General features: G+C 40.2%; 1 protein-coding gene, 4 long non-coding RNA genes and 1 pseudogene across 5 annotated transcripts; 3 read left to right on the forward strand and 3 right to left on the reverse strand.

The window, feature by feature from the left end:
• Positions 1-35,654: 35,654 nt before the first annotated feature.
• Positions 35,655-37,950, reverse strand: GAS1 (growth arrest specific 1). The gene has a single exon (XM_025281985.3). It carries the CDS (start codon positions 37,948-37,950, stop codon positions 36,907-36,909), a length of 1,044 nt encoding a protein of 347 aa, XP_025137770.1. The 3' UTR covers positions 35,655-36,906.
• A 998-nt stretch (positions 37,951-38,948) lies between these two features.
• LOC102402292 lies at positions 38,949-111,240 on the forward strand. Its single transcript, XR_006550082.2, has 5 exons — positions 38,949-39,955; positions 59,541-59,605; positions 105,157-105,242; positions 106,381-106,636; positions 107,236-111,240. It is a non-coding gene; the product is annotated as an uncharacterized LOC102402292 (long non-coding RNA).
• Positions 46,907-62,818, reverse strand: LOC123332915. The gene is made up of 4 exons (XR_006550083.2): positions 62,148-62,818; positions 50,710-50,798; positions 50,408-50,516; positions 46,907-46,960 (listed from the first exon to the last, which is right to left on the reverse strand). It is a non-coding gene; the product is annotated as an uncharacterized LOC123332915 (long non-coding RNA).
• LOC123332914 lies at positions 63,935-66,699 on the forward strand. The gene is made up of 2 exons (XR_006550081.1): positions 63,935-64,219; positions 65,482-66,699. It is a non-coding gene; the product is annotated as an uncharacterized LOC123332914 (long non-coding RNA).
• On the forward strand, positions 73,013-79,493 carry LOC123465599. The gene is made up of 2 exons (XR_006640878.1): positions 73,013-75,136; positions 79,199-79,493. It is a non-coding gene; the product is annotated as an uncharacterized LOC123465599 (long non-coding RNA).
• On the reverse strand, positions 88,247-88,349 carry LOC112584107 (annotated as a pseudogene).
• Positions 111,241-144,179: the final 32,939 nt, after the last annotated feature.

Below are 144,179 nucleotides of genomic sequence, written 5' to 3' on the forward strand. Positions count from 1 at the left end.
GCCTCTTATCACCTCCACCTATGCCATCAACGACACCACCTCCACGGGGTGGAGGTGGACCGGCTCTCAAGGCCACTACAAGGCACAGCACAGAGACCCCGATTTCTATGCACCCTGGAAAGGGTGATTAATTTAAAGTGAGTGGAGTCTGTTTCTTTAAGACAAGCTCATAAATCGTGAAAGATCACCACTTCTTTTCAAAAGCCTCTCCACGGTCTGAGTTTCCCTTCTGGGTCAGTAAAGTCATTGAAGCTTTAATGGCATGCCATGGCAGATTACACGATACAGCTGTCCCAGCACCGTGAAAATTAAGTTATGCCCCGTGTCAGCAAGGGGGTTTTCCCCTTTCTTTTCTCTCCCCTCCCCCAGCCCTTTCTCTTTTTTTCTCCATTCCTTCCCACCCCTGTCCCTCTCCCTACTCTTCTCTCTCTCTTCTCACTCTCTCTCTCTCATTTTCTCTCTGCCTCTCCTCCTCCCCCCTCCCTGCCTTTCCTCCTCTTTCCTCTTTGCTCTTTCAGGGTCCTCCTGAGAAGTGCACATCCCATACCCGGGAGAGATCCAAGTTGGTCTGCTATTGAGCCCCAGTAAATGGAGATGATGGGCCTTTCAGAGAAGAGCTATCGAAATGGTGCCCTTTGTTCTCCACCCCCACCCCCATTTTTTTTTTTTTTTGCTTCCTTTCCCCTCCTCTTTATCCTCTTCCTCCTCCTCTTCTCTCTCCTGCCTACCCTCTGAGTTGAACTTCCCAGTTTGCAGTAGCAGCTCAGGTATTAACTCACACTTTCTCTGGACAGCCCATGTGCTTGCGGATGACCCTCCCAGGTCAAGAGCAGTGGTCAAACCTTAGTTTCCTTCCAGAGTTAACCACTGCCATGGCTGTGGCTGCTGCTCTTTTCTCTTCCCGGGAGAGGGGATGTAAAGAGAATTGGAGCAAATTCTGAGCATCATCTCTCCACTCACACTCCCTGACTTGTAAACACAGCACAAGGCGCATACCAGGTACTTATAGGACCTCTCAATAGCACTCTACTTCTCAACAGTAGTATATATTCTTATCCAGAGGCACAAAATTACATCCTAACTTCATTTCAATATAGGCTCCTCTACTAAAAATAATTTTAAATGCTATCTGAATAAAGAAACCCACATTCTTCTGTTTGCATATTCACAACATCTCCTTGGAAGGTGGGGGAAATATTTACAATGTGAGAAATTAGATCTATCATGTTTCTCCAGTGAAGTGAAAGGCAGGAAGGAGCGGTCATTTTAGGGAGAGCCTGGAGAGCAGTTTCTATTGGTTAAGGGGCCCCCTCCTCCATGGGACCCCGGTGCCCACACTCCTTAGTCTCCATACCACCTGGGTCACACTCTTCCCGCTAAAGAGCTATGAATTAAATAAAGCTACCTCATGAAGTTGAAAGAAACTGTTGACATGGAAGCAGTGATCACCCTACAATGAAAAACAAAAGAGTTTTATAGAAACTCAGCTGTGATGGTAACATTTAAAGCTGTCACATTTTATATTGTTATTAGTTTTAATTAGGTGCTTTTGAGGGAACATCTAAAACTAGAAGGAAGTTTTGATTTTCTTAGTCTATGAACCAAACATAAAACAATTATAATTGGTTAGAAGCCTATATGAAGGTTGCAAAGTGACTCCTGATTTCTTGGAGGACAGTGGGTACCCTGGCATTGGAGAGTCCCCTGAAGCTCAGCCTTGTGGGTAGAGACATGGTCATCCATGTGTGCAGACCAGGACCCCTACCCTTTATCTAAGTCTCAAGGAAGCAGGGGCCTGCACAAGCCCTAGCCGTCCTTCTCCTTTCCCCAAAGAACTAATTTTTATGCAAAGTACATCATGTGAAATGTCAGACTGGATGAATCACAAACTGGAATCAAGATTGCCAGGAGGAATATTAGAAGTTTTAGATATGCAGATGATACCACTCTAATGGCAGAACGTGAAGAGGAATTAAAGAGCCTCTTGATGAGGGTGAAAGAGGAGAGTTAAAAGCTGGCTTGAAACTCAGCATTCAAAAACTAAGATCATGGCATTTTGTCCCATTACGTCATGGCAAATAGAAGGGGAAAAAGTGGTAGCAGTGGCAGATTTTATTTTCTTGAGCTCCAAGATCACTGCAGATGGTGACTGCAGACATGAAATTAAAAGACTCTTGCCCCTTGAAGGGAAAGCTATGACGAACCTTAGACAGTGTATTGAAAAGCAGAGACATCACTTTGCTAACAAAGATTCAGATAGTCAAAGATATGGTTTTTCAAGTAGTCATGTATGGATGTGATAGCTGGACATAAGGAAAGCTGTTGCTGTTGTTCAGTCACTCGGTTGTGTCCAACTCTTTGCAGCCCCATAGACGGAAGCACACCAGGCTTCCCTGTCCTTCATTATCTCCCTGATTTTGCTCAAACTCATGTGCATTGTGTCAGTGATGCCATCCAACCATCTCAACTTTTGTCGTCCCCTTCTCCTCCTGCCTTCAATCTTTCCCAGCATCAGGGTCTTTTCCAGTGAGTCAGTTCTTCGCATCAGGTGGCCAAAGTATTGGAGTTTCAGCTTCAGCATCAGTCCTTCCAATGAATATTCAGGACTGATTTCCTTTAGGATTGACTGGTTTGATCTCCTCGCGCTCCAAGGAACTCTTAAGAGTCTTCTCCAGTGCCGCAATTCAAAAACATCAGTTCTTTAGTGCTGAGCCTTCTTTATGGTCCAACTATCACATCCATACATGACTGCTGGAAAAGCCATAGCTTTGACTAGACGAACATTTGTTGGCAAAGTAATGCCTCTGCTTTTTAATATGCTGGCTAGGTTGGTCATAGCTTTTCTTCCAAGGAGCAAGCGTCTTTTAATTTCATGGTGGCAGTCACTACTGCAATGATTTTAGAACCCAAGAAAATAAAATCTATCACTGTTTCCATTGTCTCTCCATTTATTTACCTTGAAGTGACGGGACCACATGCCATAATCTTCGTTTTTTGAATGTTGAGTTTTAAGCCAACTTTTTCACTCTCCTCTTTCACTTTCATCAAGAGGCTCTTTAATTCCTCTTTGCTTTATGCCATTTGGGTGGTGTCACCTGCATATCTATGGTTGATATTTCTCTCAGCAATCTTGATTTCAGCTTGAGCTTCATGCAGCCCAGCATTTCACATGATGTACTCTGCATATAAGTTAAATAAGTAGGGTGACAATATACACTTCGAGTGTTGAGGGTCTCCTGAGGAGGCATGAGTCAGCAGTGGCCTGCCGTGGGGACAGGGGCTCTGGCAGCAGTAGTCCTGGGAGGCTCAGCATGTGGCATAAGTTCTCTTGAAGGAGGTCACCATTAGCCCCACTGTAGAGCCACAGGGCGGGTGACTCACAAACTGGAGAACAATTACACAAAAGAAGTTCTCCACTGCTATGACGGTTCTAGGCCCCACAACAGACTTCCCAACCTGGGGTTCTGGCACAGGGACTGAGTATCCCCAGGGAATCTGACTTTGAAGGTCAGGAGGATTTGATTACAGAACTTACCCAGGACTGGGGAAACGAGAATCTCAGGCATGAACAAAACACTGTATGAACCCCAGGACCAGGAGAAAGGAGCAGTAATCCCAGAAGACACTGAGCCAGACTTGCCTGTGTATGTTTGGGAGTTTCTGGTGGAGGCATGGGTTGATAGTGGCCTGCTGTGGGGTCAGGGCCACTGACTACAAAGAAGGCTGAGCACTGAAGAATTGATGCTTTCGAATTGTGGTCCCAGAGAAGACTCTTGAGGGTCCCTTAGACTGCAAAAAGGTCAAACAAGTCAATCCTAAAGGAAAACCACCCTGAATACTCTTTGGAAGTACTGATACTAAAGTGCCAATACTTTGGCCACCTGGTGTAAAGAACCAACGCATTAGAAAAGGCCCTGATGTTGGGAAAGATTGAAGGCAAAAGGAGAAGAGGGTGGCAGAGGATAAGATGGTTAGATAGCATCACCAACTCAATGGACATGAATCTGAGCAAACTCTGGGAGATAGTGAAGAACAGGGGAGCCTGGCATGCTATATTCCATGGGGCTGCAAAGAGCTGGACATGACTTAGTGAATGAACAATAGCAACTACGATCCTCAGGCTGCTGCAAAGCAGGTATGAAGGCTTTCCAAAGAGGGAATCAAACTAAAGAATGGTGTGAGTTACCCAGAAGCGCACGCAGAGAAGGGGAGCTTCTCAGGCAGACACCATAGTGGTACTCACGTTGGAATGAATGTGGTCTTCCAGGATTTCATTGAAGTCTACTAATTGCATAGCAGTATCTCAAATATGATGCTACCTTAAAAAATTCCAACTCACCTGCATTAGTGTGGATTCTCCCCAATAGAAGACCCTGAAGGACATGGGTGCAAGCAGATAATTTGAGGTGTGACCCTCAGAAGGAGGGCCAACATAAGGATGAATTGTCAAGGTCACCATTGTGGGCAATGTAGATCAATTCCACCTAGACTTCCTGAGAAGTGTCCCAGGTACTTCTGCTTGAAGACAGGGGCATTGATCCGTGGGCTCCATCTTTTCCACTGGTCAAGGGTATCTCTCACGTATTAGTCTCTCTGCTCTTCTGAGCTGGGCATTCACCAAGAAAGGTATCATGGACCAGGGGGAGCCCAGAGCAACCATCCAGATGTGCAGAGTGTGCTGGAGAAGGGGCATCAAGTATGGCACACCCACTGGGAGTCACCCTCCCTGTGAACACATGTTTTCTAAGGACTCCCAAGCAGAGGCACTGTCTACACTTTAGAAGGAAAGCTTGGTAAAGGAGCCTTTTGCCCATGGTGTCTGCCTAGTAAGGAATACATGTAGAGTTTTAGCTCAGGAAAGGTTTTTTTCTCACAACCCCTACATGGTGTAACCCAGTCCTCCAGTCCCCAATTTGTTTCTAATCTTCTTCATTTTTTACCTTTCTTTATATCCCATTTCAAGTTACCACTTGAGGACTAGGGAACCAAATCCCCCTTTGCAATGATTCTAAAAGTTTCTCAGCTATTAGTTGGGTTCCTCTGAGAAGCAGAACCTGAGATGTGGTTTAAGAGCATATAGTTTTTGTTTTTGACTTTTTGAGATGTAAAGAGATGCAACAGGCATGGGGAGGTGACACAGGAAAGGGAAGGAACCCACAAAAGGTTGCATTAGTAAGTCAGCTAATACCAAAGATAACTGATTCATAACCTCATCATAAGGCTCTAGAAATGATATAAAACACCTACTGCAAAATGACCCCAACTAAGGGGAGAAAGGATAGTGTTACTCATGACCCACATTTCTGTGCCATGTTTAAAGGGCACCAAGCTCAGTGGGTTCCAGCAGCTCCCCAGCAAGGTGCTGCCCTGGGTGTCAGGCTGAAGTACTTTGACATGGAGGAGGCTGAGGAGACACTTGGTGGACTTGTCACTGGTGGAGATTGTCGGCTGCAATCTCCCATCCACCTTGACCTTCCAAGAGACAGACTTTTGGGGATTGAAGCTCACTTGGATAAAATTCCTCAGGGTTCTTTTCCTAATGAAAACCTAAGCTTTCAACTGCTCAGTGATACTTTTGATCACCCCTTTTTCTTCCCTACTTATTTGCTTAACTCTTCACTCCCCTCTGTACTGTTCTGCTTAGCCAGCAAGTGACAAGGTTCTACATTTCTAAGGCATGATATTTTTCATATATTGCCTGTTATGTATAAGCTCCCAACTGCCTGTTCATCCTAAAACACTAAATGTTTTAAATCTAGCATATATCTGCTTAAGCTTAAGATGATATTGGAAGACATTCGTCTGTAAATGTCACAAATGACAAAGAGCCTTCACCACCCGAGGGCTCCTTCTCACAGGTACTGTTTTGATCACATCTCAGGAGTCATAAAACAGGCTCTGGAGACGCACCTGTGCTTGTTACATAGATTCTGAGTGACTGCGATGCTGCCCACCTGCAACAACACCCAGACTCCTCATGCCCATCGGTTTTTGCTCCCAAGCCTAGATTATGTGGCTTTGTTTGTGTAGCACATAACTTCACAAATTACCTTATGGGTTGTAATTTGAATCAGAGAACATAAAGTACCACCTTTGTTCTCTGGCAAGTGCCAGCAGAAGAAAAGGGAAGTGACTTTGCAGAGTAAGTGGCAGCTACCAGAAATTTAACATCTCTTTAAGGTGCCATTAGTAAGCTACTAATATCAAAGGCAAATTATATGACGAACGATATTTCTGTCTTGCTGAGAAAATGAACACAATGTAACTTTAAACAAAGCCTTTTTTAAATTCAGAATTTCACTAGCTATGGTTGAAGAAGCTTGCCATTTTCATTCTTTTATTCTCACATAAATGTTTTAAGTTATTACAAAAATATCTCTTATAATCTCAATCATTAAAAAAAAAAAAAAAACTTTGTCACCCCTCTCTGAAAGGCTTAGCTTCAGGTTTATTTTCAATAAGCCCTGTTTTCATCTCTATTTGTTGATCCTGGTAGAGAAAGGCAGCGTTTTGTCACTAAAGTACACCAATAGTTACAGCAAGGCTGGTTTACAGAAAACATTCTTTCCCTGATTTTGTTCAAATGCAAGTGCTGATACAATTTGATTAAAGTAGCTGTAAAATATGCTGGGTATGTGGGAGGTAAGAGTATGGAAAGAGTTTGAGAAATCCTAATCCTGCAGCTCTCAAGACTGTGAGAGTTGGACTCCATCTGGTGTAAATGGATTAAAAATCTTCTCTCATTTCAAAGGTTTGATCTCAACAAGGGCTTGATTTGATGAAATCAAAGTGGCAGCTTGGATTTGAAAACTATTTAGAGTGGAACTTCCTAAAGTTTACATGTGAGGGAAGAATTGGCAGAGGTATGAATGTGGAGTGACCATGTATTTATATGTGTGTTTCACTGGAGGTCTGTTTGCAGAGAGAAGGAGGGGGCGGAAAAAAAAGTTGAGAATGAGGATAAGTGTAAGTATCAGGTTATTTGCTTAACAGAAGGATACAGAAGGATGTTTTTATAATTCTTAGCTTGGAAGGTGAAAAAGTGTGTAAGCTTTTAAAGAACAGAGTCTCCTTCTGCAAAAGCCATTTTTTTCTATTATCTCTCCTTTTTTCTTATTCAAGCCCTGATATTTACTCTCAGGACTTTGTACTTCAAGTTACCTTCCTCTTAACTGTGTGCTATCTTTAGTGACTAATACCCCAAATAGGCACAGGAGAGAAAACAAAAACAAAAAAGTGGTCCAATGATAGATGGTAAATGGAGTGTGGGACATGAAGACAGCCTACATATGTGGTCTTTAAAGCCTAAATCTTTAAAAGTTGCAGAGTGATTTCTTTAGAAAGGGACTTCACCTTCTTCCATTGAATTGGGGCAATTATGTCTCACTAATAATGTGCATACAACCCTGTCTCTCTGGGATGGTGCAGAAGTATCCTGCATAGTCTCCCATCCCCTACTACACCACGCACAATATTAACAAAAACTCTGGCGATTTCTACTGTTGCCAATAGGCAAATTCTACACAGTATTTGCAATGGAAAAGGTATTGGTAAAAAATCTGGTTCAATATTCTGCATAAATTTTGAAATGATAATAGAGGAGAGCAAGATGGCAGTGGTGGGTATGATTCCTGGTGAAACAGAAAGCAGCGACCCAAAGTGGCTTTGCTACTCAGAGTTAGCAAGTGAATGCAGAAATCCCTGAGCAGGATTCTTATACATAGGCATAAGAAACCACCAAGATGTAAATAAAGTACCTCTGTACATTTTATAAATTGTAAGTTCACACTTTGTTCTATATATACCTTGAACAAATAGAGGTTATTGAAAGCAATACTCTACCAGGAAAAAAAAAGAATGCATTTAAACTCTACAATCTGCTTTCATCCTTGCTGCCTTTACAAGTCATTCAACTCTCTGCTCTCCCTTTCATGCTTGCTTTCCCCTACAGTTATTTTATTACCAGCATATGGGACAAAAACTATTGTAAAGCAGGTAAATTTAGAATTTCCTGCATAAAGCAAATGACATAAATGTTTGTAATCTGTCTTCTATTGGTGCTACAACAAATTTTCACAAATTTAATGGCTTAAAACAACACAAACTTATTATCTTATGGTTCTGTGGGTCAGAAATCTGAAATGAATCTCATGAAGTTAATAATAAGATTTCATTTAGTTGGTGGAGGAGAGATTCTATTTCCTTCCCTTTTTCAGCTTCTAGAAACTGTAGGCATTCCTTGGCTCATAGCCCCACCTCCTTCTATCTTCAAAGCCAGCAATTGGATTATTTCAACCTCCTTTTCAGACTCTCTCCCTCCTGCCTCCTCTCTCACTTATAAAGACCATTGCGATTATATTGGACCCATCTGGATAATCCTGGATAATCTCTCCATCTCAAAATCCTTAACTTAATCACATCTACAAAGTCCCTTTTTCCATCTAAGGTAAATAGTAACACATTCTGGGATTAGGATGAGAATATCTTGGCTATCTTTTATGTATCTATCACAGGTACATAAAGTAAAACACACATCCTGACAAAGCATTACTCTAAAATACAGGTTTTAGTATGCTAAATTTATTCTTTGTTACCTGAATTGAATTAGTTCTACTGTCTAATTTGTTTTCAATGGAAGGAAAATAGGAATGTGCTAACTTTCAAAGCTGTTTAATGAGTTACCCAAGTGGCTCCAAAGTAATGCTATGGTCTTCAAGGATTTAGGATTTTTTTTTTTTTTTAGTTCACAGTGGTAAGTGGACTGAAGGTGATATCCTTTGTAGTTATTTCCAATTTTGGTACATAAGAACGAAGTGAACAATCTAGCACTTTTGGAGAACTCTGTTTATGGAAATAATTTAAAAAATGAGAATGTCAGTGCCCAGAAACTGGTTGGTTATTACAGATATTTGTCTCTGACTCATTTAATTCCATTTAATTATGAAAGAACAACTTTCAGAAGTTCAGTGGACAGTGGGATTTACAGAATGTTCCTCCATAAAAGTAACAGAAACACTGGCAAAATTTGTCAAAATCAACATTTTCATAACCCTGGAAATTAACCAAAGGCTGCAAAAATCTAAAGAGGGTTTATTCAAGAAAAACTGAAAAACATTATTAAGAACAGCAGAGATTGTGTTATTTTTAATTTGACTTACTGTCATTCCCTTCTCCCCAGCTCCACAGTAGCCTTAAAACCAACAGATTCACCACCATGGTGGCAGCTGTGAAGAGGCTGTGGATGAGACATCCACAGTGGACTTTGAAAAGCTCTGACATATTCCCAGGATCTACAAGGCTGTAAATATGTCGAGCCTGTAGGGTTGTGCTCATGACCAAGAAAGACCTGAGAGAGCCCCACACTCTCACTCTGGCTGATCTTGAAGCTGTACATAAGCAGGAAGTGAAGGCTAAGGCAGAGCTATAAAAATATTGGGACATCATTGGTATACCCCAACACACACACTTTGAAAAGAATGGAAGATTTATTGGTTAAAAGGCTCTAAGGAGTCTCTAGGGAAATCTCTGCTGCTGCTGCTGCTGCTGCCAAGTCGCTTCAGTCGTGTCCGACTCTGTGCAACCCCATAGACGGCAGCCCACCAGGCTCCCCTATCCCTGGGGTTCTCCAGGCAAGATCACTGGAGTGGGTTGCCATTTCCTTCTCCAATGCAGGAAAGTGGAAAGTGAAAGTAGGAAGTCACTTGGTCGTGTCCGACTCTCAGCAACCCCTTGGACTGCAGCCTACCAGCCTCCTCCATCCATGGGATTTTCCAGGCAAGAGTACTGGAGTGGGGTGCCATTGCCTTCTCCAGGGAAATCTCTAACCAATCATTATCCAACCACTAAGCTAACTGAGCAAAGACTTGAGTGACTGCACACTACAAAGAATGCAAATTTTACAGAATTAGTCTAGGAAATTACTTACTTACTGAAGCGAGTAAGCAGCATCAGTAACAACAAAGCAATAAGACAGCGTGGGTTGGAATAGGGGTAATCTGATTTTTAGAGTTGCCACATTATATTATTTAAAATGTTCAGGGGCTTCCCTGTTGGCCCAGTGGTTAAGAATCTGCCTGCAAATGCAGGGGACACAGGTTAGATCCCTGCTCTGGGAAGGTCCCACATGTCAAGGAGCAACTAAATCTGTATGCCACAACTACTGAGCTCGTACTCTAGAACCTGTGAACTGCAGCTACTGAGCTACTATTAAAGTCTGTGAGCCTAGAGCCAATTCTCTGTAACAAGAGAAGCCACCTCAATGAGAAGCCCATCAACCACAATGAAGAGTAGCCCCTGCTCAGCACAACTAGAGGAAGCCCGTGGACAGCAATGAAAACCCACCACGATCATAAAACAAATTCTAAAAATAAAATAAAATGTTCAGTTTTCAACAAGTTATAAGACATGCAAAGAAAGACAAAAGTTTGGTCTATATTGGAGGGTGGGGAGCAGGGGCAAACAAACCATAGAATGTGCATTTGAGGAGACCCAGATATTTGACTCACTAGACAAAGACTTTAAATGAACTATTATAACTATGTTAAAAGAACTAAAAGAAATCATGTCTAAAGAATTAAAGGAATGTTTGACAACAATGTCTCACAAAGCAGAAATATCAGCAAAGAGAAATTACATTAAAAAATACCAAATAGAAATTCTTGTCTTGAAATCTAAATAACAGAAATGAAAAATGTCCTAAAGAGACTCAACAGCAAAGATAAACTGGAAAAAAAAAAGATCAGAGAACTTGAAGACCGGTCCATTGAGATTATCTTGTCTAATGAAGAGAAATAAAAAGAATGAGTAAAAATAACTGAAACCTGTAGGATATCATTGAGTATACCAATATATGTATAATGGTAGTCCCAGAAGGAGCTGAAAGAAAAGGAGAAATAGATAGAATATCTGAAGAAATATAGTCAAAAATTTCTCAAACTTGATGAAAAGAATAGTTTTTAAGAAGCTCAAAACCCCAAGATAAGCACAAGTATATTTGTACCTATACACATCATAATCAAACTGCCAAAAGTAAAAGAAAATCTTAAAAGCAGCAATTCCTTCTATGAGGTCAGTATTAAACTGATACTAAGGTTACACAAAGACATCAGAAGAAAACTATAGGCCAATATCTGTTATGAATATAGATGCCAAAATCCTCAACAACTAGCAAACTGAATCCATGAACATATTAAACAGGATTATACATTATGACTAAGTAAAATTTATCTCAGGATGCAAGGTTTGTTTGACATCTGAAAAATTAGTTTTATCAATAGAATAAAGAACAAAAGCCACATGATCATCTAAATAGATGAAGGACAAGCATTTGAGAAAAATCCAGCATGTTTTCATGATAAAACACTGGACACACTAGGAATAGAAGCAAACTTTCTCAATTGATAAAGGCCATCCATGAAAAGTGCAGAATTAGCATGATATTTAATGTATATGTTCTGAATGTTTTCTTCTAAGATCAGGAGCAAGAGAAAAATATCTGTTCTTACCACATGTAGTCAATATTGTATTAGAGGTTCTAGCCCAGACAGTTAGGCCAGAAAAAGAAATAAAGTCCATCTAGATTGGAGAAAAGTAAACCCATTTATACTGATAGAAAGTATAATCTTGACTATATAAAATCCTAAATAATCCACAAAAATAGCATTTCATTGGGGTTGCAAGTTATAATGTCAATGTGAAAAAAGTCAATTGTATTTTTCTTCAGTATTAATGAACATTCTGAAAATGAAACATGAAGTTGAGAAAATAATTTCACTTTACAATAGCATTAAAAATAAAATGCTTAGTAATAAATTCAACAACAGAATTTACACACCAAAATATGCAAATTTATTAAAATAAATTAAGAGATCTAAATAAATGAAAAGACACACACGTTCATGGATCAGAAGACTTATTATTGTTAAAACAGGAATACTCCCCCAAACTGATCTACTGATTCAGTACAATTCTTATAAAATACCAACTGACTTTGTTTTAAAAGAAATTGACAAATTTTTAAAATTTCATGGAAATGTAAGGAATCCAAAATAGCCAAAAACAATATTGAGAAGGCAAAGGTGGAGAGATTCCAGAACTTAGTATTATTGTTGTTTTAGTTACTAAGCCTTGTCTGACTCTTTTGCAACCCCATGGACTGTAGCCTGCCAGCTCCTCTGTCCATGGGATTTCCCAGACAAGAATACTGGAGTGGGTTGCCATTTCCTCCTCCACAGGATCTTCTTGACCCAGGGATTGAACCTGAGTCTCTTGCATTGGCAAGTGGTTTCTTTATCACTGAGCCACCAGGGAAGCCTGGTGTAGTAATCTGTAGTAATCAAGACATAAAAAAGGACATATAGATTAATGGAATAGAATTGAGGGTCCAAAAATAATCTCATATATTTATAGTCAATTGATTTTCTACAAATGTTCTAAGATAACACAATGGAGGAAATAATAGCCTTTCAACAAATGGTACTGACACAATTGGATATCCTTTGTAAAAGATTGGAGATGGATCCCTACCTCACACCATACACAAAACATAAATCAAAAAGGGACTGTATACTAAACATCTAAAGTAATAGCTAAAACTATAAAACTTTTACAAGGAAACAAAGTTAATCTAATGAGTTTGGGTTAGGAATAGTTTCTTAGATATTACAACAATATGAAAAAAAAATGGACTTAAATTTTTAAAACTTTTGTGCTGTGAATGATAATATAAAAAGATTGAAAAGACTACTCACAGGATGGGAGAAAATATTTGTAAATCTAGGCACAAGAGACTTGTACTCAGAATATATAAAGAATCCATAACTCAACAATGATAAATAATCCAATTTAAAAATAGGCAAAGGATTTGAATGGATATTTTCCAAAGAAGGTACAAAAATGATCAATACACATGAGAAAAGATGCTTGATATCACTAGTCACTGGAGAAATTAAATTAGAATCACAGTAAGATACCACATACCATTAGCATGACTAAAATAAAAAAGACATAATAGCAAGTGACAGTGAGGATGTACTGTAAGTGGAACTATCTAAATCACTGGTCTAAATGTTAAGTGGTACAACTAATTTAGAAAACAATTTGACAGTTCCTAAAAAAGCTAAGCATAGAGTTACCGTTTGAGTTAAGCATAGAGTTACCATTTCCACTCCACTTATCACCCAAGACAAGTGAAAATATATATTCACACAAAAATGGATCTTCCCAACCCAGGAATCAAATCGGGGTCTCCTGCCTTGCAGGAGGATTCTTTACCAACTGAGCTATCAGGGAAGCCCATAGTGAAAATTTATATCCACACAAAAAATGTGTATGTGAATGTTCATAGCAAGATTATTTGTAATAGCCCAAAAGTGAAAAGGAAACAACCCAAATGTCTAAATGATGAATGGGTAAACAAAATTGGGTATATGTATATAATGAAAGAAGCAGACAGACGCAAAAGGTCACATATAATATGATTCCATTTGTGTGAAAAGTCAATAACATGTAAATCTATTGAATCAGAAAGTATATTAGTGATTCCTTAGGACCAGATAGAAAGGGAGTGTTGGGGCAAATAAGGAATGACTGCTACTGGGTACTGGGTTCCTTTTTAGGGTAATGAAAGGTTCTAAAATGAGATAGTGATGATGGTTGCACAATTCAGTGAATACTAAAAGCCACTAAACTGTATAGTTTGAATAGGTGAATTCATGATATGTAAATTGTCTTAATAAAGCTATTTATATATATGTTTCATATATATACATATATATATATATGAAACAATGTATTTACTGAGAAATGTATATACATATATATTGGAAAAATACCAGGTACAAGGAGCTTCTTAGCTTGCATTTCAACTCAACCATCAATCTTACCTGAAACCTTAGGGCCATCAGTTTTTCTCTCTTGGACTCAGCTTTCTTATCTGAAAAATGGGCTACTAGTAACATCCATTCTTCAGGTCATACAGAGTTGCTATGAGGCTTGAATGAGATTATTAGGGCGGAAGCAATGGTCAACTAGGTAGAGTTGGACACCACATAATGTTTTTAGGTGTATCTTAGACTGTAGAGTGTTGAGGTCAAGAACATGAAATCTAGGGCCAGGCCGCCTGTGTTTACTGACTCACAATGATAAAGAGCAAGTAACTTTACCTTTCAATGTGTGGTCTTCTGTAAAATGGAATCACAGTAGGGCTGCTTTCACAAGCTTGTTACAACAATGAAATGAATTAATAAAACACATACAAACTTACAAACAGTGAAATTCAGTGGACTATGGGATGGATATGGATTCTGAGAATGTACTGCTCAATCTCTGAGTGTTAGAAGGAAGAAGAGGGAGGGAGAGGAGAGGTAAGAAGATGTTGGAGGGACCGAGAGAGAAAGCTATTGCATCAAATTGACATCATTTGAGATTATGAAACAAACCGTGATGGTGAGGAGTGACTTCAGTACATTAATATCATTCATTAATCAGCTATAGACATTTCTAGCAAAGAGAAGGAAAGTATTTCTTTGTCCATATCCTAGATTATTCCATGTTACCATATTGTTAAAAACAATGGTAAGAAGTACAAGAAAAAACTAGTCAAATAGCTTTGTTCTCATGTGACTTTGCAAATGTCACTCCTGAGAAAATCTGGAGTTTATAAAGAAACCATTCACTCATTTGAAGCTACTCATTAGGCACCTAGGTGGGCTGCTGAGGAGTAAGATGACTTTAACTTGTGGGCCCTAAGGCAGATGTCCAAAATGAAGTTTCTTGACTCTCCTCCTAGAAGAATAAACTCACCAAGACCCATTTAATGTTTCCTATATTGTCTGGAATATAATGGAATGAATGAATGCATTTTTCATCATTGCTGGGAAATTTACATTTTCATATTGAACAGGCCCTTTCAGAACTCCATCTGTTTCTGCACATTTCATATTTTGAGCTAAGTGTTTAGTAAATGGGTCTTCAACAGAACAGCCTTTGCGGAGGAAGGCTAAAGCAGTCTCAGCCTCCACTTTGGAAGAGTTGAAGGTCCATTGGCAGATACACACATCATGGCATGAGGTAGAATGACATCAAAATCAACCCGAGGGTCTCAGAGAATCATGGAGAATTAGAAAGGAGAGCAAACTAGAAGAGGGAACTAGGGAGAGACCTAAGGAGATGGCAGTGCAGCTGGGGAGAGGCATTCCTGGCAAGCATGGGATGCATGCAGACCCGAGATGCGGGGGGTAATTCTGTTTGCCTGAAATGCAAGGAACATTCGAGGGAGGGATGAGAGGAAAGACTGAAAGATAACACAGTATTTAGCCATTCCCCCAAGCTCAGGTTGCAGTCTAAGAAGTTTGGAATTCGTTTTTCAATTTATGGGAGGATAGTTTTTAAAGTTTTAAACAGAAAAATATTGTGATTGGAGCTATGTTTTAGAAAACGTTGTTCCCTTTAAGGAACTTTCATTTGGAAATGTTATTCTCAAATGAAGTGCCAGAGACATTGTTGCTTCTGAGAAACTATTCAGTTTTGTCTTTATAGAGAAGGGAATCATCTGATTGTTTTCTTTTTCTATTTGGCTCCCAGGACACAAAGTGCAAACTGCCATTTGATTTTTACTAGGTTAAATGCATGGCCTGCATTTCTGCAATGGCTTTCTCCTAGATCTTGATCTTCCATTCTCATGTCTGTTTGCCATGATTCTGACTTTTATCCTTTACATTTTCTCTTTCATGTTATGGATTAAGGAAACTTACTGCAAATCCTCTGGTTAAAATGAAGTAGAGATGTCTCATTTTACATCTGTATCTACCAGTACATACATCAGCATTTGGTTTATGGGAAGGATTGGATAAGCATGCATTTGAATCCAGTACACCAATGAGGCAATAGCAATGTATGATGAGGTCTGAGTTGGAATCACAGCAACACAAATGGATGGTGTACAGTGTGAGTGAGTCCTTAGAAATGTCAATGTTAGTGAGAGTTAGTGAATTCCAATGTTAGTGAGAGTCTTAGATGTGTGGTGTGGGCAGACCAAAAAATCGAAGCTTATTGATGTCATGAATCAAAGACCAGGTGACTAGATTTCTTTGAGAATGGTGGCAGCCTTAATATAAGCAAAAAATATAAGAGGAAGAAAAGTTTTTTATGTGAGGGTGATGAGGAGGATTCTAGAAATGTTGACTCAGTTGGACACACCCAGTGGGCAGATAGAAGTGGGGGTGGCAGTCATAAGGGAGTCTAAGCTTGTGGCGTAGCTTGGGAAATCACTTGCATAGAGATGGGAATTGAGGGAATGCAAGGTGGTGAAATTTCTGAAGAGGAGTGAATAATGAGTGAAAAGCAAAAAGCTAAAATTGGGGTCTTGGTCAATATTTACACTACAGGATGAGAGAATGGAGAAGAATCAGAATAGTACACCCATAAGAGAATCAAAATGAACATGTGACAAGACAGGCAAGAGTGGAGACAGTAACAAGGAGGAATCTGTGATCAGTAAGAAAAGTCACTGGATTTATTCATGAGCAAATCACTGATAACTTTTTTTTAAATTTTATTTTATTTTTAAACTTTACATAATTGTATTAGTTTTGCCAAATATCAAAATGAATCCGCCACAGGTATACATGTGTTAAGAAAACTATTTCAGTCAAGTGATGAGGTAGGTAGAAGTCAACTTCAAGGATTTAAGAAGTGATTGGACCTTGAGAAAGTAAAGTGTGCAGGTATAGACCAGTAGCTATCAAACACAACCAGCAGGCTTGATTGAGTATGTGAGACACATGGGTGGTTGAGTGACAAGAGTACTAAATCTTCACAAAGGCCACAGTGAGACAACCAGAATTCTGGATCTGCAACGGGAACATGTTTCGTGTGTGCACATGTGAGTGCACATGTGTGCATGTGAGCATGTGTGTGTGTGTGCACATGTGGGAGTATTTTGTGTGTGCATGCTTGCACGTGTGTGTCTGGTGGAAGGCAAAAGTTCTTTATTCACCTGCTGTGCTGCAGTTCATGTGCAAAGAGTCAGACATGACTTAGCCACTAAACAGTATGAAAATGCATACATGGTCTCACTTTTATTAAGATGGAATGTTATTTATAAAAAGCTACCTTATAATTTCAAATGGTACTGACTTTCTTGTTTTGAATGGCTTTATTTTTTAAAACAATTTTAGATTTGTAGAAAAATTAAACAGATAATTTAATTTTACTCATATACCCACTCTCATAGTTTCCCTTTTTACTGACATCTTACATTTGTATTACATTTGTTGTAATCAATGAACCAACATGGATAAATTATAGTCCATAGTTTATTTGAGCTTCCCAGGTGGCACTAATGGTAAAGAACCCACCTGCCAGTGCAAGGTAGGTGAAAGAGATGTGGATTCAATCTTTGGGTTGGGAAGATCCCATGAGGAAGGCATGCAACCCACTCCAATATTTTTACCTGGAGAATCCTATGGACAGAGGAGCTTGGCGGGCTACAGTCCATAGGGTTGCAAAGAGTTGGACATGACTTAGCAACTAAACAACAACAACAATAGTTTATTCCGATTTGCTTAGTTTTTGCCTAATGTTTTCTTTCTGTTTCAGGATCCCATCCAGGATATATTACATTTACTTGTCATGTATCCATAGGCTCCCCTTGGCTGTGACAGTTTCTCAGAGTCTCCCTGGTGTTGATGACTTTGACAGTTCTAAGGGAGTACTGGTCAAGTATTTTGATGTTTTACTTTTAACATGGCAAAAAAAAAAAATTCTAACATAACACTTGCTAAACATTTTTCTCCATGTGATATCTCTTAGTACTCACAGTACTTCCTGTCTGTGTAGTATTATATTGTCATGATTCTGCAGGTGGGGAAACTGAGGTTTTTCTTTCTCTTGAAACATTTAACAAAGATGAGTTGGGATAGGAAGTTGAGGACAGAAATGTACAATTTTAAAACTGGTGAACAAACCTTTACTACCCTGCACTGCTTTTCTGGATGTTTCCAATTCCTCCCAATCCAGGAAGGCAACTGAACTTTTTCTGATAGGTTCACACTTTTAAAAGTTGGTAGATTGTATGATGGCTGATCTTTAGACGTCTGCTTCTCACTTCTCCAACAGGTCATTCAAAGTCCACGTTGTAACAGAACATGCTCTGCGGAGACCTAGGAAAGCTGTTGCCATGTCAGATCCTAGGGCGTCTGCAGAAAGCCACTCCCTGCAGGCTGAATCTGGGCTCAACACCCTTCTGTCCACACTCATACCCAGCATCACAGTCAACTCAGTGTCTGACCATTTTTTCATCAGCGAGCATATAATCATTCAAAGGCCCGGCCCAAAGCAACCTCTTCGAAAAGATCTTATGAAATCATTTCTTTTTGCAAATCCATAAAAATCACCTCAGACTCCTTATCAATAGGGAGGCTTAGAGGGAGAGCAGAAGTCATTGGATTATGATGTGCTCATTTTAATGAAATTCCTCTCCTGCTGAGATGTTCCCTGCAGATTTTCCATATTTCTGCCTGGGAAAGGTTTGATGCTTTCCTGCCAGTGCCAAGAGTTAATTGAAAACATTTCAGGATAAATTCTACTCGGGGGCCAATGCTTGCAGTCCATCATTATTCCTAGCAATAATAGAGGAGTAATACAATTATTAATAGGCATGCTGTATCCTCTTAAAATGGCCGTGATTTAGGAACCGTGTCTTCAATATTCTTTCTAAAACTCCACACAAAACCCTGAAATAAGAGGCTGGGAACTTAGAAGAAAAGCAAGCTTGGCTGCTAAATTATATATAGTTTGGATCTTCCTGTTTGGAGTGCATGCCTGGTGGTACATGGTTGCTGTTTTAGTCTCAGAGTTCTATTTTCAAGTCTAGTATTGGGTTTTGAGCAATACATACTTATGGATATTAAAAGAAAATGTCTGTAAACATTGATAAAACAATTTAAAAAAACAATTTTACAAAACAGTTTGTAATTGTGTGAGATTCTGTGACAGTGCTGGTCTGGGCAACTTACACTGTGGTAACTTCTATCAAAATGGAATTAGATTTAAATTGAAAATACAGCCTGTTTTATTCTCTACCTGCTATTTGATGGTCTCCAAAACTTTATTGAATAACGTGGAAAACTAATAGTAATTGTTGTGAACAGAAATTTTTATTTTCTTTACTTTTCCATGTGGTTGAAATGTTAATTCCTTTATTAACACCTTTCCATCTTGTTAGAAAAACCAATGGTCAAATCTTTTTTTTGAAACTTGATCTCTGTGGCCCTTCTAGAAATGTCAGGATAACTGAGCAAATTAGAAACACATCTCTGCCCTTGGTGTTGCCTGTTAAAAGAAGCAATTAACAGCATCCAATCTTCAAACCTTTTCCTTTTTTAGTGAGGATTCACAGACAAAATGTCTATGAAAGAATGGGTAAATCACAGAGTATTAGCAGCACAATTTTTCAGAGTAATACTATAGCTTTAAATCTATAATAGGACATTGAGTCAATCAATCACCGTGCCATCTATTTGTTCTCAAAAACTGTATGAGTTTTACACATATTCATAAATTTAAGAAATCTTTTAAAATATTCTCATGTAACCATTTTCTATGTAGGGGAAATTGAAACTCATGGTATAAGAGAGTAAGAGACAGTAGGGGCTAGAATTCTCGTCTGCTCTTAGATATTCTTCTTTGCCTTCCCTTCTAGAGTATAAGCTCAGTAGAGGCAGGGACAGTTCAATCACTGCTTTTTTCTCTTATGCCTAGAAGGGAGCCAAGTACTCATTGAATCAGTGAAATAATTTTCTGGCTCTTCTTGACTCTTGCCTTTACTTGGGGAAATAAACCCAATCAGAAGTAATTTTCTCCTTCATTAAATTATAATGGTGTGGTTTTTGTGGAGAGGAGGTCTACAACAAGATCATTTTAACTAATGATGCATAATAAGCACTTTGGGGATATTCTCTTAGATGTTAGCTAGAATTGTTATTGCTTCTACAGTGAGAATTTTAGGACTCTCCATAAAACTACACCAGAAGATGCCTCTACCTCATTCAGTAGATTTTGCATGAAGTCCCATCACTCCTTCAACTCATATTTATGTTCCTCAGAATGTAGTCAAGAGATGCCTGTCAAAAGCACAGATTGTCATTCTTCTGCCTTCAGTGATTCTGGTTGGGTCAGTATAAGAGTGGAGCCCAGGAATCTGCACTTCAAGCAAGTTCCCCCACATAATTGTTATGCATGCAAAGGTTTGGGGAACACCAGATGAGCTTTGACACCTGTTTATGTCAAAACTTTGGAAGGAGCTGCCGTCATGCATAATGTAGTATCATGATATGATATGATATTTGTGTCAGAGGAAATAGACTTTCTCTAAAATGAAGCCTAACTAAAGAGTTTAGCAACTATACCAGAGTTCTCAACAAAAGAAATAAAAAATTTAACCACAACCCTGTCACCTCTCTAAATGCAGCTTCCTTTCTTTTAAAATTTCAGCTTTATTAAGATATAATTGATAATTGCAATTATAAAGTATTGCAATGTTCATACTGGTGATTTGATATACAGACACATTTTGAAAGAATTCCCTTCACTCAGTTAATTAACATATCCATTACCTCATGGATATACCTTTATGTATATATCTGTAAGAAAACATTGGAGTTCTATTCTTTTATGAAATTTCAATTATACCATAAAAGTGTTATCAGTTCTAATCACCATTACATTAGATGCTCAGGCCTTATTCATCTCATAGCTGGAAGTTTGTATCCTCTTATTAAATTCAGCTCCTTTTCAAATACCCTGTATTAGTTCGCTAGGACTATCATAACAAAGACCTCAAAATAAGTGTCTTAAACAACAAATTGTCTCAGGGTTCTGGAAGTTGGAAGCTAGAAGTCTGAGACTGAAGTATCTTCAGGCTTGTTCCTTCTCAGGGCTGTAAGGAAAAGTCTGTTCCATGCCTCTCCCCTGACTTCTGGTGGTTTGCTGGCAATCTTCAGATTTCCTTAGCTTGTGGTAGCATGACTTTAATCTCTGCCTTCATATTCACATGCTCTCCCTGTATGGGTGTGCCTGTATCTAAATTTTCCATTTCTATAAGGACACCAGGTATGTCAGTGCAATCCAGTATGATCTCATTTAATTTCACTACATCTGCAACAACATTCTTTTTTTTTTTTTTTCAACATTATTTCTAAATAAGCTTTACATCCCAATGGACTTGGGATTAGGATTTCAACATATGAATTTACGGAAAAAGCAATTCAACCATAACACCTCCCATCCTGGACAAGTAGGCACCAGGAACACTTAAACTTGGGGGGCCCATCTCAGGCCCAGGACAGCTTGTCACCTTCCACAGCCTGGATGCACAGAAGTGTCCCTGCAATGGAAACCACATCAAGAGTGGGACAGACTGTCCAACAGCATCACAGACTGAACAGGTGGGGAACAGCCATCACTGGGGAATGGAGTCAATGGAAGAGGAATTATGGAGCGCAGAGGAGCAAAGACTGAACCAGAGGAACTAAGGAGGAAGTCAGAGAAATTGCTGCTACCGATGACATCTCCAAATTTCTGGATCTAGAACTTTAGGGGTGCCAATGACGAGGGAGATGGGGAAATTTGCCTTGAAATTGTGGTGAATTAGCAAGTACATTTTCATTTTCACATAGCTCATATTTATATTTTTTTGGATAGTTGGGAGAGAGCTGTGGGGTAACTCACACCACCTCCTGACCATCCCTCTGTTCTGCTATTCATTGTTGACCAATGATGAGGACAATGACGATTGTGACATTGTCTTCATAATATGTAATATAGTCCCTGGCACAGAGACACTTAATATTTATTGTTGCATAAATAGCCCAAAAGGGCTAAGACTTCACTTAAGACCAAGTATGTTTGTTTCCTGGGGAAAACATTCTCACTGGTGGCATCACAAACAAATTAAAGTCAGATGGCATGCCTGGAATGTGCTTAGTTGACAAAAAGAATATATGTATTCCAAAAGGTTTGGCTTCGTTCTGGGATGTTTTATACAACCCCAAATGAAAAGGGAATGTTTAAAATGAAACTCACCAAGGGAGACTAAATGTCAGCGCCATATATAAAGAATCCTTCAACTTTATCACTAATGAAAGCTACAGCTGCCTCTTTCCCAGTGGGCAATGTTTATATCCGAAGGTGGAAAGGGGAAGTTCTAGAGACCTGATACATTTGAAATGGACTCTATTCCCACCACTGGGTAGCCTGGTTTGTGGGTCCAATAGTCATAATATAGCACTTCAGATTTGATGAGCATCTATAGTATATTAGGCTTCCCTGGTGGCTCAGGGGGTAAAGCGTCTGCCTGCAATGCAGGAGACCAGGGTTTGATCCCTGGGTTGGGAAGATTCCCCTGGAGAAGGAAATGGCAATCCACTCCAGTGTTCTTGCCTGGAGAATCCCGTGGACAGAGGAGCCTGGCGGGCTACGATCCATGGGGTCGCAAAGAGTCGGACAGGCAAGAATACTGGAGTGAATTGCCATGCCCTCCTCCAGGGGATCTTTCCAACCCAGGAATCAAACCAGGGTCTCCTGCATTACAGGCGGATTCTTTACCAGCTAAGCTACCACGGAATTTAAAATGAATAATAGATATTCCTTGTTGTCTGTAATTCCATCCACTATTTCTGTGACACCATGTTCCATCTTTTGCCATGCTGCTGTGTCTTACCTCAGTCTCCACTTTCTTATTCTCTTCTCCTCTAACTTCTAATTTCCTCACTACACATTACGGTTACTTCTCATAAAAAACATTTGAATTACCTTTTTATGTTCTCAGGTCAAGCTTTCCATTCTGAAGCCTCTTTTTCTACCCAACAACTTATCCCAGTTCTCCCTAAATAGGCCATTTCTTCCCTAAGAGGAATTTTGGTTCTAGATGGAAAAATAAGTTGTCTTACTTTGCTTTTATTTCATAGCAATTCACTAATGGTAGATATAATTGATTACCTCAATTTTTCTATTTTCCCCCAAAAGCCAGTGGTATGTATTGTTAATTCTAAGAAAAGATGGATTGAAAAGAAAGGTATGAGTAGCAAAACAGAGCAAATGATTTATGACACAGCTTGGAAGTGGTGGAGGGAAGAAAGTGTTAGGAACAGTGATTTTTTTTTTTTTTTTCTTTAGGAGGATAATGTAGACTAACTTTAAACATTGAGAAAAACTAATGAATATATGGGTTAAATTTTAAGATTAACACTAGGAAAAATAGAAATGAAATGTATAACTTTCAATTAGGAGAGTTAGGGCGGGAGGCGGGGCACACAGAAAAATGACAGACACGTGGCAAATTTAAAACATAGGGCTTCCCTGGTGGCTCAGTGGTAAAGAATCCACCTGCCAGTGCAGAAGCCACAGGTCCAATCCCTGATCCAGGAAGATCCCACATGCTGGGGATGTAGCCCGTGTGCCACAACTAATGAGCCTGTGCCCTAGACCCAGGAGCAGCAACTACTGAAGCCCAAATGCCCTAAAATTGTGCAACAAGAGAAGCCATCACAACGAGAACCAGTGCACCACAGATAAAGAGCAGCCCCACTGTCCACAACTAGGGAAAAGTTAACATAGCAATGACCACCCAGCAGAGAGAAAAACAAATTTTTTTAAAAAGTGAGCTAATAATTTAGTTCAAGAACCCAAAAATGTAAGAAAGAAAAATAAAGTAGAAGTAAGAAACCAACAATGATACAGCAAAAATTAACAATAGAAGACACAATCCCAGCATGAATTTCATAGATGAAACCCAAGAAAACATTGTTTGAAAAAAATAACAATATGAGCAAAACATCAAAAGAAACAAGGTACATAAAAGATAAAGAAAGAAGGAAGACATAAATATAAAATTTAGAGACTAAAAATCTGAAAGGGACTAATTTATACAATGCAATATTGCAATATTAATGTTTTAGAAATCTAGGTTAAATTGATTTTATTTTGTAAAATTATAAATCACCAACAATAGCTCAGTAGATCAATAAACAAAAAACAAAGTGAAAAAACTTTTCCTTAATTTCATAAAGTATGTACTAGAAACCTATATCAAGCATCATAATAGAAACAGAACTATTTCTCCTAATGTCAGGAAGCAAGGAGAACGGCCACCTCTTATCATGCCTTCCTATTTAACATTATACTGGCAATTCTAGCCAGGGAAATATGACATAAAAATTAATTACGAGGCATAAATACTATAAATATTAGAAGGGCTTCCCTAGAGGCTCAAACAGTAAAGAATCCACCTGCAGTGTGGGAGACCTGAGTTCGATCCCTGGGTTGGAAAGATCCCCTGGAGGAGGGCATGGCAACCCACTCCATTCTTGCCTAGAGAATACCCATGGACAGAGGTGCTGTCCATGGGGTCACAAAGAGTTGGACACCACTGAGTGCCTAAACACATCAAAAGGAAAAAATTGTATTAGCAGTTTTCAAAAGTGGTATATGAATTCCTGGAGGGCTCTCAATAACTTTCAAGGTTTCCATGAGGTAAAAATTGTTTTCATAATAATCCCTAGGCACTATTTTCTTTTTTCATTGTATTGACATTTGACTGTTGGAGCAAGGGCAATGGTGACTAAAACTGATACAGATTGGCATACGTCAAGGCAATAGCACCAAACTCTACCAGTAGTCAGAGTCCTCACCGCCTTGCACTACCACTAAAAAAATTTGACAGTGCCACCTAAGAATCTCTGCAGTGAAACAATAGAAATTTTGCTTAAACTCAACACTACAGTACACGTCTTTTTAACATTCTGCATGACAAAATGGGGAGACCATGTATTTTTGCTTCGTTAAATGTTTTACTCAAGGAAAAACACCTGTTTGTTTGTGTGGTTGTTTGAGATGTGAACTGAAGTAGCCATTTTCCATTAAATACTGCTTTTATGTGAAAGAATGAAAGAAACTATTTTTATTCAAACTTGGATATTTGGCAAATATTTTTGTTGGAAATAAACACAGTCATAGGAAAATAACAGGATTTGTTGTCAACATAACATTAGATCTTGCATGCAAAAATGAGAATTTTGGAAAACTTGTATCTCTCACTATGAACCTAATATATTTCCACTAATTAGAGAATTTTATGATGAGATTGGTGATGATATTAACAAGCATTGTTTATTTTATACTATAAATTAGTATGTGTTGATATTTGAATTATCTTCATAATTCAGTAACAAATATTTTTCAAAAGGGGCTTCCCTGACAGCTCAGTTGGTAAAGAATCTGCCTGCAGCGCAGGAGACCTGGGTTTGATCCCTGAGTTGGGAAGATCCCCTGGAGAAGGGAAAGGCTACCCATTCCAGTAGTTTGGCCTGGAGAATTCCATGGACTATACAGTTGAAAGAGTTATAAAGAGTCGGACACAACCGAGCAACTTTCACTTTCATTTTTCAAAAATCAAATAAATTTAAAATCATGCATAAAGGAAAGTTTAATTAAAATGGCAAGATAGAAGAATTAACATCATAGATTATGAAATATTTATGGATATGATTTCAGATTCTACCTAACAATTAAGCTTTAAAAATCTACCACTTATTGAGTATTGTAGTATATCAAAGAAGAATGTCCATAATTATCCGAAAAGACAATTAAATTATCCCTGCTTTACATATATATACACACATACATATATAGTGTATCTCTTATATCATATAAGATTAGATTGAATGTAGAAGCAGATATAGAAATTTAGCTACCTTTTCACTACTTTTTTTAAAAAAGACATTTTCCATTAAAATATATTATCTTAACATGTATAAGTTTCTTATGCTTAATTACTTATTTTGCATTTTTAAAAGGCATTTGTTTTTATTTGTAATATGGTAAATATGAGTATGGGGCTTCCCAGGTGGCTCAGTGGTAAAGAATCTGCCTGCTGACGCAGGAGACGCAAGTTTGATCTCTGGGTCAGAAAGATCCTCTGGAGGAGGAAATGGCGGCTCACTCCAATATTCTTGCTGGGATAATCCCATGGATAGAGGAATCTGGCAGGCTACAGTTCATGGGGTTGCAAAGAGTCAGACAGGACTGAGCAACTGAGAACAGCACAACAGCAAATATGGATGTACAGAGCCCACGGGGTTTGCCCAAAAAAGGTCTGGCCTTTGCCCTCAGCTTCTGGAGGTTTTTATTTGCTTGGAGGTCTTGGATTAAACAGGTAGTAAGGAAGTTATTTAAGTTGGGGATCTAGCCACATCTTATAGTAGGAGCTGGTTTTACAAGAAAGGCCAATAATGTGATTCATGGGTCACATGGTATCAGTCGACCTGGAGACTGAGATCAACCATTTGGGCAATCAATCAAGCAATCATGTATACATAATGGAGCCCCAATAAAAACTATGCACATGGGGCTCAGGCACGCTTCCCTGGTTGGCTGTAATCTACATGCATTTTCACATATACCCTGACCCCATGAAGAGAGAGCATGGAAGCTCTGCTGACGACTTGCCCTGTTTCTGCTCTATAAACTTTTTCCCAGTGAGAAACTGTGAGTATAACAGCCCTCAGTGAGTTCTGTGAGTCCTCCCAGTGAATTACTGAACCTCAAAGTTGCAACTGGTATCAGAAATCAGAGCAGGGTTAGAAATTGTGCCCCCCTAACTCTTCACATCCACATAGACAAAAATCTCAGTAATTTTTAAAAGTATAAATCTTCCTTAGAGCAGAAAGTTTGATAATCATTAATACAGTTTTATATGTTTAAAATATCAAGGAGCATCTCCTCCCAATAACTAAAGCCCATAAGAGCTCAACAGGTGATTAGATACAAGATCAATGTTCAAACCTCAAGTTTTCTACATGCCAGCAATAATGAATTAAGCAATGTCATCATCATCATCACCATCATCCGACAAAAACTACGAAGTGCCTAGAAATAAATCAAAAAAGAAAGAAGTAAAACCTGAATAAAAAAAGAAGGTAAAAATGTATAGTAAAATCTGTTTATGGATCTGTATAATATTTATCTAACTGGAAAGATGGAAAGACTATTATAGAGCTACCAGTTGTCTCTATATCAATCTATGAATTACACCCAATCCCAAAGTTTCAATGAAAGCTTTTGAAAGAAATATCAGAAGCTAATTCTAAATTTCCTCTGGAAGGCAAAAAGTACAGTATTATGCAAAGTAAAACATTTTGAAGCAGAAGAAAGTGAAATAATGGTCCTACTATGTATCATATCACATTGTAAATTTTTTGTGAATAAAAGAGTCAGCTGGTATTTCAGGTCTTTTCTTGCCTTTTGGATCTAACATTCTATAAATTCTGAAAATTAAAGCTATAAACTACTCTCTAACCTTTCTTTCTTCCTATCATTCCTGCAGAACTTAAGGGCCACATTTGTAACTGTGGGAGTGTTTACAAATTGGTTTCCATAATTCTTCCCATCTCTGAGTGCATGCTCCTTGGCAATTGGACTTTGCCTTCCTTCTCATCAAGACGCAGCGTCTACCTCTCTACCCTTGAAGCTGGGCCTGGTCTTGTGACTTGCTTTGTCCAATGGGACACTGGCAAATGTGATGCAGCTTGAAAAGTGCTTGCACTTGGGTGCTTTCTTCTCTTGCTGCTTTTGGAGTACAGCTGTCATATTAAGAAACCTGGGCCAACCTGCTAGATGTAAGGAACACATGTCTCAGCTGCCTCCATCACACCAGCCAATTCCAAGTCATGTGAATGAGGCCATCAGGAATATACCCTCCCGCTATCTGATCCCCAGCTAACCACAGCCAAGAGAGCCCAGAAAAGGTCAGCAAAGAACTGCCCTGTTGAGTCCACCATCTAAATTGCCTATCAACAAAATCATGAGCAAATAAATGATAACAGCTTTAAGTCACTAAGTTTTGGGGTGGTCTATTGTGAACAGAAGCCATGTAATAACCAGTTTCCTGCGAGCACCCTAAATAGCAGTCCCTTTTGAAAAAAATACTATTTGTTACAGTAGATTAATTCTGGCAAAAATAAAAAAATGTCAATTGACAATGAGAAAAGGGGCTTCATTTGACCATTTAAGTGATGTGTATCTGTTGTCTATTTCTAGAGCTTACTATGGTTATTTAAAAAATAATATGTAGTATGCAAGTTTGTGATTGATTAATTTACTTGCAGATAATTTGTTCTGCCAGAATATAATCATATGTTTTCATTTAGGCACATGTCAAGAATTAAGGTATGTTTTAGTTCCTAAAAGTGCTGCAATAAATTTTGGCTTAACTCTTCTATCAGAACTTTGCTAGAAGAAGACAACCATACAATGAGCTGAAAATTATGGGATTTAATTCTTCCACTTGTAAAACATATAAAAAACCCCAGAATGATTAGTCATACATATAAAAGTTTATATTTTCCCACATATATCTGTGAGGCATGAACACATTTTGAGAAGGGAAAGATAAACAAAACGCTTAGTGAACAGGTATAGAGAAAGAAGAGGGTGTGGTCATTCTTTAATACAGAAAGAATGATCTTGTTACAAGACCGCAAAGCACAGGGAACAAAATTCAGAAAACAGGTTTATATGTTGGCCCACACTCCTTGTGGGCAGGAAGGTTCACTTTTTAGTTCGCTGCTGTATACCTTGTATCTAGAGTGTCACTTGGCACATTGTAAGCACTCAATAAACACTGATTGAATGAATGGATGAATCAATCAGTGAATGAGTTGATGAATAAAAGTTGAGTTGAATGAATAAAGGATCTCTTGAGACAGTTCTTGTTCTAACAAGAAGCAATGTTTTTATGATTTATTTTCATTTGTCATGTGTCCCATTGGACAAATTACTCTGCTTTTTTGAAACAGAGTAATTTTATAGTTTGAATTATTTTAACCTTAGAAAAAGATCACTTCATGAGAATTTGAGGTAGACTGAGCGTAGGGGTAGGGAGGTCATAGTCCTCTGAAACATAGGTAACACTGCTAGCTATCAAAGGTGTGAAACTACTCTTTCTTATTTCTTCTATAGGGTTCTGAATATTACTAAACAACATTCAAATTTGAAAATAAGTAATATATATTCATTGATAAAATTGAGAAACATATAATTATATTGTTCTTACTGGGAGGTATTGGGGGCAGGAGAAGGGGATGACAGAGGATAAGATGGCTGGATGGCATCACCGACTCGATGGACATGAGTTTGGGTAAACTCCAGGACTTGGTGATGGACAGGGAGGACTGACGTGCTGCAATTCATGGGGTCACAAAGAGTCGGACACAACTGAGCAACTGAACTGAACTGAACTGAACTGAACTTACAGCGTCAGACTTTAACCACAAGACATATTCATAACTGAGCATCATTTCTGCTTTGGCCCAGCTGCTTAATTCTTTCTGGAGCTGTTAGTAATTGCCCTCTGCTTTCCTTAGTAGTGTATCAGAACCTTCCAACCTGGGTCAGGAGGGAGTTCATCTTCCAGTGTCATTTCTTTTTGCCTTACCATACTAAGGAACAAGAGGAACTAAAGAGCCTCTTGATGAGGGTGAAAGAGAGTGTAAAAGCTGGCTTAAAACTCAACATTCAAAAAACTAACATCATAGTATCTGATCCCATCACTTCATGGCAAATAGAAGGGAAAAAGTGGAAATAGTGACAGATTTTATTTTTTTCTTGGGCTCCAAAATCACTGCAGATGGAGAGTGCAGCCATGAAACTAAATGACCCTTGTTCCTTGCAAGAAAAGCTATGACACACCTAGACAGCATATTAAAAAGCAGAGATGTTACTTCGCCAACAAAGGTTCATCTAGTCAAAGCTGTGGTTTTTCTAGTAGTCACTCATGGGTATGAGATTTGGACCACAAAGAAGGCTGAGTGCCGAAGAATTAATGCTTTCAAACTGTGGTGTTAGAGAAGACTCTTGAGAGTCCCTTGGACTGCAAGGAGATCAGACTAATCAATCCTAAAGAAAATCAACCCTGAATATTCATTTCAAGGACTGATACTAAAGTTGAAGCTCCAATACTTTGGCCACCTGAGGCAAAGAGCCGACTCGTTGGAAAAGACTCTGATCCTGAGAAAAATCGAAGGCAAAAGGAGAAGCAGGGGCAGAGTATGAGATGGTTAGATAGCATTACTGACTCAATGGACATGAATTTGAGCAAACTCTGGGAGATAGTGAGGGACAGGGAGGCTTGCTGCAAGCCATAGGGTTGCAAAGAATTGGACACGTCTTAGTGATTGCACAAGAACAACAATAATTATATAAGAAAGAAAGTTATAATTACCTGCAATGCCACATTTTGAGAATCAGTGTGATACAAAAAGTACGACTTCAATCTCTTGACACAAGCAGACCTAGATTGTATATACTGAGCACACACGCATGCACTGGTCTCAAGCATTTTCATATTTAGGTGTCCATGTCCAGAAGCTTTATCATTCCATGCTTCTGCTTCTATTACGATGCCTCTGCCCTTCTATTTTCCCTTCTGAGATTCCTTTCCTGGGCGCTTGTTCCTCTGCCCACTGCCCTCTTCTCTCTATACTTTCTTTGGGTGCATCACTCTTAGAGTCTTAACGATGACCACTCTATAAGTCTGACTCCTGCCTCAAGCTTCAGCCCTGAAGCTGGTTTTCTGGAGTGCGCTGCCAAATGGATATTCCTTATATCCCCAAACACAACTAGCCCCTGAATCTTTCTTTCCTGAGGACTGCTAGCCTGAAACCTAGTAGTCCAGCAGTTGGTCTTCTTCCCTGAATGTTCCATGTTTGACCCATCACAGTGATCTGACTTTTTTTTTAACTGGACCTAGCAGTAACTGTTGTCCCTGTCTCTGGTCTTCATGCTTTAAAACCACCATGTACTCTGTTCAAGAAGGTGAACTTCTAGAGCCTTCAGCTGGGAATTTGTAGAGGTTTCCTATAATGGACACTGGGCAGGATAAAGTCAATGCCTAGAATGACTTTCAAGGCTCCTATGACCTGGTATTAGCCCTTCTTTCAAGCCCTATCCTTGTTACTTCCCACTTTACATTTTGTTGGTGACACAATCACACATATAAACATATGCAACCATGCACATGTGCATGCATGCGCACACATACACACACACACACGTGTGCATGCTGTTGTTCAGTCCCTCCATGCCTTAGGACGTGTGGTTCCCTCTGATGGAAATGTCTTCTCCACCATTCTTGCTAATGTCCATTCCTGTCTTCAGACTTAGCTCCAAGCTTGTCTTTTTCTCCAGGCTGTCCTTAAACCCAGGCTAAGTCATCTGGTCATCCTCCCCTATGCTCACCATGTGATGTTGAAAGGACATGGGTGTCTGTATCCCCATCCTGACTGCCAGCTTGTCCAGGGATGAAAGTACATCACACACACAATGGTAGCTCCTCAACAGATACCTGTAACATTGAAGCAGATTCTTTTTGTTCACCCTCCACTACCCTTACTTGCTCAGGATTACAGGCATAGGTCTTGGTCTGGTCATCCTAAGATCTTACATCAGTGTTCGCTATAAAAGGATGCGCCAAACAGGCATAACTACTTGACAGGTAAGAGGAGACAAGGGTTAAAATGAAAGGTTAGATGACTGGCACTTTCATAAAAGACGTATCTGTCAAAAAGTCCTCAAATCTCACTGAAAGGTTCCTTATTATGATACTTGGTAGTTGTGAGAAAATGACTCCATTCTAGCACCCGATAACCCACAAGTATCTTCTATTTAAATATAGAAATAAACAGAAAAATTCATAGTGATAACCAGAGAATATAACGGTGTTCATAAAGTCTGGAAATAGGTAATAGGACTTATTTTTTTGGTTATAGATTGAAGATGTCCTTGATGCCGTGTGTTTACACCTGTTTGCAGACTTACCCTGCTTGCTTAAGGGGAACTCGGTAAAGCTACTGCAGTACATATCAGCACCATCGAGAGAAACTGTCTTTGATCCACATTCTAAAACTGGACTTGCAGCACTACCAACTCACCCAAATCTAAGTTTGACAAATGCCATGTCAAAAAAATGTAGATATATGATTTTCTTAAGGAACCGAAGCTCCTGAAATAAGGTAAGGAAACTTGCAATATGTCAGCAGCCTTTCTTGCTTCTATGGCATGCATATTACACAGGGTTTGGAGGTAGCCCTCCAAAATATTAGCTGAAAGCTTTCTCGCAAAGCAAATCTTTCCCACATCCTTCCCTGCAGTTCCTCTTTAAGAGGTGTCAGCATGGCTGAAAGAATGAAGTGGCTGCACATTGTTTGGCGTGCTATTATGTGCTTAACATTTCCATAACAAAAGTGCCACTCGACTTCTCCCCGATTAATGCAGCTGGAGGGCTCTTGTCGTCCTTTAATAAAACATTGTTGAAATCATTTATTTAGAGCCCCTGGTTACTAGTGGGAGAATGACCATCTTTGTGCCAAAATATAGTGTATACAGTCCACTATTTTGTAGTAGATCATTCTGTTATTTAAGAAATTGATTAAATGGATGCCTTAGAAGGTATTTATGCTAATAGCACATTACTTATGTCATTCAAATAGTCAAGGGTGAAGCTTTTCAACTGTCCAGCAGAAGCAATCTCTCCAATAGAATACAGTAACTTCTGACTTTACTTAACTCACAAGGCTGCTAGACCCACTGGAAGCCCAAGCCTCCTGGAACTGTTCCTGGGCCATGGGCATTGTAACAAGATGCTTCCCAACAGCCTTGCTTTGGGGAGCTGGGAGAGACCGGGTCAACTGACCCTGTTTCCGAAGGTCCTTGGCGTAAGATGTCAGAAACCAAATCATGTGTGCTTTTCTTTTTTATGGGATCAAAAAGGGTCACATGAGGAAGTTGGAGAACTTCCACTGTTGAAACCTGTGAGCTAATCACGCAAAGGCAAAGTTGAAAGTGGGAAGATTTTCAGTGCTGAGTCTGCAGTCTTGGAAAGTTCTCAGGGCACATTCCTCTGCTTTCATTTTATACAACACAGCATTGCTGGGAGGAATCGGGGTGCAAATGCTGGAGTGGTGAGGAAGGAACCTCCTACTCTACATGGTTTCTCATGACTCTTCAATCCAGAGAGACCACTGGTTCTAAGTTGTCTTCACCCTTGTGGACTCCCCTGGGAGAGCCGCAGTGCACCCCAGACGTGTCAGAGCATGGTGGTCCCTGAAGTGTGTGGTTTCCTTCGTTATGGACATTTGTCAGGACCCTGCCCACGCTAAGGGATATCCTGCTACTTAGTGCAAGAATTTAGTTCCCTCTGGCCATTTCCCACTTGACACACGTGTATTGCCTGCGTACATTGCTAGATATTGTTGAAAATAAACAGAGACCTTATGTTATGTCCATTGTGGTCATACACAAAAGCGTTGCCGTGTGCTTGGGTGAGCAGTGAAGCCTGAACCTCCTTCCATTTACTGTATGGTCACTGTCAGCTCAATGAACTGCCCCCTTGTTCTCCACCATTGTCCCACACTCCCTTAAACATTTGTCACTGAAGTGCCTCCAAAGACAAATCAACTGTCACGGAGAATGCAAACCTGCTAACAGGGAAATGGGAGCGGCCGGGAGGACACAGATTTTCCATGAACTCCAAAAAGCAGTTGCTCTCACCCTGGAAGACTTCTGTTAGAAGTCGGGTGCTTTTTAACACTACCCTGGAAAAGCCAAGGCTCCCTTGCCTTCAGTAATGGTACTTCCAGGCATTCTCCATGAGACATTTGGCCTTCTCAAATGTCCAAAATTCCAAAGGCTCCCCTGAGAGCGTGAGATATTACAGATGTCAACATCTGTAAAAATCTTTTCTGCCCAGGAGCAGATGGCAACCTATAATCCAGGAACCTAACATCTCAGCAACCTGTTCTGGAATTCACTAGTCTGCAGAGGGCTGAGGGGGGCTCCTAGGCTCCAGTATAGAACTGTTTAAATTAAAATGGACCACCGATCAATGTTCACTTTCTCCAAAGAAGAAAGCAAAAAGCCTCGAGTCCTCGTGCTCCCCAAGAGCGAGTTGTGTTGATTTACTCCAGGCAGATGCTTTTGACAGGACCCTGTAAAATCAAGTCGTGAGTTTATTGTAGCAGTTAATTATCAGGCCTTTTCTAGTGCTAATGCCTTTTACTTCGTACTGGGGAAAACTGGGCCTTTTACTGGGACAAAGACTTAACTTTTAGTCAAGAATGTGTTAAAATAACAGGAGGAGATGATTTAAATATATTTAAGGACAAATGCAGAAGCATTTGCTAACTCTTGGTTTTGTAAAGAAAGCTGATTTCATTTACAAGTCTCTTGGAATACTCTTTGTTCACTTATCAAAGAAACAACGCTTTCAGCTTTATTTTAACAATATGTTTACTCAACCATTCAGGTGACCCGGTTCTAGCCACACACCACTCTCCTGGGCTGACCTGACACCACAACTATCTCAGGCTTTCTAATGCCATGCATATATGAATCTTGGTTTTAGATGCACTAAGAAATGCCTCGAAGCCCAGCGAGATAGAGGCAAAAGAAACTTCCAATGTAGGGGTGGGAGTGAGTGGGAGGAAGTTGGAAGGGGGCATAGCTTTGTTAATTACTTCAGGCAGCAGAGAAATCTGGTTATGTTTTCTCAGCACATGTTAATATCATATAAAGAGACACGAGATCTTGCTAATCTGTCGACCCCTCAGACAAAGTTTATTTGTGGTGACTTTTAAACTCCTGACTTGCCTTCCAATCACCGAGTTTAAAATGAAAAGCTTTAAATAAACACCAGGAATAGAAGATAAATAAACTTTTTTTCCCCCTTGCAAGTGCCTAGCTTGGCGAGGTTCAGACTCAAATCCCCAGAGGACAGAGCGCTCTCTTTTGTGTTAATGTTTAAAAGATTTTCCAATGCCGGAGTTTATTCCTACTGCAAACATTTCTATTTACAAGGTCAAGTGTATCAGCACTCGACACAGCTTAAGAGTGTAATTATTTATCTAAGGGCGTTTGAGTGTAGATCAGTAGCTCTGGCAGGAACCCAGCCTTCAGCCCACTGCTAAACAACTCCTCACAACAATATTACAAGTTCTGGTAATTGTTCCTCTCCCCAGTATGTTTACTTTTGCCCGCCTGAATGTTTTGTAACAAAATTTTGTACTTTTTCACCCAAAGTGTGAAAATGACTTTGAAGTTGAATCTCCCAGGTTTCCTAAGATCTATTGGTAACAGATGTTATTGGCATGTTTGATTATAGGAGGACAAGGACTTCTAGTAGCCAGAGAGGAGACTCCAGAGGGTGGGGGTGAGGAGGGGGGGTCCCAGTGGAAAGGAGGGAGGGTAAAGAGATGTGTGGGTTAGCCCCAAACTATGCCAAGCCTCTCCACAAATGTAAATACCAATGGAGACCAGTCAAATTATATCTTTTTAGCTGCCTCATTTACAGATGTTTAATTGTTCATTAAATTGAAGGCAGAAATAATAGCCCTCATTTCTAGTCTTGTACTGTATTTTAATTTCAGTTGATGGTTGATAGATTCCCAGTGGCCCCTCCACCCTGCTTCTCACCCATTATTGGGTTAACCACAATGTGACTCTGGAAAGTAACTACACCATATTCATTATTTAAAACTCTTTACTGATGTACACATTTTAATAAAATCAAATAACCAAAAAAAAAAAATTACACAAAGCCACAGTTACTTAAAACATAGGATTTTTTTTTTTAAGTCTATAAAAATACAATGTTTAAGGCAGTTTGGAAATGCATTTATACATTTCTACAATGTTCATAAATTCTCTTGAAAATAAGAATGTTAACTTCAAATCTATAAAATACACTGTACATTTTTAAACTGTTCTAGATAGAGCAAACTTCACAATTGATGGTGGTTCTGGATCCCTGGTGACAAATGGATTCTTTACATTTCAGGCAAGAAAGGTGTACCATGGATGTGGATTTAAAATTTTTAATTTCTTTTTAAAAAATAAATTATTTCTGAAGCATACAATTTATAAAAATTCTATATACAAAATACAGCAACTGGTAACAAATCCCAGTTTTAATACATTTTATATACGAAGTACCAGGGGTGAGCGCCCTGATAAAAGCAGAGGCAATATATGTTCTCTGCATATTTGTACATACAATTTCTTGGTGTAAAGAACAAAAATGACAACAAAACAAACATCATAAAGAGGCTTTCATAAATGGCAGTGCAGAGCTCTTTTAAATAAAAACTTGCATTGTTCAACACCACTAGCAACTCTCTAGATAGCATTTTTGGATCCTTAATCCTAAGCAATGTGCTAAGAGATTTGAGTGGTGGCAATGAAATTAAAGTCAAGGGCTCAAAACTATCCAAACTCAGGAAAATTAACCCTTCTCATGCCCGCCACCCCCCCCCCCCCCCCCCCCCCCCCACCTCCCTTACAAAACCAATTCTGGGCGCGGAAACCAAGAGTAAACGAGAATCAATTACGATTGCAATGTCCTCACTGGCCACAATAAAAGTCGATACCGGCACCCCCCCCCCCAGAAAAAATACTAATAAACAGTCCCTATGCAAATATAAATCCTTCTTCAAAACTCCCGCTCTAAACCCAGTCCCTTGAAACTCTTAAGGCCCCACTGGTCATCATCCTCTCTTCGGAGTCCAGGACTACGGTTCTGTCCCCCTGCCAGGCCCGTTTCATCCCAGGGGTCTGGAGCTAGGCCGGCTTCTGCGGGGAGTTTCTGGAGCCTGGAATGGGGGCAGGGAAGGATGTCCAAAAACTCCTGCTCCGGAGAGGAGGCAAGAATCGTGCGACAAGTCGAGGGCGGGAGATCAGCTAGGCAGAAGCCACCTTTAGAAAACGTTTTGGAAAAAAATCCCCGACCACCCCTCTGTCCCCGAGCCACAGGTGCCCCGTCGCCGACCCGACCGTGGCCGACGGCGGGGGGCGCGAAGGCTAAAAGAGCAGCGGGAGCAGCAAGATGGAGGCGAACAGGGTCCAGGCGCTTCGGGGTGCCGAGCGGCAGCCGCCGCCGCTGCTCCTGCGCCCGGGCCCGTAGGGCAAGTCCCCGCGGCCGCCTGCCGCAGCAGCGCCGCCGCCCGGGCGCGGCGGGTGCGGGACCCCGTCATCGTCGTCCAGCGGCTGCTCGCCGCCCGTGCCCCCGGTGCGCTGCTCGTCGTCGTACTCCTCGTCGTAGTAGTCGTCCAGGCCCCCGTCCGAGCCGCTGCTGCCCGGGCCATTGCCCAGCTCGGCGCCGAAGCATAGGCGGGCCATGTTTTCCTTTACCGACTCGCAGATGGGCCGCTCCAGGCCGTCGCACACGCAGTCGTTGAGCAGTGCCGCCTTGGGCATGGCCAGCATGTCCTCGATGACCGTGCGGCACTCGTCGGTGCAGCGCAGCCCGTTGAAGAGCTTGCCGCAGTAGGTCAGGTAGCGGCTGAGCGCCAGGTTGCAGCGGCTGTCGCGGTCACAGCGCCTCCGGGCCTCAGTGCAGCCCAAAACCCCGCCCGCGCCCGCGCCGGGGCCGCCTGCGCCGCCGCCGCTCGTCCGGGGCAGGCACGGCTCAATGGCGCGCTTGGTGGACTTGCAGTTCTCGTCCTGCGCACAGTCACAGTCCTCCAAGGCGGGCCCGCGACGCGTGTGGTTGAGCTGAATGAGGGCCGAGATGCAGTGGCTCGGGCAGCGCCAGCGCGAAGAGAAGGAGGCGGCCGAGGCCGGGAAGGCTGCAGCTGCGGCGGCGGCCCCCGGCACGTCGCTCCCGCCGCGCTGCGCCAGCACCGGCGCGCACGCCTCGGCGTACTGGTTGTAGGCGTAGCTGCACTCCGGCTCCCCCTGGCACTGCAGCAGCGCCTGCCAGCAGATGAGGCGGCGGCCGTGCGCCAGCCCCGAGCCCCGCGGCGCCGAGCCCAGCAGCTGCAGCAGCGCCATCAGGCACAGCCAGGCGCCCGGCACGGTTCCCCTGCGGGCCCCGCCGCCGCCGCCCAGCAGCCCTGTGACCATCGCGGGCAGCGGCGGCCGCCGGGCGAGGAGCGGAAAGGAGACGAGGAGCGGGGAGCGGCGGACGCAGAGCCGGCGGAAAAGTTTGCCCCAGTCCTGCCAACTTCTTGCATGAGTGTTTTCATAAATCCATGCGCGCCGCCGGCTGTTGCCCCACTGCTTGCAGAAGGTCGGCTCTCGCTTGGGCTGCGGGGTCTTCCTAGAAGTGCACGGCCGTGGAGAGCCCCTCCGGTCGGCCCCCGGCAGTGGCGGGAGGCGTTCACTGCCGCCCTCGGAGGTTGCTGGCCGCGGGGCCGCGGCGGGGCTGCGGGACCGCGCGGCGCCGCGGGTGCATTTTGCTTTGCCCCTGCAGATCCGTTGTGCGGCCGCGGCGGCTCCTTCCTCCCGGACTCAGTGCCGCGCCGCCGCCGCGGGTTCTCGCATCGCGCCGCTTCCTGGCTCGCGTCCGGGCGCTGCCCGCCTTCCCGCGGCCCGGCCGCCCGCGTCCCCTCCCCCTCCGCCCGCGGCGACCCCGGCCTCGGCTTCGGGGAGCTCTTTCCGGGCGGCACGGTGAAAACGGGAAACTCAGCGCGGCGGGAGAGCAGCGGCTCCCGGGCTTCCCTCGGCGGCGGCTTCTCGGGTGACAAGGAGCCCGGGGAGCGGATCCGCTGAGCCCGGCTGCAGACTCGCTCGCTGCGAGGCTTTAAATACAAAAGTGGGCCGGGAGCCCCCGCGTGGTGCCGCGGTGCCCCCTCATTATGCATGCATGGAAAAGCAAACAAACAAAAACATTAGCAACGCTCCTCCGGCTCGCCGAGCCCCGGCCCCGCGCGCTCCGAGCCTGCCCGCTTTCTCCTTTCTCCACTCTCTTTCGCCCTTTGCTCGGCCCCCTTTCCCGGCTTTTCGAGATGCTATTGGTCCCGCCTGTTGTTGTTGAAACTTTTTTTTTTTTTTTTTTTTACGAGCCGCTGGAGTGGGGTTGCGGAGTGGGGGAGGGCGGGGAGGGTGGTGGGCAGCTCACATTCAGGCATTCAGGGCTTGAAAGGAACGGCTTAAGGAGCCTGACAGAGGCCCGGGAGCTCCTCCTACTCTTAAGGAGGCTCGGATGTGGAGCCCTTGCCCGCGCACGGAACCAGCGGGCCGGGCTCAGGGGCAGCTGTTTGCATCCGGCTTGGCCACGGTCCTTTTTGTTTGGTTCTTCTTTTTTTTCCTTTCTTCTTCTTCTGTTTTATTTATTTATTTGGTACTTTTATTAATTCTGCCTGGCCCTCATCTGTGCTTTCGACTGAATTCAAAATTCAGTTTGTTTTCCGAGTTCCCCATCTTTGCCGGATCATCACGGCGGGGAGGAGAGAACCCAGAGAATTTAATGTGGAACTCTGAAACTTAAAAAAAAAAAAAAAAAAAATCCAGACACACACAAGAAAGAGGCAAATGCTTTAGCTAGGGGGATATCAATATTCACCACCCTTTTCAGCCCCCACTCAGCACCCTGGTTCCCATTTACCGATCTGGCAGGTATGGCCCTGGAGCCAGGCATTGTTGTCATTTTCAAGACAGAAATCCAATAAGTCAAATTAATTTTTTTTTTAAGAAGGAAAGTTTCTAACGGACGGTGATGAAAAAAAACAATACATTAAAAATATTTAGGGCTGTTGCGCAGTACCTTCTGGCCGCAGTCAGAACATAAGAGGAAGGGGATAGCTTGGCATCCTCCAAGGTTTCTATTCAAGCGTATGTTTCAGTCTCCCTCGGTTTAAGGGAAACCGCCGCCTACAGCAGCCTCTCCGATCCAGGCGCGGGAGTTTGCAAACTACCTTAACTGCAGCGCAACGCAGCCTTCGACCACCAGAGGCACCGGGCGTCTGCAGCCTGTCAAAAACTGGCGCTTTTTTCCTCCCCTTTCCGTGGAGAGACTATCAACTCCATCTGTCACAAAACTTCAAGCTAAATCTCCTCTGGTGAAGCCGAGGCAGCCGGGGCTCCAGTACACACAGCGTTCGGCTGTCCACCTCTCCCCAGGGTCCCGGTGAGTTGGAAATGGCAAAAGTTAGAATAGAGACACAGCGTCTGCAGACTTATCAGGCTGCAGAAAGCCTCCTGTTCCTGCGGAGCCTCCTGCATTCCTCAGAGGCTCAGTGTCTGCATTGGGAAGCTGCATTTCAGCAATTCCCCAAAACAAAACGAACCCAAATAAACCTTAAAAAGCCAGGGTGAAGTAAGACAGACCTCGTTGCTCTGACTTGAATAATGGAGAACGCACAAACAACAATAACAATCTATATTTAAATATATTAAGTCTGCAACTGGATGGCCCATTGGAACAACCACTTCCCAGATTCTAGGGCATTTTTTGTTTGTTTTTATTTTGTTTTGGTTATTTGGAATTGTAATATCCGTCCTGCCGGGAGGGCTTGGACAAGTCACACTCCCTTGACTTGGACCTTTCACATGTAAGGTACAAGGCCAGATTGGACCCTTGAAGAAGTCTTTTCACGTTTAATGCGCTGTGACTTTAGGCTCATAAGAACAAGGTCGGCAGTCAGCTGCATTTTAAACTGATGTTTGGTTTGTTGAGCTCCTTTGGAATAGTGGGTCTCAAACCTTAGTGAGCTTGAGACTCGCCTGGTGGCCTAGTTTAAAGCCACACTGCTGGGTCCTCTCCTGGAGTTCCTTATGCAGTAGGACTGGGGTGGGGGTGGGGAGCAAGACTCTGCATGTCTAACAAATTCTCAGGGAAACCTGCTGCTGCCTGTTGGGAACCAACGTTTGAGAACACCCTTTCTAGAGGTCCACATGTTTTGTTGTTTTTTTTTTGTAAAAGTAGCCCCCATCCTGGCCTTGATAGAGCTCAGTGGGATTTCAGAAAGGCAAAGAGCTTTGAGAACTTTGGGGGAATCACCTCAGCACCTCTGCCTCATGGCATTTCAGGCCAGCATGGCTTTCAGCAGCTGGAAAGACCAAACTTTTGAAAAGGAGGCTATGATGATGAGATAGAAGGAGGAATGAGCCCCCTCCCCCATCGGCCCCAGAGACTGAGTACCACCTTGCCTCACATCCAGGTTTTCATTGATAGCCACAGCCACCAGACCTCCAAGCCCTCTCTCATCACCCCCACACTAATCCCCATATCACTCTGTACATCCCTTAAGCTGACTTAAGCTTAAGTCATGATTCCCATCTTGAGCTTTTACCCCCACACCCCACCCCCTCAAATCCCACTTCAACTGGAGTCTCAATTTGTTCCTAGCAAAATCTTGCATATTCCCAAGCTGCTTTCTGAGCTGAGTCTCCACCTTCTTGCTCTAATTAAAACCAGCTGGAACATACAGAATAGGAGAAAATATTTGCAAACCCCATATCTGATAAAGGATTAATATGCAAAATATAACAGGAACTCATACCATTCAATAACAAAAAAATAAACAATTTGATTAAAAAATGGAGAGAGAACTCGAATAGACATTTTTCTAAAGACGACATACAAATGGCCAACAAATACATGAAAAGATGCTCAGTGTCACTAATGATTGGGCAAATGCAAATCATACCACAAAAGCTATCCCCTGACACTTGTTAGAATGGCTCTCCTCAAAAAGACAAGAGATAAAAACTGCTGGTGAGAATATAGAGGAGAGGGAACCCTCATGCACTGTTACTGGGAATATAAACTTGTGCAACCATTATGGAAACCAGAATGGAGGTTCCTCAAAAAATTAAAAATAGAACTGCCATATGATCCAGCAATTGCACTTTGGAATACTTTATCCAAAGGAGATGAAATCAGTATCTTGAAAAGATATCTGCACTCCCATAGTCATTTTCTTTACTATGGAGAGGAGAATTCCCACAAGGATGATAGCTGGGCAGTGGGTAGTATGGTGTGTTGTTTCTGTGTCTGGTGTTCAGCCTGAATTCACTGGGGTTGGCCAGATTGGTGGTTGGAAAGGAAAACTGGGACTTCAATTTGTGAGGAAAGCTGGAACCAGTCAGGGTGAACTGGAACTAGTGTTTTCCTCATCACTTCCAGTCTTGGTACCTCAGGGGGTAACTTGTAGGGGACGGTGGTGCCTTCAAACCTGGAGCTGATACGCACTTTGTCCAGGACTCAGAGAAGCTCAAGTAAGAGAGTGGCGGGAGCTTGGGAAGCTCAGGTCAGGTGCTGACCCATCCCAACCAAGGGGAGATTTAAATCAGCAAGGAAGGATGCCACCTGCCACAGAGTCTATAAAAACTGTGGTGCTGCTGCTTCACTTCCTTCTTCCAAATCTGGTGCAAAATTCCCCTCATGGCTGACACCAACAGGGAACCGTGTGGGGGGAGGAATTCTGGGAACATAGCTCCATGTCAGCTCAGCAGACATGGTATAAAACCATTCCTGGTGCATTTGGGCATTCAGGCTTAATTTCCTCAGGGGTACATTTCCTCATGGTTTCAGCATCTGACTCACTGGTTTGTCTCCAGTCTACTCTTCACGACAAACCTGACCTCTGAGTTCCTTGACTTCTTCACATAAATGCAACAGCTCTGAACTGTATCCTGCTGCTGCTGCTGCTAAGTCACTTCAGTCGTGTCCGACTCTGTGTGACCCCATAGACGGCAGCCTACCAGGCTCCTCCGTCCTTGGGATTCTCCAGGCAAGAACACTGGAGTGGGTTGCCATTGCCTTCTCCAATGCATGAAAGTGAAAAGTGAAATCGAAGTCGCTCAGTTGTGTCTGACTATTCGCGACCCCATGGACTGCAGCCTACCAGGCTCCTCCATCCATGGGAGTTTCCAGGCAAGAGTACTGGAGTGGGTTGCCATTGCCTTCTCTGGGAACTGTATCCTGCTGCTGCTGCTGCTGAGTCACTTCAGTCGTGTCCGACTCTGTGCAACCCCATAGACGGCAGCCCACCAGACTCCCCCGTCCCTGGGATTCTCCAGGCAAGAACACTGGAGTGGGTTGCCATTTCCTTCTCCAAGAACTGTATCCTAGGCCTAACCATTACCGTAACTGTGTCACCTTGAAAGTTTCCAGTTCCAAATCTGTAATTGGAATGTCATTTCGCTGGCTACCAACTCCTGTCTTTCCAGTCTGGCTCAGTGTTGTCACTTCTCACCTGCTCAAAATGTTCTTTGTAATTACTTCTGCTGCTTTCTTAATTCACTTTCTACTGTATCATGCCCATCCACTTGCAATAGGCTATATTTCATTTTATCTTAACAAAATAAACCCTTCCTAGACCACAACTCCCCACTCAGTAACTACCCCATTTCTATTAAAACTTCTTGTAAAGGTTGCTTTTACTCACTTGCTCTGCTCTCTCCTCAATTCACTATAATCAAGATTCATCCCAGTATTTTTCTCATCAAGGATGACTGAAATCTTGCTCTATCCAACGATCACTTCTCAGTCCTCATTCTATCTGACATTTCAGTACCACATGACATGATGATAACCCTTCTCTTCAAAGTACTTTTTTGTTTGGCTTCTGAGACTCTGCATTCTCCTGTTTCCCACTGTACTGGCTGGGGGGCTCCTTCTCTCTCGAAACTCACTCCTTAGGTAATCTCATCCAGTGCCAAAATGCCGAGTTACATCCCTTGATTTGATCATTTCAATCCCAGTCTTCCTCTGATTCCCATGTATATTTATTCACTTGGTTGCTTAATGAGCATCACAAACTTAGCTTGCTCCAGGAGCACTTCTGTTTTTCCATCCCCAAAACATGTTTGCTGCTTGGTCTTTCTATGGCTTGTATTCTCCAAAATTCATCTCCATCAATGTCCTCCATCCTTTTATGTCTGTGCTACTTATATCAAGATGCAGAGTCTAATTTCTTTTCCCTTAAATCTTGGGCAGACATTAATGACTTTGACCAATGTAATGCAATATTGGTGACTGACATTCTGGGACCATCCAATGAGGGCACCAAAAAACCCTGCAGCTTCTACCTGGGCCTCTCAGAATGCTTGCTCTGGAGAAGCCAGTTACTGTGTAGGAAATCTGACTACTTTCAGACCACCATGCTGTGAAGAAGGCCAGGCTTGCCATGTAGAGAAGATGCATGGAGAGACAAAGAGATGACTGGGGAGCTCCCAGCTTTTTCAGCCATGTGAGTGAGAAGGTACAAGATGTGTGGGTTAAAAGGCCATCTTGGATATCTAGCCCTGTGGAATCTTTAGATGACTCTAGCCACAGCTGCCATGTGATGGAAAGCATATAAGAGAAATCCCAGCCCAAGGTCATTAGTAGGATAAGGGGAGGTAAAGCAGCCAGATACAAAATTTAAGGAAGTGTTCACTTTCATAGTGATGCTGCAGGGACTTTGAGAGAGTGACCTTTACATCCTGTACACTAGACACTTCATTCACCTCAAGTTCCGATCTTGCCCCATGAATGGACCGTGCAGCTTACCCTGGTCAACCCAAAGAATCATAAGAAAAAACCCAAGATGTTGTTTCAAGCCACTAAATTTTGAGGTAGTTTGTCATTCACCAATAGTTAATCATATATACACTTGCCATCATACTCAATTGCTTGGGTCAAAGATTTACCTGGATTCTTCCCTTTTCTTTACATCCCACATCCAATTGATGACCCATCAAAGGCAGTCAGTAAAATATTTGATGGGTTTAATGTGTGAAAATCAGAAACTTATTGCTTGTCTTCTAAATTAGCCAACTTCAGAACTTCTAAACCACCTATACTATAGAAAAGAGAACAGAGACCCAGAAAAGTTAAAAGAATCAGTTCTGAAGTCTTGAAATACAATATGATATTCCTAGAGTGCTGTGTGGTTCAGTGTAAGAAAAAAAGGTTCAATGTTAAGCATCACCTACCTGTTGGTGCTTAGCAATATGGCAGAGAGAAGGCCATGAGAAGCAGAACTCTGCCCTTTCAGGGACTTAGCAATATGTCATTGGGGAGTGTCTAGGATGCTTACCTCTTAGCTGAAGGCTTAAGTCATAGGTCCCCACTCACCTGTTTTAATTTATTTTTGTTTTTATAAGTAGAGAATGTGAATACTTGGTAGCAGACATCCAGTAGAAACCAACAACATCTACTCTAGAATTCTATATGCTACCTTACATCCTGAATGTCTACCCCTTTCTTCCTAAAAGTCTTCTTTGTCTCTCTCCATTGCTTTCTTAAAGAATGAATTCTTGGGAACAAAATAGGGTGGGAATCTCATATGGATGGGAATTCCATTCATGCACAATAAAATTGGATTATTCCCACAGCTGAAGATGTGGGGCCTTCTCCAAAACTCCATCTTTCCTTTTAACCCCCTCAAAGACCATCTTATTGACCGTCTTATTGATTTCATTTAAGAAAAAGTCTCTCATCCAACCTTTCTGTATTCCCATTACCCTGGCTTCTTAGAAATTTTCACCATTGCTGACCACTAGGTGTTTCCTAACTCTTTCTCTAAATCAGAGGTTCTTAACCAGGGAAGTGTCTCAGAATCACTTGGGAGGTTTCTTAAAAATACATATACCCATATAAGTTCCATTACACTTGAATTCTTCCCTAAGAGCCCAGGAGTGTGTATTTTGAGAAAAAAAAATTACAAAGGTTTATTTCTGGTCAAATAACCCTGCAAGTGGTTCCCAGATGTGGGAATTTCATAGATCGGTTCACTTTTAAAAAAATTGGATTGTCTTTGAAAAAAAGATACCAACTTTTGAATTCTGTCAGATATTAACAAATAAAAAAATCCTTATTACCAGTTTTTAACATTAGTGTTTTATTAAATAAAGACAACTTTGAAACCCCCAAAGCAGTGTGGGAATAACTTGAGAATGAAAGTGAAAAAGTGAAGTTGCTCAGTCGAATATTCTTGAGAATAGAAGCTTTTAAATTGAATGCATTTAGATTTTTAAAAAGCTTAATACATTGTTCTATATTTTCTTATTTTACCAGAAAGTTATGACACAAGGGAAACTTCAGAAGTTTTTGCGACTTCAGTCAGCATTTTGGAATCACTACTCTAAAGTAATCTTCCATGCTGCTGCTAAGTCTGACCAAATCACTACTCCACTTAAAGACTTCCAGTACTTCTTTGGGCTTCCCTGGTGGCTCAGGCAGTAAAGAATCTGCCTGCAATGTGGGAGATCTGGGTTTGATCCCTGGGTTGGGAGGGTCCCCTGGAAGAGGGCATGGCAACTCTTTCCAGTATGCTTGCCTGGAGAATCCCCATGAACAGAGGAGCCTGGTGGGCTACAGTCTGTGGGGTCACAGAGAGTTGGACATGGGCAACTAAACACAGAACTGCAACTCTAGGAAAATGCCCAAGGTCATTACTATCACTACAATTAGTAATAGTTTGGAGAAATATATTTGTGTATATTTGTGCAAAAGATATAAAACATTTAGGAATAAATTTTATAAGGAAGACTTTGGATGCATAGTAGTTATAAGATATTACAATGAGAATGAAAATAAGACCTGAATATATAGATAAGGTATTCAAAAAATAAAATGCTAATTTTTCTAAATAATATATAAATTTAATGCAATTCCAGTTGAAATCTCAACAGGGTTTTTCTTAGAACTGGATGAAATTATATTAAAATTCATATAGGATAGTTGATTACAAATACCTAAGAAAATTACAAAACTCAAATGAGAGGTATCATAATGTTGCAGGAAGGGGGACCCCTTCCAGGGCCCCAAACTGGGATCTTGTCTAACACTTGGAAATGAATTGTCTGAGGAGACACATGTGCTGACAAAGCAAGAGATTTTATTGGGAAAGGGCACCCGGGTGGAGAGTAGTAGGGTAAGGGAACCCAGGAGAATTGCTCTGCCACATGGCTCACAGTCTCAGGTTTTATGGTGATGGGATTAGATTCCAGGTTGTCTTTGGCCAATCAGTCTAATTCAGAGTATTTCCTGGTGGCACACGCATCACTCAGCCAAGATGGATGCTAGCGAGAGGGATTCTGGGAAGTGGATGGACACGCGGTATCTCCTTTTGACCTTTCCCGAACTCTTCTGGTTGGTGGTGGCTTATTAGTTCCATATTCCTTACCAGGATCTCCTGCCCTAAAACAACTCATGCAAATGGTTACTAAATTAATATCAGGTATTTAATACTGAATATTTACCAGTTTACATGAACCTGGAATTTATTGTTTAATTTAGAATTATTTGATTTGTAAGCGCTTATCTTTCTTTAAGCCAATTAAATAGAGCTTATTTACAAATTAATCCCAAAAAGATTATCCAGAGAAAAATACATACTGAGACATATTTAGACAGACACAACTGCAAGATCTAGTTTCATTTTCTAAGTTTAGTCATGAATTAGATATTATAATATAAATTTTACTAGTTTATAAAAAACAGTTGGAATAAATAAAACTTTTAAAGGCTTTTTTTCCATTTTTCCTCAGTGTCAGGGGTTAGAGATGGTCTAAATAACTGTTCCTGAGAGCCCTGGTCTCAAGGCACAGAGAAAGAAAATCAAGTTCTAACAAAATGGTGGCAGGTCTAAACCAAATGGTGGCCAGACAAAGCAAAATGGCCATCAAAAATTACAACACAGAACACAAAGTTAAAACATACACATATAAACCTGGCAGTCCTCATCAGACACTCCCTTAAATACAAAAATACAGTCTCTCAGAAAACCTCCTATAGAGACACAGAACTTCAGATCCAAGTACTAACACTTTAAGGAAACTATCTCAGGTCTTCAAAGATTTTAAAGGGAGGAAAGGAAGCCAGATTGAAAGAAGAAGGGGGAGGAGGTGGGAGAGGGGGCGCCAAAGAGGTGGCCTTACAGACATCTCCTGCCACCTGCAGATACCCAGGCATTATGGGACTTTACCCTGGGCTCCAGAGAAGGGAGGACTGGAACTCAGCTCTACCAGAAATCAGACCAGAACAGAACCAGAATTCGAGTTCTCTGCCAAGAGGAGGTGATCAGTCTCCAATCCTCAGCTCAGGCTGAGGCCCTTCGACCAGATTCCTGCATCCAGGACCTGGGGACTAGAAAAAAGGGGGAAGATAGGGAGGGTTAAGGAGAGGAAAGAGAGAGAGAAGGGGAGAGAGGTCAATAAAGTCTCTTGTTCCTTACTGGTCAGGGCACTCTGGCCAGTTGTCTGCATCAGGAGGAGACCAGGGACAAAAAGGTCCCAGTTGCAGCCGCTGAGTCTGGTCCATTGGCAGGCAAGCTGGCCCCTGAGTACCCTGAGTGGTCAGGATGTCAGTCTCAGTGAAGAGTCCCATCAGAGTCGCCATTTGTTGCAGGAAGGGGGACCCCTTCCAGGGCCCCAAACTGGGATCTTGTCTAACACTCAGAAGTGAATTGTCCGAGGAGACACATGTGCTGACAAAGCAAGAGATTTTATTGGGAAAGGGCACCCGGGTGGAGAGCAGTTGTGCCGGAGTCGAGCTCCGGCAGCCAGGGAATCCTCCTGAAGGGGTGAGCACTGTTGGCGGACAATGATGTAGCCTCTGACTCGTAGTATGGAACTACATGTTTATTTCAAGCTTCAGGTTTTCTTTTATACTTTGACAAAAGCTTTAGGTCAGAGGTTTGACATTTTTAGTTTCCCCCACCCAGATTTACTGTCTCCAGAAATCATTGTTGTCCTTCAAACAGAGTTCCTGCTTCAGCGATTCTCTCAGAATCGGCTTTACTATCTATTATTTACTTTCTCTTATGTGTCCTGTACTTAACTTGTGATTACATTGTAACTCATGCTACATTCCTCAGTTTATTTCTTATCTTTCTAAATCCTGTTTGCTCCTAGCATCTTAAGATCACTATCTCCTAAAAAGGCTTCTAGCTATTCTTAATTATTCCTAAACCCTAAACTCAGCAAACTTCTTTTGCCATAAACATTCCCCTCACAAACAGGTCTCAGATAATAATCCTTCCTATGGCCTCAAGCTGCAGCCTGCATGCTCATCCTGGGACATTCTTTGTAAAGATCCTTGAACAAATGTCAATGGTTATTTTATAGATTATTTTCTGGGCACAACTGCAGAAGGCTTTGTGCTTTCTCCCTCTCCTCTCAAGAACAATAAGCACTTTAACATTCTTTCCAGCCAACTCAATCGAAGAAAGGAAGAAACAAGTCAGAATCACAAGAGCTAACCCCTTCATCCTGGGACCGTGCCTGCGAGATGAGGAGAGGGGGTTGGGGGCCGTGCCTCCATTTTGTCAGTAATGCCTAACGTGGCTCCCAACATAGTAGGGTAAGGGAACCCAGGAGAGCTGCTCTGCCGCGTGGCTCACAGTAGTTTCCGGGTTGTCTTTGGCTAATCAGTCTAATTCAGAGTCTTTCCTGGTGGCGCACACATCACTCAGCCAAGATGGATGCTAGCGAGAGGGATTCTGGGAAGTGGATGGACACATGGTGTCTTCTTTTGACCTTTCCCGAACTCTTTCAGTTGGTTGGTGGCTTATTAGTTCCGTATTCCTTACCAGGATGTCCTGTCATAAAACAACTCATGCGAATGGTTACTAAAGGGCCTGACCAGGGTGGGCGGTTTCAGTCAGTGTGCTTCCCCTAACAATAACATATGATACAGCCTTAATAATTAAAGCAATATGGTGCTGATTAGACCATAACCTTTGTCATATATTTATTTCACAAAGTTTATGATTTAATCAGTGGAAAGAGTATGGTCTCTTAAATAAATGATGCTAGGAAAACTGGTCATCCATTTAGGAGGAAATGTAAAAATTAAAAAAAAAATTAGAAGCTTAAATATAAAAAGTAAAATAAAAACCAAATGTGAAAATCTAGGCTATGACATATATCCTAGAATTTAGTAAGACTCTTATAACCAAGACTGTAAAATCAGAAGTTATCAAACAAAAACATACATATTTGACTATATAAAAAATTAAGAAGTTGTGTATGGAAAAGATAACCAGAGACAAAGTCAATAGACATACCACAGATCTGGAAAGAATGTTTATGAGGGAGATGACAAAAGGCGAATTTTTTTAGTAAGCAAAGAGCTCTTAGAAGCAAAAGATGATCTAAGAGAAAAAGGGGAAAGATGTAAATAGACAGTTCTAGACAAATGGAAGTGCAAACCCAAATGTCAACAAACAAGTGAAAAGACATTTAAATTAATTAGTAGTTAGATCAAAGGAAGTGAGAAAACAATGAGATATTACTTGAACAGCCAAGAGACAGGCTAAACATTGTGGAAGCTCTGTGACAGTAGGTCTCCTTAGGATACCTCTGAAGGAAATGCACCATCAATGTTGCTGATGGAAATGCAGATTCTTTTTGGAAGCAGATCTAGCTACACCTTTAAAATGTAAAATAAATGTAAAATACAACCACTCGGCCCCGCCCAGTTCTGAGACTCTTACCCTACACTCCCTCCCAAAAAAAAAACTACAAAAGAAAGAATGCTATGTTTATTTATCCTAGCAATCTCAATAGAAATAATTTCTTTTCCCCCAAAATTTCTAGACGAAGTGCTAGAACCTCATTTGGTCTAGGTAATGCACCCATGTACCTTAGGAGTGAGAGAGAGAGTAGGCTCCCTGAAGGAAAACCAAGGGTGTCATTAGAAGAAAAATTTCCTCCACCAAGGTGTTCCATAAGTCGGCCCTGGTCCATGTGCCCTGTGAGAAGGTAGGAGTAAGCATTTGGATTCTTTTATAATAATTTGGAAGGATAATTTTATACGTGTTGAATTGACCAATAAAAATTGGGGGCTTCCACTTTGTAGGTATCATTTCATTTGGGTGATATGGTATCTTCTCTGCAGATAGGAACTTTTCCAAGCTACAGTGTATGGAGACCAAAAGCACTCACCTTGAGCAGATAAATGCCTGCCAGCAGTACAGTATGCTGGGGGACCTGATACGGATGGTGCTTGTACTTATGAAGTGACTCTTCCAACCCTGAATAGAAACAATCAATTAATTTGTTGCAAGAAAGTGTGAATGAACTTCTGTCGTTTCACACTGTCTTTACAAAACCCTCTTGGTAAAGAAAGGATAGAGCTGATTTTGCCCCACCCCTTCAGGAAGATATCCACAAAGACACTGGGACCTCAAGATTATGGTTTAGACCATGCATCTGTATTTATTTTTATTAATATATTTTTATTTATTTTTAAGTGATAGATGGAAAAATAACCCAGTCTTTCACCACAAATTGTTGGAGAAGTTCTATGCTATATGTTGATGCTAGCTGTTTTCTCTTGTTTTTGAGGCAAATAAGTTGTTAGTTGTAGGAACTTAAGGGCTCACCAATGTCTGAAGATTAATAAAAATGTAGGAAACAAACTTCTGATTCTTCAAAGAATGTCATTAATAGCTACAGGATGCCAAGTGACAGCACAACCCAGATTTTCTGATTCCTCATAGAGCAGACAAGAGCAGCTGTTCTCTGGGGGTGAGAAGTGTACTCCACACTATTGCTTTGTGAGATCAAGATACTGGCTGTGTGTCAACAAGAGGAAATCCCACTGAATCAGCAGGCACTTCGATTCTCATGAAACTTGACTTTCAAACTTTATGAAAGACAGATATTAATGAAACAAATTTAAAGTCCAAATAGACCATTTGAAGCATAATCTGTTTTACCTTCCCTGGCATGCAGTTGGCAGTCAGTATCAGTCAGTTCAGTTGTGTCCGACTCTTTGTGACCTCATGGACTGCAGCACTCCAGGTTTCCTGTCCAACACCAACTCCCAGAGCCTACTCAAATTCAAGTGCATCAAATCAGTGATGCCATCTAGCCATCTCATCCTCTGTTGTCCCCTTCTCCTCCCACTTTCAATCTTTCCCAGCATCAGGGTATTTTCCAATGAGTTGATTCGTCACATCAGGTGGCCAAAGTATTGGAGTTTCAGCTTCCCCATCAGTCCTTCCAATGAATATTCAGGACTGATTGCCTTTAGGATGGACTGGTTGGATCTCCTTGCAGTACAAGGGGCTCTCAAAAAGTTTTCTCCAACACCACATTTCAAAAGCATCAATTCTTTGGCACTCAGCTTTCTTTATAGTCCAACTCTCACATCCATACATGACTACTGGAAAAACCATAGCTTTGACTAGATGAACGTTTGTTGACAAAGTAATGTCTCTGCTTTTTAATGTGCTTTCTAGGTTGGTCATAGCTTTTCTTCCAAGGAACAAGTGTCTTTTAATTTCATGGCTGCAGTCACCATCTGCAGTGATTTTGGAGCCCCCCAAAATAAAGTTTCTCACTGTTTTCATTGTTTCCTCATCTATTCGCCATGAAGTGGTGGGACCAGATGCCATGATCTTAGTTTTCTGAATGTTGAGTTGAGTTCTGAATGTGCCATCAGTATAGTTTTCTACAATGAGTAATTTTTCCAAGATAGCACCTTATGCATATTTGGACATGACATCTTAAGTTCTTCAATAATTCGGGCCAATTCTTTAGTGGACATGGTAGGATGTTTGAAAGCTGTGCCAAGCGTTGTTGTAAAATCTGGTTTTTCACTATTGATATCAAGAAGAAACTTTTTGTAAATGTGTCATAAATATGGATAAACTGTTCTCTAAACATTAAAACATAATTTGTGAGAGAGCTTCTCAATTATCTTAAAATTTTGCTTTTTTCCCTTGTAAAAGTCTAAGCAAAGGCAATAGGCTTCCTCTCCACATTCCATCCTCCCCCGTCAAGAAAACCTTGTCAACAACAAAATTATCTATCAACAAGTTAACGTAAAATTTATGAGTGTGTGGTTAATGTTTCTCAAAGAATTTGGGAGAGGGGCATTAGAATTGCTTCTATTTTTATTGCTAAATATATATAATTATCATAAAGTATCTTGGGAAAAATCTATGATCAGTCAATAGACTGATAGTTGACAAACTGTCTAAGGCTCTTTTGAAATGTGAATCCCAGGACTGTATCAAATGTATCACAAATAAGTTCATAGTCTTCCTACATTTTAAAGCTGCTTTCATATTTACCTGCTCCTTTGTTACTGACTTTGATTCAGTTGAAGCCAACAGGTATTTATGGAATGCTTAATTATATATGTCAGAAAGCTGAAGCATTTTAAAAAAGACTCTTCCTACTTTCTACTTTGTTCTGTTATCATTGTTATTATTAATAGACTTTATTTTTATAAGTACTGCTAAGTTTACAGAAAAATTGATTGGAAAGTATCAAGTTCCCATGTATCTCCTGCCCTTTTTTCCCTGGCTTGTTCCCCATTTTATTTACATGTTTTATTAGTATGATACATTTGGTACAATTAATAAACAAATATCAACAGTTATTATTAACTAAAGCCTATAGTTTACCTTAGGGTTCACTCTTTGTGTTGTACATTCTATGGGTTTTGACAAACGTATAATTTCATATATTGACCAGTCTGTATCATACCATTATTATACAGGATAGTTTGACTGTACTGACAAACCCGCTAGAAACTTTCTGTTTTAACCTAAAACTGATGTTAAATTGAATCATGGATGTTAAATTGAATCTTTTCATTTATAGCTTTATTATTTAAAGTTTCCACATTTAGTATTTCTTTTTAAAAAAATGTTATTTATTTTTAGCTGCAATGGGTCTTTGTTGCTGCATGCAGGCTTTCTCTGGTTGCAGTGAGGGGGGCTACTCGCTTGTTGCCGTGCATGGGCTTCTTGTGGTGGCATTTCCTGTTGGAGAGCACAGGCTCCAGGGCATGCAGGCTTCAGTATTGTGGTTCCTGGGCTCTAGAGAGACCACAGGCTCAGTAGTTACAGCATACGGGCTTAGCTTCCCTAAGGCATATGGAATCTTCTCAGACCAAGGCTCGAACATGTTTCCCCTGCATTGGAAGGATTCTTAACCACTAGACCTCCAGGGAAGTCCAGTATTTCTTTTTTCTTCTGTTGAAAAAATAGTGAGGCCATACATACCATTTGAATCCAAAATTTGTACACATGTCCCTAAATGATTAACCATTTACATTGATAGAATCTTTCATATACTTCAGTTACCCACCTCAGATATATTTATTGAGTTCTTACCTGGATCAGCACTCCGTTCCAACAGTCTTTTGATTAGAGGTGCTTGTGATAGGTGGCTTTATGCCATAGAGCTTCATTTCATGCATAGATATACATTTAATTACCAAAGCTCCTTTCACCATGTTTTCTTTGTCACTTTATTTTTATTATTATTCAAATGCATTTCTGAATAGGAAATATATGTATATAGTGCAAAACATACAAGGTATAAAAACATTCACATGTCCAGAAAGACTCCACTCACCTTTGCACCCACATACTCACCTCCCTCAACAACTGTTATCAAAGTTTTATATGTGTCCCCAGAGATGTTACATACATATACAAAATAAATCTTTTAAAATAATAATCTTTGCCTTTTTTTCACTTAATAATATATTTTGGACGCTGTTCCAAGCACTGACCTATTACTTGCTTATCCTTTTGATGAGTGCATAGTATCCCATTTTTTTTGATGTTCCATACATTATTTAGCCAGTCCTTTACTGATGAACAAAGTTCATCTTTTGTGGTTTCAATGCAGCAGTGAGTAACCTTGCACATTTGTCTTTTCATAAGTACTTTAATACAGCCAGAGGATACATTTTAGGAAGTCACATTACTGCATCAAAGAGGAGGTACATTTTAAGCTGTGATAGATCAACTGTTCTATTTATGATAGTGTTACTAAGCAAGTTCACTGCCCCTATGTACACAGAAGCCAATACCATGACACCAGCTTTTGAGAAAATGAAGAGCTTTATTGTGAGGTTGACCAGCAAAGAGACAGGAGGCCGGACTCAAATCTGCCTCCATGATCCATGGTTCAGGGTGAAATTTAAAAGGTTGGGGAGTTTCAAATTTGGAGGCTGATTGGCTAGTCTTGAATCAGTTCATGTAAGCTATGAACTGATGTATGGACTGATGATGGAAGTCAGATTTTCCATATTGACCAATTTCTTGCTTCACAAAGGGCTCTGGTGGCAACATTTCTATTTGAGTTAGGTGGGCTGGGGGTTCTTAGTTCCGAGGTCATCCTGGAGACATGGTTTTCCAACCTGCACAGGTGCAGTGCTATTCTCTAAAAAACTCAAGTTTTGATTAATCAATCAACCTATTTAAGGAGGCAAAACCAGTTTCTGCTGGCTTATGTGCTGTTTCAATGGGTCAGCCATTCCCCATAGAAGTTGTGTCAGCGTATGGGAGTGTTGTCTGCTTGCATCATCACCAGCACAACATGTTATTAAACTTTTGGATCTTTGCCAATCTGATAGATGAAAATTATACCTCATTGTAGCTTTAATTTTAATTTCTCTTATTATGTGTAAGACAAACATTATTATTTATGTCTTCAGTAAATTAATAAGGTAAAGATTGATGGCATTTAAGTTGAAGGCAGTTAAGTGATCCAACAGCACCTAATAAGTGAGAATGCCCAGAAAGTGATCTGCTAAGCTTGCCACCTTGGCCACCACTTCACCTTGTTTCCATAGCACCCAGCACAGTGTGGGGGATGAAAGGTTTGCCTTTCCTGGGAGTTTTCCTATCCTTGGTCTTAGTAGTTCTCAAAAAAGGTGTTGAAGAATGCCTGTTATAAAGGGAAATAAAACTCCTTACTAAAATGGCAAGATCAATGAATTCTAAAGAATCCTCCCAAAATCCCTTTAAAATCTTAGGTATTCACCCTCACCTCTACCCTGAGATAGATCTGAATCAATATTAAGAAACTTGATACTTTCCAATCTATCCTGAATCTGAGTAACCACAATGATTGACATAAAATTCATGTTCTAGACTTCTAGGAGAGGTGAATTTATCCTAATACTGATGACACATATTTGAAAAAACGCTCTTTCTTTTCCACTTCCTACTCAGAAACACTAGTTTCCTCTCTGTATGTGACTTCAAACTTGGACCTTTGGTTTCCTTATCCTCTGGGACCCTGAGAACCTGTGGTTTCTGAGTAGCAGTTAAAGACTTTGCCTTCATTCATGACGTATATGCATATATCATTGGAGTTTGTTGGCAGGTGGAGGTTTGTCCCTGACTTGTGCTGTCTCTTGATACTCCTGTCCCAGTTTGCTGCTGAAGGAGGATTATTCACCCTGATCATCATTTGCCTGAAGTCAGGGTTGGGTCTTGGAATATGAGAAAAGACAGAGCCATCTGGGGAGGAGTGGGTTTCCCAGGGCAGAACAGCTTGTGGAAATTTGACAACTGTTAAGCAAATCAACAAAGCGACTAAATGAAGCAAACTTTCTGGAATAGAAGTACTATCAATCCTGAATTATAAATTTTCAGTTATTATCCTTTATTTACCAAATATTGAGCCCCTACTATGTATCAAGTACTGTTCTACGTTTTAAAGATCTAGCAAATGACTAGCATGGGAAATATGCCTGCATATAGGGTTGTTTTGGGGTTCCCAGGTGGCACTAGTGGTAAAGAACCCACCTGCCAATGCAGGAGACATAAGAGTAGTGGGTTCGATTCATAGGTCAGGAAGATCCCCTGGAGGAGGGCATGGCAACCCACTCCAGTACTCTTGCCTGGAGAATTCCATGGACAGGGGAGCCTGACAGACTACAGTCCGTGGGGTTGCAAAGAGTCAGACACGACTAAGTGACTAAGCACAGCACCAACGCAGGGTTGTTTTATCCAAAGGTCATTGTAATTGTCTTTCCCCATTCTTATGGTGGATCTGAGGACCTAGTGAATCATACCTAGAAAAGAAACATCCATTTCTAGTAAACCACAGCTGCCCTTATACTCAGCCTTATCTCTTTGCTACAAACAAAAGAAGTGAGCTGAATTCTTTCCTAACATAGAGCACATCGTCTAGATTCCAGGAAGAAAAGTCTTTAAGATTCTCAAGTCCTTAAAAACCATCTGGGGGAAGCATAAATGACAAGGAGAAAAAGCACCGGTTTGAAAGCTGGTCAGCCACTTTTCTGCCAAGGGCTTGTCAAAATTGCTCAAGAGAAAGAAAAAAGAGAAACAAGTGCACATATACATTTTTTAAGTAGCCAGCAACCAAGACAACACCAATTATTCAACCACAGTAAAGAAACCAGCAGCCAAACCACACTGATTATTTAACCGCGTATCCAAGTGCTGAACACAGCCATAGCCAGCCACGTTAATTTAATGTAAATATCCTGAGTAACCAGCCCCTGTGGAGGCAAGTGTTGCAGCAAAGGACAGGGCCTCACCTTTCCTTGTCTTGGCTCCAGATGTTTGGAGCTGGAAAACTGGCTATAATCCAACTAATATCCCACCCCCTCTTTTTCTCCGTTTTGCATTTTTGTTTCCCTAAAACCCTGATTCATTTTTTTTCTTACTGATCCACTGGTCTCATACGCACACACAAACTCAGGGAAACATTTCATTTGGTGAATTCTGTTCTTTTCCTCTTGATTTGTACCTTTTCTTTCCTTTCCTTTTCATTTCAATCGTCTTTCTTCTTTTCAACCTCATTGCTTTCATTCCCGTGTATTTGATTCCTGTTTATTTAATTTTTACTTATCATCATATATAAAGTTTATTCTTAGTAAGTGTTTATAAGGAAAACATAAACTTTCTTCTTTGCAACTTGCAACTGCAGAAATTTCCACTAGGTTGAATTTTACTGTAAAATAGTTCCTTTCACTGGGAAATACCCAGACTTGTGAGCCCGGATGTCCAAGTTTGAAAACATAGTCCTATTTTCACTGGCCACAAATATAAACATCTGACTCAAGGTCAGCCAACCCATTCATGTCTATCTTCTGCCTTGCTCGCTGGTGTCCAAAGCTGCCAAGTAAGAAGATCAAGTCTGCTGTGCTGTAAGGACTCTCAAGCTCCAAGGAGACATTACACGAGTAGGTGTCCCAATCCATAGTTCCACCTGAGTCAGTCTTCCAGTCATCCCAGGCCAGGTGTCAGATATATAGGAAGCAGCATCAGGTGCTTCCAGCCCCCAGCTCTCTGGTCATGCCCCCTCCAGCTGCTTAAGTCTTCCCCACCCAGATCTCAGACACTGTGGAGAGGAAACCTAGTCCTCCCTGTCTGAATTCTTGTGCCCCATCTGATTTCTTGATCCACAGAATCTATGAACATAGAAAAATGGTTATTCTTTAATGCCACTAAATTTAAGCTAGTTAGTTACATAGTGATAGATGACTTGAATCCCAGCTCAAAGGCTATTCTGAGAACTAAAGAAATGATTGTATGTAAAAATGCTTAAAACTAGACCAGTGCCAGCCACATTGTAAGTTGACCTTCCTCAGTGGTAGCTTTTATCATTACTGTGATAAAATTTCCACTGATAAATATAGGAAATTCAAAGAATTATTTAATAAAAATGCTCTTCTCTCATTCATCTTTAAAACTTCATAAGACAATTTGGAGCAGAATTAAGGAGTTTGTAAGTTATATTGTACTCCCCAAGATCAATGTCCTTACAAGCTCAGATAGAGAGAGACTGTACAATGATTTTCTAATAAATTGATAATTTACAGTCTGATGTGATAAAGGTCCAGAAAAACAAAGCCCTCTGTACTATAACAGAATTTTCCCCAAGAGAAGGTCCAGAATCCTGCTCCCTTTTGTGTTCCTCTGAGCACCCAGCAAAAAAGCGGACTCCCTAACGATGTTTGCCTCGCTGACTTGATCAATGCAGTTGTGTTCATTATCTTGCATAAACTTCTGGGAAAACATTGCTTTATTTAGTATTTTCTCTATTTTTGCTTTTAAATTTGTAATATTTTCTGAGACGCTGATTGGTAATCTCATAAAATTTAAATCGATGTTTATGGATTAAATAGCCAGTATTGTTAAGAATGTACAGTGCAGTGTAAACACAAAACTCTTGCACAATCTTTTCCTGGACTTGTGCTTTTTTGAACTGGGTTCAAATCTAAACTGAGCAAGGCCACACAGGGCGTTAGAGCAAAAAATGTAAAGCTGGAATGCACGGAACCCCCTTGACTGGGGAAGATAGACCTTGGAGGAGGGAATTTTAAGGACATGCTTTTTATTTCTGGTCACCTGGCAAGCCAATCTACAAAAACATACCACACAAATGTGTTTTTCAAGCCACACACATTGTCTTAGTTAGAAAAACAACTTCAAACATCACATAGTGTTTTGGAAATTATTTGCTGAATATGTCAACATACCCCCTGAAAGAAAAGCACTTGCCTAGTTTTTGGACAGTCCTCATGTGCAGATTTCTTAAATTTGAAATAACAAAATAGTTAATATGATTATTTGGAGATGTATCCCATTTTTAGATGGCCTGTTGAATGCTTTGCTCTGAATAATTAAATGTGTCTCATCTTATGGCGAGCAGTCCCTGTGGGTGAGAGGGCAGACAGGAAAGGGAAGAAATGCCAGTAGGAGGAGCAGAGGGGCAAAGGAAAGACAAAGGAAGGGGAGAGAACAGATAGAGAGTGTGGATGGTTTCAGCAAACGGTACTCTCCTTTGAAAACTCCTAGTCTCCACAGTTTTACTACAGCAAATATTAGTGCTTCTGTTTACATTTACAGTCAGTACAGAACAATCTACATATACAAAGTGAAAATTATTTAGGGCTGGTTTTTCTCAGTCAAAATGAAGTCTGGGGTAATTGTATTGCTTATGAGTTCCTATGTATTGACCTAGTTTGGAATGTTCCTTTGCAGGGGCTGTTGACTTTATGGATCAGAATCACCATCATGAGTGTGGGAAGCATGATCTCAAGTTTCAGGTAAGCAGCCTAGAGAACATTTTTGTCTCAAACAGAGAGAGCACACATCAACTAAACATCCATATGCAATTGATTTGGCTACTTGCACTAACTTTATTTCAGTGGCTTGCCCAATATTCTATCTTGCAATTCATGGATTATCACCATTATCAATGAATAGCTTTTACTAAACACTCACATTTACAGTACATGTCATTGGTTGAACATAAAGTGTATGTTACATGGAGAACTGAGCTTACGTGTGCATTGTGCCCTTAATCCTACCTCATCCTTCCTATTTTATCGATGAAAGGTTGAGATTGTCAGTGCCATACACTGAGTAAGCAAAAGAACTGGGATTTGGAGCTAGGTCTAGCTGACTCCAAAATCTACCTTATTTTACATGACATGATACACAATGCTTACTTGGAACAGTTGGTATCGGGAAACTGGTCTACTGGGGTCTTAAATAATCCTTTCGTCTTTGTAGTCTCTAGCTTAATGTTGGCCAATTATTCCAGCAGACAAACCAAGCAGGTTGGAGGAGGGGGCTGACTTTGATATCAGCTTGTTGAGACTGGCAATCCAAGCCCAACTTTGATACCATCACGGTGAAGTCAGCCTGGCACAGCCCCCACTTGCCAACTGCCTCAGAATTGTGGTCTAGCCACAAGCCAGACACCATAGGCTCTCAGACTGGTGAAAAGGCTGGGCAAAAGGCTTGGAGAGAAATGGGCGACCTGTAGACTGCGGGTTTTCCAGGCCTGCCAAGCTTTGCTTTCTCAAAGAGAATGAAAACTAAGTAGTTGGCTGTCTTGGATTCAGGGTAATGATCCCAATAAATTCACATGTATCAAGTGACTCTTTTTGCATGTGTAGGCAGCACTGGAAATAAATAACTGAAAAGAAATAATTATTTGATGCTATCTCAAATGTCTCTGTTCCCAATTTTGCATAAAAGCTTGTTGATGACTTCTTTGAGTCATCCTGATGTATGTGTGGGACCTATAAATATATATTGAGCACTCATGGTATAATGTGTCAGGAGCAATACTTTTTCCTGAATTTATTTTGCACTCAGTGTTCATATTAACTAAGCTAACACTCTGCCATGGTGCCAGATCTGGGTAACGGTGATCTTTTTCTCTATTCCTCCAGCCTCAGAGAGGGTATCACATTGGCTCTTGCCAGCCTCTGGGTTGTACCACCATTGTGGGCTCTGCTTCTTAGCTTCTATCATCTTTGAAAGTATAAAAGTGTTAGTTGCTCAGCTGTGTCTAACTCTTTGTGATCCCATGGACCATAGCCCGCCATGCTCCTCTGTCCATAGGATTCTCCAGGCAAGAATACTGGAGTGGGTTGCCATCCCCATCTCCATTTATCATCTGTGGAAGGAATTACATTTCCTCTATTTTATATACCTAGAGTGGTTTGTTTTCCTGGTTTGACCCTGACAGATATAGTTTTTATTCAGAATTTGTTTTATATGTATATGAATTGCCTTTGATATAAGATTTTAGTAAGATCTAGAATGGGAGTCTTTCAGTTTTACAAATGTTCTGTGGGTTCTTACTATGTACAAAGTGGTTACATAGGTAACAATTTACTGATTGTTACACAGTCAGGGTCTAAAAATTTGAGATCAGCAAAAAGTTTTTTTTCAGGTCAGTGGAATATAATTGACTCAATCAATTTTCTGCCTGCATATAAGAAGAAGATACTTGGAGATGGAAACATTTATGAATGTTCCTGTTTGAACTGTGTCAAAGTCAGGGCTTTTTCTATGATGGTGTCATCAGATTGCCTACTGGTGTGTGTTCTCAGAGAATGTGAGCAAGTTCATCCAAACTGTAATGTATACTGATTATCTTGCAGGAAAAGTTAGGATTATATTCAGAAAGGAGGGTGGTACCCATGTTTCCTCCCACCCTCAATACAAATACATGAGGATTGAACCCAATGGGCCATTAAGAACTTCCAGATCATCAGTCATTGATCTATGAAGCCTATGAGGTCCACCCACCAGATAAATTTACTAGTAAGGATGGCAAGAGACAGAATAAGGGAGGCATGAGAAGAGCCCTTTGTAATTTTTCATGACATTTAAGTGAGCAAATAAGCTAGTGGTTAGGATAATCCCAAATAAACTGTGTTGACTGACTAATTTTGTGCATTTTATTTACCAAAGAACATGCATGCAAATTCTTATATTATAAATCATGATATATTGAGGGATGCCAAGAAATCATGGATTTTCACTGACTAAAATCACCCGATTTCTCAGGGAGGTGGAAGTTAGAGCTTGGAGTATCTTTAACCACTCTTCCCTGATACTGCCAGAATCTTGCTTTTATTCAGACCTCCTCCTTGCATTAGCCTCAGAGAGGAAGAGGCTAGAAGATGTAGCAGACCCAATGTAGTAGAGAAGAGCATGAAAAGAAGGAAGGACTAGAAGAGAAAGAAAGAGGAGGGGTGGAAGTACAGAGTAACAAACCGTCAAGGAACTGTAATGGGTAAGGCCACAGCCATTCCAGATGCTGTTGCCTGAACGCTTCCTGCTTACCTCCATTTCCTGCTTCTCCTATTGCCCTGTGCAGCCCTCCTTGTTGCCCTGGCCCTGTGAGGATGGGTTGAAGGACTCTGAATTTGTTTTCATCTCCTTGCTCAGGTAGGAAGTAAGCTTCACTTCCTTATCTTACCTATCCTTATCCTCCTGTACTTAAAGTATACTTTTATTTTTAAAATGTTAAATATGAAAACCTTTCTCATCACCATTTTTCTTCTTGAAATTCAGCCAATTTTGTAGACTGATTGGCCACCAGTTCTCCATTTTCCTTACTGGCTATGGGACTCAAACCATTTCCAGCTCCCTTTTATGTTTGCTCAGCTAAAAATACAATTCACCCCTTCCCACTTCAGCAACTGAAGAAGTTGAAATATATAGTTTACTTGCTTTGTTGGGCTTCCCAAATTACTCAGCAGGTTAAGAATTCACCTGCAGTGCAGGAGACACAGGAAGTTTGAGTTTGATCCGTGGGTTGGGAAGATCCCTTGGAGGAAGAAATGGCAACCCACTCCAGTATTCTTGCCTGAGAAATCCCATGGATAGAGGAGCTTGGCGGGCTGCAGTCCTAAGGACTGCGGAGTCAGACACGACTGAGTGACTGAGCATAGCACAGCACTTGGTTAAAAAGTAGCACATTTGGATATCAAATTAATTTGGTTCAAATCGAGGACAAACGAATATTGAGCCAGCTTGGAAATGATATTTAAGGCTCTTTCCCCCTCTTGGGTGACACAAGATACCAAAACTTCACAACAGATTGAGATTTCAATTGGTAGTTACTGAAGAGGGCACTCCTTTCCACTTCTTCCCCTACTTTCCTCTTTAAAGAATTTCCTGAACTGACTGAATTTAGAATAGAAAATAATAGTAAGCATTACTTTGGAAACAGTGTGGTCTAGTTGGTGTCGAAAACTTTAAACTTTTAAATGTTCTCTTTGTGAAGGAATTTGCTAATTATCCAGCAGATGTTTTTTCTTTTTATCCCTTATGCGTCATAGTTTCCTTAAAATTCTCTCCCTCCTTTCCTTTCTTTCTCTGGCTCTAGGCTCTGGCTCCATCTCCCCCTCTCCCTCTCTTTTCAAGCAGTGAGGACAGGTTCAAAGAATGTGCAAAGCTTATATACCTCAGAGCCAAAGTCCTAAGGCTCTGTCTTGATGAGAAACCCTCTTACTTTAATTATAACCTCTTCTTGAAGACTCTCTTCCAACTGAGTGATTTGTGTGTCCTGGAACTAATTTTATTAAGTGGGTTGCAACATTCAATTGTTTGTTTGGATTTCATGACTCCGCCTAAACCTTCGATGCCCCATTAAAATAATCAAATATTGGATTACGAGTACCTGTATTTTTTTCAGAGGATTTAAAGCTGAGAATTCCTTCACAGTTCTGGGAATGATCAGAGAACTATCAAAACAACTCAAAATCTTGGCTGGGAAGTGATGTTCTTATCCTTAAAAGAAAAAAAAGTACCCAAAGGCCAGCAGAATATTAAAGTCACCTGGTTATTTTGCATTCATTTTAGTCAATATTTTGAGCCACTCATATCAGGTTTTGAAATAGAGTTAAATGTCTTTGTTTAGTTATATAATTTGTTTATCTTTCATAATATGTTTCAAAATGAAGCCTAATTTATGAATTTATTATTGGTTTATTCTTAAAGGTTAACTATCTATTTTTCCTAAATGGTATATTTACATAGCCTTGAAAACAAGAGCCCTACCAATGCAGACTCATTTCTCAGCGACCTGGTGTGAACCAAGTGGGTCACATCTGCGCAGGTAATTGCCTCCATATCGTGATTGAAATGAGACCCTCAGCAGCTCATTCCGGGCTCCACTCCCTCCACCTGGGCTGAAGCTCTCAGACAGGCTTTCCCACTCCCTCTGCCCTGCCCACACCTGTTTAAAAAACAGATGCAGGAGCGTGAACCCAAGAAGTTACAGTGAGAAAATGTAGTTAGTGTGAGTGAATTTTATGATTGCCTAATTTTGTGGGATTACTGAGCAAATAACTTGTACAACTGATTCCTGGGAAGACAAAAGGCTAAAAGTACTGAAAGGTTTCTATACGGTAGGTAATGAATCAAGAGATCTTCTATAGTCATTCTTGGTGTAGGTAAGGAATCAAGAGATCTTCTATAGTCATTCTTGGTTCCACATGAAATTTTCCTTTCCTAGACCGTTTTGCCATGAAAAGCATTTGGTGGTTCTTTCCTGTATACACCACCCCGCCCCAGCCCACACATCTACCATTGCTGTTACTACTCCTTCTATTACTGCTACTACTCACACACACACACACACACACACCTTTCCCGAGAAAGAGTCGCAGTCTCGGAATATTCTAAACAATGAGGCCAATCACTTCAATTTGCAGAAGCATGGATGTTGCTTGGAGGCTTCTTGAAAACCTGCTTTTCTTTTCAGCACCACCTGCATTTGGTTTTTAGAGAATAGAGCTCCAGTACTTCCTATGAGTTCTGGTCAATTTTCAAATTTTTAACTTCTCTAATTAGATGAATGATGACTGGATATGGAATCTTCAACAAAATATTTCCTGATATTACTGTAACTTTCTTATCCCGGAAAGGGACCATCTTAGATGATTCTTGGATAAGAATTTGAATTATTTGGCCATATCAAATTGGGTGATAAAAATGTGTAGAGTTAAAGGAGTGAATTGACCAAAGCTATATGGTCATTTCTGCAGATGGTAGAGAGGACAATGGAGGAGGCAGTTGGGATTCAGGGGTGGAAGTCTTAGTGCTCTGTGTGGCAAGTGAAAGTCCACTGTGAGAGAGGCAGTCTGATCATTATTCCTCTTATTTCTTGTAAGTTTAGGTGATACTCTCTCTGAGGCTTAAGGTATGTCCTTGTGATATATGTCAGTTCAACTCAGTGTGCCTCCATCGTGTGAAGAGGGCTAGATGGCTAGAGAGCTATATTCTACAAGACTTAAAATGTCAAAGGCCAGCGATCACGATTCCCTCCTAGTGCCCCCTTCCTGCCAGAGAGCATTCTGAATTGGAGGAAATATAGTGCTGGGTGGGAAAGAGGACAGACCTTAGGAGGGGCCTGTAAGGAAGATGGGTTTCCCCCAAAGTGTGTGGAGTTTAACACCATGGAGATTAGGAGAAGAAATCATTGAGAGAGGTGTAAGTTAGTGGGCCAAGGTTGAGTATGTCCCCAAGGATACCCTTTGTGAAGATGCTTTTCCTTCCAGTTATGTGTGCTTTCTCCTTAAACTATGGGAGAAAATGGATTTAGAGTACAGTTATAATTTTTCTCTTCTAGGATATAGTTATCTTGCATCTCCTTCCTTTATACCTTCAGGAAAGTCTGATCACCCCTTCAGTCTTAAGTGATGCCCAAAGTGGAGAAGAGGAAATAGGAAAATGAGGGAAAGCATGGACATGTATCCAATCAGTATCCTAGCCCAACCAGGAGCCATGGTTCAAGCAGAGAAAGGACAACACCCTTCCAGCGGATTATACCTGGTAGTGACCATCAGGAAACCAAGGTTCCCAGAAGGATGGAGCCATTGGGAGGAGCATTCCAAGTAGACATCCATAAACACTCTGATGAGCAGAGACTATTAGATTGAAGACCCAGGAAAAAAGAAAAAACAAAAGTGAGGGAGAAGAATTTTTTAAGAAATATATTATCTCCAAGCTCTCCTCCACCTGAATTTATATCTCATAGTTTCATCTTCAAGCTTCAGTTTAGAAATAAAACTTCTCCAAGAAGTCCCACAACTTCACATGATGTCCTAGATATCTTATAGGATATTAGACTTGGTTTAAATTATTTTGAAATCCATCCAAATGCCTTTTCCCTGCTGACAGCTCCATGCTGCCCACTCATATAAAAAGACTCACCAGGAGAATAAATTATTTCTTCCCTTGTCAGTGGTAATTTGTGTTCACTAAATTACCTCCAGATCTACTTTCCTGAGTCAAAAATAACTTCATAGTTTTTTTTTTTTTTTCTTTTCCTTCCATGTCCATCTTGGAAAGACGTATAGATTTTGAAGTTAACCTCTCTCTGCTAGATACTCAGAAATAATTAAGCTCGTTTTCTTCTTAAGTCAGCCAGATGTTTCATTTTAAGATGGAACAATACATGGTTTATTTGACCCAAGTTCTCATGGAAAGGCCATTGCTTTCACTTTGATAGTCCTATTTTGTGAGAGGTAAAAATGAAAAACATCTTTAAAAGAATTCCTTTTTTTCCTGGGAACAGTGCTTGGTCTCAACAGGAAACCACATTTTTAAAGAACATGTAAGTTATTACTGATGATGCTCCAGAATCTGATCAAACAGTTTAAGCTGCAGCCATCACGGTGGGATTTTACCACACTGTTCTTCATAACTGTTAAAAGAGATAGAAATGTCTTATGATGTCAAGGTCTGTTTCTGGCAAGGCATCTATTTACACAATTTCTTTGTCACTTTAGCATTTTCTTCTAATCAAGCTGGGCAAATGTGCTTAGGGTACCTTTTATTTTTGTCTTAAAGAATGCTAATAAATGGTTAAGGGTATTTTTTACAACATGGTGAGTGTTATTTCACAATGTTTCATTAGCTACAAATCCTCAAGTCACTTTTAAGAATTCCAGATGCCCTACTGTAGGTATTTTTGCAGCTGTTTTGTAGGAAATCATGAAAGTGCAACTCTCTTCAACAAAAAAAGGCCATATCTCATTCCTGCAGGGATCAGTCTCTTTACTATACTTTATAGTAACAAAAGGGCAATGTAAGGACAGCTGTGTACTGTACAAATTCTATCTGCCTAAAGTTGGGAGAGTTACAATATCTTCTAATTTGTAAGATGGTTTGATTTTACATGGAAGGAAGACTTTCCTTTGAATATGCTCTGAAGTAAAATTTTTCTTCCTGCTATTTGCAAGGTAAAACTGGACTAAAGAAATCTATCTGAATCCAATGCATTTGCAATTCAGTTTTTTTGTTGTTCTTTGTGTTTAGATTTATAGGTGGAATTCATTCTTTTACCTGTCACATAACATGTTAATCTAATTGTCAATAACCATTGACTCTTCTTAAGATCACATATTATTTCCTTTACTAAAATAAAATTTAAATCTTGAAAGTTATATTCTGAAAAAAAAGTTGAATTCTGTGGATATTGTGGATATTTATTCACCAATATCGTTTTATATCTCGAGTATTTTGGAGCACAGATGACCATAGTTTGTGATAGAAAGTTCCTTTCATTACTTTCAGTATCACACAATCTATGTCTTCATTATCAGACAGCATTACGTGTTATTGTTGTTGTTTTTCAGGCACTAAGTCATGTCTGGTTCTTTGTGACCACTTGGACTGCAGAACCCTAGACTCCCCTGCCCTTCACTATCTCCCAGAGTTTGCTCAAATTCACGTACATTGAATCAGTGATGCTATCCAACAATCTCATCCTCTGTTGCCCTCTTCTCCTTTTGCTTTCGATCTTTCCCAGCATCAGGGTCTTTTCCAATAAGTCAGCTCTTAGCATCAGGTAGCCAAAGTATTGAAGCTTCAGCTTCAACAACAGTCCTTCCAATGAATATTCATTTCTTTTAGGATTGACTGATGTCATCTCCTTGCAGTCCAAGAGACTCTCAAGAGTCTTCTCCACTGCTGCAATTTGAAAGCATCAGTTGTTCAGCACTCAGCCTTCCTTGGGGTCCAACTCTCACATCCATACATGACTATTAGAAAAACCATAGCTTTGACTATACAGACCTTTGTCAGCAAAGAGATATGTTTTTAAATATGCTGTTTAGGTTTGTCATAGCTTTCCTTCCAAGGAGCAAGCTGTCTTTTAATTTCATGACTGCAGTCACTGTAGTGATTTTTGGAGCCAAAGAAAAGAAAATCTGTCACTGCTTCTACTTTTTCCCCTTCTATTTGCTGTGAAGTGATGGGACTGGATTCCATGATATTAGTTTTTGAAATGTTGAGTTTCAAGCCAACATATTTACTCTCCTTTCACTTTCATCAAGAGGCTTTTTTGTCCCTCTTATTTTCTACCATTCAGTTCAGTTCAGCTCAGTCACTCAGTTGTGTCTGACTCTTTGCAACCCCATGAATTGCAGCACGCCAGGCCTCCCTGTCCATCACCAACTCCCAGAGTTCACTCAAACTCACGTCCATCGAGTTGGTGATGCCATCCAGCCATCTCATCCTCTGTCGTCCCCTTCTCCTCCTGCCCCCAATCCCTCTCAGCATCAGAGTATTTTCCAATGAGTCAACTCTTTGCATGAGGTGGCCAAAGTACTGGAGTTTCAGCTTTAGCATCATTCCTTCCAAAGAACACCCAGGGCTGATCTCCTTCAGAATGGACTGGTTGGATCTCCTTGCAGTCCAAGGGACTCTCAAGAGTCTTCTCCAACACCACAGTTCAAAAGCATCAATTCTTCGGCGCTCAGCTTTCTTCACAGTCCAACTCTCACATCCATACATGACCACTGGAAAAACCATAGCCTTGACTAGACGGACCTTTGTTGGCAAAGTAATGCCTCTGCTTTTGAATATGCTATCTAGGTTGGTTATAACTTTCCTTCCAAGGAGTAAGCGTCTTTTAATTTCATGGCTGCAGTCACCATCTGCAGTGATTTTGGAGCCCCTCAAAATAAAGTCTGACACTGTTTCCCCATCTATTTGCCATGAAGTGATGGGACCAGATGCCATGATCTTAGTTTTCTGAATGTTGAGCTTTAAGCCAACTTTTTCACTCTCCTCTTTTACTTTCATCAGAGGCTTTTTAGTTCCTCTTCACTTTCTGCCATAAGGGTGGTGTCATCTGCATATCTGAGGTTGTTGATTTCATATCTGAATTGCAATGTTCCTGGTGCTCATTTCTTTCAAACAAAGTCAGTGAGAAATGTTGAAATTGAGATTTAGGGCTCAATGGCCTTCCTGAAATTCACATTGCTAAGATTTTGGCTACAAAGTCAAAGCTAGGGTATGAAGATTCCATTGGTAGGACCTGTGATATAAGGAAAACTGGACTGAATCCATATGGAGGATCAGCCTGTGACTCTAGCTATTTCTAGGTGTTGGCAATATTACCGAGAGTTGATTATTTCAACTCTCACATTTTATGGATGAGGAACCGGAGGCCCTTAAACACAAAGCTCTACAGCCAATTAATAATCAAGTCCCTGAGGGTAACATTTTTGCCCTTTTGTTTTTCACTTTTATTGCTTAAACATAGGTTTATAGATCTCATAACGGGTTCATGTGAGTGTCATTCATTCCCAAAACATGCAAAATGACTTAGTAAAGCCATGGGCATGCCAAGCTGTAAAGACAGTGAGTACCCATAGAAGATTTGACATCTAGTGAGAAGGAAACTTACTGAACAAGGATTCCAGTGCACGGAGGCAGCTGCCCTGATGCGGCAGACATGGAGATGGGGAATAGAACAGAAACAAGAGAAGTCATGTTCAAGGAGGCAGGAAAGTCCTTCTGGAGAAAAATGCTTTGTGGCACTTGAGGTGAAAGTTGAGGTGACTTCTCCAGGCAGAGGGAATGACATCGGGAATGTGCTGAAGTATTATCTCTGTTACTCAGCTTAGAAGAGTGGAATGGTGGGGGAGAGGCTGGAGGTAACTGAGTTTTTAAAGAAGATTCTAACAATGCTATTCTCCCACTGCTAGCACCAACCCAGCTGGTCTTACATAGCAACAACTCACCATCCCACCGCCTACAGGGACTCATCAGAAAATGACTCTCCCTGGGGGACTCTTAAAAGAGAAAGGAGAAACAACCCCCTCTCTTAATCTCCGTGTGAACTATCTCCAAAATATTTAGTTTACAAGGATTTTCAACTCCATTATCATTTTCCTCAAAACTATTTACTACAACTATTGCTTATAGTACTAGTTGTAAGATAGTGAAAGTGTTAGTTGCTCGGTTGTGTCCAACTCTTGAGACTCCATGGACTTAGCCATTCAGGTTTCCCTAAATTGAACAATAAATTCAGTTCCGCTAAAGTGCTGGGCTTGTGAAATGTTTCTGCTTTTCTTTTAAAAATATATTCTATGGGATCTTTTTTTAGATTTAAGAAACAGATTCCCTTACATATATTCATAATCTTTGGAATAACATGATTCTTAGCCTAAATCCCTAGTTTTCTAAATAGAGAAGGAAATTATCAGGACCTGTACTTTCATCACAGGTGGATAAAATAAGGTAATACATTTAAGGTACTTAGAACAGCCTGGCATGGAGCACATGGGCAAAAAATAGGAACACTTTCCTCTACTTGTGAAGAAACAAGTAAGGCCTACTTTATGAGAACTTTGGTTGACCTGCATGCATAGTAAGATTTTGCCAGTTAATTTTACTACTGCCCTTCTTGACAACCATCCTATGAAACACAACTCAGCTGTCAGTGAGGACGTGGGGTACAGATGAATTAAGTAAGGATTCAAGCTTTGCAATACTTAAGGAAGGCAACAGTAAAAATTATTAAAATAGAAGCTAAAAAGACAATAGAAAAGACCAATGAAATTAACAGATGGCTCACTGAAAAGATAAACAAAACTGATAAACCTTTAGCTAGATTCACCAGGAAAAAAAGACAGAGGCCTCAAATAAAATCAGAAATAAAAGAGAAATTACAAATATATCACAAAAATACAAATGACTGTAAAAGGCTGCTATGAACAATAAGAGAGCAACAAATTGGACAACCTACAAGACATGGATACATTTTTAAAAACATACAGTCTTCCATGACTGAATTATTAAAAAAAAAAAATAGAAGCTTTGAATAGGTTGATTACTAGTGAGGAGATTGAATCGGTAATCAAAAATCTCCCAATAAAGATAAGTCCAGGACCAGATGGCTTCACTTATCCTTCTCAAACTCTTCCAAAAAATTGAGGAAGAGGGAATGTTTCCAGACTTATTTTCCTACACCAGCATTCAGTTCAGTTCAGTTCAGTTCATTTGCTCAGTTGTGTCTGACTTCTTGCGACCCCATGAACCGCAACACACCAGGCCTCCCTGTCCATCACCAACTCCCAAGGTTTACCCAAACTCATATCCATTGAGTTGGTGATGCCACCCAATCATCTCATCCTCTGTCGTCCCCTTCTTCTCCTGCCCTCAATCTTTCCCAGCATCAGCATCTTTTCAAATGAGTCAGCTCTTCCCAACAGGTGGTCAAAGTACTGGAGTTTTAGCTTCAACATCAGTCCTTCCAATGAACACCCAGGACTGATCTCCTTTAGGATGGACTGGTCAGATCTCCTTGCAGTCCAGGGGACTCTCAAGAGTCTTCTCCAACACCACAGTTCAAAAGCATCAATTCTTTGGCACTCAGCTTTCTTTATAGTCCAACTCTCACATCCATACACGACTACTGGAAAAACCATAGCCTTGACTAGATGAACCTTTGTTGACAAAGGAATGTCTCTGCTTTTTATTTTCTGTCTAGGTTGGTCATAACTTTCCTTCTAAGGAGTAAGTGTCCTTTAATTTCATGGCTGCAATCACCATCTGCAGTGATTTTGGAGCCCCCCAAAATAAAGTCAGCCACTGTTTCCACTGTTTCCCCATCTATTTGCCATGAAGTGATGGGACCAGATGCCATGATCTTAGTTTTCTGAATGTTGAGCTTTAAGCCAACTTTTTCACTATTCTTTTTCATTTTCATCAAGAAGCTCTTTAGTTCTTCTTCACTTTCTGCAATAAGAGTGCTGTCATCTGCATACCCGAGGTTATTGCTATTTCTTCTGGCAATCTTGATTCCAGCTTATGCTTCTTCCAGCTCAGTGTTTCTCATGATGTACTCTACATATAAGTTAAATAAGCAGGGTGACAATATACAGCCTTGACATACTCCCTTTCCTATTTGGAACCAGTCTGTTGTTCTATGTCCAGTTCTAACTCTTGCTTCCTGACCTGCATATAAGTCTCTCAAGAGGCAGGTCAGGTGGTCTGGTATGCCCATCTCTTTCAGAATTTTCCACAGTTTATTGTGATCCACACAGTCAAAGGTTTTGACATAGTCAATAAAACAGAAATAGATGTTTTTCTGGAACTCTCTTAATTTTTCCACAATCCAACGGATGTTGGCAATTTGATCTCTGGTTCCTCTGCTTTTTCTAAAACCAGCTTGAACATCTGGAAGTTCATGGTTCATGTATTGTTGAAGCCTGGCTTGGAGAATTTTGAGCATTACTTTACTAGCATGTGAGATGAGTGCAATTGTGCGGTAGTTTGAGCATTCTTTGGCATTGCCTTTCTTTGGGATTGGAATGAAAACTGATCTTTTCCAGTCAGCATTACCTTATACCATAACCAGACAAGAACACCACAAAAAAAGAAAATTTCAGGCCAATAGCTCTGATGAACTCAGATGCAAAAGTTCTCAACAAAATATTAGCAAGCCGAATTCATCAGTACATTAAAAGGGTTGTACACCATGATCAAGTGCGATTTATTCCAAGGATATAAGAATAATTTAACATCCATAAGTTGCTCAATGTAATAAGCATTAAGAAAATGAAGAATAAAAAATCATATGATCATCTCAATAGATGCAGAAAAATTATTTAAGAAAATTCAACATCTATTCAGGATAGAAACTCTCAACAAAGTAGGAATAGAGAAAACGTACCTCAGCATATTAAAGGCCATATGTGGTAAGTCCACAGTTAACATCATATTCAACAATGAAAAACTGAAAGTTTTCCTCTTAAGATTTGAAACTAGACCAGGATACCTACTATCACCGCTTTTTTCAACATAGTACTAGTGGTCCTAGCCAGAGCAATAAAGAAAGAAAGTTTCCATCAAAACTGGGGGGGGTGGGGGGGGGGTGGGCGGGGACAACAAAGTGAAACTCTCTGTGGACTATGTGATTTTATACATAGGAAATCCTAAAGACTATACCAAAACATTTTTTGAACTAATAAACAAATTAAATACAGTTGCAGGGTACAAAATCAATATACAAAGATCTCTCATATTCACTTTCAGCAAACTCAGAGAGAGAAATTAAGAAAGAAATTCCATTTACAATTTTATCAAAAAGACTAAAATACATGGGAATAAATTTAACCAAAGAGATAATAGGCCTGTACACTGAAAATTATAAAAGATTGAAGAACACACAAATAAATAGATATTCCATGATCATGGATTGGAAGAATCAATATTGTTACAATGTCCATATTACCCAAAGCAATCTGCACATTCAATGCAATGCTGATCAAAATCCAATGGTATTTCTCAGAGAAACAGATCCTAAATTTTGAATAGAACCACAGAAGACTCCAATCAGCCAAAGCAATATGGAGAGAGATTAACAAAGCTGGAGGCATCATTGTTCCCTGATTTTAGACTACATTACAAATCTATAGTAATTGAAACAGCATGATATTGTCATAAAAACAGACATATAGCTCAATGGAAAAGAATAGAGAGGCCACAAATAAATCCCCACATATATGGCCGAGTACATAGCCAAAGGAGCAAGAATATAAAGTTGGGAAAAGAGTCTCTTCAATAGATTATGTTCTGCAAACTGGTGACAGACCAGGCAAAAGAATACAACTGGACTACTAGCCTATGCCATGTGCAAAATTAACTCAAAATGGATGAAGGACTTAAATATAAAACCAGAAATCATAAAACTCCCAGAAGTCAATATTAGCAGTAAACTCCTTGACATTGGTCTTGGCAAAGATTTTTCGTATCTGATTCCAAAAGCAAAGGAAAAAATAAGTAAATGGGACTACATCAAAATAAGAACCTTCTGCATAGCAAACTGTCAACAAAACAAAAAGAAAACCTGCTGAATGGGAGAAAATATTTGCAAATCCTTTATCTGATAAGTGGTTATTATCTAAAATATATAAAGAACACATAAAATTCAAAGTGAAAACAAAACAATTTGATTACAAAATGGGCAGAGGATCTGAATAGACATTTTTCAAAGATAACATACAGATGGTCAATAGATCATTTAAAAATGTTCAACATCACTAATCATCATGGATATGCAATTCAAAATCACAAAGAGGCATCACCTCACACGTGTTAGAATGACTAAGATCAAAAAGGCAAGAAATAACAAGTGTTGGTGAGGATGAGGAGAAAAGGACACACTTGTGCACTGTTAGTGGGAATGTATACTGGTACAGCCACTATGGGAAATAGTATGGAGGGTCCTCAAAAAAGTTAAAAGGAGAACCACCAGAAAATCCAGCAATTCCACGTCTGGGTGGAATCCAAAGAAAAGAAAAACACTAATTTGAAATCATATATGCACCCCTATGTTTATATATATATAATATTATATACACACAATGGAATATTACTTAGCCATAAACAATGAAATCTTGCCATTTATGGAAACTTGGATAGATGGACCTAGAAGTATTATGCTAAGGAAATAAAGCAGAGAAAGACAAATACTATATGATTTCACTTATATGTAGACTCTAAACACCAAACCAAACAGTCAGAACAAAGCCAGACTTATAGAACTGACTGATGCTTGCCAGAGGGGCAGGTTTTGGTGGGGAACAAAATGAGTAAAGGAGGTAAAGAGGTACAAACTTCCAGTTATAAAATACATAAGTCATGGGGATGTAATGTATAGCATAGTGTACATTATGATAATATTGCAGTGCATATTTGAAAATAACTGAAAGAATATATCGTAAAGTTTTTATTATTCACACATACACAAAGTTCTAACTTTGTTATGGTGGCAGATGGTAACTAGACTTATTGTGGTGATCATTTCAGTGTGCACAAATATTGAATCATTATGTTATATACCTGCAACTGATATAATGTTATATTTCAGTTATACTTCAAATAAAAAAAAGAAAATTCCAGGAGATAGTGAAGGACAAGGAAGCCTGGTGTGCTGCAGTCCATGGGATCGCAAAGAGTTGGACATGATTGAGCAACTAAACAACAAAAATAGAAAAAAGATGGAGTCAAGCATCATTAGTGAGGTGAAATATTTAAGATATATAATTTTACTTAACTGAGGTAAATATAGTAACTTGACCTATGTTAATAAGGAGCTTTCTAGCAGGGAAAATTGAAATGTCTGCCTTAATGAAGAAAATTAATAAATTTGTTATTAGAATTTAGAATGTTAATGATTCATCTAAAGTGATTGTGAATAGCTTGTTTTCTTAACTGGTTTTAAAGTGTCTGATTTTTTTTTTTTTTTACACTATTAATTTATTTAGCTAACTTTTCCTCTCTGGACTGTGGAACTGTAAACCAGTTCAGCTGCTGCTCAAATGTTAACCAACTCCCAAGTGAAGTCTATGCTAATGATGCTATAAGACATTTAGGGGTAACAGACTCATTCATTTGCAAAATATTCACAGACATGGAAGATAAAATAGTTTGTTACTCAGTTGAGATGCTTGGAAAATATGTTCAAAGGATCTCACTCTTTTCCTTTTGAAATATGGAACATTACAAAACACATGTGCTTACATGGCTTAGATACACAAGCTAAGAATGTTTTTAAAGTTAAAAAAAAAAAGATTAGAGGAAGGAAAAGTCCTTTAATTGAAAAGAATCTCCGCCAATATAAGGAGAATAACATTTCAGTATCTGAGAGCCTACCATGACCTGCACTGAGACAGAAGATGCAACATTTGAATAATCAATGGAAAGTTTTTGTATAGTCGGTAATTATCCCTTTCCAGAAAAGCAAAGGGAAGGCCCACATTCCATGTCCCAATGTGGCTCCATTCTGTGCACTCTGACTGCATCCCGGTGACACGACCCACACAATGGTCACAGTCACCAATGCAGTGCTGGCGCCTGCGAGCTTTAGTTTGTTAAGGAAAAATACTATTTTCCATGTATGTTTAAATAATACAGACACATAGTATTAAAAAAACAGAAGCTCTGGGTCTGTAATTTGATTCTCAGCCTTTGCAAAATAGGCAAAAATCCAAATATTTCTCTCTGCTAAAAAGAGTTTAAAATACGTTTCCAGGGATAACTTGGCTGGAGAGGCTAACTTGGAATTGGTGAGCTGAAAAGTTTGATTAGGTGGCAATCTGCATTTCTGAGAGAGAACCAAAAGGGCTCTTGGAATTAGCTGAGATCCAAAAGGAAGGTGGGCTCTACAATAGAACTTTCCAAGTTAAAATCAAGTGCTCATGTGTGGTGGTGGTGGGGTGAGTGAGGGAGTTGGGGGGGATTGAAGGGGGTAGGACACATTATTTTTGAAGTTTTAGACTTAGATCATGGAACAAAGTAAGGTAATACAAGGCCCACTATAAATCTGGCTCTAGAATCCTTTGTAATTAAATCTCTAGGACTCCAGATATAATACCTTGGCTGGAAGCTGTATTTCAATAGTGGTCCAGAAACGTATATCACTTGCCAGCTAGGGAAGCATCATTCTCTAAACACATATCATCCACACTGCCCTGGATCCTTCAAGTCAGGCCAGTCACATCCCAGGGGGCTCAACAGGTGAATCTCACACCAGCAGATATTTTAGGTAATCTCTCTCGCATTGCTCCCAAGATGCTTGTTCTTGTCTTCACTCCCTGAATCCAGCTGTCTACATTCCAATAGTAGTCGTTCTACATTCCTATAGTAGTTATTCTCCTTTGGGTTAAGTGGATTGGAGCTCAGCACTCCCACTTGACTGTCAGATTTCCCACTGTAGATCCCAGACTGAAAAGCATCGCCTCTGATTGGGTCTATTTCCCCCTCTCCCTCCAATGAGTTTCAAATATCTCTTTGGTAGAAATAAACAACTTTTCCTAAGCCTTATGAAACAAGAGATAAAGATGACTAATACCTGTTCCCTACTTTCAAGGAACATACAATCAACTGTTTTAGGTAAGATATTGACAAGGAAATAGGGCTAATATTATTATGAATCTCATGTTATGAGTGCAGGATGAGGGGATGCTCCATTGCCAAGATAAGGGAAAGAGCAATTCTCTTTAGAAAGACCAAGAGTATAATAGTTATGAAAAGATTTTGAGGGAGCTACAACTGGTGTTTGCTTTAGTTATTTATTGCTGCCATTAAAAAATAATCATAAACTTAGTGACTTAAGACAAATTTATTACCTTCAAGTTCTATAAGTCAGAAGTCTGACATTGGTCTCACTGGACTAAAATTGAGATGTTAGCAGGGTTGTGTTTCTTCTGGAAGCTTTGGAGAAGAATCCACTTTTAAGCTCATGTACATCATTGACAAAGTTCAGTACGATGTGGTTGTAGGATTGAGGTCCCCATTTCCTTCCTGCCTGTTGGCTGGGGCTACCTTTAGTTTCTAAAAGCCTCTCTCCATTCCTTACACATGATCCCTAAACTTCAGAACCAGAAATGGCATCAATCTTCTCAGGCTGCCCATCTCTTCTCCCTCTGTCTCTTCTGCTTCATCTTTCTGTCTTCCCCTCTGCCCTTAGGGACCAGATTACCTTGGGTTTACCTTGGTAATACAGGATACTCTCCTTTATCTTAAGGTCAGCTGATTATCAAGTTTAATTTTATACACAATCACAGGCAGAACCCAAGGTGGTAGAATTCATGGGAGCCAAGTCTTATCTAGTAACGTGTTTTGATGATATTAAGCAAAGGAGTACAGAATAGAATTCAAATCATGCCCATATTAAACAGGTGCTAAGTTGCTTAGTATGACTCAAGTTTGGAAACACGAGGTAAATCAGAATCCATTTCTTTCTCAAAGTCTCTCCTAGAGAAGAAAACAGACTTCTTTTCAAATAATTTTGATACAATAAGCTATTTGCAAAGTGACAACCAACATTAATCATTTTGTGGTTTTCTTTTGATAGGCTATGTTTGTCTTTTGAATTTTACAAGTTGTATTCCATCGTGTATTTAGGACCAGGATAGGGCCTTCCCAGGTAGCACCGGTGGTAAAGAACCTGCCTGCCAATGCAGGAGACATAGAGACATGGGTTTGACCCCTCGGTGCAGATCCCCTGGAGAAGGGCATGGCAACCCACTCCAGTATTTTTGCCTGGAGAATCTCCATGGACAAAGGAGCCTGGCAGGCTATGACCCATAAGGTTGCAAAAAGTCGGACTGAAGTGACTTGGCCTGAACACATGCACACAGGATCATGATAAAAGTTTTGAGGACCACTGAAATGCATGCATGCATTGGCCAAAAACAGGGCAAAATGAGATAAAATCTAAGAGAGCCCCATCCTTGATTGTCCCCTTGTCCTCACCTGCAGTACTGACTCTGACCTCCCATCCTGGTTTCAACTTGCCACTCAACTTGGAATATTCTCTCCTTTCCATCATAGCACTGAAATGGTAGAAAATCAGATAATAAGAGCAACATTCCATTTGGCACTTTGAAACTCATGTCTCATTTGCATCTCCTGTGGAGCACTCTCTGTTCTCCAACATCCAGTCTTCCTTCCTCCTTTGTCACCTCTACCACTCAACTGATATATTTGATAAGGGAATTGAGGACCAGAGGGCCTCAATTTTATTCATTTTGGAATATCCTCTTAGTCTGCCCATACCAGACCTAACAGTGTTATAGATAGTGAAGCCATTCAATAAAGTTGTAGTAAATTAATATTTTTAAGGCAAAAATATTAAAACTAAGTCTTTGATTGGTTTTAGAATTTAAAGTGAGTGACAGGAAATGGCATTTACTACCTGAAATTTTTCTCTTTTTCATGCAAAGGAGAAAGCAAGTGGCTAAGTGGTGAGGTATGAGCCTCAAAAGATTAGGGAAAACAAACACAATTGAAGAAAATTTCCTGTGATTCAAATGCAAAATAACTGAATAAATGTCATCCTGAAATGCCCTGTGGGATACAGTAAGTCCCCTTCAGGCCAGTGTGTGTGTATGTGTGAGAGTGTGTGTTCAGTTGCTATGTCTAGTCTGACTCTTTTTCAACCCTGTGGACTGTAGCCTGCCAAAATCCTCTGTCCATGGGATTTTCTGGCCAAAGACAGGAGTGGGTTGTCGTTTCTTCCTCCAGGGAATTTTCCTGACCCAGGGATGGAACCTGTTTCTTCCCTGTCTCCTGCATCGCAGGTGGATTCTTTATCGCTGAACCATTGGGGAACTAACCCTCAGGTTGAGAATGTTCAAAGAGTTGGAGTCGAACCTGCGTTCCATCAACGACAGGAGCGAGTGAAATTGCAACTTGCCCTCCCATCTTTCATTGCTGAGGATCATTCAGTTCTATCATCTCCCACCTCCTCTCCCTCCTCCAGGCAGTAACTCTTCTTGCCTGTTCACTCGATGCCAGTCCCTGTATGCCAGCTATTGTATTGTACAACTATACTTTTCTAAGTAGTGTACTGTAAAATTAAAAATGTTTTCTTTATTTTTTGTTTGCTTTTTCTGTACTATATGTATGAAAAGTATTGTAAACGTATTACAGCACAGTACTATATAGCAGATTGTGCTAGTTGAATTCCTAGGCTAAATTTGTTGTGCCAACAAACAAATTGGACTTACAACTGCTCTCAGAACAGAAATCATTCAACTTGTTCATAAGTAGGGGACTTACTGTACAGGAGTTGTGAAAGGTGAGTAGGGCCATTGTACACATTCTGGAAAACCAAACATTTAAAGCAGACATTGAGAACATTTGGTTCCATATTCATCCTTCAGGGCATTAAAATTGCCAGTCAGTTGACCTTAAAATAGGAAGCTTATAGCTCAGTGGTAAAGAATGCACCGGCCAATGCAGGAGCCATAAGAAACACAGGTTCAACCCCTGGGTTGGGAAGATCTCCTGGAGGAGGAAATAGTAACCCACTCCAGTATTCTTGCCTAGATAATCCCATGGACAGAGGAGCTTGGCAGGCTACAGCCCATGGGATCACAAAGAGGCAGACATGACTAAGCAACTGAGCACGCATGCATGCAAGGTGGGCCCAACATAATCAGAATGATCCTCAGAAATGGAAGGGAAGGCAGAGGGTTAAGAGTCAGAGAAGATGTGATGAGGGAAGCAAAGTCAGAGTGATATGACCTGAGGACTCCACTCGTCACTGTTGGTTTTGATGATGGATGAAAGGGCCATGAGTCAAAGAAGGTGGGAGCCTCAAGCAACTGGAAAAGGCAGGGAAACACATTATCCTCAAGAGCCTCCAGAAAGGGACATAGCCCTGTCTTGAATTTAGCCCAGTGAGAAATGTGTCAGACTTCATTTGTGTTGTCTCAAGCTACTCAATTTGTGGTAACTTGCTACAACTCTCACAGGAAACAAACAATTATATAATTAGTCAATGTCCTGTTGTCTGTGGTGGACAGCCCACAAGATGCATTGTGGGAAAGCAGCCCTCTGATTTGCTCATGCTCCATGAATAAGGCTAACTGACAGACTCCAGGATGTCGTGGGGCAAAGGTCATTGTGACTCCCCAGCCATGGAGCCCCAGACTGCTGGGCTATATGGGACAAAAGCCCAAATCCTAATCATTGCAAAAGTTAAAACTGATATCATACAAGCCGAGTTCAGCACTCAGATGCTTTTACTCGTACATAGAATCTTTTTTTGTTTTTTGTTTTTTTAATGTGAATTAGTTTCCAACATTTAAAGATTCTCTTGAAGGAAGAGGGACTCCTTCTAGGGCAAGAGAGTGGGCTCTTGTCTAACACTCAGAAATGAATTGTCTGAGGAGACACACGTACTGACACAGCAAGAGACTTTATTGAGAAGGGGTGCCTGGGTGGAGAGTAACTGGCTAAGGGAACCCAGGAGGACTCCTCTGCCACATGGCTCACAGTCTTGAGTTTTATGGCCAATCATTCTAATACAGGGTCCTTCCTGCTGGTTCATGCATTGTTCAGCCAAGATGGATTCCATCAAGGAGGATTCTGGGAGGTTGGTAGGACACATGGATTATTGTCTCCAGTCTCCTTTTGACATTTCCTGAATTCGGCTGGTTCGTGGTAGCTTGTTAGTCCCATGATCCTTACCAGGACCTCCTGTTGTTAAGACAGCTCTTGCAAGTGGCTACTATCTTGCCTGGGTATGGCGCAGATGGCTTCAGTGTTTCCCCTAACCATTCCACTTAAGCATCAGGATTTCTGGCTTTTCTTGGAAAAAGTAAATCAGAAAATGTTGCCACGCTTGAATCCCGTGGGAGTGGAGTCGTGGCTGCTCTTTAGACAGCACACTCACACTGTTGGCTCCATATGCTTTACTCTACTGTCTCACACCCTCTCCCTGTCACCCTACCACACGGCCCAAAGGGACCAGTGTGCAATCCCTGGTACTCTGCTTGTGTACAATACACATTTCAGAACCGGCTTAATTATGGAAAGGTGCTAAAGGGAATCTAGCCACTTTCAATGCTTTTATCATACATGATAGCAAAGAATGCCTTCATTGATTTCAGAGACAAAAAATCCCAATAGTTTGATTCATTCCTCCATTCCATCCAAGTTCTTAGCAAGACCAAGAAACACTGGCATTGGTGCCTCACAGGGAATTTCCAGATCTACTTATGATTCTCATTCTGATCAGCTAAACCTTTGCTTCTTTAAGAATTTATAGAAAACTGACTTCAACAGGTAAGGGAAGAATTTTCTAAAGGGTATGTATATAAATCAAGCTGGACTACTTTCAAGATGATAGACAATGAACTTAAACAAAATGTCAAATGGTCTGATAGCATTTTCACGTGTGCCCAGCCAAGGTTTAGAGAAATCCCTGTGCACTTTTATTGGATTAACAACACGTCAGCTCTGACATCAGCTGCAACACAATCTGCTATTGCAAAATGCACTTAGGAACCCTGATGCATTAATTGTTATGTTTGGCTTCATTACACACTTATCTTTTTCCTCATATCTGAAAGCTAGTGGTTATGGGCTAGAATTTTTGGAGAAGTGATACCTTAGACGCTCACACTTGAAACAGCTCTGCACAGTGATGGAATGTCATAGTTACAGAAACAAGAAAGGAGAGTTGGCTCACAAAAGGGTCAGTGTCCTGAGTGGCTGGGTAGGAATCCACTTTTTCCACCTCAGGCTCTCATCTTCAGCCTACATGTAGTGAATAACCAGCCATACATGTGCAAAAGAGCAGTTGGGCTGGGCTTTGACACGGCCGCTGTGGGTGTGATAGATGTGCAGAAATCCAACCCTTCCCAGGGGGGTCAGGTGGCACCATCAAGACAAAGTGAAACAACTTTGTCCTGGAAAAGAACTTTTTTTTCCCGCTATTTGTGCCAAAGTGTTACAGTATCCCTACTAAATTGGAAATCTATGCAAATAAAGAAAAAGCCAAAATGAAGCCCTGAATTGAAATACTCTCTGCATAGAATATATTTAAATTGTGCAAAAATTTCTGTATGAAGAAAGAGAGAAAGAAAAGAAAAAAGAAATGGCATTCACTTCTCATTTCCAAGGGCGAGTTGAAAACATCTGCTTTCTGGATTACAGAGTGAGACAGTATCCACATCTGTGAAAAAGCAAGATCTCTAAAATCTTTCCTTTGGAGGCTGTGGATAAAACAAACAAGGGGAGGATGAATTTCCCTCTGGTCTGCAGAGGCTTGCCTGAGCAGACAGAAAAATAGAGTACATGCCTGCCCACCATCCCAACTAATAAAACTTGTGAAATATTTTTTCCATTGTCTTTTCATTGCTTTTCATTCTCTCCCTGTCTTCTTACATCTCTTAAGCAGTGATTCTGATGGGACCTGGGTTTATTTGAGCCTTTGATAAAACACATACCACTACGCTTTTCCCCAGCCCAGGACTCAAGGAGTTTTGAGAAATATCTATAAATTTTCCTAATTGCTAGACAGTTTTTCCACTTCTAGGCCAACTGGCTTCCCTTAGCCATAATGTCGAGCTCTGACCTATGACATGAGGGGCTCCTAATTGATGACTACCAAATGCTGAAAGGGGCTTTGGTTTTACTCATTTTTCTTCATCTGATTCTCAGCCTTGGGGCAGGCTGGCTCTTTAGTCCTGGTCTGAGTGGGCAGAAATGTGCCAATTCAGAAGGGAAACTGGGAAGGGGACAACTGTGTGTGCCTGTTGTGTGCCAGGCAGTGTGCTGAATTTTGCCTTACTTTATGGTCACAAACACTTGAGAGGTCAATTTTCGTCAGTCTCGTTTAGACAATTAAGGATGTCAGATAAATAAGTCGATCATCTTAAGCCAGTGAGTGGCAGAGCTGGCAAACCAAACCAAAGTTGCCTGCCTCTGAAGCTTTAGTTATCTACACAGCTTTGATAAGTAATGGGTCTTGAAACTTCTTAAAAGATACTTTGATGCTTGCTCTTTGGAACTTTTTATCACTTATATTGTCCCTGCTGCTGCTGCTAAATTACTTCAGTTGTGTCCGACTCTGTGTGACCCCATAGACGGCAGCCCACCAGGCTCCCCCGTCCCTGGAATTATCCAGGCAAGAACACTGGAGTGGGTTGCCATTTCCTTCTCCAATGCATGAAAGTGAAAAGTGAAAGGGAAGTTGTTCAGTCATGTCTGACTCTTCGCGACCCCATGGACTGCAGCCCACCAGGCTCCTCCGTCCATGGGATTTTCCAGGCAAAAGTACTGGAGTGGGGTGCCATCGCCTTCTCTGATATTGTCCCTAGTATTAGAGAATTCCCACGCAGAGAATTACATATGGCAATAAGAGCTTTGCAGAATTCATTTGTAACATACCTCAGCTCAAAATTAATTTCCACTTTCAAATCCAGATGACATCTCAAAAGGATACTGTCAGGTGAGAAGATGAGAGTAGGTAATTACACAGAATGTAGGTGACCTCAGTTATTCTACCAGTTATTGTACCAGTTATATAGGTGATCTCAGTTATTCTACCAGTCCCCACACATCCCATGGCCATCAAGTTGTTCACGTGGCTGTAAATGTGTGGATCCTTTTAAATAAGAAAGAATTTGGATCTGAACAGATTTATGGGAAATTGTCAGAAGCAGAGATGATTCTGAGGGACCAATCAGTGGGCAGTAAGACAACTGATGCAATCTGCAAACATAAGCCCAGGCAATTAGAGGAATGAAGGGCTTCTTGGGCAACCACCTACTCTCTACTTCCCTTCCCCCAGCAAACCTTTGCTTGATTTCAGACTTTCTACCTCCCAGTATACATTTTTATTCCAGACATCTCATTTTGTGTGTTTATACAAAAGATCAGGGCAGTTACATGCAAAGGTCATGGGCTGTGGAATTAGAATACCTGGTTTCAAATTACTGTATCACACTGAAATACTGTGTGATCTTGGGCTAATTACCTAACCTCTCTGGACCCTTCTCTGAAAAATCAATTGCTCTAAATCTTATTGAGACAAGGTAAATAACACAATTCCTGGCTTATAGTAGGTATTAAAAAAATAATACTATTTCTCTTTACTCTTCTTATTTGCTTTTTCAGAAATGCCCTGGGGTCCTAAGGAGTTTCCTTTTTTTTTTTTTTTTTTTAATGCAAGCCTCAAACATTCTTAATTTGGTGGTGGTGTTGAAGACTACCTTTTTATACAGTTCATGGGGTTTTCACAGCAAGATTACTGGAGTGGTTTCTCATTCCCTCCACTAGTGGACCATATTTTGGCAGAACTCTCCACTCTTCTATTCCATTTGGGATTGATGTCAATGGAACCTAGATTTTGGGTTCAGATTACTGGCAGAGATCTCTCAAACTCAGGGAAGATCCAGTCCCAGTAGACAAATTCTGATAGAAGACAGCAATGAAAACCCCATACTTCACCAGTGAGTGCTTTTAGGATGAGCAAAAATAATGTAAACTTCTACCTAAAGAAGTGGTAAGGAAATTCTTAAGTCAGAGCCTCAAGAGGAAATGGGAATTTGTTCCTTGTTTACCACTTAGGTGGCCACTGGTGGGCATGATGCCTGGAGAAATGGCAGCCATCTTGAATCCATGAGGTGTCAGTCACAAGGATGAAACCAATGTGCTGAAAATGGTGGAGGAATGGGTGGAAAGAGCTTGAAGGACTCTTGGTAACATTATGGAGTTGCTGAATGAGTCTTTGGCCATCCATCTTCATATTTGTTGTTGTATGGGATAATTAATGCTTCAGTTCAGTCAGTTCAGTTCAGTCGCTCAGTCATGTCCGACTCTTTGCGAGCCCATGAATCACAGCACACCAGGCCTTCATATCCATCACCAACTCCTGGAGTGCATTCAGACTCATGTCCATCGAGTCAGTGATGCCATCCAGCCATCTCATCCTCTGTCGTCCCCTTCTCCTCCTGCCCCCAATCCCTCCCAGCATCAGAGTCTTTTCCAATGAGTCAACTCTTCGCATGAGGTGGTCAAAGTACTGGAGCTTCAACTTTAGTATCATTCCCTCCAAAGAAATCCCAGGGCTGATCTCCTTCAGAATGGACTGGTTGGATCTCCTTGCAGTCCAAGGGACTCTCAAGAGGTCTTCTCCAACACCACAGTTCAAAAGCATCAATTCTTCAGTGCTCAGCTTTCTTCACAGTCCAACTCTCACTTCCATACATGACCACAGGAAAAACCATAGCCTTGACTAGACGGACCTTTGTGGCAAAGTAATGTCTCTGCTTTTCAATATGCTATCTAGGTTGGTCATAACTTTCCTTCCAAGGAGTAAGCGTCTTTTAATTTCATGGCTGCAGTCACCATCCGCAGTGATTTTGGAGCCCATAAAAATAAAGTCTGCCACTGTTTCCACTGTTTCCCCATCTATTTCCCATGAAGTGATGGGACCAGATGCCATGATCTTTGTTTTCTGAATGTTGAGCTTTAAGCCAACTTTTTCACTCTCCTCTTTCACTTGCATCAAGAGGCTTTTGAGTTCCTCTTCACTTTCTGCCATAAGGGTGGTGTCATCTGCATATCTGAGGTTATTGATAATTCTCCCGGCAATCTTGATTCCAGCTTGTGCTTCATTCAGTCCAGAGTTTCTCATGATGTACTCTGCATAGAAGTTAAATAAGCAGGGTGACAATATACAGCCTTGACGAACTCCTTTTCCTATTTGGAACCAGTCTGTTGTTCCATGTCCAGTTCTAACTGTTGCTTCCTGACCTGCATACAGATTTCTAAAGAGGCAGGTCAGGTGGTCTGGTATTCCCATCTCTTTCAGAATTTTCCACAGTTTATTGTGATCCACACAGTCAAAGGCTTTGGCATAGTCAATAAAGCAGAAATAGATGTTTTTCTGGAACTCTCTTGCTTTTTGCATGATCCAGAGGATGTTGGCAATTTGATCTCTGGTTCCTCTACCTTTTCTAAAACCAGCTTAAACATCTGGAAGTTCACGGTTCACATATTGCTGAAGCCTGGCTTGGAAAATTTTGAGCATTACCTTACTAGCATGTGAGATGAGTGCAATTGTGCGGTAGTTTGAGCATTCTTGGTATTGCCTTTCTTTGGGACTGGAAATGAAAACTGACCTTTTCCAGTCCTGTGGCCACTGCTGAGTTTTCCAAATTTGCTGGCATATTGAGTGCAGCACTTTCACAGCATCATCTTTCAGGATTTGAAAGAGCTCAACTGGAATTCCATCACCTCCACTAGCTTTGTTTGTAGTGATGCTTTCTAAGGCCCACTTGACTTCACATTCCAGGATGTCTGGCTCTAGGTGAGTGATCACACCATCGTGATCATCTGGGTCATGAAGATCTTTTTTGTACAGTTCTTCTGTATATTCTTGCCACCTCTTCTTAATATCTTCTGCTTCTGTTAGGTCCATACCATTTCTGTCCTTTATTGAGCCCATCTTTAAGTCAAATATTTTCTCATCTGCAACTACAAGTGTTATTAATTCTCTGATGTCTGCTTCTCAAAACTAATATGAGAATTATGAACAACAGAGGTAAAGCATCTAGAAAGTGCCTGTCACTTGGTAAACAGCTGGCAATCATATAGCTTACATTTGTTATAGTTGTTAATATATAGGCTTTCTAGGGGAGCAGTGGGGTCCTCGACAAATGGAAGCTTCCTTTAAGCATGCGTTGGTGTAACAGAAAAAATTCATACATTCCATCAAGCCTATTAAGGGTCTTCACCCCCATCACCTTGAGATTCCCTGAGATATTATCAATAGGCACAAATAAAATTTTGAAATTAACTGAATTTGAAGTGTTGCAAGTCAGATAAGAAGAAACAATATTAAACAAACCCTTCTCATTCCTAAGGAATGGGTGAGTTTACTTAACCATAAGTAAGGCTCTCCTTCCAAGCACTTCTTTTCTCCTCCCTGTGAGCTCATTTGGCTTATCTTTTTAGCCAGAGGGGAATTTCAAATCTGTCAGTGTTACTGACTGGATAAATAGCTTGCAAGGGAAGGACAGTTGGAAATAAGTCTAAACTGCCATTTGTTGACAGTTTGAGGTTTATAAGTTGTCTAGAAAGTTAAAAAAAAAAAAAAAGACTGAAATGTTAATCATGGGCTAAAGTAATTCATTCACAAATTCAATCAACTTTTATGAAGTTGCTGTGCTTGGTGCTGGGGAAACAAGGTCAAACAAGCCAGGGGCCTGTCATTCTGGGATTAGACAATCTAGGATGAAAGACATATGAGCAAGTGTATGTAAAAAATCTATTGATATGGCCCAAACTGTATTTATACAGTGATGTTGAAATCAGGATGACCACTGGGATCACTGCTATTCATTGCTACCAGTGACTGAGCACTTCCTATGTACCAGGTTTGTCTCAAGTTTCTTTATCTGCACTGTTTCTTTTTTTGTTTTTGACAGGAAAGTAGGATTTATTGGTGGGTGTGAGTAAGGAGGGTAAGGCTCTTATGAGTTCAGGGCCCACTATTTGTTCAGAGGGCCACAATTAAGGATGTATTTGACCCCACAGCCATCTGGGATGAGTCACTTTTCTGCAACCATGTTTTCAAACTCATCCACCTTAAACTTAGTAAATCTCCACTTCTTGGAGATGTGCATCTTCTGGTGACCAGGGAACTTGGCCTTGCAGAGGGCCTCAATCACATGCTCCTTGTTCTGCAGTTTGGTGCAAATGGACATTATGACTTGGCCAATGTAGACCCTGGCCACTGTGCCCTGGGACTCTCCAAAGGTACCTTGCATACCTGTCTGGAGCCTAGACTGAGGACAGCATGCCAATCATGAATGTTCACTATATAGGACTGTTTCCAAGGTCCCTTACGGCAACCTGTACAGGCAACAGGCTGCATACACTTACCTAGGAGGCTGCTATTCGCAGCTTATCTGCTCTGATTTGCATAAAAATTCTTTCTGATCATTCTGGTTGTTGTGTCCAATTTACAGAAGAACACACTGAGACCCAAATGTACACAACTAGTTAGTGGAAGGAGCTAGAATTCATATCTAGGACTTCTTAAATCATGAAGCTCATAGACCTTATTAAACCATGGTAGAGGTTTAAACAGTGAACCCAGGTCTCCTGCATTGCAGGCAGATTGTTTACTGTCTGAGCCACCAAGGAAGCCCAAAATGGAGATTGAAATGCAAAAAGTAATTAATTCTGTTGCCAGTGCTGAGTCATGTCGGGGCAGGGGAGGGAGGAAGGATAAGAAAAGGCTTCAAACAAGAGTTGACCCCCTGTGGACATTTCCTTCATAGAAAAAGACTTCTCAGAAGCAAATATGTGGTCCATGGTCCTATAGCATATTTTCTAATGTGAGAGAGGAAAAAAAAAAAAAAGGATGGAGGCAGAATGGTATCTGAATAGGCCCAGCACCCCTGGAAAACTGCAAACCTCCAATGTAATTGGGACTTCAGGGACCTGGGACTGCTTGTTCTGCTAAAGTACTTGAAATTTCATGAATAAAAGGTTTTCTATGAGTACAAAATTATTGTGATTGTCTACATTAGACCACAGAAACACTATAAACACTCAAAGAGAAGGGGAGATGTCTGAACCTATTTGTTCAGCATATGAAAGAGACAGGGAACCTGGATACTTTTGAAATCACTTGTAAGGAAGTTTCCTAACCAGACATCCAAGACCAAGAAATTCTTTTAGTCATATCTGATTCTGTTCTTTTGCATATACCTTGACTTGAGTGGTGCCATAATTTTCCATGAAGTAATTATCAAATTTTTTTAGTCAGTCCAGGTTTTTGGACATCAGGTAGACATAGAATTGAGAGGCTAATTTTAATTCTTCCTATTATTTTAAAGTTTCCCCCAATAAAACTACTTAACAGATGATGGTTCCCTGGTAGTCTAGCAAATGTTCCATAGGCAATTTGATAGCTTAAGAGAACAAAACAGAATTTCTCTGCCTAGAACATTTTGGCTCATCTCTTCATTGTTCATTTATAAATCATATTGTTTTAGGTGCATCTTTTATATTTCAAATTTCAAAACAAACTTCAAAAGTTAAAGTGTGATATTATTCCATTTATGTGAAATATCCAGAACAGGCAACTCCATACACATAGGAAACTTCATAGCCATTAATCAATTGCTCCCATTCCCCTTTTGAGATGATGAAGATGCTTTGGAACTAGGAGGTGGTAGCTGCACAATACTGTGAATGTACTAAATGCCACTAAATTGTTGCTTTAATATGGATAATTTCAAGTTATGTAAATTTTATCTCAAAAAAGTGTGAAAGCCAAAATAAGAGCTCTTACTTTCCTCTCTGAAAGATTACACATTTGATATACTTTTCTTTCCTCTGTAGACTTTTCTTTCTCATTTTAACTGATATTGTTTAGGATTTAAGATAAAGATTGCTATTTTTTTTTTTTACAATACATCAATAGTTTTCTATTTTTAGACATACTGTTGACATTCATGTTATACCTCATATGCATTAGCTTTCTAGTCTAAATTGTGGATTTTTTAATTTCATTGTCCACTAGTATTTGAAGAAAACATTATCGCTTCCCCATTCTTGAATATGTTGCAGCATTCTTTGAGCAACTTTTAAAGTAAGAGTATACGTATTAAATGTTTTCTGAAGCCTTTCACTCCTGAAGATGACTTTCAGTTACTTTCACTTACAAATAATAAATGAAACTTTCGCAAAGAGTCAGACATGACTGAGTGACTGAACAACAACAATCATCAGAGAAATGTAAAATCAAAGCTACAGTGTCAAAATGATGACTAACATCAAGAAGTCTACGTATAGCAATGTTGGCGAGAATGTGGAGAAAAGGCAGCCCTAGTACAGTGATGGTATTGTGAGCTGGTGCAGCCACTATGTGGTGCAGACACAAAACATCATGGAGGTTCCTCAAAAACTAAAAGAGCTACAGCAATGGCACCGAAATTCCACTGCTGGGTGTCTATCTCAAGAAAATGAAAAGCCTAATTTGAAAATATTACATGCACTCCGCTGCTCATAGCAGCATTACAATAGCCCATTTTTAGAAGCAACCTGAGTACTCATGAACAAATGAGAAAGTAGCTGTGGAAGAATCATAGAAACAATAGAATGTTGTTGTTGCTCTTGTTCAGTTGCTAAGTCATGTCCAAATCTTTGTGACCCCATTAACTGCAACATGCCAGGCTTCCCTGTCATTCACTATGCCTCTGAGTTTGCTCAAACTCATGTCCATTGAGTCAGTGATGCCATCCAACCAGCTCATCCTCTGTTGCCCTCTTCTCTTGCTCTCAGTCTTTCCCAACATCAGGGCCTTTTTCAATGAGTTGACTCTTTACATCAGGTGGCAGCTTCAGCTTCAGCATCAGCCCTTCCAATGAATATTCAGTGTTGGTTTCTTTTAGGGTTGACTGGTATGATCTCCTTGCTGTCCAAGGGACTCTCTCAAGAGTCTTTTCCAACACCACAGTTCAAAAGCCTTAGTGTTCAGTCTTCTTTATGGTCCAACTCTCACATCTTTACATAACTATTAGAAAAGCCAAAGCTTTGACTGTATGGACCTTTGTAGGCAAAGTGATATCTCTGATTTTTTATATAATGTCTTGGTTTGTCATAGCTTTCCTTCCAAGGAACAAGCCTCTTTTGATTTCATGGCTACGGTCACCATCTGCAGTAATTTTGGAGACTGAGAAAATAAAATCTGTCACTGTTTCCACTTTTTTCCCACCTATTTGCCATAAAGTCATGGGACTAGATGCCATGATCTTAGTTTTTTTAATGTTGAGTTTTAAGCCAGCTTTTTCACTCCTCTTTCACTCTCATCAAGAAGTTCTTTAGTTCTTTGCTTTCTGCCATAAGAGTGGTGTCATTTGCATATCTGAGGTTGTTGATATTTCTCCTGGCAGTCTTGATTCCAACTTGTGCTTCATCCAGCCAGGCATTTCACATGATGTACTCTGCATATAAGTTAAATTAGCAGGGGAACAATATACAGCCTTGTCATACTCCTTTCCCAATTTTCAACCAATTAGTTACTCCATGTCTGGTTCTAACTGTTGCTTCTTGACCTGCATACAGATTTCTCAGGAGACTGCTAAGGTGGTCTGGTATTCCCATATCTTTAAGAATTTTCCACAGTTTTTTGTGATCCACAGTCAAAGATTTTAGCATAGTCAATGAAGCAGAAGTAGATTTTTTTGTTTGTTTTGAAATTACCTCTCTTTTTCTATGATCCATTGGATGTTGGCAATTTGATCTCTGGTTCCTCTGCCTTTTCTAAATCCAGCTTGTACATCTGGAATTTCTTGGTTCATATATTGTTGAAGCTTAGCTTGAAGGATTTTGAGCACTACCTAGCTAGCATGTGAAATGAGTGCAATTGTACAGTAGTTTGAACAGTTTTTGGCATTGCCCTTCTTTGGGATTGGAAAGAAAATTGAACTTTTCCAGTCCTGTGGCCACTGCTCAGTTTTCCAAGTTTGCTGGTATATTGAGTGCAGCACTTTAACAGCATCATCTTTTAGGATTTGAAATAGTTCAGCTGGAATTCCATCATCTCCACTTTATTTGTTAATTGTAATGCTCCCTAAAGCCCACTTGACTTCACATTCCAGGATGTCTGGTTCTAGGAGAGTGACCACATCATTGTGGTTATCTGGGTCATTAATCTCTTTTTTGTACGATTCTTCTGTGCCTTCTTGCCAACTCTTCTTAATCTCTTCTGCCTCTGTCAGATCCTTGTGGTTTATGTACTTTATGGTGCCCATCTTTGCATGCAATGTTCTCTTGCTATCTCCAATTTTCTTGAAGAGATCTCTAGTGTTTCCCATTCTATTGTTTTCCTCTATTTCTTTGCACTGATCACTGAGGAAGGCTTTCTTATCTCTCCTTGCTATTCTTTGGAACTCTGCATTCAGATGGATACATCTTTCTCTTTCTCCTTTGCCTTTCACTTCTAGTCTATTCTCAGCTATTTGTAAGGCCTCCTCAGACAACCACTTTGCCTTCTTGCATTCTTTTTCTTGGGGATGGTTTTGGTCATCACTTCCTGTACAGTGTTACAAACTTCTGTCCATTGTTCTTCAGACACTCTGTCTATCCGACCTAATCCCTTGGATCTATTGGTCACCTACACTGTATAATCATAAAATATTTGATTTAGATCATACCTGAATGGCCTAGTCTTTTCCCCTACTTTGTTCAATTTGATTCTTAATTTTGCAAAAGCACCTGAACCACAGTTAGCTCCCACTCTTGTTTTTGCTGACTGTCTAGAGCCTCTTCATCTTCGACTGCAAAGAATATAGTAAATCTGATTTTGGTATTGACCATCTGGTGATATCGATGTGTATAGTCATCTCTTGTGTTGTTGGAAGAGGGTGTTTGCTATGACCAGTGCATTCTCTTGGTAAAACCCTGTTAGAGTGTTACTTCATCATCATAAAAGATGAACTTCTGCCATTTGCAACATGGATGGACCTAGAGGGTATTATGCTTAGTGAAATAGGTCAGACAGCGGTAAATACTTTATGCTTTCACTTATATTTGGACTCTAAAAAATAAAGCAAATTAATGTATATAACAAAACACAAACTGATTTACAGATATAGAGAACAAACGAGTGGTTACCAGTACGAAGAAGGAAATGGGAATGGAGGAGATCAGAGTAAGAGATACAAAGATCAGAATTAAGAGATACAAGCTACTATGTAGAATAAATAAGCAACAAGGGTATATTGTTCAGCCAGGGAAATATAGTCATTATTCTGTAACAACTTTAAATGGAGTATAATCTCTAAAAGTATTGAATCACATCTGAAACTAATATAATATTGTAAATCAACTATATGTCAATTAAAAATCTGGTAATTTATTTCCATTTGTTCATCCCTGCAGAGGAAATTTATATTTTACCTCTGGAAAACTGAGGAATATTTTATTAGGCATTGAGTGGTTTAAGTAAAGAAAGAAAAAAATTAGATTTTCCCTAACTTATTTTGCTAATACAGAGTTTCTGAGAAATAGGAAGAAATAAGAAAGGAATTGGAACCAGACGTATGAAGAGTTTCTTTTCTGTTTGTCCCTCTTTCTTCAACTGAGACTGAGGCTCTAACAGTTTTGATCTTGGGTGTTAAGAAAGCTTTCAGGACTGAGGATTCTTGGAAATAAGGGAGGACAAGGGGGATGGGAATGTACATGTCTCCTGTATCTATAATTATGCTATTCATACAGTCTCATTTTACACTGATGATATGATAATGATAGTGATGGTTTTTATATTTAATTGTTTATTATTTGTCAGATTTTGTGCTAGGTTTAACACACGTTATCATACTTAATCCCTGTGATCACCTTCAGTTCAGTTCAGTTCAGTTCAGTCGCTCAGTCGTATCCGACTCTTTGTGACCCCATGAACTGCAGCACGCCAGGCCTCCCTGCCCATCACCAACTCCCAGAGTTCACTCAGACTCACGTCCATCGAGTCAGTGATGCCATCCAGCCATCTAATCCTCTGTCGTCCCCTTCTCCTCCTCCCCTCAATCCCTCCCAGCATCAGAGTCTTTTCCAATGAGTCAACTCTTCGCATGAGGTGGCCAAAGTACTGGAGTTTCAGCTTTAGCATCATTCCTTCCAAAGAACACCCAGGACTGATCTCCTTCAGAATGGACTGGTTGGATCTCCTTGCAGTCCAAGGGACTCTCAAGAGTCTTCTCCAACACCACAGTTCAAAAGCATCAATTCTTCTGCGCTCAGCTTTCTTCACGGTCCAACTCTCACAGCCATACATGACCACTGGAAAAACCATAGCCTTGACTAGATGGACCTTTGTTGGCAAAGTAATGTCTCTACTTTTGAATATGCTATCTAGGTTGATCATAACTTTCCTTCCAAGGAGTAAGCGTCTTTTAATTTCATGGCTGCAGTCACCATCTGCAGTGATTTTGGAGCTCCAAAAAATAAAGTCTGCCACTGTTTCCACTGTTTCCCCATCTATTTCCCAGGAAGTGATGGGACTAGATGCCATGATCTTAGTTTTCTGAATGTTGAGCTTTAAGCCAACTTTTTCACTCTCTTTCACTTTCATCAAGAGGCTTTTTGATGATCTAGATTCACTTTCTGCCATAAGGGTGGTATCATCTGCATATCTGAGGTTATTGATATTTCTCCTGGTAGTCTTGATTCCAGCTTGTGCTTCTTCCAGCCCAGCATTTCTCATGATGTACTCTGCATATAAGCTAAATAAGCAGGGTGACAATATACAGCCTTGATGTACTCCCTTTCCTATTTGGAACCAGTCTGTTGTTCCATGTCCAGTTCTAACTGTTGCTTCCTGACCTGCATATAGGTTTCTCAAGAGGCAGGTCAGGTGGTCTGGTTTGCCCATCTCTTTCAGGATTTTCCACAGTTTATTGTGATCCACACAGTCAAAGGCTTTGGCATAGTCAATAAAGCAGAAATAGATGTTTTTCTGGAACTCTCTTGCTTTTTTGATGACCCAGCGGATGTTGGCAATTTGATTTCTGGTTCCTCTGCCTTTCCTAAATCCAAGTTGAACATCTGGAAGTTCACGGTTCACGTATTGCTGAAGCCTGGCTTGGAGAATTTTGAGCATTACTTTACTAGCGTGTGAGATGAGTGCAATTGTGCAGTAGTTTGAACATCCTTTGGCATTGCCTTTCTTTGGGATTGAAATGAAAACTGACCTTTTCCAGTTCTGGGGCCACTGCTGAATTTTCCAAATTTGCTGGCATATTGAGTGCAGCACTTTCACAGCATCATCTTTCAGGATTTGAAATAGCTCAACTGGAATTCCATCACCTCCACTAGCTTTGTTCGTAGTGATGCTTTCTAAGGCCCACTTGACTTCACATTCCAGGATGTCTGGCTTTAGGTGAATGATCACACCATTGTGATTATCTTGGTTGTGAAGATCTTTTTTGTACAGTTCTTCTGTGTATTCTTGCCACCTCTTCTTAATATCTTCTGCTTGTGTTAGGTCCATACCATTTCTGTCTTTTATCAAGCCCATCTTTGCATGAAATGTTCCCTTGGTATCTCTAATTTTCTGGGAGAAATTTCTAGTCTTTCCCATTCTGTTGTTTTCCTCTATTTCTTTGCATTGATTGCTGAAGAAGGCTTTCTTATCTCTTCTTGCTATTCTTTGGAACTCTGCATTCAGATGCTTATAGCTTTCCTTTTCTCCTTTGCTTTTCGCTTCTCTCCTTTTCACAGCTATTTGTAAGGCCTCCTCAGACAGCCATTTTGCTTTTTTGCATTTCTTTTCCATGGGGATGGTCTTGATCCCTGTCTTCTGTACAATGTCACAAACCTCCATCCATAGTTCATCAGGCACTCTATCTATCAGATCTAGTCCCTTAAGTCTATTTCTCATTTCCACTGTATAATCATAAGGGATTTGATTTAGGTCATACCTGAATGAAATATTAATTGTAAACATTCCAGTTTTATAAGGAAAGAAAGTAAAGCATGGGGTTGTTAAATAACTTATTCAAAATGACATAGCTGAGTGCTTGGCTAGGGTACAGAGTATGCAGTTTGATTCTAGAATACATGCTTTAAGCCATCTGTCTCTCTAGATCCGGGGGGGAGTGCGCAAATATAATGAAAAACACCTTTCAGAAGTGCAAAAGTTTAGGTCCAGAAAGAATAAGTAATTTGCCTAAAATAAATAGGAAAATTGGTACTTTAACCTTTGTCTAATTTTAACTATACGAAGCTACCTCTAGATGGTCAGAATCAGATAACCTTAAACTTAAGAACCAGAAGTAGTCTCAGAGATTATATCATTTCAGTGCCTAGTCTCTCATTTTACAGATAATCTATAATCACTAAAATCTCTAACCCAAACCAATCAGAGGTCAGTTCTATGGAGCAAGACAACTTTATATATCAAAGGAGAGTTATTGTTTGAAATTTTATTTCTATTGAAAAAAAATGAAGATGAGGGATCCAGTTCTTGATGGAAGCACAGCTTTTTATAGAAAATTCAAGCGCCTCATTGTTTCTCTGCGACAAGAAGACAACTTGGGAAAGGATTCTGTAGACACTGAGCCCATTGTAGAGAGCTGTGGGACCCAGAGATTTTCATGAGAGTGAACATGCCCTTCGAGATCAAAGCACATTGTCTTCTAAGAGGCGTCCAGTGGGCCATCCTCTGAAAAGTGACCCACTGTTCAGCATAGCTCTTTCCAGGACACTGAATTGGAGCCAGCTGGTGCCTGGAACGTACCTTGTATGTCACCTTCTGATCTCCGTCTGAAGGCCAACTGTATGTGATTAAGCATAACAGACACAGAGCTTGTGTTAAGGCCCGGATGTAACTTGTTGAGTGAAGAGCAATTGACTTGAAAATTGGACAAATGGATTAAGTTTCTTCTCTTAGTCTCTCTCTTTCTCTCTTATTTTTAATAGAGCAAGATTGTATCCTCTGGGCCTAGTCAATTAGTGCTTGCTGTTTCTGAGAAGGATATTCATGAGCTGCTGCACTTCAGGGGTACTAATTGGGATTTGAGATGAAATTTTTACCCTGACATGTGCATCACCTAAGGAGGATGGCAACAACTGGCATCAAGCTAAAGTGTGTTTTGGTTTTTCCCCTTATAGTGACTAAATAATTTAGTGTTTTTTTTTTTTTTTTTAAAGCTCTTGCTGCTTCTCAAAATTGCTTGCACATTGGAATCACCTTGAAAATTAAAAAGAAAAAAAAATACTGATGCCACTGCCAATCTATTCTACCCAACATATTTTAATTTAACTGGTATGAGGTGTGGCCTGAGAACAGGGAATTTAAAGCCCCTGAAGCAATTCTAATGCACAGCAGAGTCTGAGAACCACTGGAAACCACTTTTAAGCCCCATCACTCTGATGAGGCGCCAGCTGCAAGCATGTTTTATACCAACATGTTTGCAGAGTATAAACATCACAGTGCAAACTCTTGCACCCAAGAACCCTGTGCTGCTAGTGGACAATCTTTGGAAAAGTTTGAATTTGTAAACTGATAATACATATAATTCCATGGGCTCCATATGGTTCCTGTTATGCTGAGGGAACTATACACATTTGCCTTGCCCCAGGATGAAAAGATAAATAACAGATGTGGTTAATTTTTATCATACTTGTAGTGAACAATAATAGAAAAATAAGAAATGAAGCGGGCAGAGAGAAAAGTAAATCACATGAAAATAAAACTTAAATCAACTATACTAGGTTATATCTTTGGATTTTAAAAATCCAGTTATATAATAGATAAGAAATAACTGTATCATATAATTCTTCAGTTCTAAGGGAGGCAGTCTCTACAACGACAAGAAGCAATATTAAAATTTTGGATGTTAATAGAATAATCTTAAATTGTTGATGGTAATGATAACTAAAATTTATACTTTACCATGTGGTAAGCACTGTTCTAAGCATTTTACACATACTAACTAATTTAATCCTCATTACAACCCTGAGATAAATACCATTTTTATTTTACAGATGAAGAAACTGAAGCCAGAGAATTTAAGTAATTTGTCCAAGGTGACATGTTTACTATGTAGTGAAGCCACGAACTGAGCCCAGTTCAGATACCATTCAAAGATATTCTAAAGGTCCTGGTGATGACCTGGTGACAATCCCTTCACAGAGAGAACACTGGTCCCATCTACAGAGATGAAGCAGAGTGTACAGCTGGAAGTTTTTGGGAGAATTGCTACTAAGATTTAGGATGGCTGGGAATAAGAGTAATAATAATGCCAGGAACTAACATATACTTTGTGCCAGGCACTGGGTGAAGTTTGGGTGCGATTCACATATTCTCTACTTTTTTGGCTGTGGATCTCTTACTCCTGATGGTCCACTTAAGAAGTCAACATGTGATTGGCTAGGGTCTCTGTTGTTGTTGTTCTGTCACTAAGTCATGTCCAGTTTTTTGTGACCCCATGGGTTGCAGCACGCCAGTCTCCTTTGTCCTCTACTGTCTCCCAGAGTTTGCTCAGATTCATGTCCATTGACCCAGTGACGCTACCTAACCGCTCATCCTCTCCTCCCACTTCTCCTTTTGGCTTCAATCGTTCCCAACATTAGGGTCTCTTCCAGTGAGATGGCTGTTTGCATCAGGTGGTCAAAGTACTGGAGGTTTGTCATCAATCCTTGCAATGAATATTCAGGGTTGATTTCCTTTAGGATTAACTGATTTGATCTCCTTGCTGTCCAAGGGACTCTAAAGAGTCTTCTCCAGCATCCTTCCCTTTGGAGACTTCAATTTTGTGCATATTAGGTCACTTGATGTGGTCTCACAACTTAATGAAGCTCTGTTTCTTGTTTTTGTTTTGAGAAACTTTTTCCTTTGTATTTGACTTTAGATGGTGTCTCTTGCTATGTTCTCAAGTCAACTGTTCTTTCCTTTTGCAATGTATAATCTTTTGATTGATTTTTTTTCTCATCATTATGGCTTGCATTTTCTTGCTTCTTTGTATGCCTGGTAGTTTTTGATTGGATGCCAAAGATGCTGGATATTCTTGAATTCTTTTAAATATTCTTTATTTTTTTCTATGGGATGCTGTTGAGTTACTTGGAGGCAGATTGATTTTAATATCCGTCAGTTGGGACCAGGGTAGTGTTTAGTCTAGTGCTAATAATCCCCATTTCTGAATATTCTATTCAATGCTAGACAAGTTATATTGTTTTCCTGGTGGTAACAGACACTGCTGCCAGTCTTATGTGCGTGCCAAGTACTGTTGTATTTGAGTCTTTGGGGAAGATCTTTCCCCAGACTTGAGTAGTTTCCTCACAGATATGCACTGCTCACTATATTGAATACATAAAGGAAACCTCTAGAGAACTCTGGAGTTCTCTGTCTATGTAGCTACCCTCTTTGTATGCTGCCTGTGAACTCCAGCCACCTTACCCTGTCCAGATGTTTATCTTCAGCTCTTCGATTTGGGGACCTGCCTGTGCTCTCCATTCCCATGCTGTGGCTTAGAATCTCTTGCAAGGTACAAATATGAAACAATCCTAGGCCTTATCTTGTTTTTTCTGTGTCTCTTAAGGATCACTGTCTTTTGTCTCTGATGTCCAAAGTGTTGAAAACCATTGTTTCAAATATTTTTTCTATTGTGTTTGTTTGTTTTTTCAGGTGATTTTGTAGATCCTGTTCCTCATACTCCATCTAGGCTGGGAATGGAAGTATGAAAATTCTTCTTTTTTTTTTATACAAACTTTTTGTTCAATCTTACCAGAGGTTTGTTAATTTTATTAGTATTTTCAAATAACCCCCATTTGTCTTTCTGAAATCTCCTTATGGTATGTTGGTTTATTCATAATATGTTATTTATATACTTATGTTACTAATTTCACTTATTTTTATTATCTACTTTCTGATTGGTCCAGTATCTTTACACAGACATACAACATAAATTGGGAACACTCCCACTCAGATTAACCCCTGGGCAGCTGGTAACTCAGCTCAAGTAACTCAAGTGATTCTTGTCTGGCATACAGCATAAGTAGACTCACCTACATTGAGGGAATTTCTTGCATGGCAATAAAGTTCAGTGTTTCCTGAAGAAGTGAAGAAACATGAAAACTCCACATATCAAGTGCTCTAATCTGTAAGCATCCTACTTTGGATGAAGTATTCAATTGGCAAGGAATTGTGTTAATTAAGTCATGATCAGTCACAGGGGAATAGAGCTCAGGATTGGACTCAGCTTAGAATCAAGATTGGGAGCTGGTGAATTTTCACAGAAAACATTATGAGCTCTATACTCTACCATGTCCTATGGCAGGAGGTGCACACAAACAGCCATTGCTCTAGAAATTTAGAAGGTGGAGAATTGGTTCATCAGTGGCCAGGGTGATCAAGAAAATCTTCATTGTGTAAATGGGAATATCTTGAAACTAGTATTGAATGGAAATTTTAATAAATGAATACTTCAATTTCTTTTTGAGCACTTCTCAAGAAGATGATCCCTATCATCACTGGCCTAAGTGTCTATGCTTTTTATTTTTTCTAAAGTTCTGGATTTTTTCTCACAAATTTCTATAAGATAACATTCCTAAGCCCTGTGGCACTAACACTGTTGCTTAACATAAATAGAGTAGCTAACATTTGTGTTCTCAGAACCTAACATACTTTCTTACAGAAAGACTGCATATATCTTCCATTTCCTACACAGATTAAAATTTTGAATGTGATTCTTTGGTTAGAGATAGTCTTTGAAGATTTGTAATCAGGCAAAGGCCACGTAGTTTTGTGCCATTAAATCAAATTGATGAAGTCACATGTCATATGCCCTACATTAAAAAATAAGGAGGTGTTTGTTTCTTCCCTATTCACAGCAACAGTCCTCTGTGTGTGCCCAGTTGCTCAGTCATGTCTGATTCTTGGCAACCCCATGTCAGGCTCCTCTGTCCATGGGATTTTCTAGGCAAGAATACTGGAGTGGGTTGCTATTTCCTACTTTAGGGGAATCTTCCTGACCCAGGAATGGAACCTGTGTCTCTTGCATCTCCTGCATTGGCAGGCACATTCTTTACCACTGTGCCACCTGGGAAGCCCAGCAACAGTCCTGGATAGCCAAATGTGCTGCCATTTGCTGTGGGAGAGGCTGTGATAAATATGGCCATCTTCAGAAAGGTCAGTCTTGTGAGGAAGAGTTACAAACCAAAATATCTAGCAATGACCTGATTCTGTTGTGTTAACAAGAATGCCTTTTATAGTTATGAGGACCTATCTGTGGCGATTCATCACACAGAGGCACTATGGATAACAGGACTCTCAAAATACAGTTCTCATAGATGTTAAGTCTGTCTTGATGAGCTGTAACAACTGGGAATCACCACCTTTATTGACCTTTACAAATCCCCTTGCATTTACATGAACATGACTTGAATTATGGCAGATCTGGAAAGAAAAATCAATACAAGTAGAAAAGAAAGTGTTGGCCTATTGCTTTCTCTATGATATTTTAATAATTCAATTATTATACAGGTTAGTGAAATACAGTAAACTAATTATAAGGAAACCAATTCTATTGTCTAAGTTGCATGATGTGTGTATTTATTTCATTTGTATATCATAGTCTATGACATTATTGAATGACACTTCGTACCGAAGAATATGCTAAGCGTCTTGTATATATCGTCTCACTAAAGATTTGTAACAATCCCATGACACAGGTATGGTCATCATCCTTATTTTGTAGAGGATAAAATTAATACTTTAAGTAACTTCATGATTAGGCATGGTGGATGGGGAAGAGCCAGGATTTGAACAAGAAAAGTTAGACTCCATTATGATTGGTTGCTCTGCGCTTGCCATGTAACTGCCATGTATGATCACTTTGTGATGTAAAGAAATACTGAATCACTTTATTATGCACCTGGAACTAACATAGTATTGTTTGTCAATTATTCTTGAATAAAACAGGTAATTTAGACATCTAAAAAGATAGGAACTTAGCCAATAATTGCATATATATATGCTTATATATGTTTGTGTAAACTTATAATGTATATATATTTGTGTGCTTAGTTTCTTAGTCATGTCCAGCTGTTTGCAACCCCATGGATGATAGCCCACCCAGATCCCACTTCCCAGGTGGTACCAATGATAAAGAATCAACCTGCCAATACAGGAGACATAAGAGATGCAGATTCGATCCTTGGGTTGGGAAGATCCCCTGGGGAAGGGCATGGCAACCCACTCTAGTATTCTTGCCTGGAGAATCCCATGGATAGAGGAGCCTGGCAGGCTACATACCATAGGGTTGCAAAGAGTCAGACACGACTGAAGCGACTTAGCACCAATAACACCACCATATATGTAATATATGTACAGTTAAATGCTGAGTTCCAAAGAATAGCAAGGAGAGATAAGAAAGCCTTCCCCAGTGATTAGTGCAAAGAAATAGAGGAAAATAATAGAATGGGAAAGACTACTGATCTCTTCAAGAAAATTAGAGATACCAAGGGAATATTTCATGCAAAGATGGGCTCAATAAAGGACAGAAATGGTATGGACCTAACAGAAGCAGAAGAGATTAAGAAGAGGTAGCAAGAATACACAGAAGAACTGTACAAAAAAGATCTTCACGACCCAGATAATCACGATGGTGTGATCACTGACCTAGAGCCAGACATCCTGGAATATGAAGTTAAGTAGGCCTTAGGAAGCATCACTATGAACAAAGCAAGTGGAGGTGATGGAATTCCAGTTGAGCTCTTTCAAATCCTGAAAGATGATGCTGTAAAAGAGCTGCACTCAATATGCCAGCAAATTTGGAAAACTCAGCAGTGGCCACAGGACTGGAAAAGGTCAGTTTTCATTTCCATCCCAAAGAAAGGTAATGCCAAAAAATGCTCAACTATCACACAATTGTACTATCTCACATGCTAGTAAAGTAATGCTCAAAATTCTCCAAGCCAGGCTTCAGCAATACATGAACCGTGAACTTCCAGATGTTCAAGCTGGATTTAGAAAAGGTAGAGAAGCCAGAGATCAAATTGCCAACATCCACTGGATCATCAAAAAAGCAAGAGAGTTCCAGAAATACATCTATTTCTGCTTTATTGACGATGCCAAAGCCTTGGACTGTGTGGATCACAATAAACTGTGGAAAATCCTGAAAGAGATGGGCATACCAGACCACCTGACCTGCCTCTTAAGAAACCTGTATGCAGGTCAGAAAGCAACAGTTAGAACAGGACATGGAAGAACAGACTGGTTCCAAATAGGAAAAGGAGTACGTCAAGGCTGTATATTGTCACCCTGCTTATTTAGCTTAAATGCAGAGTACATCATAAGAAACACTGGGCTGAATGAAGCACAAGCTGGAATCAAGATTGCCAGGAGAAATATAAATAACCTCAGATATGCAGATGACATCACCCTTATGGCAGAAAGTGCAGAAGAACTAAAGAGCTTCTTGATGAAAGTGAAAGAGGAGAATGAAAAAGTTGGCTTAAAGCTCAACATTCAGAAAACTAAAATCATGACATCCAGTTCCATCACTTCATGGCAAATGGATGGGGAAACAGTGGAAACAGTGTCAGACTTTATTTTTTTGGGCTCCAAAATCACTGCAGATGGTGACTCCAGCCATGAAATTAAAAGACGCTTACTCCTTGGAAAGAAAGTTATGACCAACCTAGACAGCATATTAAAAAGCAGAGGCATTACTTTGCCAGCAAAGGTCCGTCTAGTCAAGGCTATGGTTTTTTCAGTAGTCATGTATGGTTGTGAGAGTTGGACTATGAACAAAATTGAGTGCCGAAGAATTGACGCTTTTGAATTGTGGTGTTGGGAGAAGACTCTTGACAGTCCCTTGGACTGTAAGGAGATCCAACCTGTCCATCCTAAAGGAGATCAGTCCTGACTGTTCATTGGAAGGACTAATGTTGAAGCTGAAACTCCAATACTTTGGCCACCTGATGCAAAGAACTGACTCATTGGAAAGGACCCCAATGCTGGGAAAGATTGAAAGTGGGAGGAGAAGGGGATGACAGAGGATGAGATGGCTGGATGGCATCACCGACTCAATGGACTTGAGTTTGGGTAAACTCTGGGAGTTGGTGATGGACAGGGAGGCCTGGCATGCTGCAGTCCATGGGGTTGCAGAGTCGGACATGACTGAACGACTGAACTGCACTGAACTGAATTTAGAATATAGAAAAATAGTTAAGGCAACATTTGTGCATGCATACAAGCTCAGTCATATCTGACTCTTTGCGACCCCATGAACTGTAGCCCACCAGGCTATTCTGTCCGTGGAATTTTCCTGGCAAGAATACTGAAATGTGTTGCTATTTCCCACTCCAGGGCATCTTCTTAACCTAAGAATCAAACACACGTCTTCTGTGTCTCCTGAATTGGCAGGCAGATTCTTTACCACTTCACTACCTGGGAAGCAGCGGCAATATATATATCATCAAAAATTATCAACTATTTTTCTTCTCCATAATTTATCACTGTGGCTCAGATGGTAAAGAATACAAATACACCTGCAATGCAGGAGACCAGATTTCGATCCCTGGGTTTGAAAGATCCCCTGGAGAAGGGAATGGCTACCCATGCCAGGATTCTTTTTGGAGAATTCCATGGACAGAGGAGCCTGGTGGACTACAGTCCAATGGGTCACAAAGAGTTGGACATGACTGAATGACTAATACACACACACACACACACACAAACATACACACCTATAAACACATATGTATAGACATACATATACATATGGATGTTCCAAATCACTGGGAAGGAAAGTGTGTTTCATTTTGTGCTGTTCCATGTCAGGGCATATGTATGTGACTGCTACTGATGGGAAAGAGTTTCAGTTCAGATGAGGCCTCTACAGGAACCCCACCTCCCAGAACAAAACAAAGTCCCTTTCTGGGCACATTGCTTACATTTCCAAAACAGACTTTCTTCCATGCTGGCTCATGTGAGAGCTTGCTATGAGCACATCTCTGTCCCTTTCTGGACCTTTGTCTAGAGTTCCCATCGGTGCTTGAACATGGGGGCTGCTCAGCAGATATGTCAACATATGCCTGAATGTTTCTTTCCAAGTGAACTCTCATCTGTTCGGTAAGAACTAATTTGTGCTCACTACTGGTTTCCATTTGAGATGGAGTCCTTATTAACACATCTTGATTTTTAGAGGGTGAGGGATAAATGGAAAAATGGGTATATTCACTTTGTATCTTTATTTACTTAAAGTTTTCTTTTCAGGCAAGTGAATTCAATATATGCCTTTCCCCAGGGCGAGAGGCTCACAAAGCAGAAGGAATGTCATTTTTCAGCCGACAGAAATATAGGTAAGTCAATCTGGTGCCTACATGCTCTGTGAATGCTGGCAGCCAGCCAGAGTTCAGGTCTTAATTAAGCAGATTAGGCCAAAGAAAGCACAAATGCAAACCCAGGCAAATTACCAAAAATTGCTGTTATTCCAGCATTCCAACACACAGGATTTCTGAATATAAACTGTCCCCCCAAAATATTGTTGGTTAAGACTGAGGATAGCAAATCCTCTGACTGACTGCAAATCTGTCTGCTGGAGCTTCAGATATGTAAGCTCCGATCTGAGGCTTTTCCATACATACCAGGCAGGAGGGCCTCTGGGACTGTGTGTGTGTGCGTGCACGTGCGTACACACATGCACACTGAAGATTCATCATGTCAAAAGCAGTACTTGCTCTGCAGTCCTTGTTAGAACAACCATATCACACAATGGTTTCTTTCTAAATAAACAGAGGAGAGCTGGTCAATAAGGCCCTTTATAGGTACATCAGGCCAAATTCAATCAGCAGTCCCTGCATGCAGACAAGTGGTCTTCTATGTTGGCTGGCTTGGGGGACAATATCATCCATCCCGTACACAGGCCCCCATAATTGCATCTCATTCCTGACTCCTGCAAAAAAAAAAATGACCCCTTCTTCCCATGGTTTGCAAAACACATGGGGAGGAAATAGCAGATCGGAGCTAACTGGGCAAGAATTCTAACCAGATGATAGAAAAATGTTTTGTCAAAGTAAGAGTTCTTTGAATTTTTAAGAGCCCTGTATAATTTAATACACAGTCTTTTCAAGATGAAGTCCAATATGGGGCCAGCAGAATTATCTGTCATTATTTCAGAACATTTTGCCAATTCTTTCATTTTGGATTCTCCAGAAGAGAATCCAAAATACAACATTCTTTCTTAGTCCTCCCCCTACTTTTCTTTTTGGCAAGAATATAAAAGAGTTTGCGACTTAAGCAGCACTGTAAATGACACAATTGAAGAAAAAACGCCTTGTATAAGTGTACTGTGTTTTCATCTTTATTAAATAAATCCCATAAAGAAGTGATTTTTAAGAAGTCTATTAACCTACCATTGGTTTGTTGGGGGAGCTGGCTAGTGTCTTGCTTCCTGAGTCAGTGGCCCCTTTTATTTGTTTCCATGTTATTTGTTTTCAGCTTTTTGTCTGCAATAGTCACTTGAAACAGGAAGTACTCTTCAGAGGTTGTTGCTCTTGACCAAGACTATGGATGAAATGGATACAAGGCTATACCCTGAGTACTTCCTTGGGGAAGAAACAACATGGGGAGCAGCTTTCCTGATCTTTGGAGGTTTTTGTCTGCAGGCGTGAAGGCACCGTTTGCCTATTTTGGTAGAGCCTGCCTCCTGACTTCCTAACCATTATCTACCCAGGTGACTATATTCTCTGCCAAGGTAAGTCTACTGGGGGACAAAACTCTGTATTTCATGATTATCTTCATTTAAAAAAATATGCTCTTCCCTTTATTGTGAGTAGATGAAAGCAGGAAAGTAATTTCATAGCAAGATTAATTCACAGAAAGGTAAGAATGACTGATAGCATTTCGAGGAATACCTCTTCAAGTAATTTGTTCATACTTACAGAATAAGGACATACATTTCTTTGAGCATTTCATCTGAACGTGATCTATTCTGTCCCTGTGTGTCATTCGAAACCCAGTTTTAGGTTTCAAATATATTATCATGATAAAGTTAATCCAAAAGGATAAATCTTTATTGACACTACTCTAAGGACTAGGATAGACAAACAAGACCTCTTCAAACCCACAGATCCTATCATATTGGAAACTGATTGCTCAGATCACTCTGTCATATTCTTACATCTAAAGCAGGACTGAGGATTAAAAACCTTCCTACGGTGTCTTTGAAAGATCCTTTCTTTGCATGGATGATGGGGCAGAGTGGCTTAATATCAGAAAGCATGTTCTATAGAATAAAATAAATAAGTACATAATTAATTCCCATATAATCTATTCTCTTCTTTGCTTGGTCAGAAGTTCCTACCATTTGATTTTCTATCTGTGGAGTGAATATTGAAGAGGTACAATAAGACAGCTATTCACATAGGAGGGGCTTTCAGAAGACTTCTAGCTTGGGCGGATACAAAACTGTAGAAGACAACAGTCAAGACAAGGGTAAAGTGAGCTGGCGAAAACCTAAAGGCAATGGACTGCTGCTGCTAAGTCGCTTCAGTCGTATCCGACTCTGTGGGATTTTCCAGGCAAGAGTACTGGAGTGGATTGCCATTGCCTTCTCCAAAAGACAACATGAATTAGGAGTTAAAGCCTCAGAGATCAAAATGGCTTTCCCAGTGAAAAATTCATTTATCTTGACCTAAGACAGGAAATGAGGAGGAGAAAGAAGCCACCAAGCAGAAGAAAACTTAAACATTTGAAGAGAGAAAGTCAATATGCTCCAGATGCCTATAGTGGAGACATTTTGGGAAAAGTTCCAGAAGTTTGATGGAGCTAGTGTGTTATCAGTGGAATTGTGCCCTTCCTGCAGAGCCCTCTGGAGGACCAATAAACCTCATTGCAGGTCACCATGCTGGTTGGATTCTCATGAAGAGGGAAAGGGAATGGGTAGAGCCATGGAGGAGGAGTGATGCCTCCAGGAATAATTTTCAAGAACATTTTATGATAGTGGGATAAACATATTCAGTGGTGACCAAAGATAGAGAGCAATTAACACTAAGAAGAAGGATTCATAAATTTAGAGTAGAAAAACCTGATTTGGAATTCCCAACTTTGCTCCCAACTATTTTAAAAGGTCCCTCCTGATGCCGTCTATCCGTATTGTGAAAACTCAAGTTGTCTGCAAAGTTACTAATGCCTCACATACCACAGTGCTGTGCTCTCTAACTCCCAGGATAATTATTCCTCTCAAAGCAAGGAAGTCACTGATAAAAATACAGTTAACTTTACTGGACAGCAAATTTGCATTTATTCCTTCTGGGAGAATTAGTCTGAGGCAGCATAACTTGAAGGATCTCTATAAAGAGTAAATATAGATTGAGACTTGGCTCTTGTTTTCCTCAATAATCTAGAAAGATGATGGGCCGTAAGTGTCCTGCAAATATCCTTTCTCTTCCTAGAACCTACGAAATCACTCTCCCTACCTCAGGCCATCTGGTGTTTGCATTACACTTTCATGTGGTTTTTCGCTCACAAGACCAAGTCTTCACCCACCCTCTCTCATGTCAGGAATTTGATCCCAGCAAGGCTTTGTCCAGCACTTCCGCTCCTCCTTTCACATGTTTCTTGAAGCACCATGATTTCCCTGAATAATAAAAGCTTTTTTCCTCCTTATTGTTTTTCTTCTACAGAACCTCCAGATATGAAATCAAATGTTGTACATAAACTGTGTTCCTACCCTACTTGTGTATTTATTATTTATTCATAGGTATTGGTTGTTTGCATGCATGGCTTAGATGTTCTCTGTAGAAATATTCTCTTGTGTGTCAATAATGCCCATGTTCAGTTGTAACCTATTTAAAGGTAGAAAGTATACTCTTTAGCAAGTAGTTTTCAAAATGAATCTCTCTCTCTATATATATATATATTTTTTTTTTTTGTATATATTTCAAAACACTCAAGTTTTTTGTTCAGTGGTTTTTGTAAGTGTAATTTGTTGATGTTCAAAATGGTTTTCTGCTCAGAGTGCACAATCACAGAGTAGAGACACTATACCATCATGAATGACCCACAGCTAAACTGCATTTGATAACGAACCATTGGTGCTGACAATGATGTTCACTCATTGCTTGCCTTTTTGGTTCTTTTAAAAATGGCCTTCAATTATAATATGATCTTTGATACTGTTTTTAATAAGTGAAAAACAATTTATAGTAACTGGCTTTCAGCAATTTGGGGTGAATCATTTCAGATAAATCAAGACAGCAGAAGAGTTGAATTGTCTCTATAGTTCTCTGAAAACTAGGAGTCAATGATATTTACAAGGCAAGTGGGGAAGCCATCCTCCTTTATTTCCAGTGTTATAATATCTCACTGCATGGTCAGATTTTTAGGGATGTGGTGGGGCAGCCCTCTGTTACTCCCACTAGAGGGTTCCACTGATAAGCTGTTTGGAGCAAACAAGACCGTTTTTAGATTGGATGTTTGAGACTGAGCCCAGTAGCAGAGTTGTAGTCCTGGATGAGACAGACCAGTAGGAGGAGACACAGTGTGTAGCTGATATTTGCCTCTTCCTGACCAAATGCTGCTGCATATGAATGGGCCTCTAAAGAAACACAGTGTATCTCTTGGGGTGGGGGTGGGGATGTGGGTGTCAATAGAAAGATTGACATGACTTTAGGGGACTCCAGGCTGCAATTGCATGGCCTGAGCAATACCAGTGAAGGAGGCTTCCTTTGCTTCTGAGCTCTCCTCCAGAGAAGCTTCCACCAGAATGGCAGTGACCATGGTAGAGAGATTCATGTTTCCTTTGGTGGTGGATGGTCTAGACCATCAGACACACTTACCTGATTGAGGCCCCCGCTTCTCTCCCTGCAGGGTCTCTGCATTGCACTGGCCTGGCTCCAGACTTCCTGAATCTGGCTACAACAAAAGCAACAGTCCCCCAAAAGGAGCCTTTTAGTCAATGGTTTAAATTCCTGGTTTTCTGTCCCTCAAGGGACAATGAAAGGGGCCTGACCTCTTGGTCACCTCAAGAAGGTTTGGAGTTCTCTGGAAAGAGGAGAAAGACAACCTCTTAACAGTTTGATTGGATAGCTGGAGTCACTACACAGGCACAGAAAAAAGGCTGAAGAGAAATAAGGTAGAAAATTTAACTATATGGTGAAATTTCAGGTGATCTCCTTTTACTCTTAGCAAAATTCTCTACAATAAGCATGTGTTTTAAAAACCACTAAAAATAATGTTAAAATATGTACCCAAAACCTGAACACAGTAAAATACTTTAAGTATGTGCTTATGTACAAAAATCCCAAACAAATCAAGGTTGTCAGAAATCACAAAAGATAATTTAATTCAAATTAAAGATGTGAGCTATTATCATTTTCAGATATTTACAGAATAGACTAGCAGGACTGAACTTTTTGTGGATGAGACATGATAACTTTGTTTCCTGCTGTGTCAATTGTTTCTCTGTCTTTAACCAAGATTATATTTCCAGAATATCTACTTCTCCATTTCTCCTGCCTTTTATTTTTCCATGGTTGCAATCTCCTGTAATTATGGGAAAAAGTCTTTCCTGGAGCAGCAGCTCTGAGATTAGCTAGTTTGGAGCCAACCTGAGTATTCCCAATTGGTGCTCATTATCTTCTTTGTAAGAACACAGTTTTCAGGACAGAGTTAGCTCTGCTCTGAGACTTAAAACAGCTGGAAAATGCATGACTTGACATGCATTAGATCTGACAGCATGTGAATCCACTGTTCAAAAGTACTTAATACCTATTTAATTTTCTTTTTGGGGGCATTTTATTTTCTTGTCCTTAAATAATCACCACAGTAATCAAAAGCATTTATGAATTACTGAAGTGGAACTCAAAATACTTAAGAGCCGATTGATTGCTTGGATAAACAAATGCCAAAGTTCAGGAGAAGGTCAGAAAGTTGAGTGTTGTCTTTTATTTTGAAGAGCTCAGTCTTTAAATTGCACACATTTGTCCTTGAACTGTCTGAATTCATCTTGAAAGGGCCGAAATGATCCCCAAATTAAGTCCTCTTGTACCTTGTTGATATACATTTATTTAAGAAAACATGAGACCCCCATTTTGTTAATTTTTAAACACTAATCTATGCCTCAAGATTTAATAAACAGTCTTTGTTAATGACCATTTTAGTCAGTTATTCATTCATTCATTCTAACCTTTCTGGATTACATCAGAAAATAAAACAAACAAAAATGTCACTATGGAGCTTAAATTCTAGTCAGTGCAGAATAAACATAATACATAAGTAAAATATATGGTATGATAGGTTCTATGGAAAAAAACAGAATAGCACAGGGGAGACGAGGAGAAAATAGACAGCAACTTGAGATGGGGAAGGGGGGTGGGGATCTGGGTCAATCTCATTAAGAGGGTGACTTTTAGGTAAAGACTTGCAAAGGGGAGCAGGTTAGTCAAAAGAAGGGAGTGATCCAGGCAGGCAGAATAAATGGTGCAAGAGTCCTGAGAAGCGGAGGAGAAAGGGAGAAGGGGCTGGGCACAGGACAGCGGTGCAACTGGAGAGAGAGGGGGCAGGGGCGCTGGTATGGAGGGTGACCTCAGAGAGAGCGTGGGGGAGGGGTTAGAGATTGTGTAGGGGCTCCTAGGCCACCACGGAGAGCTTGACTTTTCCTTTCAAAGGGGAGCCATTGCAGAATTTTAGAGGAGGACTTGACCTGACTTCCAGGGATCACCCTGGCTGCAATATTGAGACTGGATTGAAGTGGGCAAGTTTAGGAGAAGGGATACTAGATAAGAAGCAATCAGCGTGCTTATGATGGAGCTGCTTAGAGCAGATTGGTGGCAGAGGAGGCAATGGGAAATGGTCAGACTGACCCTATTGTCCAGGTGGAGCTAATAGGGCTTGCTAATGGATGGGAGGCAGGTGTGAGGGGAAGACAGGAGACAAACCAGGTCGTCCAAGGACTCGCCAGCTCAGCGATGTGAAAGGTGGGGCTGCCTTCCAGTGAGTTTGTGTTTCTGTTTCAGAGACTCAACGGTAAACTTCTGCAAGACAGGGACCAGTGTCTTGTAAACTTCATTGTTATTTTTGTTGTTATATCACTAAGTCATGTCTGACTTTGTGACCTCATGGACTACAGCATGCCAGGCTCCTCTGTCCTCCACTATCTCCTGGAATTTGCTCAAATTCATGTCCTTTGACTCAGTGATGCCATCTAACTATCTCATCCTCTGCTGGCCCCTTCTCCATTTGCTTTCAGTCTTTCCCAGGATCAGGATCTTTTCTAATGAATCTGCTCTTTGCATCAGGTGGCCAAAGTATTGGAGCATCAGCTTCAGCACCAGTCCTTCCAATGAATATTCAGGGTTTATTTCCTTTAGGATTGACTGGTTGGTTTGATCTCCTTGCATTCCAAGGGACTTTTAAGTGTCTTCTTCAGCACCACAGTTCAAAAGCATCAATTCTTTGGCAGTCAGCCTTCTTCATGGTCCAACTCTCACATCCGTACACAACTACTAGAAAAATCATAGCTTTGATTATGTAGACCTTTGACAGCAAAGTGATATTTCTGTTTTTCAATACAGTCTACGTTTGTCATAGCTTTCCTTCCAAGAAGGAAGCGTCCTTTAATTTCATGGCTGCAGTCACCTTCCACAGTGATTTTCAAAAAAAATCTGTGACTACTTCCACTTTTTCCCCTTCTATTTGCCATAAAGTGATGGGACCAGATGCCATGAGTCTTAGTTTATTGAATGTTGAGTTTCAAGCCAGCTTTTTCAGTCTCCTGTTTCACTTTCATCAAGAAGTTCTTTAGTTGTTCTTCACTTTCTACCATTAGAGTGGTACCCTCTGCTTATCTGAGGTTGTTGATATTTCTTCTGGAAATCTTGATTCCAGCTTGTGATTCATCAAGCCTGGCATTTTGCATAATGTATTCTGCATGTAAGCTAAATAAACAGGGTGACAATGTACAGCCTTGTCATACTCCTTTCCCATTTTGAAACAGTCTATTGTTTTATGTAAGGTTCTAACTGTTGCTTCTTGATCTGCATACTGGTTTCTCAGGAGATAGGTAAGATTGTCTGGTATTCCCATCTCTTTAAGAATTTTCCACAGTTTATTATGATCTATACAGTCAAAGGCTTTAGTGTAGTCAATGAAGCAGAGGTAGATATTTTTCTGGAACTTCCTAGCTTTCTCCATGATCCAATGAATGTTGGCAATTTTATCTCTAGTTCCTCTGCCTCTTTGCAACCCAGCTTGTACATCTGGAAGTCCTTGGTTCATGTACTGCTTGAAGGATTTTGAGCATACACTTTTTAGCATGTGAAATGAGTGCAACTGTATGGTAGTTTGACCATTCTCAAAGAATGGGATTGGAATGAAAGCTGACCTTTGAGATTGGAATTAAAGCTGACTTTTTCCAGTCCTGTGGCCACTGCTGAATTTTCCAAATTTGTTGGCATATTGAGTGCAGCACTTTAACAGCATCATCTTTTGAATTAGGATTTGAAATAGCTCAGCTGGAATTCCATCACCTCCATTAGCTTTATTTGTTGTAATGTTTCCTAAGGTCCACTTGACTTCACACTCCAGGATGTCTGGCTCTAAGTGAGTGACCACACCATCACCATGGTTATCCGGGTCATTAGGATCTTTCTCATACAGTTCTTCTATGTATTCTTGCCACCTCTGTTTAATGTCTTCTGTTTCTGTTAGGTCCTTGCCATTTCTATCCTGTATCGTGCCCATCTTTGCGTGCAAAGTTCCCTTGGTATCTCCAATTTTCTTGAAGAGATCTATAGTGTTTCCCATTCTATTGTTTTCCTCTATTTCTTTGCATTGTTCACTTAGGGAGGCTTTCTTATCTTTACTTGCTATTCTTTGGAACTCTGCATTCAGATGGGTATATCTTTCCCTTTCTCCTTTGCCTTTCACTTCTGTTTTTTTTCCTTCCTCAAACAACCATTTTGCCTTGTTGCATTTTTCCCCTCCTTGGGGATGGCTTTGATCATTGCCTCTGTAGAATGATATGAAACTCTGCCCATAGTTCTTCAGGCACTCTGTCTATCAGATCTAATCCCTTGAATCTACTTGTCACTTCCACTGTATAATTGTAAGGGATTTGATTTATACCTGATTCATACCTGAATCACCTAGTAGTTTTCCCTACTTTCTTCAATTTAAGCCTGAATTTTGCAATAAGGAGTTCATGATCTGAGACACAGTCAGCTTCAGGTCTTGTTTTTGCTGACTATATAGAGCTTCTCCATCTTCAGCTACAGAGGACGTAATCAATCTGATTTTGATATTGACCATCTGGTGATGTCCATATGAGAGTCGTCCCTTGGTTTGTTGTAGAAGATTGTTTGCTATGACCAGTGTGTCTCTTAATGAAACTCTGTTAGCCTTTGGTGTACTTCATTTTTTACTCCAAGGCCAAACTTGTCTGTTACTCCAGGTATCTCTTGACTTCCTACTTTTGCGTTCCAATCTTCTATGATGAAAGTGGGGCTTCCCTGTTGGCTCAGAGGTAAAGAATCTGCCTGCGATGCAGGGGCTGCAGGAGACAGGGGTTTGATTCCTGAGTCAGGAAGATTCCCTGAGGGAGGGCATGGCAATCCATTCCAGAATGCTTGCCTAGAGAACCCCATGGACAGAGAAGCCTGGTGGGCTACAGTCATAGGGTCACAAAGAGTAGGACACGAGAAAAGCTACCTAGTATGCACACAGGCATGATGAAAGGGACATCTTTTTTTGGTGTTAGTTCTAGAAGTTGTAGGCTTTCATAGAGTCGATCAACTTCAGCTTCTTCAGCATTAGTGGTTGGGGCATAGACTTGGATTACTGTGATGTCAAACGGTTTGCCTTGGAAACAAGCTGAGATCATTCTGTCATTTGTGAGACTGCACCCAAGTACTGCATTTATTGTAGTCTTTTGTTGACTATGAGGCCTACTCCATTTCTTCTAAGAGATTCTTGATCACAGTAGTAGATATAATGGTCATTTGAATTAAATTTGTCCATTCCTGTCCATTTCAGTTCATTGATCCCAAAGATGTCAATGTTCAACCTTGTCATCTGCTGTGGAATTCTCCAGGTCAGAATACTGGAGTGGGCAGCTGCTCCTTTTTCCGGGGGTCTTCTTAACCCAGGGATCAAACCCAGGTGTCCCACATTGCAGGCAAATTTTCTACCATCTGAGTTACCAGGGAAGCCCAAGAATACAGGAGTGGGTAGCCTATCCCTTCTCCAGGGGATCTTCTGGACCCAGAAATTGAACCGGGGTCTCCTGCATTGCAGGCGAATTCTTTACTAGTTGAGCTGCCAGGGAAGCCCTTCTTCCTCTGTAGTCAGATATTATTTTATCATCTGATTTTCACAGGATACTTTTTCAACAGGTGCAAGTCCAGAGAGATAGATGGAGGAAGGGGAAGAAGATCAGTTCACACTTGTGCTCTAACTATCTTGTTCTCTTGCTGCAAGGCAGCATGGACTTAATCCAGAGGACACGGGAAAAACACTTTTGAAGCTTTTTAAGGGGCTCGTCCAGTAACATCAGTGCCCGACACTGGCCAGTGTAAACAATAGAGTAATTGGTGTTGATGCAGCAAACCAGAGTCCCAGGTAATTGCTGCTGTGTGGAAATGTACGTAGAATAAGCTATACATGCATGTGCTCTGATCAGAACTCATGAACTCCTCTCCAGTCCCTGGCCTGGGCATCAGAGTAGTCCCATTAGGACCTTCTCTTGGTCATTTGAATGCTCCCCCTTCTGCTAACTTTTTGGTTCTTGCGACAGCCCTCTCTTGGTCCCATTCATTGTTGGTGCTTCTTACTCATCATCCTACATAATTTCTGGACTCTTCCTACTCCTTAAGAAGCACCCAGGTCCTAGATGCTTTTGAGCGCCTTGCTATAGGTGCTTGTCTATTGATACAAAGTGACTCACATGTTCTACATTTCAATATTTATTTACACAAGTTTACCAATGTGCACTCCGTGCAGCGGTCTCCAAGGGAAGCTGCAGCCTGCCACCACTAGAGATTAACAATCTGTTCCTTTTTTGCCAGGTAGGCAGAAGCAGCATCTCATTTTCTTTTCATCTGCATTTTTCTCCCTGCTGGTGAGACTGAGTCTGTTTTCAGTCCAATGTTCATTGGACTGGACAGAACATTTCAGTCCAATGTTCACTGGCTATTTGTATTTCTTTTTTAAAAAAAATTATATATTTGGCTGCATTGGCTCTTTGTGGCATACAAGCTTCTCTAGTTGTGGTGAAGAGGCTCAGTTGCTCTGTGGCATGTGGGATCTTACTTCCCGACCAAGAATCAAACCCGTGTCCCTTGCATTGGAACGCAGATTCAACCACTGGACCATTAGGGAAGGCCTGGCCATTTGTATTTTCTTTTTTGCATTAATTACTCATATCTTTTGACCCCTTTTCTACTGGGTAAATTTGTCTGCCTTTCCTTTAACAGTTGTATATTTTGCAAATATTTCCTCCCAAGTTGGCTTTTAAAATTTGCTTGGCTTCCCTGGTGGCTCAGAGGGTAAAGCATCTGCCTGCAATGCAGGAGACCTGGGTTTGATCCCTGGGTCAGGAAGATCCCCTGGAGAAGGAAATGGCAACCCACTCCACACTCTTGCCTGGAAAATCCCATGGACAGAGAAGCCTGGTAGACTACAGTCCATGGGATCACAAAGAGTCGGACACGACTGAGCGACTTCACTTTCACTTTTTTTTTTTTTTAATGTTTTTTGTGGTATCTTTTTGTGGTATATTTTCCTCTTTAAGTCATCAAATCCAATTTTATTTTCCTTTCTGGGTTCTGGTTGTTTTTTTTTTTTAATCTTCTATAGGAAAACTTCTCCATATGAAGATTGTAAAGAGCTTTTCCTTAAGAGGGACCTCAGATTTTATTCCCTTTGCTAAGTTACTTTTATGCTATTTAATTATATTTATGTCTATTAGATTATTCAACTAAATATTAGAACTCTTCAACTTTTTATTATGCACTCATTTATCCCATTTTTGTACACTCAATTAAAAAAAAAAAGTCACAGCAGTTAATTTAAAACAGAAGTTCTCCTTTACTTTCTTATAGTAAATTTATAATTATGTATATAAATTATATATAAATTAATAATTTTGGTTTTTACATTTGGCAATCTGAATTTTTTTTATATAGTATGAGGTATGCTGCTGCTGCTGCTAAGTCGCGTCGGTCGTGTCCAACTCTGTGCAACCCCATAGACGGCAGTCCACCAGGCTCCCCCGTCCCTGGGATTCTCCAGGCAAGAACACTGGAGTGGGTTGCCATTTCCTTCTCCAATGCATGAAAGTGAAAAGCGAAAGTGAAGTCGCTCAGCCGTGTCTGACTCCTCGATACCGCATGGACTGTAGCCTACCAGGCTCCTCCGTCCATGGGATTTCCAAGGCAAGAGTACTGGAGTGGGGTGCCATTGCCTTCTCCGAGTATGAGGTATATTCATCTGAATACTTTTTATATAGTATGAGGTATGAAAGTAACTTTATTTTCTTCAAAGAACAGCCAACATTATTTTCTGAAAAAAACAACCAAAAAAAAAAAACAAAAAACACATTATCATGTGGCCTTCATCTTAAATTCTAGTCCCTTAATCCAACAGCAACAATTATTGAGCTCTGCTACATGAAGAACTCTGGTAAACTGAGAGTGGTGAAAAAGACAGAGAGGTTCCTGGGCTTCATCAATGTTCGGCTTGGTTAATATCATTAGTTAGATCTTATCTTGTTCAAATGTAATGGATCGTTAGCTTTCTAAGAATGGCAATACTACCGTTAATAGCTATTACATATTTGTATAGTTGGAACTACATAATGATTTTATACAAATGATTTTATATCTACCACACTTATTTTATCATATAACAGAAACCAAAATAAAAAGATAATTTATAGATTTCCAGCTTTACCATGTCCTCATTAGTCACAGAAAAGCACTCATCCATGCATCAGTGGCAAGAACAAGAGTAGTCAGGAGCCACCTTGTGCACTCACAAAGGAAACAAAGTCCTCCTTCTCTCTCCTTGCCCCCAAACTGATCAGAAGGAGTTAGAGGAAAGGGAGCTGGGAGAAAGAGCATTACCATGTGGCTACAAATGGCCACAAACAAGAACACTTCCTGCTTCCCTTCTTCTCCTTTACCCCTACATTTTCCATAGGGGCCTCCTAGTGAAAAAGTCTGATGTTGTATTAGATCCAACAGAAGAGGGAAGGAATGTTTTACTAACTTAAGAAAACTTTCTGATGAATAAGAGTATTCTTTTAATAAATAGGAAGATATCAAATGTATCCAGGTAAAGACTTACAATTTTGATTTGTACTTGAACTTCAACAGTATATGACTTTTTGTTAGGCAGGTATAAGGGGAGCGAGGCAGGTTTTGTATTTCAACAGTGCTTTCTTTTTAGGAGCATTTCTTATAAGTGATGGACACCTCTCAGTGTCCAAACTAAGTGTCCTAAATTGAGTTATGCATATAAAAACTTTCACAATTCCATGGGAAAGCAAATCTTTATTCCACATAGATTTCTCCTCCATTATCCCTTCATTAAATCTGTTTCAGCCAAGGAAATAGAATGAAGGCTTTCAGGTAGAGCAGAAGATGAGGAAGGAGACACATTATTACTGAACTCAGGTTGCCTGCTCACCTCTCAAAAGGCCAATAATTTGAAAGGCAAGTGTTAATAGAAAAGAAAGGTGCTTTAATTAGAAAAGCCAGCAAACTGGAGAGAAGGTGAACTCATGTCCTGAGAGCAACTCCAAAGATTCTGCTCAGCCATAACAGTTTCTGTATTTTTAAAATATTATTATTTTTATTGGCGTATAGTCACTGCTTTACAATGTTGTTTTAGTTTCTACTGTACAGCAAAGTGAATCAATTATAGGAAGATATATATATATATATATATATATATATATATACATCCCATCTTTTTTGGATTTCCTTCCCATTTAGGTCACCACAGAGCATTGCGTACAGTGAAGTAAGTCAGAAAAAGAAAACCAAATTTAGCATACTAACACATATATATGGAATCTGAAAAAGCAGGTATAAACGATCTTTTTTACAAAGCAGAAATAGAGACACAGACGTAGTGAACAAACGTATGGATACCAAGGGGAAAAGAAGGGGCAGTGGGATGAATTAGGAGACTGGGATTGACATACATACAACATTGACAATATGTATAAAATAGGTAACTAATGAGAACCTACGGTGTAGTGCAGTTTTTAAAGGGGAAAATGGGGAAGAATCACAGTGACTCATCCAGGCAGGAGGTTAGGTTCTGCATTGTTCTCCATTGAGTGCAAACTGGCTGACTCTTGCTTCAGATGTTATTTTGCCCACATGATCTTCTTGAGGATTGTTAACGGCAATGTTGAGGGTAGACAGCTAGTCATTCTTTAACTGCTTGATCCTTCATTCCTACTTCTTTTAACCCAGGGAAAGAATCCACAGGTTAGGCAAGGCGTGCTGTGCATTCAGGAGAGCATAAGTCAGGAGTTAGGTTAAAGTACCTCATGATCTAATCTCTATAATTAGTTTCTTTTAAGCTTAGAGGGGAACAGAAATGAGAAAATAGGAAAGGGGCAAAAAGAGCTGCTTTCAGCAGTATTTTGAGTGTTATCTTAAAATATTTGTAACCTTGAGAGGCTCAGTCTTTGATTTTCATGGGATCTTGTTGACTTTGGATGCTCCTCCTGGTGCTACTCTGCAGAATGCTTCTGACTCTCACCTCCTTCTCTCTCTTCCTGTCCTCCATTCATCAGTAGAATCCGACTAAACAGAGAATGACTGAAAAAAACCTACTACGAAGGCCAGACACAAAGAGGCTGGACCTTTGAGAGGAGGAATAAGGAATAAGGTCTGAGGATTAGGACAGACACTGGACACAGGATGAGATGGTTGGATGGCAAGACCGACTTGATGGACATGAGTTTGAGCAAGCTCTGAGAGTTGGTGAAGGACAGGGAAGCCTGGTGCGCTACAGTCCCTGGGGTCGCAAAGAGTCGGACACGACTGAGTGACTGAACTGAACTGCCAGCTGTAGGACTGGGAATGGTGAGGCCAAGAGTCAAAGACTAAGGTCTTTCACCCCACAGTTCATGTTAAAAAATTTAACCAGTTGGTCCTGATCAACCGTAACAGGTAGGACTTCCCTGGTGGCTCAGACAGTAAAGCATCTGCCTACAATGTGGGAGACCCAGGTTTGATCCCTAGGTCAAGAAGATCCTCTGGAGAAGGAAATGGCAACCAACTCCAGTACTCTTGCCTGGAAAATCCCATGGATGGAGGAGCATGATAGGCTACAGTCCATGGGGTTGCAAAGAGTCAGACACGACTGAGCGACTTCACTCACTCAACCATAACAGTGTCATCCTAATTGTCAAACCTCAGGGATGGTTGGGCTTCCAGGTCTGTGCATCAAGGGAGCACTCTGTGGGGCTCAAGGAAGTGACCATTATTTATCAGCCATTATGTCAGCATTTCAATATTTAACAACCAGTATGGCCTTCCCAGTGTGTGCCAATTGACTGCCAGTCCTGCCACATTCTTGGCAAGAATCAGGGGAAGGAGCTGAATGGATTAGAGAAAGATGACCAGACTTGCATCCTTTGTGGACTTTGTATGTTAAGAAAAGACCACATGAACCTGAAATAAAGGCCTAACTGAACATTTGCTGGAAATCTGTGTGTCACTTCATCACCAAAGAGGCAGATCATGTCTGTAGGAACCACCCTTTGTATCCATGGTAAGAGCTGGAGTTACCCAGTGACAGTCAAAAAGAAGAGTCTGGAGCTCTGATGCAACTTGCAAATTTTGCTCATTTCTATTACAAGTGAGCTCTGATATACTTCCCTCACTTGCCTCACACAAATAGCTCTGATAACAGCTCCTGTTTGGAAGGCATTTTACCTTCTGTGAGGTGCCTTCCAATGAATATTGTTTATTTGGGTTCCAACAACAATGTTGTGATGTAATGTGTATTATCCCCAGGTTGTAGATGAGCAAAGTGTTGCTACCATGGTATCTTGCCCAATGAATCTGTGATTTAAAACAAAACCCACCCCTGGCTTTGCTCTTTTAACATTATGCCAAATGAATCACACATTTTTAGCTAGAAATTATCTAAGATTTAAAAGCCTAATAATATTGTTTAAGCTATTTAAAGAATGAGGGGCAACCATAATCAATTGCAGAAACACTTTTCTTCCAAGGATTCTTTCCCATTTTTTACCCTTGCCAGCTCAGGAAGCCCACAGGACTGGAAAAGGGAAGGGGCTGATGAGGAAGTCAGTTTAGATACTGGGGCCTTTAAAGAGGCTCTAAGACTGGAAAAATCTTAACATGTGGTCCTGAAAATAAACCTCAGAGGATGATGCCTGAATATGTTTTTGAAACATCACCAAAATTTACTGATAATCTGTAATTTGAAGTTAGCACTTCTAACATATATCCAACAAATTAAAGTTCTCTGGAAACATATTTACGCTTGTCAGTTTTGTACCAGCATATCTCAGCGATGTTACAGGCTCTGTTTCAGATCCTAGTGGTAAAGCTCATATCATGATAATTCACATCACATAAATTGTTTTGTTTCCCAGTACATATAAAAGTAATACTTACACTGAACTGTTGACTATTAAGTGTTCAATAAGTTATATCCTCTGTCGTCCCCTTCTCCTCCTGCCCCCAATCCCTCCCAGCATCAGGGTCTTTTCCAATGAGTCAACTCTTCACATGAGGTGGCCAAAGTATTGGAGTTTCAGCCTCAGCATCAGTCCTTCCAATGAACACCCAGGACTGACCTCCTTTAGGATGGACCGGTTGGATCTCCTTGCAGTCCAAGGGACTCTCAAGAGTCTTCTCCAACACCACAGTTCAAAAGCATCAATTATTTGGCGCTCAGCTTTCTTCAAAGTCCAACTCTCACATCCATACATGACCACTGGAAAAACCATAGCCTTGACTAGACAGACCTTTGTAACAATGTATTACTTTAACTTAAAAATATTTCATTGCTAACCATCATCTGAGCCTTCCATAAGTAGCAATGGTAACATCAAAGATCACTGATCACAGATCACCATAACAAATGTAATAATGATGAAATATTACAAGAATTATCAAAATGTGATAGAGACACCCAATGAGCAAATGTTGCTGGAAAATGGTGCCAATAAACTTGCTCAATGCCAAAGGGTTGCTATAAGCTTTCATTTTATAAAATTAAATATCTGCAAAATGTAATAAATGAGGTATGCCTATATTTCAATGGTGATTTTCGTTTAGGAAAATATTCTCCATTCCTTGTAAATTACTGAAACCTCTAAGGGTTCAAACTAAAGGGGTTCTCAGTTAGATGATTTACACAAAAATCTTCGTAATCCCATAGAAAAACAAATCTCTATTTCAAAAATGATTTTCATGTTTAAAATCTTTAGGGAGGGAAGTTTAAGTACTACAAAAGGTATACTAAGAATGAAATAGTGGGAAAATTAAGGGAAGTTGAGGGAAAAACTAAATTGATGAGCTTACTTCGCAACAGTTTTGAGCTACTGAAAACTCATCTCTCTACACCTGTTCCCTTGTCCCTTCCTATATGAGAACTTCATCCAAGAAGTGAGGCTATCTGTTACCAACCATGTCCATTTGTTGTTTCTCATTAAAACAAAAGATTTTCTATTCATTTCAGGGATTTAAACTCTAGTAAAATTTTCAGTGTTTCCAAAGCTACTTGATACTCTCTGTTATTCTTCTGAGATCAGTATAATCCTCTAATTTATGTTTATTTTCCTCTGGTTTCTTAAGTGTGAAAATCCAGCATAGCAGTTTTCTTGGAAAGTTAATGGACACAAATAGTTTTTTTTTTTTTTTTTTTTTTTTTTTTTTTTTATGTGCTTCATTAGCTCTGTAGTTATTTTTTTGAACACTGACTTAATTTTATAAATTTAGATATTCTCATTTCACCCATTTTCAGTGCCCTCAAGGCGGCCCAACTAGAAAGGGAATGGGTGAATTTGTTGATTTTTGTTCTATGAAAGTAAGCACAATCCTCTCAGCCCAAGGGCACATGCTTTGCAGGCCTCTTGCCCTTTCTGGCATGAGGTTTTATACCCTGCTAAGACAAAAATCAGTTCAAATCCCCTGAGGACCAAAAGATCCAGATAAGAGGGCACAGCAATAGCCAGGAGAGAGAAGAAAGCACAGAAGGAAATATTTGGTAGATCTCTAAAACTTTAGTTTTAAGCCCAAATACTTTCTTGAAAGGCATCTTTGTGGGAGAGGACTCATGGGTTTTTTTCTTATTTCTTTAGTTTCTTTCCAAGTCCTAGTTGTGTGACTGTTGTTGGGTCATCAACTCCCCAACACAAAAGAAGGGACCGAGGTTCCCAGGGCTTTTCAGAGAACAAAAAGGAGCCTGCCTCATGCTGATAAATTACTGGTGTTAGCACCTGTAAGTCTGTTTCACATTTCACTCCAAACTTTATTCACGGCTGATAACAGCAACTGAAAATGAATCCTGACAGCCTGTTGCGATTTTACAGTATCCAACAGGAAAGCCCAGCTAATTGTGAGCATATGATTTTTTTCAAGCACCAAATTTTATATTTAGTTCACTGCTCTGATAAACCTACAAATTCAGCAGTAGCTAATCATCAAGGCATTCATTGTTTTGCTCCCATGGTTTGAGCAAGTTGCAGTTTGTTTTCTGAAAAGCAACTTCTGCTAAGCTGGGAAGTCATGATTGTTTCTTCATGGACTGTCCCTGTGGAGGTGTTTTTTTACTAAACTGCTCCAAGAAAAAAAAAGCTGTTGGAATACCAAACAAAGGCCCCTGTGCTGGAGTCTTGCAGGAAGGCAATTCCAGTGGTGTCTAGTTTCAGGCCAGAATACTAAGGTCATAATTTCAGGCCATCGATGGCTCTCCCAGATGTCTTTGGTCAAGTTAATCACAGTTTGCCTGAAGGTTGCTTTTTTCAGGTAATCCATCCTGGTGTGATTGTAAATCAAGAGCTCCTTCTAGCTGAAAGTTGGGAGCTTTTAGCTCAGCCTCAGACTGGGGACAGTTAACACAGAGCACCTAATCTCTATCTTTTTCATTTTGAAACTGAAGCCAATTCAGTCACTCTTTCACAAATGTTGAAAAAAAGCTCAAGAAGTTTACATGTCAAGCAAGCCCGTGAGTATATCATCAGTTGTGTCAGCAGGAACATGTCAAAATTTCCGAGGACTCAGTGAGACTCGGCCCTGCAGTGGGTCCTCTGCCAGCTGAAGGTTTTCATCCCAGTGGTGCAGACTTTATGCCACACCAGGATTCCTCAGCTAGGCCCCAATGGGGTGCCGAGTGAACTGGCCAAGTGCTCCTGTTGCTAGAGAAGGAAAAGCATATTTTTCTGTTTTTCCTGAATTTTCTTCCCTATCCCCTTGCTGCTGCTGCTGCTGCTAAGTTGCTTCAGTCGTGTCCGACTCTGTGCGACCCCATAGACGGCAGCCCATCAGTCTCCCCCGTCCCTGGGATTCTCCAGGCAAGAACACTGGAGTGGGCTGCCATTTCCTTCTCCAATGCATGAAAGTGAAAAGTGAAAGTGAAGTCACTCAGTCGTGCCTGACTCTTCACAACCCCATGGACAGCAGCCTACCAGGCTCCTCCGTCCATGGGATTTTCCAGGCAGGAGTACTGGAGTGGGGTGCCATTGCCTTCTCCCCCTATCCCTTTTCAGCCCCTCTTAAGAATATGTTGTTTTTCTGTAGCCTGAAGTTGATCTTTTCTCGATTCTTATTTAATTCCTATTTAGATTAGAACACCTTAATAAAGAGACTCAACAAAGTAGGAAGAGAAGTAAACTTTCTCAGGCTGATCAAGGCCATCTATGAAAAAGCCAGAGTGAATGCTTTCTCCGAAGATCAGAAACAAGACAAAAATGTCTATTCTTGGGACCTCAATTCAATATTGTACTGGAAGCTCTAGCCAGAGTTGTTTAAAAGAAATGGAAATTAAAATACATCCACGTTGGATAGTCTTGGGGATCCCTGGACTTGTGACCGATATCCCCAAGATTTCTTACCTCTGGCCTGCTGCTGCTGAGTCACTTCAGTCATGTCTGACTCTGTGCGACCCCATAGATGGCAGCCCATGAGGCTCCCCTGTCCCTGGGATTCTCCAGGCAAGAACACTGGAGTGGGTTGCCATTTCCTTCTCCACCTCTGGTGAGCTGGTTACAAATTCAGGGGTTCCCACAACCATACTGGGGTTTGATAATTTCATTAGAACAACTCACAGGACTCAGGGAAGTACTATTTTTAAGTCACAGCCACAAATCAGAACCAGCTAAAGGGAGAGACACATCAGGTGAAATCTGGGAGGATTCCAAATGGAAAGTTTTCATTGTCCCTGGGTATATACCACCCTCCTAACATCAAAGAGTGACCATACTCAAAGAGCATCATCCACCAGGGAAGCTCCAGTATTCAGTTTTTATGGAGGCATTACAAAGACAAAATTGATTGAATGATTGCCTCTGTGGTTAAATTCAATCTTCTGCTCCCCTCCCCTTCCCAGAGGTTGTGCTGTATCATGTGGCTTGAAGCCCCGACACTGTAATCACGTGGTTGGTCTCTCTGAAATGACTGATCCCCATCGCAAGTCATCTCCTTAGCATAAACTATCTAGAGGACCACCATAAGTCACTACATTTGCACAAACTATCAGCTGTGGTCCAAGGGACTCAACGTGAATAAAAGATACTTCTTTCACTCAATAAATTCCAAGGGTTTAGAGGTTACCACCCAGGATTTAGGGATAAAGGTAAGCCAAGTTCTTTTTACACAGAAATAGAAAGGACCAAGAATAGCTCAAACAATGTTGAAAAAGGACAGAGTAGCAGGACTTAAAGTTGTTGACATCAAAATTTACTTTGTTGTTGTTCAGTCACTCAGTCATGTCCACGTCTTTGTGACCCCATGGACTGTAGCATGCCAGATTTCCCTGTCCTTCACCATCTCCTGGAGCTTGCTCAAACGTTTTTGAATCAGTGATGCCATCCAACCATTATGTCCTCTGTCGTCCCCTTCTCCTCCTGCCTTCAATCTTTCCCAGTATCAGGGTCTTTAAGATAGTAAGATAGTGTTGTCCTGGTGTGGAAACAGGCATATAGTTCAATGGAATAAAATTGAGATACAGAAATAAATCCTAATATTTAGGGTCAATTGATCATCTACAGTGTACCAAGACAATTCAATGGGGGAAATTCTCAATAAATGGTGCTGGGAAAATTTGATACCCACATGTACAAAATGGAAGTTGAACTCCTACCTCACACCATATAAAAATTAACTCAAATAAGTTGAAAACCTAAATGTAGAAGTTAAAACTGTAAAACTCCTAGGAAAAAAAGGATAAATCTTCATGACTTTACATTAGACAATGGTTTCTTGAATATGACTCCAGAAGCACAGGTGATGAAAGAGAAAATTTATACACTGTACTGAATCAAAATTATAAACTTTTATGCTACAAATAAGAGCATCAAGATGGTGAAAAGATGATCCACAGGATGGGAGAAAATACTTATATCTTATATGCAAATCATATATCTGATAAAGCATGGGAATGCATAATATATAAACTCACAATCCAACAATAAAAGGACAAATAACTCAATTTAAAAATAACTAATTTTTTTGAATAGATATTTCTGGAAAGAGTATACTGCTGCTGCTGCTGCTACTGTTAAGTCGCTTCAGTCGTGTCTGACTCTGTGTGACCCCATAGACAGCAGCCCACCAGGCTCCCCCGTCCCTGGGATTCTCCAGGCAAGAACACTGGAGTGGGTTGCCATTTCCGTCTCCAATGCATGAAAGGGAAAAGTGAAAGTGAAGTCTCTCAGTCATGTCTGACTCTTAGCGACCCCATGGACTACAGCCTACCAGGCTCCTCCATCCATGGGATTTTCCAGGCAAGAGTACTGGAGTAGGGTGCCATTGCCTTCTCCGGAAAGAGTATATACAGATGGAAAACAAGCCCACAAAAAAATGTTTAATATCATTAGGGAACATGCAAATCAAAACATAACAAGATATAACTTCACACTTATGAGGATGGCTAAAATAAAAGGGATAGGTAACATAGAATGTTGACAAAGATGTGGAGAAATTGGAACCTTTATACATTGCTGCTGCTGCTGCTCAGTTGCTTCAGTCATGTCTCTTTGTGACCCTATGGATTGTAGCCCACTAGGCTCCTCTGTTGGAGAAGGCGATGGCACCCCACTCCAGTACTCTTGCCTGGAAAATCCCATGGACGGAGGAGCCTGGTAGGCTGCAGTCCATGGGGTCGTGAAGAGTCGAACACTACTGAGCGACTTCACTTTCCCTTTTCACTTTCATACATTGGAGAAGGAAATGGCAACCCACTCCAGTGTTCTTGCCTGGAGAATCCCAGGGATGGTGGAGCCTGGTGGGCTGCCATCTATGGGGTCGCACAGAGTTGGACACGACTGAAGTGACTTAGCAGCAGCAGCAGCAGCAGGCTCCTCTGTCCATGGGATTCTCAAGGGGAAAATACTGGAGTGGGTTGCCGTGCCCTCCTTCAGGGCCATGCATTGCTAGTAAGGTTGTAAAATGGTGCAGCCACTTTGGAAAACAGTTTGGAAATATCTCAAGATGTTAAATATAGAGCTACCTTATAACTCAGCAATTCTATTCCTTGGTGTATCCCGAACAGAACTGAAACATATGTCTACATAAAAACTTGTAAATAAAATTTCACAGCAGCATTGTTCACAGTAGCCAAAAAGTAGAACAATAAAAACATCCATCAATTGTTGAGTAGATAAACAAAATGTGGTATAGCTATAAAGTAGAATATTATTCAGCCAGAAAAAGAACTGAAGCACTCATACATGCTATGACATGATTGAACCTTCACCATATTATGTTCAGTGAGAGAAGCCAAACACCAAAGTCCACATGTTGTATGTTTACATGTATATGAAATATCCATAATATGCAAATCCATAGACAAAATATAGATTAGTGGTTGCTGAGGATGGATTATGAATGACCTCTAAATGTCATAGGCTTTCACTTCTGGGTGATAAAGATGTACAGTGAAAAAAATAGATGATGGTTGCACAATTCTGTGAGTATTTTAAACACTCCGGAATTGTACACTTAAAAATAGTGAATTTTATTTGATAGATCTATATATAAAGTATATGTATATATACAACATATGTAAATGTATCTTAATAAACTGACATTATAAAAACCAATAATTGCTTCTTGAGCCAATCATATCTTATTTTCTCAAGAAGGAATGCTTAGGTGGTGTTGTTGGGGAGTGAGCAGGATCATAGTTCTTGAGTTTCAATGGTTATGGGTTGGAGGGCGTTGCTACATAGGGTAGTGATTAAAGAGGAGATGATGGTTCAAGGGGAGATGCTGGTTCAGGGAGGAAAAAGATGACTTTAGTTGTGCATTAAAGATATGACAAATTACTGTATTCCATTCCAAAAGTAAGTAAACAAATACATTGCACACAGGTAGGAAGAAACATAAAACCAACTTGTCATTGCATATATATCCTAGAATTATTCTTGCCTTAATTCTGCTTAATCTTTGTGCTCCACCTCAGCTGAGAAGAATGAGGTCTTGTGAGATAAAAGAAAACAAGCAAACACAGGTCTACATCTCGCCAACAGTCAAAGCTCCTGGATCACGCTTTCTGAGTTGTCTGATCGAATGACCTTTCTCCATGAGCCTGCTGTATCCAGCCTTGCTTGGTCCTCTCTTTTTTGTCTTTAGGGGCCAGCTTCCTCTTCCTGCCTTCCTTTCCCTTTGAGAGTAGACACATAGGAGGCCAGCATGTCTGCCTCAGTGTTTCCTATTCAACCTCCCTCCTGGGGACAGCTTTAGTGCACTTCACAGTATTGCTCCCTTTCCTGCTGTTGTCAGAAGTCAGAGCATTTTATAACACAAAACACCCATGTTAATGCAAAATAAGTCATTATATGTAAACAAAGATTGAAATAACCTGGCAGTTATATGTAGCCACATTGAGTTGATCTGACCATGACAATAAACTGTATTTGAAGTAACTTTCTGAGTAATATTCTGAGTCTTCAGAGGAGCAGCACATTCTAGATGCTACAGCTCATTCTGCAGTAAAGAGATAGATGCCTGGTTCTGGTGGCAAGTGGCCATGCTTCACCACCACGGAAAGGCAGCTTCCCCTGACTGGGAATAGATACTTACTCTAACACTCCAGTACAGCTCTTCCAAATATTTATAAGAGAAAGCAATATCCAGTTGCATTTCATGTCCTACCACAGGAGAAAGTTTAGGGAATTAAATATAATTAAGCAAGCTGATGTTTTAGGATGATGGTTTAATTGAAGTGTGTTGGGAAGACATCCTGTGATTTATGGTGTCAGGTGTGATACAGTCCAAAATGCAGAAGGTAGGAATGGAGAAGAGGCATTCAGACTCTCTGAATCTGCTTCCTTAAAAATCCCTGCAGAAGCAAAGGGTTATACCAGATGACTCTGGCATCTTGTTTACTCCTGAAGTCCGTGGTTAAGTGCTTACTTGGTCGCTATGGTAGAGCTAGGGGGACAGCACATCTAATTGACCTGATTATCAGTAGTGACAGCAGATTTTCTATGAGATGATGTTCACTGTAGTTTCTATTGTGACTAACAGTTAGAAAGTTTACATGAGCAAATAGAAACATGACCTATGTTTTATAATAATTGTAATCAAATCTCTTTTTGATCAATTTATGCCAGTGCTAATTCACATACTATAAAGATTTATGGACCATCATGTATTCAAAAATTAAAATGTTTTCTTCTTTGGAATGTCATGATGCTTTCGTACAGAGGGCAGCTGCGAGGCCCAGTTGTGGGAAGGTAAGTGTGACATCTTTGGGAATATTGTTCTCCATCTCTATCACCCAGTGGTTCCCACTGGAATTATTACTCTGTAGTAACCTACTAACCTCTAGGCTTCAAAACATTGTCAAGTTCAATACTCTTTAAGCCTTTTTGAAATGTTTCAGACATATAAGAGTGTAAATAATAACATGATGATCCTCTTGTACTAACCATCCACCTGAAGAAACAAAACATTACAAATACAGATGAGATATTCATAGCCCTTGCTCTGCTACACCCTTCCTTCTCTGAGGGGGTCACCACCTGGCGTGACTTTTCTTTCTTCTCTAATTAAGCCTTATGCCTAACTCATTTATGCAGAACACCACAGAACTGAATGATTCATTAAACAGCAAAGAACGTGTGTATGCCAAAAGATCCCATGTACTGTGTGGATTACATGTGTAGATTACATATGTGTGTAGAAAGATGATGTGTGCATGTATAGAAAGCCTACATGTATTGTTTATGTTAATAGATATTGCCAGATAGTTGTCTAAAAGCTATTTATTTGGAATTGAAGGTTTCTACATCTGAAACACTATTTAAAAATCTTTAATTTTCTAGAATATTTTGAAGACTACTGGCCTTGGGATTTTAGTCATTATGTTTCTGCCATGATTGCCTATGTGTCCTTAGCTAAATGTAGAGCTCTGTAAAATATCTTAGTTTCTTTGTCTATGACATAAAAATGGACAAATAAACAAACTGCCTGGCTGGATACTAGTGAATTGAGTATAAGCCTGACTTCTATCTTCTTGGACTTACTTTCTAGTTTGGCAAAGGAAAAATGGTCCCCAGAAGGGGGTAAAAGGAGACTTTCATTTATTCTGCATTTCAGAACAACCATTAAAAAAAATTGGGAAGTAACAGAGGGAAAAAAATGAAAGTGATCCAGTTTTGTGGGGTTCTGTATTCAGATAAGAAACCTTCCAGGAACTCAATACCCCAATATTACTTTGTACAAAAGTGGATGAAACAAATCACTTTAAAAGAAAATCAGAATCACACATTCTTCTCAAAAGTAACTTCTCAAAGTCAGAGTGAGCAAGACTAGATGAAACAAAATAGTTGTTATGAAATAAAGTTTGGAACACATCCTTTGTGAAAAACAAATTGTAGCTCATAGGAAAGACTGGGTCTTAACAAAACTCAAAAGCAAATTTGGACCAAATTAAAATACACAAGAAATTCATATCTGTTGCCCTGGACTTTGGAATCTACTTTGAACTCCAGTCCTATATATTCTCATGGATTTTCTTCTTAAGCCCATAAACTCTCAGGGGGGTAGACTAATGGCCTCTTAAAGAGGCATCTGAATTCCCCTTTGCCATCACCATAAATAAGCAAAGCACATCTCTAGCAAATCTCTAGATCATCTTAGAGAAACTAAATCCTAGAAAAGAAGGAAAGGAAGAAAGGAGAGAGGAGAAAGAACCATGACCCAAGCAAACCTTCAAACATTCAAAATTTAGAGTTAGGGACACTGTGGCATTGGACAAAAATAAAAAAGCAAAAAACAACCAATCAAACAGAAAAAAACTTCCATCTTGTGCCAAAACATGAACTCCTGAGACTTAAAAAAAGAGAAAGAGAGAGAAAAGAAAAAGTTAAAATAAGCAAACAAACAAATCTTTGGTGTAAAGGCAAACATTGGGCTGCATTCAATGACTCCCTTTTAGATCAATTAATACCACTGTTTATTTAATTCTGAATTCCGTCACATGTGGCAGGCAGGCGCGCTGCTCTTCTTTTCAACTGAAACAGCGCAAAACATAGTCTGGATCCAAGGAAATCTTGCCAAAATCCCTGGCAATGTATCACTTTTTTAAGCCCTGTTTTGCTTTTGTGCTCATGGTAACGTTCGCAGCTGTTGAACGTGGCTTCGGGCTGTCTGACTCCCTTGAGAGAATTTATGTGTTTTTCAACTTCCTTTCCTTATTAGGAGGCAGGAATCTGCGACACCTATTAGAACAAGTATGCATAAAGGGTAATGACCGTGCAATTTATTAGTGGTCTGTTCTTCCTCAAATGAGCCCTTGGCCCCCAGCTCCAGGAGGCCGTGCCCATGTTTGAATCACCTCTGCTTTCTCGGCAGCAGGTGGGCATAGCAGCCTTAATCAAGGGAGTGGGAGAGACATTGGCCTCTGGGAAAGCAGTTTGTTTCTTCCAAAGCAAGGCATGGAAGGGCCTGGAATATCACGGTTTGAATTTCATGAATATGAAGTACTAGCTGACAAAGTGGACAGGATGTGTGTAAAGAGAAAAATGTGACCTACAGACTTCATGACAACTCTGCAGCCGGAGAAAATGCCTCAGATCCTTTGTCTTTTCATTTTTCTAAAATGGGGGCTGTTAGGGTAAAGTTTTTTCTTTGAGGCCTGAGTTAGGGGAATGAGCACTCTCCAGGAAAGTATGGGAAATCTTTGCTTACTCTGAGTTTCGGCGGTGGGGGTTGGGTGGGAGCAGTGAAGAACAACCATTCCGGGGAAGGATGATTTAGAAGCTAAGTGTGGGCTCCTTTGGGCTGATCCCTCACAAAAATCTGTCAACAGGAGGCAGGAAAGAAGTTACAGTTTCTAATAGATTCACACTGTCAGCCTAGAAATACCAGGCTGCACTCTCTCCTTCCAGGGATCATGGTAAGGTTTGGAGTCCAGACAGAAAGTTCAGGAGAACAAAATGCTTGAGGACAAATTCATTTCTCTTAAAATCACATGTATGTTCAAGAAAGTGTAATTCATATGTGTTTGATTCTTTCACGTTTAGCTTACCAAAATGTTTTGGGCAGTCATGTACACAAAGCTTGTTAAGTCATTTTTCTTCAAGGCAGGAAACCACTTTAGGCCACAGAAGGTGGATACTAACCCCAGGAGGGCCAGGTTCAAACTCAGCCCCAGGGCATGACTGGGCTTTGCTGAGAAATATCAGGACGAAGAACATGTTCATTTCACTTGTGTAGTTTTTAAGTGCAGGTAGTTGGGGGGCAATGAGCCAAAGTTGTTTTGAGCTTTTGAGCATGATCTGTACTGTGAAGTGAAGAAAATAATGTAAATGTACTCTAACTAGCATGGTAAACAAGTCAAAATTTGTCCAAAATCAATTCTCTTTTTTCCCATGAATGCTCAAAAATTCTTCTCCTCTAACATAATCTGTGACCCTTTACATCACAGACTTGTTTTCATATCCCTCTGGCCCAGTACCTGACACGTTCTACAAGGCTCTGCAGAAACTGACCTGAGCTGAAATGACATGTGTTTTCAATGTACTGATCATATACAGAGTGCTATGCCTATGGCTTAGATGAAGTGACGGCCAACAGCCTGTGCTGTTGAGATTAGAGAAAACACATTCTGGAGGAGAAAGTAAAAGTGATACATGGGAGGAAAACCTACTGGTAGAGATAAGCAGGTAGGAGGGTGTTGGAAAATATTGGAAGATGTGCTAATTTGCTGCCTCTCCTCCCTAATGTTCTTGGTCCTTTTTCATTCTTAACATAACACTGGAATTAAATGGAAAGAAACCTCACTTAAGGTTTATCCAGGGTAGAAGGAGAGCATTTCATTGTAGTGCTTCACGTAACTGACTCGGATCTCCCAACATGTTCACCCCAAACTGCATAAATCTCTCAGTGAGCAGCAAATGAGACCCATGTTTGGGTTTCTGACAAAACTCCTGGCTTATTTTCCCACTTTGCTCAGTCATTTCAAGTCGGCTAGCCAAAGCTGCTAATTAAAGAGGGGATGATTTATTTCATAACTTTCTTTTCCCTTTAGGAAACATAACTCAACTTCAGGCCCAGCAAGTGTACCTTGCCCTCTTCAATAAATTACACCCACCTCATTAATACTTCATTAGCAAAACTGAAAACCCCATGACAGAACCTCAAGAAAGGAAGGGGTTGGCTGGTTCTGACCCAGAAGGCACAGCAGGCCTGATCGAACTTCAGCTCCCAAGCCAGGTGCCTGGCCCAGTGGGTCAGCTTGCGTGCTTGGGAAGTTCATTCTGTCCTGACTGCGCTCTTGCAGGGAATTCTTCATTTGTTTCTTCCTTGTGAGGTGGAAGGATAGATAAATGTGTTTTTAATATTCTTACAGAATTTTCATAAGTTAAAAAATAGACCCACAAATATAGAAAAACTTACAGTTACCAAAGAGGAAGGGCTTCCCCAGGTGGCTCAGATGATAAAGAATCCACCTGCAATGCAGGAGATCTGGGTTTAATTCCTGGGTTGGGAAGATCTCCTGGAGGAGGGCATGGCAACCTACTCCAGTGTTCTTGTCTGGAGAATTCCATAAACTGAGGAGCCTGCCAGGCCACAGTCCATGGGGTCGCAAAGACATGACTGAGTAACTAAGCACACTAAGGGGGAAAGGGAGAGAGAGGGATAAAATAGGAGTTTGAGATTAACATATACACACTCCTATATATAAAATAGATAACCAGCAAGGATCTACCGTCTAGTACAGGCAATGATACTCAGTATTTTGTAATGACTCATAAGGGAAAAGAATCTGAAAAAGAATAGATATATATGTGTGTGTGTGTGTGTGTATAACTGAATCATTTTGCTATACATTTGAAACTAACACAACATAGTAAATCAACTAATAATTCAATATAGAAAAGCCTTAAAACAAACAAAAAACTAAAACACTATGAACAACAAAATCTAGAGATCAGTAGTCCTTCACTACAAGTTTCTTCATCAATGAACACATCACCATGGTTTAAGCTTCAAGAACAGGATACCTTTTTTTATATTTTAATAAAAGAGAGATGCCTCAAAGCTTATGCATGGTTGACTTAGCCTTTCCATATTTAAACATGAATTGGAGGAGAGCCAGACCATGCCAGCTGCCCAGGTTTTCTATACATATATGGCAAATCAGTTCATCAGTGCAATGCAGAAGCAAATACACATACAATGAGAAATCTAAAACTAATATCCACTTAAGGTTCTTTGGAGGTTCCAAGCAGTCCACTAATATTTAACCTGAGAGTTATAGAGGTACAACTGCTATTTCTCAAACTTTAATGTTCACACATAACTGCTGTGGGTCTTGTTCAAAGGCAGATTCTGAAAGGTCTGGAGTGAGACAAAAGAATTTGTATTTCAAACAAGCTTCCAAGATGCTGATGCTGCTGATCCATAACCTACCACTTTTTAGAGTTGCCAAGTGGATCTGGTAATACTGGTGTGGAAAGGTATTAAAAACAAATTTCAGTGTACATTATATCCCTCCTCTTATAAAACCACCCTCCATTGTAATGTTGACAAACTTTAAAGTGTCAGTTAACAACTATTTTAGGCTTTGCAAGCCATCTAGTCACTGTTGTAACTATGCTACTTTACCACTGTAACACAGAAGCAGCCATTGAAAACATGTAAGCAAATTGATACAGCTATATACCAATAAAACTTTATTTATAAAAATAAGTCAAGGCCAGATTTGGCCCATGGACTGTATGTAGTGTGCCAGCTCCTTTTCTATAACAATGGCTTCTAAAACTTTGTATACTCAGAAATATGCCTCTGTGATACTAGTACATTTATTTATAAGTTCTATACACATTGTTTTGCACTAATGCAAAGTTGAAATGCAAAAGAAAGAAAGTTGATGTAAAGACTCTAATATTTGTTTGTTCATCCAAGTGGAGTATCTTTACTACCTCCTGCATATGCACAATCACCTTAGAAATCAATGATATGGAGAACTTTAAAATGTTTTTTCTCTGCAAATATGATCATACTGATAATGGTAATATTCGGAGTTTTGACTGTCTTTGGAGTTCTAAGACATAGAACAACCATAATATATTGAGATCTTTACAGTAAGCAAAGTGAAGGAAAGCACTGTAAAGAATTACTTATGCAAATCAATGGAGTAACATAGTCACTCTGTCCTCTTTGAGGCTCATTTGAGAAGTCCTACAAGCTGGGTGCTGAACTAATCACTCTGTACACAGTATCTCATTTAACGCTCACATCACTCTGAGGTAAGGGTGACTGTTTTTCCATTTTTACAGAAAAGAATAATGAGACTCAGAGAGGCTAGTACAAGGCAATACAATTAATTAATATCTAAATTAATTCTGAATTTAGCTAGGTGGTCAGTTGGGGTGTAAAAGTCACCTCTAATTACAATACCCTTACTTTTAATGGGTGCCATTTATAGTCTCATCAAATTATGACCATTTTCCAAAATGTTACTATTTATTTATGATGTGATGTCATCACACTGATGGAAAATCCTGCTGGTTATATGAATGGCTTTAGCAGACCTCTCCTACCAATCCCTTCATTCTGTCAGAAGTTGCAGTTGGAGGTAGTGATAATACTAGGCCTCTGTGGTGAGAGAGAGGGCCAGCTAATTTCAACTCAATTGTTAGTTTCTTTAGTGATTGCTTACTGGCTATCAAATGTACTGAGAAGTTACGTGCTGAAAACCCATTTATTTCCAAAACTCAATCAGAGACGACTAGGTTAGTTGAATGCCTATGAATGCCTATGGCTCCCTTGTATGTAAGGAGGAGTTGAATTGTAAGGCTAACAATTGACTTGCTTTGCAGAGTTTATGCCAAAAGATCTGAATCAGTAAGAGTGAGAGCCTATCCAAACATTTCAGTCAAAACCAAACTATATATGAAAATGCATAAAAGTGTCTAGAAGGCTACATAGCTAACTGGTAGCAGTGGTTGCCTCTACCAAGGGACAGGAGCATGCAAGAAAACTCTAAGTAAGGGGGCTTTTTTTTCAAGTTGATCTCCTTTATTTTTTTTTCATGTCAATGTATTTTCATGAATGTTAACAAAATAAGTTAAATCAAAAAGTCTTCTTTTTGAAAATTTCTCTCTCACACACACACACAAAAGTGAGTTAAGGAACATACAAGGAAAGTATTAGAATTATACTATTAGAATATATATTGTACATGTATTAGAATTGTAATACATGGCTCTGCATTTTAAGAGAGAAGATTATTGGCATACTGAGAAACTTTTATTTCAAAATAAATAATGATGCAGTGGGGTAAATGTGTAGCAATTATATCTAGTAGCGCCAATATTCAGACTGAAGCTTCAGTCAATAAGCTTTGGCCAGACCATCATCAATTGTAAATTAAAAGTGAGGGGAGGATTTGAGAGAATAGCACTGAAACATGTATATTACCACGTGTAAAATAAATGACCGTGCAAGTTCGATGCAAGAAGCAGGGCACCCAAAGCTGGTGATCTGGCACAACCTAGAGGGATGGGATGGGGAGGGATTTGGGAGGGGGTTCAGGATGGGGGGACACAAGCCTACTCATGGCTGATTCATGCTGATGTATGGCAAAAACCATCATAATATTGTAAAGTAATTATACTCCAATTAAAATAAATACATTGAAAAAAAGAGTGAAGGAATTGTTTCAGTGAGAACGACACTGGGAATAAGAGTGCAGACAAATATAAAAACAATGAGATCAGAAACTAGGGCCATGAGATCCATGTTTTGAATTAAAAAATTAGGACATATTACCAGCAGCATGGTATGATACATATTCCTGTTTTCAAACATTCTCTTAGTTAGATTATCCTGAGAAATCTAGGACATCTAATCACTGTAGCTTTAGTCATTAAGAAAGCTAAACTACTTAAGACAACTCCATAGTTGTGACACATGGGCTTAGCTGCTCTGTGGCATGTGGAATCTCCCTAGACTAGGGATCAAATCCATGTCTCCTGCATTGGCAAGCAGATTCTTTATCACTGAGCCTTCAAGCTAGGCTTCAAGAAAATTGGAGATATCAAGGGAACATTTCATGCAAAGATGGGCACGATAAAGGACAGAAATGGTCAGGACTTCAGAGAAGCAGAAGAGATTAAAAAGAAGTGGCAAGAATACACAGAAGAACTATACAAAAAAGGTCTTAATGACCCAGATAACCACAATGGTGTGGTCATTAACCTAGAGCCAGACATCCTGGAGTATGAAGTCAAGTGGACTTTAGGAAGCGTAACTACAAACAAAGCTAGTGAAGGTGACTGAATTCCAGCTGAGTTATTTCAACTCATAAAAGATGATATGGTTAAAGTGCTACAGTCAATATGTCAGCCAATTTGGAAAATCAACAGTGGCTGCAGGACTGGAAAAAGTCAGTTTTCATTTCAATCCCAAAGAAAGGCAATGCCAAAGAATGTTCAAACTACCAAACAACTGCACTCATTTCACATGCTAGTGAGGTTATGCTCAAAGTCCTTCAAACTAGGTCAGCAGTCTGTGAACTGAGAACTTCCAGATGTATAAGCTGGTTTTAGAAAAGGCAGAGGAACCAGAGACCAAATTGCCAACATTTGTTGGATCATAGAAAAAGCAAGGCAATTCCAGAAAACCATCTACTTCTGCTTCATTTACTGCACTAAAGCCTTTGACTGTGTGGATCACAACAAATTGTGGAAATTCTTAAAGAGATGGGAATACTAGACCACCTTACCTGTCTCTTGAGAAAACTCTGTGTGGGTCAAGAAGCAACAGTTAGAATCTTACAGGGAACAACTGACTGGTTCAAAATTGGGAAAGGAGTACAACAAGGCTGTATATATCACCTGGCTTATTTAACTTATATGTAGAGTAAATCATATGAAATGCCAGGCTGGATGACGCTCAAGCTGAAATCAAGATTGCCAGAGAAATATCAATAGCCTCAGACATGCAGATGACACTACGCTAATAGCAGAAAGTGAAGAGGAACTCAAGAGCCTCTTGATGAGGGTAGAAGAAGAGAGTGAAAAAGCTGACTTGAAACTCAACATTCAAAAAACTAAGATCATGGCCTCTGGTCCCATCACTTCATGGCAAATAGAAAGGGAAAAAGTGGAAGCAATGACAGATTTTATTTTCTTGGACTCCAAAATCACTGTGAACAGTGACTGCAGCCATGAAATTGAAAGACACTTGTTCCTTGGAAGGAGAGCTATGATAAACCTAGACAGTGTATTAAAAAACAGAGACATCATTTTGTTGACAAAAAGTCCATATAGTCAAAGCTATGGTTTTCCCAGTAGCCATGTTATGGATGTGAAAGATAAAGAAGGCTGAGTGCTAAAGAATTGATGCTTTCAAATTGGTGCTGGACAAGACTCTTGAGAGTCCCTTGGGCTGTAAGGAGATCAAACCAGTCAATCCTGGTTCAGGAAATGAACCCTGAATATTCATTGGAAGGATTGATGCTGAAGCTCCAATACTTTGGCCACCTGATGCAAAAAGCTGACTCATTGGAAAAGACCCTGATGCTGGAAAAGATTAAAGACAAAAGGAGAAGAGGGTGGCAGAAGATAAGATTGTTAGATAGCATCATTGACTTAACGGACATGAATTTGAGCAAACTCCAGGAGATAGTGGAGGACAGAGGAGCCTGGCGTGCTGCAATCCATCGGATTGAAAAGAGTCAGACATTATTTAGCAACTGAAGAACAACAACCACCACCACCCAATAACTGGGACTTTAAGTACCTGAGAACAATTTGTTTCATTAACAAACTCTCTATGTTTATGTTTGAAATGGAAGTTTTAGGTATATTGTTTCTGGAAAGAGTCAGAGAGAAAGAGAATAATCTCTGGAGGCCTTTCAGATTTAATTACATGTTGCAGTGTGAACTCTGTTCAATGCAGACGAGCCTCACAGATCACCAGAGAGACCGACTCATAGCAAAAGCCAGAAGATCAAAATGGAGGCCAATCGAACATAACCTAGGTAAGTTTTTGTTTCTTTTTCTAACTATACTTTATTTCAAAATTAAAAAAAAAAAATGGGGACAAATGCCAAATCCAACAAGATGCCCAGAAAAGAGGCATACATGGGGACTATCCCTGGCTAAGAGGCACTTATGAATAGCCCAGCCAGGTGGCAGGACTTTCTGAGGGGGGAGACTGATTAGCAGAGACTTGAGATGAAGGTGTCAGTGTCCCAGCGACCTCAGGGAGAAGCACTGCAGGCTGAGAGAACAGTCAAGAGCAAATATCCTCAGTAAGAAGACCAATGTGGCTGGACAGAAAGAATGGGAGAGGCGTGAGTAGGAAATGAGGGTAGAGAGGCAGGTGTAACCAGATGATATAGGGTTCAGGGGACCACTGAAAGGAGGCTCAATTTTATTCTAAGTGAGTGGAAAGCCACTGGAAGAGGAGTGAGTGGTAGGTATAATGGTTTATATTTCAGAACGTTGATTCTACTTACTTTATGGAGCGTGATCAACAAATGGTGGCAATAGTAAAAACAAAAAAGAGAAGTCATTGCAGTATTTGAGGCAATACTTGATGTGGCTAAGACCAGTGTACTGACAGCAAGGAGAGGGAGAGGTGCTCAGATGTGGGTATGTTTTAAAGGTAGGATCGAGAGACTGTGCTTATGGATTGGCTGCAGGTAGGGGGTTAGAGAGGAGGTGAAGACTCCAGGTTGTTTTGCCATAAGATTCTAGAATGCATGGTGTTGTTGTTGACTGGGAAGGGAAAGTCAGAGGTGGGAGCAGGGTTTATTTGCTTGTATGTTTTGTGGGAGGAAGAAATCAACAGATTTGTCTAAGAAACTGGAGAATGTCAGTAGATTCAGGCAAATGGATGTACTTGATAAATAAGTGACAAAACCTGCCTATGATTATGATATTGAGAAAAAAGTGGAGGGAATCAAGAAAAATGTCCAGTGTTTGCTTGGGCAGGTGAGTGGATAGGGATAGCATGAGAGCTTATGGCTTAAACATCCAAATTTTCAAGCATACCTGATATATCCAAGAGGATAATTTTTCAATGAAAAGACATGAAGCCCAAGGGAGATACCTTAATAGACTGGAGAAATTTAGGGAGACCTCAGAATTAAGTGAGGGCTGGGAGAGGACTATCTGAGAGTTTGTATGCTGAAACGGGAAGAAGGGATGAAACTCTGGGGGAAAGAGGAGAGACAGCTGATAGGTGTCCAGAGGAGACTGCCTGGCAATTCAAACCCTTGTGAGGGTTAATGTAAGGCTATTTCAAGAGAGAGAGAGACAGAGACAGGGTTAATCGCAAGCAACTGTGCTTACTTTAGTATTTTGCCTAAAGCTGGTCTTCAAGCAGGGATGATGGATGACAATTTATCTGTGCTTCTCAAGCTATTTGCCCTCCTCTAGACCTACTGATTTAGAATCTTCTGGTGCAGGAGAGGAAATGGGCAGCTTATTTCAACGGTGGACATAAAAGCTTATGAATGATAGTGCTAAGGTTCATGACTTTAGGGAAGGTCTCAGGTCCTCATGTGAAGCACTTGAGCTGTTCATGCTTTACAGATACTGGGGGCTCCATACCATTGACTCCTGGATAGACTTGCTTTTAGATCATGTCACAAAAGTCTATATCTTAGTCCAGTAAGCTCTGAACTCGTCTGATCATAAGAATCATCTGAGACCTTTGCTAAAACCACACAGTTCCAAACCAATTCCCTAGAAATTCTGATTCAGTGATGCCTGGGTCTGTGCATTTAACCAGTAGTCCCCAGGCGATACTCATGATCCAGCAAGGTTGAGAAACATTGCTTTAGTTAAAGTAATTTTTGTCTCATATGTGAAAATCTAGGAGCAGATCAGAAGCAAAGGGCAAACAAGCCACCAGCTGAAGAAGCAAAATATTACCCAAAGTCTTCCAGATGTTTCCCTGTTTACAAAGTGAATTCTGGTTTCATTAGCTGCCTTGCTTTCACTTATGCCTCTAGTTGAGTCGAGCATTCAGATAATAAAATACTATACAGAGACAATGATGAGAACTGTCACTTAGATTATCAAAAAATAAACAAACCAACAAACAAAAAGAGGAAGCAAAAAAAGATGGGAGAGGAAGGAAAGTAGGAAATTATATATTCATTTCATTAAAGAATAATTAGAAGAGATTTTTTGAACTGAACATAATATCAAAGTTTCTCTGCTCTATGTAATCTCTTCCTCATTCCCATTCCCCAAGTCATTTCTCAGTTCTCTTACAGAGTGATAGATCTTTTCATTAATTCATAATCCATTGCCTGATCACAGTTAAACAAAAAGATCTACCAAGTTTCTTAAATCTACACTGTTTTGTTCCAACCTTCCTTCTCCCCCATGAAATATGCTCTTGTGAGGTGATTTAAGTATTCATCTCCTAGCAATATACTGAGTTCTGGGCCAATATGGAATACTCAGCCATCAAGTTTAGATAGCAAGAGAGGAAATATTATCTGAATTGATTTGATTCCTAAATTTCAGAGAGCAAGCAGCAACTCTTTTACTAGGAAGGAATTTACCCAAAGTTGCTTTCTAATCTTTCTGGCTTTTAAGTGCAGATAGTAAAAGTTTGGAGAGCAAGAGTTGAAGGAACAAGGGATTACCATAATTTACCATCAGTGAACACTATAGAAATGTGGTGTCAAGTATTGTTCGTAAGGTAAATATTTGAGATCCGAGTCAAATTTACTTAAGTATTTGAGAGAACACCAAAATACTGTCACCTCTAAAATGTCCTTTTTTTTTTAGTTGAAGCTGAAAACCACAGATTGGATTGTTTTAAACATGTGTGAGGATGGAAGGAGAATACAGATGTTTGACAAATTATAGCTCAACACCTTGCCTATGGCACTTGCCCCTACCACACACAGAGACCCTGTGACCTTGAACTTCAGCTGTATTTGAAGACTGAGTAAGTGGGTCTTCCACGCAAACTAATCCTAGACTTGGAGTTCTATGACGTTTCTCCTTAATCTTCTCCTTTGAAATATCCTTGTAAATACCCTTTCTCTCCTTCACATACAATATTACTTACACATACCCAGGTCTGATGTAAAGTGTCCTTTATTTAAATAAAGTAGAGATTGATAAATTATGTAACACATACAGTAGAAAAAATATTCATTTAGTGAGAGTAACAATGTAGATATGTATTTATTGACATGAAAAATCAAAAGCATATCATTTGGAAAAAGACACTTTATTGTTAACATACCCACATATAACTCATAAAGATTTTCAAATATGTTTGCCTATTGTTAATGTCTAGCTTGTCTAGATAGTAAGATTCTGAGCATTATAAATTTTCTCTATCCTTTTTAAAATTTATATGATTTTTATCTTTTATGTAATTGCTTATAAAGAAAAATAACTATTTCTATTCAAACATTAAAATGAAGATTTCCTTGGGTTAAATTTTCATATTGACATCTACAAAAATAGGAAAAAGCTAATGATGTTGAGATAATGAACTCCTTCCGTCCCATCTCTTAGTTACAGTATGTGCAGAAAAAATTTAAGAAGCTCACATGCTCACTATTGATTATATTACCTACACATTGGTCTGGTCTTAAAGTACAGTATTGTGAGTGACAACCAAAGAAATGCAGCACAGTTTCTCCTACACAGTTGAGTGTGTACAGGAATGAATAGATATATGAGTGTTTCTTCAACTACAGAATGATAATGATGAAAAAAAAAAAAATCTAGCTCCTGGAGTTGCTATAATGATTCAGTTCAGTTCAGTTGAGTCACTCGGTCGTGTCCGACTCTTTGTGACCCCATGAATCGCAGCACACCAGGCCTCCCTGTCCATCACCAACTCCCGGAGTTCACTCAAACTCATGCCATCGAGTCGGTGATGCCATCCAGCCATCTCATCCTCTGTCGTCCCCTTCTCCTCCTGCCCCCAATCCCTCCCAGCATCAGAGTCTTTTCCAATGAGTCAACCCTTCGCATGAGGTGGCCAAAGTACTGGAGTTTCAGCTTTAGCATCATTCCTTCCAAAGAGCACTGATCTCCTTTAGAATAATGATTCAACAGGTAAATATCTTAAAATATGCTCTATAAAAATTGTTAGATCAGACTTTTCTGTAGCTTATAACATGACTGAGAGGGAAGCAACACAGTGAATCAGACACCCACACTTAGGAAAAAAAAGTGTAAATTACTGTGTTAATTGGTCTTAAGAGAAAAATTAGTGCATTAATTAGTCTTAAACATAGAAAAGATCAAACAAGTTTATACAAAAATTGAGAGTGTTGAAGAGAAAGCCTTGGATCAGAAGGAATCAGACTTACAGTTCTAATACCTATGTTTCCAAACTCACGTTTCTTTCTTTTTATAATTCTTTTTCCTTTTTTAAGCTGACAAGATATTGAAATGTTAAAAAGGAATCACAGTAAAAAAAATTAAAGGTAAAACCAAAGAACATTTAAAAAAAAAGAAATCCATAGGCATATATATGCAATGTAGATCCATATTTTTTCTATCAAACGGAAGATAGATACAGAGAAAGGTGGGAAATGAATAGAGAGACAGAGATGAAGTGAGA

Source organism: Bubalus bubalis, chromosome 3, assembly GCF_019923935.1.
Source record: "Bubalus bubalis isolate 160015118507 breed Murrah chromosome 3, NDDB_SH_1, whole genome shotgun sequence".
NCBI lineage: Eukaryota > Metazoa > Chordata > Mammalia > Artiodactyla > Bovidae > Bubalus > Bubalus bubalis.

Excerpts from the sequence above, each read along its gene's own strand:
- GAS1 (XM_025281985.3), bottom strand. The coding sequence starts at position 37,950 with ATGGTCACAGGGCTGCTGGGCGGCGGCGGCGGGGCCCGCAGGGGAACC.